The 142,668-nt window shown below is 49.1% G+C and overlaps 3 protein-coding genes across 3 annotated transcripts; 2 read left to right on the top strand and 1 right to left on the bottom strand.

Annotated features, from left to right (window-relative positions):
- Window positions 1–56,695: 56,695 nt before the first annotated feature.
- Window positions 56,696–70,640, top strand: MFGE8 (milk fat globule EGF and factor V/VIII domain containing). Its single transcript, XM_082840510.1, has 9 exons — window positions 56,696–56,814; window positions 59,530–59,658; window positions 60,045–60,176; window positions 62,368–62,549; window positions 62,970–63,125; window positions 63,813–63,957; window positions 68,459–68,643; window positions 69,758–69,913; window positions 70,035–70,640. Exons 1-9 carry the CDS (start codon window positions 56,742–56,744, stop codon window positions 70,170–70,172), a joined length of 1,296 nt encoding a protein of 431 aa, XP_082696636.1. The 5' UTR covers window positions 56,696–56,741; the 3' UTR covers window positions 70,173–70,640.
- A 3,248-nt stretch (window positions 70,641–73,888) lies between these two features.
- HAPLN3 (hyaluronan and proteoglycan link protein 3) lies at window positions 73,889–88,199 on the top strand (the record flags this gene model as incomplete). The annotated part of the gene is made up of 5 exons (XM_082839404.1): window positions 73,889–73,960; window positions 81,795–81,974; window positions 83,937–84,305; window positions 86,710–87,012; window positions 87,913–88,199. The coding sequence occupies exons 2-5, from the start codon at window positions 81,851–81,853 to the stop codon at window positions 88,197–88,199; spliced, it is 1,083 nt and encodes a 360-aa protein (XP_082695530.1). The 5' UTR covers window positions 73,889–73,960; window positions 81,795–81,850.
- Window positions 88,200–91,354: 3,155 nt separating this feature from the next.
- Window positions 91,355–126,507, bottom strand: ACAN (aggrecan; the record flags this gene model as incomplete). Its single annotated transcript, XM_082834060.1, has 16 exons — window positions 91,355–91,431; window positions 91,804–91,986; window positions 92,797–92,941; window positions 93,805–93,887; window positions 94,311–94,469; window positions 105,900–108,998; window positions 112,039–112,254; window positions 114,047–114,340; window positions 115,651–115,778; window positions 116,277–116,451; window positions 118,310–118,714; window positions 119,726–120,019; window positions 121,752–121,879; window positions 123,191–123,365; window positions 124,299–124,682; window positions 126,438–126,507. The coding sequence occupies 16 exons, from the start codon at window positions 126,505–126,507 to the stop codon at window positions 91,355–91,357; spliced, it is 6,015 nt and encodes a 2,004-aa protein (XP_082690186.1).
- Between the last annotated feature and the right edge of the window lie 16,161 nt (window positions 126,508–142,668).

The following is a 142,668-nucleotide window of genomic DNA, read 5'->3' as shown; positions in this document are numbered from 1 at the left end:
CTGCTGTCTGTCCACAGCCGTGTTGCTCACTTTCATGGCCACCCTGATGGTGTTGAAAAGAGCCCGGGGTCTCATCCCAGTGGTCAGCACAGGCAGAAAAACAGATCGTGGAAGCCCTGGATAAGAGGGAGGAAACCCATGAGCCTAGGCAAAGTAAGAAAGACGGGATGAATTTCTAGGAGGGGAGTAAGCAGGAAGTCTTCATGGAGGAGGTGGCATTCAGTGTGATTTAGATGTGATTGGAAGCAGGGGATACGGGAGTGGCCTGGCTGGGGAGCCGGGGTGGGGAGTGGGGGGAGAGGGGCAGTGCACTGCACCTTGAGTATTTGCTCCAAAAGCAACAGCTTTTCAAATTTTCAGCTAAAGTACTGACCTGGTGAAAGGATGTTGAGAGGCTAGAGTAACAGCAAAACCATGGAGTTATGGAGAAGCTGGTCAAAATCTTGGATAGTATTACTAAGTGGTTCTGAGCACGGTTGAGAGCCAGACTCCCAGGGTTCGAATCCTGGCTGTGCTACTCACCAGCTGCACGTCCTTCGGCAAATCACAAACCCCCTCTGGCCCATGGATTCCTCAGCTGCAACGTGTAGGTGATAATAATCCTCATCAAGTGGCTGTGCGAATGAATTAATACATGTAAGAGTTTAGATTAGTACCCAGCACCTAGTAACCGCTCATTAGACGTCAGCAATGTTGGTGTTGATGATGGCGATGATGAAGATGATGAATATGATGCTGGGCTCCCTTACCAACCAAACACCCAAGGGGACCTCTGGCCACAAACCCCTTCTGGCCCTCCTCCACATACCCCTAATGTTAGACTCCAGCTAAGTCTCTGATTCCAGGTAGGGGGAAATGCCTGGGCCTTTCCAGATCTAAGCTTCCTTATTCTGTGACCATCTGCTGCCCTGAACTATGCTTCCCTGCTGCTCAGGGGCAGGGCCTGGGAGAGGTGGGCCCTGCTCATGGAGGTGGAGTGTCACAACGGGTCAGTAGAGCAGGTGATGGCAGAGCTGCTTCCCCAGCTCCACTTCTCACTTGGTTCAGCTCTCTCCTTAGTGATATTCCCAGGCATCTACCCAGAAGGGCTGACAGAGGCACAGGCTTACCTAGATCTCACAGACAATGAACGGCCAAGGCTGGATTCAAACTCCGGCAGTCTGGCTTTTACCCATTGCCGAAAAGCCACTGCAGTAGATCCAGATATCAAGGAAGTTTCTAGGGCCTTAGTGGCCCTTGGCAGGCAAATGCCGACGGGCCAAGACAGAATTATCATAAGTATATAATAAATTATAATAAAGCAGAATTTAACCCAAAACTCAGAAGAAAAGCAATCCTTTCTATGCCATTGAAAATACCCCAAAACCTCATTGGCTTAAAACCACAAAACTCATATTTGCTCACGATTCTGCAACGTGGGCCAGGCTTGGCAGGAACAGCTCATCTTTGCTCCACATGGCATCGTCTGGGGCCGCTTGACTGAGGCTGGAGGATGGTGGACTCGCTTGGCTGGAAGTTGATGCCAGCTGTTGGCTGGGGCTCAGCTGGGGCTGTCAGCCCAGGGGGCCTCCTCCGCGTGGCCTCCCCACATAGCTAAATCAGACTTCTGCAGCCTGACAGCTGGGTTCTGAGAGGGAACACCTCCAAAAGGATGGGCCAGGTGTTCAAACGCTTTTGCAGTCTCTGCTGGCATCTTTTTGCTAATGCCCCATTGGCCAAAGCTTGTCACCTGTCCAAGCCCAGAGTCAGGGTAGGGGGGCTTACACACAGGCTGAATACCAGGAGGAATGGCTTATTGGAAACCACCAAAGCGGCAGTCAACTTCCACTTATTTTTCCTGAGTTTCCCCCTTTGTGCACTTGACACCCTCCTTTCCAGACTCCTCTGAAACGTTGCTCTACCCAGCGGTCTCTTTCTCACCTCAGCCTCTGCTTCCTCTTTACTGAATCGCCCCTTTTAGTCAACAAACCACTTGAATCACAGCTGTCTCCAAACAGTTTCCCTCGGTCCTGCTTCTCCCTCAAGCTACTGCTTTGTCTCCTTTCCTTCACTTTCAAAATCCTTCAAAGAGCTGTTGACGCTGGAAGCAGAAAGGGTCACCTAAAGCCAATTTGCCAAATTTACTGAATTTCCTGATTTGCCCATTTGAAAGAAAATGTCTTTAATGTTTTCAATGACTATGAATATGTACTTCTTATGAACGTATAAATAAATATATACAATAGTATACTCTTCTTGAATATAAGTAGAAAAAGAATATATTCATAAGAAGCCTAAACCACCCTAGGACACTTAGCTTTCAGCAAAGCGATGCTCTGTAAAAAATATTATTTTTAAAGAAGAGAATGGATGTGAGGAGACAACCACCAGTCGCTGACACTTTCCTTAATCATGTGATTTGGCCTTTTCCAGTAGCTTCCTCACCAATCTCCCTGCTCTTTCTTTTCCTAATCAGCCCTTCATACTGCAGCCAGAGGGATCTTTCTAAAGCTCAGAACTGAGCACTTCATTCTCCCATTTAAAAACTCCTCGCCGCATCTCAGTGTCCACAGGATAAAATCCAAACACTTAGAATAACATTCAAAACAATTTACAGACTCACAGGCCCCCAACTTGCTTTTCCAACCTCATTCCCTATTATACTTTCTTCTCTTCCACCAACTCCACAGTCAATCTCACCTTTTTAAGCTCATGGCATGTTCTTTAGCATTTGCCCTTTGATATTTTGAGCAAACTGCTCCCTTTGTCTGTAGTGCCCTTTCCTGCCTTCTCTGCTTGCTATACACCACTTATATTTTAAGAACCCAGTCAAATAGCACTCACTCTGTGAGTTCTGCTCTGAGTCTCAGTCCTAGGGAGGATTAATCACTCCCCTTTATGCTTTAGCACCATTTGGTATAAACTTGTAGTAGAGAACATGTAGAACTATAATCTATTATGTTTTTGTGTCTTTTCTATTAGTTCGTAAGCTTAATGGGCCAGGAATTCTTTTTCTCAGAGCCTTGCACATAGTAAGTGTGAAATAAGTGTAAAAAAAGCCATATCTGACAAGAAAATATTACCCTGGGCACCCGTCAGGGGGCAGATCTCCCCATTATACTCTCATTTTCTTTCAAAGACCCTTAATATTTGTCCCACAATATAGACATTTAAAATGGACTTGGAAAAATAAAACATTTGTGTATTTGCTTTTATATGCACAAGATATCTCTGGAAATATCCATAAAGAACTATCATAGTCCATCAAATATAAGGTACCATCAATTGCAAGTTGTTTGATTGTTTTGTGTACAAAAAAGAAATGAAAAAGACTGCTAAATGGAGAGGCAAAAGACCCATCACAGTCAACATGATATTCGGAAGGAGGACAAAGTTGGAGGACTGACACTACCTGACATCAAGACTTATTACAAGTTGTAGTAAGACAGTGTGGTATTGGTGAAAGAAGAGACAAATAGATCAATGGAATAGAAAAGAATAGAGAACCCAGAAAGAGACTCCCATAAGTATAGTCAACTGATCTTTGACAAAGGAGCAAAGACAATACAATGAAGGAAAGATAGTCTTTTCAACAAATGGTTCTGGTACAAATGGACACCACATGGAAAAAAAAAGAAAAAAAGAATCTAGACACAGACCTTAAACTTTTCACAAAAATTAACTCAAAGTGGATCATAAACCTACATGTAAAATGCAAATCTATAAAACTCCTAGAAAATGCCACAGGAGAAAACTAGATGATCTAGGATATGGCAATGATTTTTTAGCTATAACACCAAAGGGACAATTCATGAAAGAAATCATTGATAAGCTAGACCTCATTAAAGTTAAAAATGTATGCTCTGTGAAAGAACGGTCAAGAGGATGAGAAGAGGCACAGAGTGGGAGAACACATTTACAAAAGACATTTCTGATAAATGCCTGCTATCCAAAATATGCAAAGAACTCCTGAAACTCAACAATAAGAAAACGAATAACCTGATGTTGAAAGTGGGCAAAAGACCTGAAAAGATACCTCCCTAAAGAAGATATACATGTGGCAAATCAGCATATGAAAAGATGCTCTACATCATATGTCATCAGTGAAATGCAAATTAAACAACGAGAAACCACTACATGCCTATTTTATTTATGTATTTATTTATTTGGTTGTGCCAGGTCTTAGTTGTGGCAGGTGGGCTCCTTAGTTGTGGCAGGTGGGCTCCTTAGTTGTGGCTCACAGGCTCCTTCGTTGTGGCATGTGAACTCAGTTGCGGCATGCATGTGAGATCTAGCTCCCTGATCAGGGATCGAACCCAGGCCCCCTGCACTGGGAGTGTGGAGTCAACCACTGTGCCACCAGGGAAGTCCCCACTTGCCTATTAGAATGGCCAAAATCCAGAACACCGACAACACCAAGTGCTAGTGAGGATGTGGAGCAATAGGAACTCTCATTTATTGCTGGTGGCAATGAGAAAATGGTATAGCCACTCTGGAAGATAGTTTGGCAGTTTCTTATAAAATCAAACTCACTCTTACTCTATGATCCAGCAATGCTCCTTGGTATTTACTCAAATGAGTTGAAAATTTATATCTAACCAAAAACCTATACACAGATGTTTATAGCAGTTTTATTCATAATTGCCAAAACTTGGAAGCAACTAAGAAGTTTTTCAGTAGGCAAGTGGATAAATAAATTGTGGTACATCCAGACAATGGAATATTATTCAGTGCTAAAAATAAATGAGCTATCTAACTATCTCTTCTCCCCACTCTTCCCCCCCAGGTAACCATTAAGTTCATTCTCTAAGTCTGTGAATCTGTTTCTGTTTTGTAAGTAAGTTCATTTGTATCATTTCTTTTTAGATTCTGCTTATATGCAATAGTTAGGGAGTTTGGGATTGACATGTACACACTGCTATATTTAAAATGGATAACCAACAAGGACCTACAGTATAGCACAGGCAACTCTGCTCAATATTATGTAACAACCTAAATGGGAAAATAATTTGAAAATGAATAGATACATGTATATGTATAACTGAATCACTTTGCTGTACACCTGAAACTATCACAGCATTGTTAATCAACTATACTCCAATATAAAATAAAAAGTTAAAAATAGAAATGAGCTATCAAGTCATGAGAAGACATGGAGGAACCTTAAATTCATATTAGTAAGTGAAAGAAGCCAATCTTAAAAGACTACGTACTGTATGATTCCAACTATATGACATCCTGGAAATGGCAACACTATGAAGACAGTAAAAAAATCAGTAGTTTCCAGGGCTTAGGAGGTAGTAAGGGATGAGAAGATGGAGCACAAATGATTTATAGGACAGTGAAACTATTCTGTATGATACTCTACTGGTGGATACATGTCCCTATGTGTTTGTTAAAAACCAATGGGATGTATAACACCAAGAGTGAACCCTAATGTAAACTATGGACTTAAAGTGATAATATTGTGTCAGTGTAGGTTCATTGATTGTAACAAATGTAGGCCAGTGGAATGTTGATAGTGGGAAAGGCTGTACATGTGTCGGGACAAGAGATACAGGGGAACTCTGTACTTTATTCACAATTTTGTTGTGAATCTAAAACGGCTCCAAAAATAAAGTCTATTGGAAAAAAAGAAAAAAGGGACTTCCCTGGTAGTGCATTGGTTAAAGATCCGCTTACCAATGCAGGGAACACGGGTTCGAGCCCTGGTTCGGGGAGATCCCATGTGCCGTGGAGCCACTAAGCCCGGGAGCTACAACTACTGAGCCTGTGCTCTAGAGACCCTTCTCTGCAGCAAGAGAAGCCACTGCAATGAGCAGTCCGCCCACTGCAACAAAGAGTAGCCCCTGCTCTCTGCAACTAGAGAAAGCCCAGGTGCAACTATGACGACCCAAAGCAGCCAAAAATAAATAAATAAGTAAATAAGTAAGTAAGTAAATAAATAAATAAATAAAAGACTGCCAATGAACTATATGGCATGATGCCATAACAATAGTCCTGCATGACACATGATTGATCACACCAGCCCTTCATTGCTTTGAAACTTCTGGCAACTATTTTGCAAGATCTGGCAATTTCCTTGGCCTTAAGTTGTGTTGTCTGGCAAGGCTCTTACATGAATCTCCATATGTAATGGCTCTTCACCTACTTCGGGTATCTTCCTCTCTTGGATCTTCAAAGTGGACCAAGCATGGACAAGCAGCATCAACATCACAAAGGGACTTATTGGAAATGTAGCATCTCGGACCCATGCCAGACTTAGTGAAGCAGAATCTGAATTTTATCCAGATCCCAGGGGATTCAATGTGCACTTTGCACCTGGAGAAGCACTGCTGCAGAAAAGCACTCTGGAGAGACTTCCCTGGTGGTTGAGACTTCACCTACCAATGTGGGGTGTGCATATTCAATCCCTGGTTGGGGAGCTAGGATCCCACATTCCTTGTGGCCCGGGAAACTAGGACATAAAACAGAGGCAGTGTTGTAGCAGATTCAGTGGAGACTTTGACAATGATCCACATCAAAAAAAAAAAAAAAAGAAAGAAAGAAAGAAATGCACTCTGGGATTGCTCTGCAACAATATAGGGAATTGAGATCACTTCTCCAACAATGTATGCATTTGCTTCACTAATATCAATTTTGTACCTTACTGCTATTTCTGTGACTTTCTGCATCCAGAAAGACCTTTCATTTCAACGCCAAATCATAGTATAATCCTTCTGAAGACATTTTCATTAGCAATTAAACTCAGCATGTGTAGTAGCCACAATGCATATAAATCTTTTGAAGTGCTGACAGTACAAAAACTAAGTTTGCACATGTGCCAGCAATGGCATCCACGTGATGAGAGCCACCTGGCTGACAGTTATTGTAAAACACAACCTGATTTCAGAGGTGTTAAAATTGGGGGAAAATGTGAATTTTATTTAATTAATTAATTTATTTTATTTATTATTTTATTTTTTGTGTATTTAAATGTCAACGAGAGATTGGTTCAAGATGGCGGAGCAGAAGGACATACGCTCACTTCCTCTTGCGAGAGCACTGGAATCACAACTAACTGCTGAACAATCATCGACAGGAGGACATGGGAACTCACCAAAAAACATACTCCACATCCAAAGAAAAAGGAGAAGCCTCAAGGAGATGGTAGGAGGGGTGCAATCACAATAAAATCAAATCCCATAACTGCTGGGTGGGTGACTCACAAACTGGAGAATACTTATACCACAGAAGTCCACCCACTGCAGTGAAGGTTCTGAGCCCCATGTCAGGCTTCCCAACCTGGGGGTCTGGCAATGGGAGGAAGAATTCCTAGAGAATCAGACTTTGAAGGCTAGCGGGATTTGATTGCAGGACTTTGATGGGACTGGGGGAAACAGAGACTCCACTCTTGGAGAGCACACACAGAGTACCGTGCACATCAGCACCCAGGGGAAGGAGCAGTGACTCCGTGGGAGACTGAACTGGACCTACCTACTAGTGTTGGAGTGTCTCCTGCAGATGTGGGGGGTGGCTGTGGCTCACTGTGGGGACAAGGACACTGGCAGCAGAAGTTCTGGGAAGTACTCCTTGGTGTGAGCCCTCCTGGTATCCGCCATTAGCCCCACCAAAGAGCCGGGTAGGCTCTAATGCTGGGTCGCCTCAGGCCAAACAACCAACAGGGAGGGAACCCAGCCCCACCCATCAGCAGACAAGCAGATTAAAGCTTTACTGAGCTCTGCCCACCAGAACAACAGCCAGCTCTACCCAACACCAGTCCCTCCCATCAGGAAGCTTGCACAAGTCTCTTAGATAGCCTCATCCACCAGAGGACAGACAGCAGAAGCAAGAACCACAATTCTGCAGCCTGTGGAAGGAAAACCACATTCACAGAAAGATAGACAAAATGAAAAGGCAGAGGACTATGTATCAGATGAAGGAACAAGATAAAACCCCAGAAAAACAACTAAAAGAAGTGGAGATAGGAAACCTTCCAGAAAAAGAATTCAGGATAATGGTAGTGAAGATGATCCAGGGCCTTGGAAAAAAAATGGAAGCAAAGATTGAGAAGATGCAAGAAATGTTTAACAAAGACCTAGAAGAATTAAAGAACAAACACCTAGAAGAATTAAAGTACAAACAGAGATGAACAATACAATAACTGAAATGAAAAATACATTAGAAGGAATCAATAGCAGAATTACTGAGACAGAAGAATGGATAAGTGACCTGGAAGACAGAATGGTCAAATTCACTGCTGTGGAACAGAATAAAGAAAAAAGAATGAAAAGAAATGAAGATAGCCTAAGAGACCTGTGGGACATTAAACGCAACAACATTTGCATTATAGGGGTCCCAGAAGGAGAAGAGAGAGAGAAAGGACCTGAGAAAATATTTGAAGAGATTATAGTCGAAAACTTCCCTAGCATGAGAAAGGAAATAGCCACCTAAGTCCAGGAAGCACAGAGAGTCCCAGGCAGGATAAACCCAAGGAGAAACATGCCGAGACACATAGTAATCAAACTGACAAAAATTAAAGACAAAGAAAAATTATTGAAAGCAACAAGGGAAAAATGACAAATAACATTCAAGGGAACTCCCATAAGGTTAACAGCTGGTTTCTCAGCAGAAACCCTACAAGCCAGAAGGGAGTGGCATGACATATTTAAAGTGATGAAAGGAAAGAACCTACAACCAAGATTACTCTACCTGACAAGGATGTCATTCAGATTCGATGGAGAAATCAAAAGCTTTACAGACAAGCAAAAGCTAAGAGAATTCAGCACCACCAAACCAGCTCTACAACAAATGCTGAAGGAACTTCTCTAAGTGGGAAACACAAGAGAAGAAAAGGACCTACAAAAACAAACCCAAAACAATTAAGAAAATGGTCATAGGAGCATACGTATCGATAATTACCTTAAACGTGAATGGATTAAATGCTCCAACCAAAAGACACAGGCTTGCTGAATGGATACAAAAGCAAGACCCATATATATGATGTCTACAAGAGACTCACTTCAGACCTAGGGACACATACAGACTGAAAGTGAGGGGATGGAAAAAGATATTCCATGCAAATGGAAATCAAAAGAAAGCTGGAGTAGCAATACTCATATCAGATAAAATAGACTTTAAAATAAAGAATGTTACAAGAGACAAAGAAGGACACTACATAATGACCAAGGGATCAATCCAAGAAGAATATATAACAATTATAAATATATATGCACCCAACACTAGGAGCACCTCAATACATAAGGCAATTGCTAACAGCTATAAAAGAGGAAACTGACAGTAACACAATAATAGTGGGGGACTTTAACACCTCACTTACACGAATGGACAGATCATCCAGAAAGAAAACTAATAAGGAAACACAAGCTTTAAATGACACAATAGACTAGATAGATTTAATTGACATTTATAGGACATTCCATCCAAAAACAACAGATTACACTTTCTTCTCAAGTGCACATGAAACATTATCCAGGATAGATCACATCTTGGGTCACAAATCAAGCCTTGGTAAATTTAAGAAAATTGAAATCATATCAAGCATCTTTTCTGACCACAATGCTATGAGATTAGAAATCAATTACAGGGAATGAAACGTAAAAAACATGAACACATGGAGGCTAAACAATACATTACTAAATAACCAAGAGATCACTGAAGAAATCAAAGAGGAAACCAGAAAATACCTAGAGACAAATGACAATGAAAACACGCTGATCAAAAACCTATGGGATGCAGCAAAAGCAGTTCTAAGAGGGAAGTTTATAGCAATACAAGCCTATCTCAAGAAACAAGAAAAGGGCTTCCCTGGTGGTGCAGTGGTTGAGAGTCCGCCTGCCGATGCAGGGGACATGGGTTTGTGCCCCAGTCCGGGAAGATCCCACATGCCGTGGAGTGGCTGGGCCCGTGAGCCATGGCCGCTGAGCCTGCACGTCTGGAGCCTGTGCTCTGCAACGGGAGAGGCCACAACAGTGAGAGGCCCGCATACCGCAAAAAAAAAAAAAAAGAAAAATCTCAAATAAACAATCTAACGTTACACCTAAAGGAACTAGAGAGAGAAGAACAAAAAAACCCCCAAAGTTAGCAGAAGGAAAGAAATCATAGAGATCAGAGCAGAAATAAATGAAATAGAAACAAAGAAAGCAAGAAAAGATCAATAAAACTAAAAGGTGGTTCTTGGAGAAGATAAACAAAATTGGTAAGCCATTAGCCAGACTCATCAAGAAAAAGAGGGAGAGGACTCAAATCAATAAAATTAGAAATGAAAAAAGAGAAGTTACAACAGAACCACAGAAATGCAAAGCATCATAAGAGATTACTACAAGCAACTCTACACCAATAAAATGGACAACCTGGAAGAAATGGACAAATTCTTAGAAAGGTATAACCTTCCAAGACTGAACCAGGAAGAAATAGAAAATATGAACAGACCAATCACAAGTAATGAAATTGAAACTGTGATTTAAAATATTCCAACAAACAAAAGTCCAGGACCAGATGGCTTCACAGGTGAATTCTATCAAACATTTAGAGAAGAGCTAACACCCATAACACCCATCCTTCTCAAACTCTTCCAGAAAATTGCAGAGGAAGGAACACTTCCAAACTCATTCTATGAGGCCACCATCACCCTGATACCAAAACCAGACAAAGATACCACAAAAAAAGAAAATTACAGACCAATGTCACTGATGAATATAGATGCAAAAATCCTCAACAAAATACTAGCAAACAGAATCCAACAATACATTAAAAGGATCATACACCATGATCAACTGGGATTTGTCCCAGGGATGCAAGGATTCTTTAATATATGCAAATCAATCAATGTGATACACCATATTAACAAATTGAAGAATAAAAACCATATGATCATCTCAATAGATGCAGAAAAAGCTTTTGACAAAATTCAACATCAATTTATGATAAAAACTCTCCAGAAAGTGGGCATGGGGGAACCTACCTCAACATAATAAAGGACATATACGACAAACCCACAGCAAACATCATTCTCAATGGTGAAAAACTGAAAGCACTTCCTCTAAGATCAGGAAAAAAACAAGGATGTCCACTCTCACCACTATTATTCAACATAGTTTTGGAAGTCCTAGCCATGGCAATCAGAGAAGAAAAAGAAATAAAAGCAATACAAATTGGAAAAGAAGAAGTAAAACTGTCACTGTTTGCAGATGACATGATACTATACATAGAGAATCCTAAATATGCCACCAGAAAACTACTAGAGCTAATCAATGAATTTGGTAAAGTTGCAGGATACAAAATTAATGCTCAGAAATCTCTTGCATTCCTATACACTAACAATGAAAGATCAGAAAAAGAAATTAAGAAACAATCCCATTCACCATTGCGACAAAAAGAATAAAATACCTAGGAATAAACCTACCTAAGGAGGTAAAAGACCTGTACTCAGAAAACTATAAGACACTGATGAAAGAAATCAAAGATGACACAAACAGATGGAGAGATATACCGTGTACTTGGATTGGAAGAATCAATATTGTGAAAATGACTATACTACCCAAAGCAATCTACAGATTCAGTGCAATCCCTATCAAATTACCAATGGCACTTTTTACAGAACGAGAACAAAAGATCTTAAAATTTGTCTGGAGACACAAAAGACCTCGAATAGCCAAAGCAGTCTTGAGGGAAAAAAATGGAGCTGGAGGAATCAGACTCCCTGACTTCAGACTACACTACAAAACTACAGTAATCCAGACCATACGATACTGGCACAAAAACAGAAATATAGATCAATGGAAGAGGATAGAAAGCCCAGAGATAAACCCACGCACCTATGGTCAACTCATCTATGACAAAGGTGGCAAGGATATACAATGGAGAAAAGACAGTCTCTTCAATAAGTGGTGCTGGGAAAACTGGACAGCTACATGTGAAAGAATGAAATTAGAACTCTCCCTAACACCATACACAAAAAATAAACTCAAAATGGATTAGAGACCTAAATGTAAGACTGGACACTATAAAGCTCTTAGAGGAAAACATAGGAAGAACGTTCCATGACGTAAATCACAGCAAGATCCTTTCTGACCCATCTCCTAGAGAAATGGAAATAAAAACAAAAATAAACAAACGGGACCTAATGAAACTTAAAAGCTTTTGCACAGCAAAGGAAACCATAAACAAGAGGAAAAGACAACCCTCAGAGTGGGAGAAAATATTTGCAAAGGAATCAACGGACAAAGGATTAATCTCCAAAATATATAAACAGCTCATGTAGCTCAATATTAAAAAAACAAACAATCCAATCAAAAAATGGGCAGAAGACCTAAATAGACGTTTCTCCAAAGAAGACATACAGATGGCCAAGAAGCACATGAAAAGCTGCTCAACATCACTAATTATTAGAGAAATGCAAATCAAAACTACAATGAGGTATCACCTCACACCAGTTAGAATGGGCATCATCAGAAAATCTACAAACAGCAAATGCTGGAGAGGGTGTGGAGAAAAAGGAAGCCTCTTGCACTGTTGGTGGGAATGTAAATTGATACAGCCTCTGTGGAGAACAGGATAGAGGTTCCTTAAAAACTAAAAATAGAATTACCATATGACCCAGCAATCCCATTACTGGGCATATACCCAGAGAAAACCATAATTCAAAAAGACACAGGCACCCCAATGTTCATTGCAGCACTATTTACAATAGCCAGGTCATGGAAACAACCTAAATGCCCATCGACAGATGAATGGATAAAGAAGATGTGGTACATATATGCAATGGAATATTACTCAGCTATAAAAAGGAACGAAATTAGGTCATTTGTAGAGACATGGATGGATCTAGAGACTGTCATACAGAGTTTAGTAAGTCAGAAAGAGAAAAACAAATATCGTATATTAACGCATATATGTGGAACCTAGAAAAATGGTACAGATGAACCAGTTTTCAGGGCAGAAACAGAGACACAGATGTAGAGAACAAACATATGGACACCAAGGGGGGAAAGTGAAGGGGGGTGGGGGGATGGGGGTGGGATGGGATGAATGGGGAGATTGGGATTGACATGTATACACTGATATGTATGACTAATAAGAAACTGCTGTATAAAAACTAAATAAAATAAAATTCAAAAAAAAGAAGAAAATTAAACAATACCCTAATCTAACACACATCCCCCCAAAAAAGTCAATGAAATATGACAAAATTGGTTGCTTCTGGGAAAGGAACAGGATGGCTGGAGAATGACTGGGAGAGAGACATTGCATTGTATACCCATTTGCATTTTGAGTTTTGAGCCTTGCAAATTTATAACATGTCATATAATATATATATGTGTATATATATATATACATATACATACATACATATGTATACATATATATATTATATGTTTATATTTTAACTGGCTCCAATCTTAACAAGACCTGCTTTGTGATTCCAGGACCCAAGCCCCAAATCTCCGAGTCACCTTTGGGCTCCTCAGTGGTAGTAGACCTTGTTTTTAATGTAGCTTAAGATTGAGTTGGCGTTTTGGGAGGCTCCCTCACATACTAACAGTTCATTTCAAGGTTATAGTAAAAAAACAAACAAAAGAAAACAAAACCTCTAAAACTTCTAAGTCCCTTATCCATACCTTTTTTTTTTTTTTTTTTTGGCACGCCATACGGCTTGCGTGGTGTGGGATCTTATTTCCCCAACTAGGAATCGAACCCATGCCCCCTGCATTGGGAGTGTGGAGTCTTAACCACTGGACTGCCAGGGAAGTCCCTTTTTTTCTGTTTTGAATGTGGAGGGATAGGTGGATGAGGGAGGAAGTTTATATTTATTCTTGTAAAATAGGATGCTGTTGGTGTCAGCCCATTTTTCTAAAACTATGGCTTTCAAACTCTATTGCACATCAGCGCCACCTGGAGAGTTTATGAAAACAGAGATATCTGGGCCCCATTCCCAGAGTTGATTCAGTTCATCTTGTGTGGGGACCAAGAATTTGGATTTCTAACAAGTTCCCAGGTGATGCTGATGGTGCTAGTCCGTGGAGTACACTTCTACCATCGATCTAGCTAGCCTGTCCTTATGAGTCATGATGCCATTCTCCATGTATTAGCTGTCCCTCCCAGCCTGTTTTCTGTATCTTCATCTAAGTCATCGATAAAAGGTTGAACTGGGAGAGGCTGAGGACCCAGCTTTGCAGCAAGGCACTTCAGACTGACATGGATCCACTCACTGGCCCTCGTGGGATATGATGGATTTCTATCAGCGAGAATGCCAATAACCATATTCTTCAGCTTGTAAGTCTCCATCCTGTCCCTGGAAACAGCACAAGGAACTCTGTGAAAATCTTGCTGAAATCTAGGCAGCCCAGTGTTCATTCTTGTTCATCCTTTTGAGGGTTGTTGTCATGCCCTAATTCAAGGCTGTGTGATCTTAGGCAACTGCTTTGTCTTCTTCCATCACATTTGGGTGGGGCAGGGAAAGCTCAGGTGCACATGTTTGAGTTAGTCATTCTGGTTGGTATCACTGGTCCCTGAAAGACCCCTCTCCAGACCAATGGTACCAAACAAGACGCGTTGTTTTATTTAATTGATTAGTTCCCTTGCTAATCAGAATAGCCCAGGATTTTGTTGCAGTAGCAAACACCCCCAAGTCCCAGAAGCTTAAAACAACAAAAGTTTATTTCTCACTAAAACTAACTGTTCCATGCAGGTTGGCAGGGTGGAGGGAGGGGAGGGGGTCATGACCTTGTCTTCACTCAGGGATCCTGGCTGATGGATGTTTCTTCTCAACTTGTGCTTTCCTGAGCATTTGCAGTAGGGAAACAGAGCACTGGATGACCTCCCACAAGAAATTGAATGCTCTGGTCTAGAATTGGCACACATGACTTCCACTCACAACTCCTGGGACAGAACTAATCCCACAACCCTGCCCAACTCTGGGTGAAGGTGGGCAGAGAAGTGCAATCCTCCCACATGTTTGGGAGGAAAGGAGAATAGCCTATGGGTGAGGTTTAGAGGAATCCATGACCTTTGCTTTTATCTCCCTTCTTCACTCCCACCCTCTTCTTTCTCTCCATAAATAGGAGTCTAATGTGTTTGATGTGTATACTTTTATTTGTGTGTGTTCTTGCAAAAGATATCATGTTGTTTTACGGGCATCTGCTTTTAATTTACCTAGATGTTATTGTGCTATAGGCCTTATTCTATTTCTTTTCTTTTCACTCAACAGTCTGTTTTTAATATGCATCCATTTTGCAAAATATGCCTCTAATTTGTTACTTCTGTTGGATGCATTTACTACATTTTACATATTTACTAACCCAGTGGTGGGCACCTAGATTGCCTCTAACTCTTTGCTATTACAATGCTAACATGAACATCCTTATAGATGGAATAATAAGGGAATTTCTTTGGGAAATTTACTTAGGAGCAGAATTGCTGGTTATGGAGTGTGCGTATTACTCAACTAAGTAGTACCAGATTGGCCCCCCTGCATCGGTCTGCACTCCTACCAACAGTGAATCAGGGTTCTCCTGCCTCCAAATCCCTGCCAAGCCTAGACATTAGCCAGCTTTCTAGTTTTTGCCCTTCTGATGGGGATTCCAGTGGGGTGTATTATTGTTTTAATTTTGTATTTCTTCAATTACTAATAAGTTTGAGCATCTCTTTAAATGTTTGTTAGCCTTTTGGGTTTTAATCTTAGAATTGAGCTATTTACAATTTTTGCCCATTTTTCCTTCCGAGATCCTATAGGATTCTTTTTACTTGATTAGAAGGAATTTTTATATGTTTAAAACTACCCTTTAGGTCTTTGACGTCGCATATGTATTTTGTCAGTCTGTGAGATGAATGTTAACTTTCTTCATGATGTCTCTCATTGAATCATAATCCTTAGTTTTATAATCTGTCCATTTTTTTTTGCTTATGGCTATGCTTCCCTGTCACTGCATTCTCCTATATTATCATTTTCATGCTTTATTACTTTCCATTTCAAATTTAGATATCAAATCCACTGGATTTCCAGCTTTGTATAGTATTAGGAAGCAATGCAATTTTATTTGTCTCTATGTAGGTAGTCAGTTTTCCTAGCACAATTTTATTAAATACCCTGCTTTTTCTGCATTGATAAGTGGTGATTACTTATTATGTATTGAGTTCTTATGCATACATTGGCCTATTTTTAAAAAAATATATCTATGTTTCATTTATTTCTATCTTTTCTCCTTCTATCTTGATAATTCCCACCATAGGCTTCTCTTACTAATACATATTTTCAAAAAATCAACTTTTGGTTTTATTCATTTTCTTTATTTCTTTTGTTCTCTTACATAAAAATTTTTGACTCCTTCTTATTTCTTTAGGCCTACTCTATTGCTCCCTTTCTCCAACTTCCTGAGCTAAATGTTTACTCATTTATTTTAAATCTTTCTTGTTCCCTGGTAAATATAAGTAAAACTATATATTTACATCTCCAAATACTGTTTTTAGCAGCGTCACTTAGCGTTTGACATGTAATGTTTTCATTGTCATTTAGTTGTAAGTATTATATAATTTCCCTTATGATTTTTTAACCCAAGGTGTTAAAATAGTATGTTATTTTGTTTCCAAACATGAGATTTTTAGTCATCATTTTGTGATTGATTTTTTTAAAGAAGCTTCTCTCTGGTCCTTGCAAACAGCTCTCTGTATCTCAGAGGCAGCACAGGGCATCAAATCGTTCTCATGCTGCCATGTCTTTGATGTAGCTAGGAAAGATTTCTCCACTTTTAAAGACTTATGTTTTACTTTTTTTTTGTTTTTTGTTTTTGAAATAGGTTAGACAAAAGAGGAATTTATCAGAAGGACATAGGGGTGTGTCACATAGTCAAGTCCCGGGAAGGTCAGAGGGGAAACTGAGACTTAGAAAACCTCCAACCAAGGACTTGAAAACCACCAGAACTCTCACCACCCTTTTCTCTGCTTCTGTCTGTGTATCAATTTCATTCTCTTTCACTGCACATGCACCAGAGCAAGACCAGCTGTGTTCTCTCTGAAATTCAACAACTCCTGGGAAAGTTGCTGATTGGCTGGCCACCTGGATCAGATTCCATCCCAGATCAATCAACTTCGACCAGAAGGGTGGGGTCTATAAGAAAGAACATGGCAGCTTCCATGACTCCAGTCCAAATGGTTAGAGTGTGACAGAGGAGAAGCATCTTCTTTCTTTCTTTTTTTTTTTTCCAAAATTCAATTTATTTAAACTAAAACACACACACACAAACCAAACAAATAAAACAACAACAACCACCAAAAACAGTTCACTTATTTCTCCTACCCTCCAATTATAATTATTATTGGTCAGAAAACATAGTCTGTGTGATGATGATTCTCTGGTATTTATTAAAGCTTCCTCTGCAGCCAAGTACACAGGAAATGTCTTGTAAATATCCCATATGCGCTGGAAAAGAATGTGTGCTCTCTGATTTGGGTTGTAGAGTTCTACATAACCTAATAGCTCAAGCTTACCAATTTTATGTTTTAGGTCTTCAAGAATTCCGCCTTTTTGTTACTGTTGTTGTTTCTGTGGGTCAGAAATTTAGGCATGGCTTGATTGGGTAATTCTGGCTCATAATCTCTCATGAGGTTGCAGTCAAGATGTAAACCAGGGCTGCAGTCATCTGGAGGCTCGGCTGGGGCTTGAGGGCCTGTTTCCAAGATTGCTCACTCACGTGGCTGTTGGCAGGTGGCTGTTGGCAGGTGGCCTCAGTTCCTCACCACATGGGCCTGATCATAGGGCTCCTTGAGTGCCCTCATGAGATGGCAGCTGGCTTTTCCCACAGCAAGCAATCCAAAAGAGTGAGAGCAAGGAAGAAGCCGCAATGCTTTTTATGACCTAGTCCTGGAAGTCACACCCTGTTACTGCCTCCATAGCCTATCTATTAGAAGTGAGCCACTAAGTCCAATCCACACTCAAGGAGCAGGGACTCAATCACCCCTTCAAGAGAGGATTATCAAAGAAGTTACACACATATTTAAAAACCACCCAACCTACTAATATCCTCTCTTAACTCTTTGAAGATTCTTAAAATAAATTCATATTGACTTTGCTTCAACGGATATATTTTGTTGTTTTCTCTGTGTGTGCGTGTGTGTGTGTGTGTGTGTGTGTGTGTGTGTGTGTGTTCCTTTTTTGATGGGATGTACCTCTCAGGTACCTGGTATTTTGGCCTTGAAGTCCATGTTTCCATGGTGGTATCTAACACTGTCTTTTGGGCAAGTTCATGCCCTAGTCTGTGCCCCTGGATGAGTTTAAGGAGAGTGGCTTGGATGAAGCCAGGCATAGAGCCCCCGGCACCACTAATGCAACCACTACCGATCCCCATTCTCCCCTCTCTGTTTGTGGCAGGGCCACCAACTAAAGCTTCTGCTCAGGGATTCGCTTTTGAACACTTAGAAAGAAGCAGTGCTGTGAGGTGGGAGCTCCCCCCCAAACACTACCAGCCCTGGTGGTGGGACAGAGAAGCGGGGAGAAACGAATGTCTGGGGGAAGCTGGTCAACCACACCTGTTTCCACCAGTTTCTCACCCAAGCAGAGCTACTGGGGTGCCCTGATATTACCCCACCAACACCTGAAGCCAGAGCTAGTGCTCCAGCTCCTGTCACATAGAGGGAGTGGGGCAGCAATGACCGTCCCAATCAATGTGGGGAAGAAGCAAGAGGAAGGATGAAAAGATCTCTTGCAACCCATTCTCCCACAGATGTGTCAGGCCTCTCTACCCCCCGTTGATATCCCACTCCCCACTCTCCAAACTCCCACCACACACATACTGGTTCACCACAGCCTTTGGGCTTCCTGGGAGCTCACAAGGTTTTAGGTTTGTTTCTCAGATCCAAGCTTCTCTCTGCTTCTACGGTTTCTCCAACATTAATTTTGTGAATAGACACCCATAGCCCACGCTACATTGCCATCTTTTAAAGAATCAGAGGTAATTCCACCCCTGCACTCCTTTCCTCAGAGTCTCTATAAAATAATGGAGGTAGTTTAGATCAGGGTCACACACTCCAATGCCTGCTGGAGTAGGCAGATTACACTGATGGGTGAAGCTGGCGATGGGTGAGGCAACAGGGAATGATGGGGCCTGGGGTGAATTGGAGTGTGCCAGCACATGCTTTGTCTATTGAGGTCAGGGATACCCATTGCCCGGCAGGAATGTAGGCCAGTATCCTCATGAAGCCAGAAAGGTAGATTTGATGGGAAATTCATTTGTTTAACCACGTGAGGGTTGAATTCAGCTGGGAGTCACTAGTTTGAGTGAATCCCTGTCAAACCCCTGGTTTCTTAATCCCTAAAGATCCTTTTCAGATTTAACAAGCCAGGAGTCTTGGAGTCTAGAGTATTCCCCCCAAGTAACCTTTCAGGGGAGAACTTTCTCAAAAATGGAAACAAGGTCTGTCTGGCATAACCCAGTCTTAACACGCCCACAGTGCAGTCTTGTCCAGTTTACCAGCCTGCTGTTCTTAGAGTCTGCTTGTTTTTCTTTTGGAAAATTAGAACAACATTTTCCTATTTCCAGTTAGGTGGAGCCTCACCCATTCTTAAAAATTCCTTAAAGATTACAAACATTGCTGGGGCTTGGAATGTAACCAAAGCAGCCCTTGTTGACTTTAGAGGATTTTTAAAAATTTTCTTATTTAAAAATAAACCTCACCTCATTCTGTGCTTTATTTTCCCTCACATTCCCTTCTTATGATATTCTATCATCATCTGAAAAATGTTTGTCTTGACTTTAAACTTCAGATCAGGTTTTGACTCTTCCGTCTCACACTTCCCCTTCCCCAACCTCCATCAGATCAATATAGAATTCCACCATAGCTGTGTGATCTTGAGCAAACTGTCTATACTTTCTGTACCTTGGTATGCCCTTCTATAAAATGGGGAAGTTGAACTGGCTGGTCACCAACTCTCCTTCTAGAGCTGAGTTTTGGGGTTAGGGATCCTTTTGCTAATTGGTTAAAAACCGTGGACCCTCATTCCAGAAAAATGAACACATGGCTTATACTGGCTTACTTTGTTTTGTCTGCCAAGACTACCATTCCCCCCTTCTTTCAGAGGACATTCTTCCCTGACTTCAACTATTAGGCTGTAAATGGGCTACCAATAAAAATACTCGGCTGAGAAGAGTGAGGTGTCAAGTCCTTTTTGTTTTCTTCTGTTTTTGAATGGAACCAGAATGGAAGATTTCTTTTCCTCTTTGGTAGAAAGCCAAGGATGTGAATCCAGATCTGCCTGGGGCCATTTTCTGGCTTTGCAGAGAAAGCCCTTCTGTGTAGGCCACAGGGAGAGAGAAGCCTGGAGATTGGGAGGGGTGGGACGTGTGAGGGGAAGGGGTGAGAGAGTCCTCCAGGCATTTCAGGTCTGGATCCAGCTGTCCCTGAAGCTAGCTCATTCCTACCCTTTCTTCCTTTGGTCCAATGAGCCAATTTTTTTTGGTTTGTGTGAGTTTGTATAACTGGCATTTGCAGCATAAGTCCTGGTTAGTATAGGCACGAACTTACCCTACTTTGTATCATATTGATTCTTACATTTTAATACTGTCCCATTCCTTGTCCTCATTGTCCTCACAAGATTCTAGCTAAGCTCTTTTTTTTTGCGGTACGCGGGCCTCTCACTGTTGTGGCCTCTCCCGTTGTGGAGCACAGGCTCCGGACGCGCAGGCTCAGCGGCCATGGCTCACGGGCCCAGCCGCTCCGCGGCATGTGGGATCTTCCCGGACCGGGGCACGAACCCGTGTCCCCTGCATCGGCAGGCGGACTCTCAACCACTGCGCCACCAGGGAAGCCCCTAGCTAAGCTCTTTTAAGTCACCTTTAAAATGCCTTCTGCAACTCCTTACACATGTACTCAACTAGTTTTGACAGAATTAAACAGAATTTTAGTTATTTTCTCCTATGGATTCATGTCATCAGCCCCCTCTCTTATAAAACTATAGTTTTTGAAGGACGAGGACACTGTTTTCTACTTTATAAAAGTTCCTGAAAGGTGCTTTGCACACAGTAAGAACTCACAAAATGCTGGGGATTGAGCTGGTGGTAATGACCACATCAGAAGAGAAGCCTGCTAACCTCGTGCACTGTAACATTCTCAAACACGCTGTGTGCGCTGGCACCACTGACAGCGCGAGTCACACGGATGACAAGGTCACATGGTAACAGAGACCCTTCTGCCGGGAGTCCACCCTGGAAGCTGAGAGTACACGTGACTCCCCCCAGCACCTCCCTCTCCCCAGGGAATTTCAGTCAGTCCCGGCTAAAGAGGACAGCAGCTTCTGGAATTTCCCCCAAGAAGGTAGCCCTGCGCAGTAAGAGCCTAAATAGGAATCGCGGTGGCCACAGCCACAGTCTGTTTTTAACACAAGGACCTGAAGGGCCTGGCCTGGTTAGTGGCTCCTGTCCTGGGAAGCTCCTGATACTATAGCGAGGGAGCTGGGTGCACACACAACACACATGTACACACACCAAACACGTTGTCAGCAGACAAATAACATGCTTTATCTACTTATGTAACTGCAACTTTTCAAAAACATTTTCTCAAGCACATTTACTGTCAGGAGCACGTGTGGAGGTGCGGGTGGATGTGTGAGGGTGTGATACCCTCCGTGAAGTATTCTGACTTGCGAGTCCCACATATCCGAGAACCTCAGCCGGGGTGGTTAAGGGGAGGCGAGAAAGCACTGGGCCCTGTTAGCCACTAGAGGGCACTGGGGAGCAGGACATCGCAAATTCGGGCGAGCGCCGCATTTCCCTCCCCGCATCTAGAAGGCCAGAGGAGGGGCCTCTTTAACAGATAGAGAGCAAGGTACGTGGCCAGCGGTGAATGAGTGGGAACAGAGCTGCACCACCCAGTACTGTGCTTTGGGCATTTCATGGCTTCCGCTACCAGGAAAGGCCAGGGAAGTTCCCCCTCTGTGGTTAAGCTCCAGCAGCCCTAGGGATGTGTCTTAGCTTCATTACAATTCTAAATTGGGCTTCTTTGTCCTAGCCAGTTGTCCAGCCCCTAAGCCAAATCTGTGTGTCTTCTGTCTCACTAAGGCACTGAAGGCAGGTCCCCTAGGCAGTGAGGGGATTAGGTAAGTGTGGGGAAGGAGATAGAAACCCACAATGGCCTTGTTGTCTTGCCTGAAGGCAGCAGCAGGAGACCTGCTTCAGGAGAAGGGCAACCTCAGTTTTTCCAGGTGAGTGGGTGTCCAGGAAGTGCCCACAGAGTTGCTTCCAGGACAATGAGTCATTTATTGGGAAAATGGCAAAAGAATTTATTCGCCAAGACTATGGAGACATTTTACCAGGGAACCAGAAGTAGGTCTTTTTCCGTTGCTGCCCTGATGTTGTCACTGGCAAGGCAACCCAATGTAGAAGACATCAAAAGGATTCCTGACCCTTAAAAGGGCCTTTTGGGCAACAGACTATGGTCCACCCCAGCCCAGGATAGTTAACACACCAAGGGTGCTCCCCTGTGCTTAGAAGGGTCAAAGGAAACTTTCTCCCTTTTAAAATCCTCAACCCCACACCCCTTCTAAATCAGCAGAATGCATTGCCTTCTTATTGAATGAGCAGCTACAGAACCTCTGCTGGGTCAAGAAACACTTACGTGCTCTGCATGTAACAGACAAGGTAATTCAACTTACAAGCTTTTGCACAGTAAAGGAAACTATAAACAAAATGAAAAGACAACCTACGATTGGGAGAACATATTGGCAAGTAGTGCGACCGACAAGAGCTTAGGTTCTAAAGTGTACAAACAGCTCATACAGCTCAATATCAAAAAGAACAAACAACCCAATCAAAAAATGGGCAGAGACCTGAACAGACATTTCTTCAAAGAAGACAGACAGATGGCCAACAGGCACATGTAAAAGATGCTCAGCATCACTGATTATTAGAGAAATGCAAATCAAAACTACAGTGAGGTATCACCTCACACCAGTCAGAATGGCCATCAATAAAAAGTCTCCAAATGGGAATTCCCTGGCGGTCCAGTGGTTAGGACTCTGCGCTTTCACTGCACGGGGCGCGGGTTCAATCCCTGGCTGGGGAACTAAGATCCCACAAGCCGTGCGGCACGGCAAAAAAAAAAAAACCCAGAAAACTCTCCAAATAATAAATGCTGGAGAGGGTGTGGAGAAAAGGGAACCCTCCTACACTGTTGGTGGGAATGTAAATTGGTGCAGCCATTATGGAAAACAGTATGGAGGTTCCTTAAAAAACTAAAAATAGAGCTACCATATGACCCAGCAATCCCACTCCTGGGCATATATCCAGAAAAGAAGAAAACTCTAATTTGAAAAGATACATGCACCCCAATGTTCATAGCAGCACTATTTAAAATAGCTGAGATACGGAAGCAACCTAAATGTCCATCAAAAGATGAATGCATAAGGAAGATGTGGTGTGTGTGTGTGTATATATATATATATAAAATGGATATATAATGGAATATTACTCAGCCATAAGAAAGAATAAAATATTGCCATTTGCAGCAACATATATAGACCTATAAATTATTATACTAAGTGAAATATTTGTCAAAGACATATATGATATCACTTATTCATGGAATCTAAAAAAAATAATACAAATGAACTTATTTACAAAATAGAAACAGATTCAGACATAGAAAACAAGCTTATGATTACCAAAGGGGAAAGGTGGGGAGGGATAAATTAGGAGTTTGAGATTAATAGATACACACTACTATTTATAAAATAGATAAACAGCAAGGGCCTACTGTATAGCACAGGGAACTATATTCAATATCTTTTAATAACCTATAATGGAAAAGAATCTGAAAAAGAATATATATACATAACTGAATCACTTTGCTGTACACCTGAAACTAACACAATATTATAAATCCAGTACACTTCAATTAAAAAAATAGATAAGGTCTGTGGAATGAATGATCATTTCATTGAGAAAATTAAGGGCCCAGTTAAATCCCAAACTTCCTTCACTCTCCCTCACACCAAGACTATTTTCCAAAGTGGTTGCACCATTTTATATTCCCAGTAGCAATGTTTGAGAGTTCCAATTTCCCTACATCCTTACTAACACTTTTTATTGTCTGTCTTTTTGGTTATAGCCATCCTACTTTGTGTGAAGTTGTATCACATGGTGATTTTGATTTGTATTTCTCCAGTGGCTCATGATACTGAACATCTTCTCATGTGATTTTTGGTCGTTTGTCTATCTTCTTTGAAGAAATATCTACTCAAATCCTTTGCTCATTTTTAAACCGGGCTGTCTTTCTGTTGTTGTAAGTTCATTATATTCTGGATATTATTAGGCTCTTATCAGACAAGTGATTTGCAAGTATTTTCTCCCATTCTTAAGGTTGTCTTTTACTTTATCAATAGTGTCTTTTGAAGTACAAAAGTTTTCAGTTTTTTTGTTTTTTTTGTTTTTTTCCGGTACGCGGGCCTCTCACTGTTGTGGCCTCTCCCATTGCAGAGCACACGCGCTGGACGCTCAGGCTCAGCGGCCATGGCTCACGGGCCCAGCCGCTCCGCGGCATGTGGGATTTTCCCGGACCAGGGCACGAACCCGTGTCCCCTGCATTGGCAGGCGGACTCTCAACCACTGCGCCACCAGGGAAGCCCAGTTTTCAGTTTTGATAAAGCCTAATTTATCTTTTTTCTTTTGTTGCTTATGCTTCAAGTATCATACATAAAAACCCATTGCCTGACCCAAGTTCACAAAGATTTACTACTATGTTTTCTCCTAAGAGTTTTCTAATTTTAGCTCTTACGTTTAGATTTTGATCTATTTTGAGTTAATTTTTGTATATGGTATAAGCTAGGGGTCCAACTTGTTTTGCGTGTGGATATCAACCAATCCTAGCACCATTTGTTGAAAAGACTTTCTTTCCCCAATTGAATGGTCTTTTTTTTTTTTTTCTTGGCCATGTAGAGCGGCATGTGGGATCTTAGTTCCCCGACCAGGGATCAAACCCGAACCCCTTGCATTGGAAGAGTGGAGTGGTAACTACTGGACCACCAGGGAAGTCCCCACCAATTGAATGGTCTTGACACCCTTGTCGAAAATCAGTTTCCCATAAATATGTGGAGTTACATCTAGACTCTCAGTTCTATTCCCCTGATTTATGTCTATCCTTATTCCAGAACCACATAGTCTTAATTAATGTAACTTTGTAAAGTAAGTTTTGAAATTGGAAAGTGTGAGCCCTCTAACTTTGTTCTTTTTCAAGATTGTTTTAGCTATTCTGGATCCCTTGCATTTCCATATGACTTTTAAGATCAGCTTGTCAATTTCCGCAAAAAGGCAGCTGGAATTTTGATAGGGACTGAGTTGAACCTGTACATTAATTTGGGGAGTATTACCATCTTAACAATAGAACAACAGAAGTCTTACAGTCCATGAACAGCTATGTCTTTCCATTTATTTAAGTCTCCTTTAATTTCTTTCAATGATGTTTTGTAGTTTTTTATGTAAAAGTCTCGTGCTTTTCTTGTTAAATTTATTCCTAAGTATTTTTTTCTTTTTGATGCTATTGTAAATGGAATTTTCTTAATTTCATTTTTGATTGTTCACTTCTATTGTATGAAAATACTGTTGCTCTTTGTATATTGATCTTATATCCTGCAACCTTGCTGAGTATATTAGTTTTCATAGTTTGTGTGTGCGTGTGTGTATGTGTATTTCTTCAGATTTTCTGTGAATAGAGATAGTCATCTCTGAATACCTGTAAATAGAGATAATTTTACTTCCTCCTCTTCAATCTGGATGTATTTTATCTGTTTTTCTTGCCCGGTTGCTCTGGCTGGCACCTCCAGCACAATGCTGAATAGAAGTGGTGAGAGCAGACATCCTTGTTCCTGACTTTAGTGGGAAAGCATTCATTCTTTCACCATTACATATGATATTATCTGTGGGTTTTTTTTTTTTTTGTGTGTATGCCGTTTATTAGGTTGAGAAAGTTCACTTCTATTCCTACTTTGGTGAGTATTTTTTCATGAAAGTGTATTAGATTTTGTCCAATGCTTTTTCTGCATCGGTTGAAATTATTGTGTGTTTTTGTTTGTCCTTTATTCTATTGATATGGTGCATTATGTTGATTGATTTTCATTGTTAAACCAGTTTTTCATTCCTGGGGTAAATCCTACTTGGTCATATTGGGTAATCCTTTTTGTACGTTGCTAGATTCTATGCATTCTTTTTTTCTATTTTAGGTCATATACCTACTTTCTTCATAGATTAGTTTTTACCCAGCTTCTTAAAATATACTTACATTATAACAATAATTCATGTACACAATACAGAAATAGTAATTCTTTCAGTATAACAAATTATAACATGAAATATCAATGTCTTCTTTATGTTCCCCAACCCACAGCCCAGAGGTAATCATTTTGACATCTCTGTTTTGTGGCTCTGTCTTGGGGCCTTTGTTTTTTTTGGGTTTTTTTAGAGCAGTTTTAGGTTCACAGCAATACTGGGCAGAAGGTACAGAGATTTTCCACATACTCTCACATCCTGCACATGCATAGGCTCCCCTATTATCAACATCCCCCATCAGAGTGGTACATTTGTTACAATTGATGAACCTACACTGACATCATAATCACCCAAAGTCCACAGTTTACATTAGGGTTCACTTGTGGTTTTGGACTTTCTATGGGTTTAGACATATTTATAATGACATGTGTCCACCATTTCATATTTCTTGATTTATCAACGTTTGACTATATATAGGGTAAGTACTTTTCAAACTCACACTCTCAGCTCCCTTCCCACCTTTCCTCTCCCCAGTGTTGATTATCTATTTGTTTTCTCCTAGTGGTATGATAGATTGTGTTTTCAAAGTTGATTGCAACAATATCTCCCATCCCACATGCTCTCTGGCAATATTAATTTACCTTTCTTCCATAAAGAGATGGAGTCTATTTTTCCCTTCCTTTGAAGTTTGGCTGGCCTTGGGACCTATCTCGACCTATAAAATGCAAGCAAAGTGATGATGTGTATCTTCCAAGGCTGGACATTAAGAGATCTGTAACATCTGTCTTCACCTCTTGAAATGTTCCTTCTTGGAACACAGCCGTCATCCTGTGAGGAAGCCAAAGCAGACGTTAGAGAGGCTGACATGGAGAAGAGGGGCCCCTGGCCAGGACCCCCGGCTGAGCTTTAAGCTGGCAATGAGCGCCCACAGCTAGTCATGTGAGGGAGGCTATTTTGGAGCACCAAGCTATCCCAGCTCCTCAGCTAATGCCATGGGAAGTGGAGCCGCCCAACCTCGCTTTGCTTGAATTCATGACCCATAGAATCATGAGCAAATAAAATGATTGTTGTTTTCAGCCACTAAATGTTGCAGCCGTTTGTTATACAGCAATAGGTAACTGAAAGACATGGTTAATTTATAATTTTAAATTCTATCCTTAAACTTCTATTTATCGATTCACTTCCCACTACATAAAATTTGTTCATCCTGTTGTGGACAAAGAATGTCGCCTGCCATTTCATTAAACAAAGGATATTGTGGCCATCAAGCCAGCAGCCACTGCAGCTGCTCCCAAGGGTATAGTCTGAGGGGATTCAGGCTGGAGAAAAACAGGATACTGGCTCTAGATAGTTAAGATGCATGTCAAAAGAATGATTTCAATAAGCCCAGATTCTTGCATGTTTCCATAAATAGAAAAGCACCAAAGTCATTAACATGAGATGTCTGTTTTTATGATTAGCAGTAATCTTTTGATGTTCCACAACATGGTTGGGGTTTTTTTGTTTGTTTTTCAGAAAAACTGCTATATATCCTGGCTCTTCCCTTACCTCTTTGGAATTGTCCCTCAAAGCTATCTGAAACGCTATATCCCAGGCTAAAGTCCTCAGTAAGTTTAAGTTGTGCACTTTTTTTTCAGACACTGATCTTTCCCCCACATTTCCCAACCTCTGTGACTGTATCATTATTTCTACTTTGTCAATGTTTAAAAAAGGTACGTTCTATTTTATAATTATGATAAACTATTCTGTGCATACAAACCTACTCTGTGCAGTGTATTCTCTGCATTATTTAGCTTTGCTCTGTCAAACATGGTAGCCATGAGTCACACGTGGCTATTGAGCACTTGAAATGTGGCCAGTCTGAATTGATTTGTGCTATATGTGTAAAAACACACCAGATTTCTAAGATTTAGAGCTAAAAACAGAAAAGTAAAATATCTCATTAATAATTTTAATATTGATTAAATGTTGAAGTGGTATTTTGAGTATGTTTGATTAAATGAAATAGATTATTAAAATTAATTTTACCTGTATTAAGCAGTTTGGGCTGCTATAACAAAATACTAACGGACTGGATGAATGGCTTAAACAACAGATATTTATTTTTTCACACTTCTGGAGGCTGGCAAGTCCAAGATCAAGGTACCAGCAAGCTTCATTCTGAGCCCTCTTCTCTTGGTTTGTAGGTGGCTGCCATCTCTCTGTGTGCTCATATGACCTTTTCTTTTTTTCTTTATTTTAAATTTAAAAATTTATTTACTTTTTTTGGCTGCATCATCGACATGTGGGATCTTAGCTCCCCAACCAGGGATCGAACCCACGCCCCCTACAGTGGAAGCGCTGTAAGACACCGCTTGGTTAAGCAGTGTCTTAACCACTGGACCACCAGGGAAGTCCCACATGACCTCTTCTTTGTGTGAGTGAATAGAGAGAGAGACAGAGAGCTCTGGTATCTCCTCCCCACACCCTCCTTTTACTGAGATATAATTTACATACAACACTATAAGTTTAAGGTGTGATGATCACCTTATCATCAAATCATCAATGTCATGATTTGATACACAAATATATTGTGAAATGATTACCACAAAAAGCTTAGTTAAAACTTTGATCACGTCACATAATTACTTTTTTTTTCAATGTGCGAACACTTAAGATTGACTCTTTCAGCAACTTTCAAGTATGTGATACAGTATTGTTAACTAGTCAACATGCTGTACATTATCCCCAGAACTTATCCATCTTATAACTGGAAGTTTGTACCCTTTGACCACCATCACTCATTTCCCCCATCCCCAGCCCCTGGCAACAACCGATCTACTCTCTGTTTCTATGAGTTCAGCTTTTATTAGATTCTACATACAGAATTTGCCTTTCTCTGACTTATTTCATTTAGCATCATGCCCTCAAGGTTCATCCACGTTGTTGCAAATTGCAAGATTTCCTTCTTTTCCATGGTCTAATAATCTTCCATTGTATATATAAACCACATTTTCTTTATCCATTCATCTGTTGATGGACACTTAGGTTGTTTCCATGTCTTGGCTATTCTGAATAATGCTTCAGTGAACATGGAAGGGCAGATATCTCTCTGAGATAGTGATTTCATTTCCTTTGGATAAATATTATGCCTAGAAGTGGGATTGATGGTTTGTAAGGTAGTTTTACTTTAAACTTTTTGAGAAACCTCCATACTATTTTCAATAGTGGCTGCACTAATTTACATTCTAACCAAAAGTGCACTGGTATCTCATCCTCTTGTAAGGACACCAATCCTATCAAACTAGCGCCCCACCCTTATGACTTTATTTAACTTTAATTACTTCCTTAGAGGCCCCATCTCTAAACACAGCCACACTGAGGGTTAGGGCTTTAACATATGAGTTTCGGGGGACACAAGCATTCAGCCCATAATATCACCCATTTCTTTTTACTTTTGTAATATGGCTACTAGAATATTTAAAATTACAAATGTTGTTCACACTATATTTCTTTTCTTTTCTTTTTTTTTTTTTTTTTGCGGTATGCGGGCCTCTCACTGTTGTGGCCTCTCCCGTTGCGGAGCACAGGCTCCGGACGCGCAGGCTCAGCGTCCATGGCTCACGGGCCCAGCCGCTCCGCGGCACGTGGGATCCTCCTGGACCGGGACACGAACCCGTGTCCCCTGCATCGGCAAGCGGACTCTCAACCACTGTGCCACCAGGGAAGCCCCACACTATATTTCTATTGGCAGCACTGGACTAGATATTGGGTTTAAAAAAAAAAATTATAGTGGGCTGAATGGTCAACACACCCACCCAAATATGTCCATGTCCAAAACCTGTGAATGTGACTTTACTTGGAAAAAACTGCCTCACAGATGTAGTTAAGCTAAGGATCTTGAGAGGAGGATATCATCCTGGATTATCTGGATGAGCCCTATTTCCAATGACAGGCATCCTTATAAAAGACCCACAGATGAGAAGACACAGAGGAGAGGAGGAGACAATGTTACCCATGGATCCAGAGATTGGAGTGATGCAGACACAAGCCAACGCATGCCTGGAGCCACCAGAGGCTGAAAGACACAAGGAAAGATTATCCTCTCGGGCCTTTGCTTACACCTTGATTTCAGACTTCTGGCTACCAGAACTGTGAGAGAACAAATTTCTGTTGTTTTAAGCCACCAAGTTTGTGGTAATTTGTTACAGTAGTGCTAGGAAGCCAATACATCAATAAATATCATTTACAGTATTAGGACACAAAATTATGATTGGATCCATAAAGAAATAAATGTAATTCTTTGTACTACACTTGTGCTGCTTGAAGGAGATGTTCTAAGAATCAAGGTCAAATGGATTCTTGTTTATGACACTCCATCTATTTCTCAAAATGAGCTTGTTTCAGATCAGTGGTTGCTTTTGGTCAGAGAGGACTGACTGGGACACGAGGGAATTTTCTGGAGTGATAGAAATGTACTTTATCATGATAGTGGTGTAAATAAGTGATGTTAAATGAGATTACACATTTGTGGCAGCTGATTGAGTGGTACTGTTAAGATCTGAGTACTTTTCCAAATGTATATTATACCTCAATTTTAAATGAAACAAACAAATAAATAGCTTCTGATGGGGTTCAAGGCAGGGTGCCCCAAAATATGCCACTGTGGCATGTTGACTGAGTTAAAGTTACTTGAGAAACAGCAGGTGCAAGGACACTCTGACCTTCCTCTCTGTGCCCCTGAAAGCAGGAAATAAATCTCCCACACAAAAAGTCCCTTCCCTGCACCAGGAGGTTAAGAGACACACTTGTCGCCAGAGATAAGGAATTCAGCGCCCAGAAGGCTGTGTAAACAAACTCTACTTTGTTTCTTCACTAATTAGTACCCAAGCCTAAATTCCTTTGTCTTGTCAGTTCTTCACAAATTTATTGTCTCTTTGTCTAAAAGATATAAAAGCTGACCTGCTTTGGTCATTTCTTTGAGTCTCATATTTCTATGAACTCCCATACATACCAGATTAAAATTAGATTTTTTCCTGTTAATGTCACATGTTAATTTAGAAAGGCAGAGGGAAATTTTTTCCTCCCCAGCACTTTACATATGGATCATGACTGTCTTATACCACTTTTTGTTTTCCCTAGAGTTTTAAAAATTGCTTCCCCTTTTTTTCATTGATGGGGAGCAAAGAGCATCTCTTTCATAAACATTATCTGTTGGTTGAAATCTACTTTCTCCTTGAAAGCATTCTTCATGTAACTCCTGGACCTCTTGCTCTGAGCCACTAATTTACAGGTCTGTGGACAGCTGTCATTCTGGGATTTTTTTTCCCCCATTGTGCATTTCTTTTTCCTGAATTCCTTTTTCATTTTGCTAGAGTTTGTCCTTGAATTATTTTTTCTTTTTTCCAGAAAAGGTGCATGGGAAGTCAATAGTCTGAGTCCTTCCATATCTGAAAAAAAAATTTATTTGGGGCTTCCCTGGTGGCGCAGTGGTTGAGAGTCTGCCTGCTGATGCAGGGGACATGGGTTTGTGCCCCGGTCTGGAAGGATCCCACATGCCGCGGAGCGGCTGGGCCTGTGAGCCATGGCCGCTGGGCCTGCGCGTCCGGAGCCTGTGCTCCTCAACGGGAGAGGCCACAACAGTGAGAGGCCCGCGTATGGCCAAAAAAAAAAAAAAAAAAAAAAAATTATTTGATCTTTTGGCTGGGCATACAATTATAGAATCAAAACAACATTCCCTGAGGACTTGGAAGGCATTGTTTCAATCTTCTAGAATCCAATATTGCTGATGATATGTTTTAGGCTAGTTGGATATTTATTCTTTTGCAGGTAACCTGTTTTTCCCTCTCCAGAAACTTAGGATTTCTTTCTTTTTTTTTTTTTTCCATTATCCTTAGAGTGCTGTAATATCATCAAGGCTGTGTCTAGGAGTTTTGATGGGGTTTTGTTTTGTTCCTTTGTTTATCTTGCTTGACACATGAGTCTTTGCAAGCTGAAGATTCATGCCTTTCTTCAATTTATGGATATTTTCTTCTATTATTTCCATCCTCTCTGTCTCCTTCCTTCCTTTCTCCTTTTTCTCTGGAATTTTCATATGGACTACTTTCCTGTCCCTTACTTTTTTTTTCCCCCTGTTTTGGAATTTCTTTATTGGCTAGCCCTTCAAGTGCTGGAGTTTCCCCAGCGACCAGCCAAAGGGTCTCTTGTCACTCACCGCTTCCTCTCGGGATGATTACATCTACTCCCATAGCTTACCTCCCTCCTGTATTTTGAGGCCTGTCCAAACTATAGTGCCATAAGTCTCAGGAGTTCAGACACAAATTTCCTTCTACCTGCTCAGTCCACACAGTATTTCACAGGTAACTTAAAATCCTAACGAAAATCACTTCCTTCCCACTTGTAAAGAAAAACAACACACTCCTGTGTGTCTCCTTTACTCTCAGTTTGCCACTACAACACTTCTGACACTTCCGGTCACCATATGTGTGTTTGTGGTATTGGGGTGGGAGGTTCTCATATTAAACAATTCTGTGACACCAGCCAGATGTCCTACAATTAACTCAATTCTGACACTATCTACCTGGAGATAACATCACATCCACAGGTGAAGCACCGCCCCCCCCCCCCTTTAGACACCCATTGCCAGTCACATGTCCAGGTGGTCACCTGGGCTTCTGACCAACCAGCTGTAAATTGGAGGTTCTCGCCACCCCTTCCTCGAGTTTGATTCATTCGTTAGAGCAGCTCATAGAACTCAGGAAAACAGTTTACCTACTAGTTATTTGTTTATTACAAAGGGTAAAGGAACAGCCAGATGAAGAGACTCATAGGGCGAGGTGCAGAAGCATCCTGAACGCGGGCGTCTCTGACCCCGTGGAGTTTGGAGTGTGCCACCATCCTGGCATGTAGATGCACTCTTGTTCATCAACCCATCCTTTTGGCTTTTTAATGGAAGTTTTATTACATAGACACAATTGATTAAATCACTGGCCATGGGCAATGGAACGCACTTTGCAACTCCTCTCCCCTCTGCAGAGGTTGGGGGTGGGGCTGAAAGCTCCAATCCTCTGATCACAGGGTTCGTTCCCCTGCCAACCAGCCCATCCTAGGGGCTTTCCAAAAGTCTCCTCATTAATATAAACTCTGGTGTGATTGAAAGGGGCTTGTTATGAATAACAAAAGGCATCTTGATGGGTCTTATCACTTAGGAAATTCCAGGAGTTTTAGGAACCCTGTGCCAGAAATGGGGGAAGACCAAATATATATTCTTACCATAAATCACAATATCACACTATCCTTTCCCCAACTCTCTCCACATCCTTTGTCCCCTGTGTCAGTTAATGGCTTCACCGCCCACCCAGCCTCTCAGACACTGGCAGACACCTGCTTCTGTCCCCTAGGCCTCGGGGGAGTCTCCTACACCCACAGCACCTGTCCCTCCCTTTCCGTGCCACGGGGTCTGGCTCTGTTCCTGCCCTGGTTCTTTACTATCACCTCCTCCAGGGCTCCCTTTCTCTGTCCCACTATTTCCATTGTCCGCACTTTTGTGGAAATGAGAGAGAAGATGGGGAGGGAGGAGCGAGGAGAAGGAAGTAGGAAGGGAGGATAGATTAGAGGCTGGAGGAGTGGGTCATTCCTGAAGGGGGAAGGCTGTCGAAGGCTTGTTTTTATACTGCTGGAATGAGGATAAAATCATTCTCACGGATAGCCTTAAAGGGGAAAAGAGGTCAGCAAAGGGCGACAGGCATGCTGAGGGGTGAATGTGGAAGGGGGACATAGAGAGGTCCGGGAAAGGAGGTTCTGGAAGAAGGGAAAGAGTTCTCCAGCTCACTCTGTGCAGGGCTTTTTAGAACAAGTTGGGGGGGGGAGGGGAGCCCCTCCTTCTTCTCGAAACCCCCCCTCACATCCCTAATGTGAACCAGGGGCCTCAGTCCCAGCAGCCCCACAGATAGTGAGGATGGCTGAGATCTGGGAATCCAGGAAAACCTGGATTGGTTCTGGTTGGACAGGAACAGGGTGGCAGAGAGAGAGATTTCTTTTTTTTTTTTTGCGGTACGCGGGCCTCTCACTGTTGTGGCCTCTTCCATTGCGGAGCACAGGCTCCAGACGTGCAGGCTCAGGGGCCATGGCTCACGGGCCTAGCCGCTCCGCGGCATGTGGGATCTTTCCGGACTGGGGCACGAACCCGTGTCCCCTGCAACGGCAGGCGGACTCTCAACCACTGTGCCACCAGGGAAGCCCGGGATTTCTTTTAAGGAATGGGTTGATGGGTCTGAAATTTCTAGGACAGCTGGCAGGCTGGAAACTGGTGCCGCAGAAGTTTTTCTTACCCAGGAAACAGATTTTGCTCCTACGACATTCAACTGATTGACTGGAGCTGACTCACAGGATGGAGGATCATCTCCTTTACTAAAAGTCAACTGACTCTAGTTAATCATGTGTACAAAATATTGGGCTGGCCAAAAAGTTCGTTCGGGTTTGCCATACGTCGTTACGGAAACCCAAACGAAATTTTTGGCCAAGCCGATAGCTTCACAGCAACTCCTAGATTCATGTCTGATTAAATACTGGATACTCTACCCTAGCCAGGTAGACACATAAAATTAACCATCATTGTAGGTAAGGTGGGGAATAGAACAAGCAGATTTTGTGTTTCTATTTCAAGGCAGCAGAGAATCACATGGAGTGGAAAACAGCAGTGTCTTCACATGACTCACCATTTTGAATGATAGTCAAGCAGTTTCCTGAGGTTTAGCTCCTGTTGATTTGAACGCCGGTTAGTTGGTTTCACAGAAGCCCTGATGCTTTTCCAGCACCAGTGCTTTCCAACTGGATGTTGGATAATGATGGAATGGAGACTCAGATTATTTCCGGTGTTTGAATTTTAATAGGAGTAGGAAGGATAGGCCAATAGGCAAGCCATAACACCACCTTGGGGGAACACTGCTGGGTTAGTCAGCTTCCACTGGGTTATGATGCAGTAACAAACCACACCCACATCTCAGTGGCTTGGAACAGCCATGGCTTGTTCCTCACTCACGTTACATGTCCATGGCTACAGCTCTGTCCATGTGACTGCTCATTCCAGGACCCACGCTGAAGGAGGATCTCCTATCTGGAACCCGGTATTCCCACGATAAAAAAAAAAGAGCAAGGTTGCTGCAAGAAACACGCAATGGCCCTTCAGGGCCCTGCTCAGAGGTGGCATCGGTCACTTGCACTCCCATCTCACGGGCGGTGCTAAATCCCAAGGCCGCGTCTGACACTGTGGTGGGGAAGGTATCCTCTTCCCTTCATGGTGGGGATAACAATCCTTTCACAGGAAGGGAGGGCAGTAGATAATGGGAACCACAGCACAGTATCCCAGGCCCAGTCCTCTTGCTTCTCAGAGTTACAACTGGCCTCTTTAACAGCATAATTTAACCAACACAGCTGACAGTGAAGAAAATCGTTTTACGCCAGGGAGTCCGTGGGAGGCAGCACAGTAATAAAACCAGGTGTTACTGACCCGGGTCCTTGGACTCTTTAACCAATAGAAATTGATAAGAAGCCAGATGAGAAATTTAGGCAAGTCTTTACTGGGACTCTGGCTGCAGCACAAGGGAGAGAAAACAAGCAACAGGACCCTTGCTTGCTCCCTGGAGGGAGGGGGATGAGCTGGTCCCTTAAATGGGGTGACGGTAGAGGCGGATCAGTGGGTCTGGCTGGAGGGACAGCTTAGGGGGTCTGCCCACCCTCTTTGTGGTGCTGTGTGCAGGGATCACGCACAGGACCCAGCTTTTGCTCTCAGCACCTCACAAATGGCAGCTGGGTTTTGGCCTTTCCGTATCTCGTTCATAATTTGCCCTAACTGTGCATGTATACTGTGATTTTTAGCCCCTTATAGTTCTTTGTGTTTTGTTGCTCAAGGAGATGTTTGTCCAGGTGCAAGCACTGCAGCGAAGGGTCCCAGGTCCCAGGTCCCAGCCTAACTCACAGGCACTGGGTGAAAGGGTCAGAACTTGGGCAAGGGCTCTCTTTCCAGTTCCTGATATTCTGGCCAGGGTGTCAGAAGGAGGCCCAGCCCTCCTGGGGCTACTGGGATTTCCCTCTGGCCTGGGCTTAGGGCACTGCCCTCCCTGGGGTTATGGGTTCAGTCTGTCTGGGACCCTGGTGGTAGGATCCTTTTGGGTGTTTTTTTCCCTGATAAACAAAGTGAGGGGACAGAAAGGATGAGCTGGCCACACTGTCTGAAACCTCAGGAAGTGCTGTGGTTTGGACTGCTGTAAACATCTGGATGCAGTTGGTGGTATGGGCAGATGCAGACGGAGAGGAGAACCGCACTCTTCGGAAGCCACAGGCCCCGATTTCTCTATCGTTTCCCCCTCACCCCTGCCCCTTATTTTGGTAAAAGAATCAGATTGTTAGAATAGAATTTCAGATCAAAAGCAGAATTATATAATCATAAAAAGTAAGATTGGGAGGGACGCTGGGTATCATCTGGGTTCAGCCTATTGAAAAAAGAAAGCCCAGATACGGTACATGACCAGCCTGAGGTCTCCCAGGAAAAACTGAGCATGCTGCATCCTGTCACCCTGGGGACCCAGCATCCAGTGGGTACTGGGTCTGTGTTTGCTCAATGAGAGAATAACAAGGTGGACTCATCCATGGATCCCACTCCAGGACTTCCAGGCAACAGGGCTCCCAATGAAGGACCAGGCAGCAGTGTCTTCAAGATCTGAGAGTCCTCCTTTTGTTTACTTAGTGGTGGGGAAGGGCACCGTGATGCCTCTCCTGATTTGTGACTCCAGCTTTTCAAGATTGTGTCAACTCAGTGGAAAAGCATTTTTGGATGTCCTGTGAATAATCTATGACCCACATACCCAACAAGCAAATCAGCACACTAACTCTTGGGCCTATGGGTCTGGCATTTCTGGTGGGGAAATGGCAGAAGTGTCAATGTTGTGGTCTGGGGGAAGTGAGACTCTGAGACTTTACTTCTATTTCCTTCATCCAGACTTTCCCAAAGCTGGTGCTCTGAGATTCCACTTCAGAAGGTGAATGCGTACAGGTGGGAATGGAATGTAGGAAATGCCAAATTAAATAAAATTCAACAGGTTGTGTTAACAGTAACAAAGCCTATCTTTATTGAGCCCTTACTACCTGCCAAGCACTATTCCCAATGCTCTAAATGTACTTACCTAACAAAACGCCCATAACGTAGATACTGCTATGAAAACACTGGGGCACAGAGAGGGTCAGGAACTTGTCTAAGGTCACACAGCTAGAAGGCAGTGAGAGTTGAGATTTGAACCCTGACAGTCAGGCTCCAGAACCCACACTCAGCCTACATCACATTACCTCTAGCAATGATTATCACTATTGATTGAGCGCTTACCTTGGGATTGGGAGTGGGGGAGCATTCGGCTAGTGCCTTAGAGCTACCTTATTTCATTTACTCCGGAACAATCCCTTTAGGTGTGAGGTAATAGTTCCACTTAATGCATGAAGAAACAGGTTCAGAGAGATTGAACAACTCGCCCAGGGTCCCAGCATTAATTTGTGGTTAGACTGGGATTCCAACATCGACTTGATTCCCACATCCCTGCTTTCCCAGGTTCTTAAATGTTGATAATTGTTGAAAGTGGATGATATATCCAAAGGGTTTAATTTTACTATTCACTTCACTGTGTGTATATGAAAATTGCCTTAAAAAACCCAACACCGGGCTTCCCTGGTGGCGCAGTGGTTGAGAGTCCGCCTGCTGATGCAGAGGACACGGGTTCGTGCCCCAGTCCGGGAAGATCCCAAATGCCGCGAAGTGGCTATGCCTGTGAGCCGTGGCCACTGAGCCTGCGCGTCCGGAGCCTGCGCTCTGCAACAGGAGAGGCCACAACAGTGAGAGGCCCGCGTACCGCAAAAAAAAAAAAAACACCACCAACTATGCCCTTAGCCACTGTGTTGTCCAAGTTCCACAGGTTTTGGTGTGTTTCCTTGATGGGTCAGGAAGGGAAAGAGGGGAAGGTTAGACCTGGGTCGGCAGAATTTCTTTTCCAACCATAGAACCCCTTTTTTTATTCTTTGGAGCATTGTGTGAGACAGGGATTCTTTTTTTTTTTAAGAATTAAAAAAAAAATTTTATTATTTTTGGCTGCTTTGGATCTTCGTGGCTGTATGCAGGCTTTCTCTAGTTATGGCGAGCGGAGCTACTCTGCGTGCCGTGTGCAGGCTTCTCATTGCGGTGGCTTCTCTTGTTGCAGAGCACGGGCTCCAGTAGTTGCAGTACGTGGGCTCAGTAATTGCAGCATGCGGGCCCTAGAGCACGAGGGCTTCAGTAGTTGTGGCGCACGGGCTCCGTAGTTGTGGTGCACAGGCTTAGTTACTTCGCGGCATGTGGGATCTTCCCGGACCAGGGCTTGAACTTGTGCCCCCTGCATTGGCAGGTGGACTCTTAACCACTGTGCCACCAGGGAAGTCCCAAGACAGCGATTCTGAGCCCTTTCTTTGGGAAGCAGATCTCTCTCTCTGTGGGGACACTCAGCCCTGCCTGGGTCTGTGCCATCAGAGAGCTGCCTCCTGGGTGGCTCTGGTCCTGGGGCTGGGTATCAGCAGGAAGTCAGGAGGAGTGGGGGAGCTGGGTCCCATGGAGCTGGCTGTCAGAGGATGTGCTCCAGACACTGTCCAACCAGGCACTGAGGAAGCCTCGCTGAGCCGTGGCCTGGGATGTACAGACACACCCGGGGTACAGGAGGGGGTCCCCGAGTATTTCCAGGTCACTGCGGGAGGTGGATGTGTCATGTCAGGCTGGGAATCTATTACCACAATGTGTCTTTGCCACACACCTTTTCATTTGCAAGACACTTTCCCACACAGCAACTCACTTCATCTTCATGACACTCAGGTAAGGTGGGCCGGGTGGTGTCACTTCCTCCATTTTATGGCGCTGAGAGAGGAATGTATGTGACTCACCAAGGTCACACCATCAAGGTCACACAAGGGAGAGGGGGATGTGAGCCCAGGTGTCAGTGCCCTTGCCACTGTCTCACCCAGCATCGCTGGGTTGGAATCTTTACTTTTGGGGGATCTCTTTGGTCTAGAAAGTGTGGGTGCAGCTGGAGATCAGGTGGGCATGCTTGGAAGGGACCACACAGGCAGGAGGGGTGGACAGAGCTGGGTGTGAAATGCCTGACTTCGGGAGAGATGGGTTCTACATGCAGGCTCTGGTTTAGGATGGCAAGAGGCTGGATTCTTGAGCAAGGGAGGCTGGAAGTGGAGGAGGGGCCATAGGGAGGGAGAGAACAGGTGCAGGAAGGGATTCCAGGGACCCTTGGATCCTGACTAGTTTACCAGGCGTGTCCCTCTTGTGAGCCCAGCCTCCACTAGGGGCCCGCGGGTGGAGGGATGCTGAGCCTCCAGGCTGACTTGCTGTTGGGCCGCCCCTCTCCTGCGTCCTCCCCTCCCACATTCCATCAGCCATTGTTCCTTTTACTGTTGTTTACTTCTGCTCTCAAACCTCCTCATTATTGTCTTGTGTTATCACCAGGGGTTTTACTATGAGTGACACTGACCTTCTTTGGTTCTTCGTTCCATGACTTTCTTAAAAAAGAAAAGAAAGAAAAAGAAAAGAAAAATAAGTCATTTGGATGTTTACAAAAAAGAAAAGCAAGGTAGGGTCCTGTCATCTAGGCTTGGAAAGGCATAGCCACCAATTACACTTCTGAGTTGAAGGAGCAGAATTGTGATTCTGGTTTGATATTTTTTGTTTGTTTTGGTACAATATGCATAACATAAGATTCGCTATTTTAAGGTGTTCAGCTCGGTAGGAGTTAGTACATTCACAATGTTGTGCAACCATCACCACTGTCTAGTTCCAGAACATTTCTTCACTCCGAATGGAAACATTTTATCTCTTAAGGAGCCACTCCTCATTCCCCTGTCCCCTAGTCCCTGACAACCACTCATCTGCTCTTTTTCTCTGTGGATTTTCCTGTTCTGGATATTTCATATAAACAGACTCATACAATACGTGGCTACTCGCGACTGGCTTCTTTCACTTAGCATAGTATTTCTAAGGGTCATCTATGTTTCAGCGTGTATCAGTACTACACTTCCTTTTATCGCTGAATAATGTTCCATTGCGTGAATATACCACATTTTGTTTATACATTTATCAGGTGATAAACAGTTGGGCTGTATTCCACCTCTATGGTGAATAGTGCTGCTATGAACATCTGTGTACGTGTCTTTGTTTGAATACCTGTTTTCCATTCTTTGGGGAATATATCTAGGAGTGGGATTGCTGGATTGTATGATATTTCTCAGCTTAATTTATTGAAGAATCCTGGTTCGATTTTTGATATGTAGTTCGAATCCTAATTTTAATGTCAGTTCCCCACAGAATACATGTAGAGTGATACCAAGCCATGTGTCAGGACAGGGGTGCCAGGTCATACTGCTAGCAGAGTATGCAGTATGCATAAATTTCTGTTGTTTTAAACCACCAAGTTTGTGGCTTGTTATTTTTATTTATTTATTTGTGCAGTCACAGGCCAGTAAGAGACTATCTCCCCCATGGGCCTGCCTCTGGCTCCTGGGAGTTTGGACAACAATAATGGTAACAGCTAGCATGCATTTAGTGCTTATTATATTCTAGGCACTGTTCTGGATAAAAAATGTGAATGAAAGGACACTTACCCTTTTATTTGAACCCCTGCCCATGGCTACCTACATTGTCCATTTTAATATGACTTCAGTTGTTCAATAAAAATGGCTAGGTGTGTATGGGGTTGCGAGGTTATTTCACAAGCTTTGGCTTACTATGTCCCTGCCCCTCAATCACTGTCGGAGGATCATGTGTCTGAGGTCCTGGGACCTACAGGAGAGGTAACATAGTATAGTGATTGCTAACATCTGGGTTCAAATGTGGTCTGCACCACCTCCTAGCTGTGTGATCTGGGTCAGCTTCCTTAAACTGTCTGTGCCTGTGTTCTCCATCTAGAAAAATAAGCACATCTTCACAGGGTTGTCGTGAGGTTGATAAGCCTTAATACATGTAATATACATGTGCACGTCCTAACCCCCAGAACCTGTGAATGTGACCTTATTTGGAAAAAGGGTCTTTGCAGATGTATTTAAGGTAAGGATCTTAAGATGAGATCATCCCTGATTATCCACAGGGGCCCTAAATCCAATAACAAGTGTCCTTATAAGAGACAGGAGAGGCAGCAACACACAGGGAAAAAGCCATGTGAACATGGAGGCAGAGCTTGCAGTGATGCAGCCACAACCCAAGGAATGCCTGGAGCCATCAGAAGCCGGGAGAGGGGAGGATGCACTCTCAACCTTGAGCCTTTGGAGGGAGCGTGGCCCAACCAACACCTTGATTTTGCATTCTGGCTTCCAGAACTGTGAGAGAATAAATTTCTGTCGTTTTAAACCACCAAGTTTGTGGCTTGTTATTTATATTTATTTATTTGTGCAGTCACAGGAAACTAATACCACACTTAAAAAACAGAACTCTTGCTAAGTGCTCGGTGAGTTAGCGACTATTATATAAGGGTTAGCTATGATCTTGTTTGCTAGGTGGTGTGAACTGCAGTCCAGGATGTGCTGGGCCACAGACCCCTTCGGGCCTTACTTTGAGACTAGGGAGGGCTCTGCAGCTTTGGAAAGGATGTGGTGGCCCACGCTTCTATCCGCAGAGGACACCCCTTCCCAGGGAACCAGGGATTGACCCAGAATTTCAGTCGACCTCTGGACTCGGGTCAGGTCCCCCAGCATCACGGAACATCTGGTCACAGGGAGATGCTCCGAGGAGCTCTTCTATCAGGGCCCAGGTCTGGGGCTGCTGCTTTGAGGGCCTTTGGGACAGTGAGGACATTCAGCCCACACTGCCCAGGGACAGAGGGTGAGTTCTGACCTGGTACGCCCGAGGCCGGCTGATTCAGGGACCTCACTCTTGTCTGCTCATCTTCTTGGCAGGCCACGCCGGAAATGCGGCCTCCAGCTGTGTTCAGTTGTGGTGGCTTTGTTCTTGGGGGAGGACGAGGCTGACATTCAAGGAATTTCCAAATGGAAATTGGAAGCAGCTGCTACACACAGTCAGGGCTTTCTATTGTCAGGCTTGATTTTAAGTCATTTAATACATTACCTTGTTAATCTTTGTGACCACCCCATGCTGTGCAAGCTATTACTTTGTTGCTCTTCTTAGGCATGGATCCAGGTTTGTGAGGCTCTGAAGCTTATAAAATTGGGGGGCCCTCTTTAAAAAACTTAAATTGCAATTATATAATAATAAATACAAAATTAGGTCCAGAACCTTGACAAATGAAGGGTCGCAAAGCTTCGTTAGCTTTGCAAATGCAGAAATTAAATCTACAAGAGGCTATTTGCCCAAGGTCACACAGCCTGTAATCAGCAAAGGGGGAATATAAAGCCAGCTCTGCCTGACTCTTCACCATCACACTGCGCTTCCCTGCAAATGAGAACACACACACGTAGCATCGAGTATGTGCCAGTACTGTTCTAAGCACTTTACATATTTTAAATCATTTAATTCTCACAACAACCCTGTGATGTACAAGTTATTTTTACTCCCCACTTTTGTATCTGACATTGAGGCACAGAGAGGTTAAGTAATTTGCCCGAGGTCACACAGCAGTAGATGGGAACCCTAAGAGACTGGTTTGCTGAGACATACAGCAGGAGTTTGTGGTAAACAGAACCTAGAAGGTGACCTTGGGTCATCTTCAGTACCAAGTGCTCTTGAAAAACAAAACAAAACAACAACTGAACCTGAACCTCTTGTTTTATGGCTTCTCTAAGACCTTAACTTGTAACCCCAGCCAAAACCTTGGGTCTCAGCCTGAACTTACAGCAACTTTGTCAAGATCCAGGGTTTAAAAGAGAATAAACTGTACCTTAAAGAGATAGGGTGGTGAGTTTATCAGAACTCATCTTGTTAAACGATATGTATCATATTCTTTTTAGTTTTTAAGATTTTGTTTTTTGATGTGGACCATTTTTAAAGTCTTTATTGAATTTGTTACAATATTGCTTCTGTTTTATGTTTTATTTTTCTTTTTTGGGCATGAGGTATGTCGGATCTTAGCTCCCCAACCAGAGATCGAACCATCACCCACTGCACTGGAAGATGAAGTCTTAACCACTGGACCGCCAGGGAAGTCCTTGTGTCATACTTTTTTTTTTTTTTTTTTTTTTTTTTGCGGTACGCGGGCCTCTCACTGTTGCGGCCTCTCCCGTTGCAGAGCACAGGCTCCGGACGCGCAGGCTCAGCGGCCATGGCTCGCGGGCCCAGCCGTTCCGCGGCATGTGCGACCTTCCCGGACCGGGGCACGAACCCGTGTCCCCTGCATCGGCAGGCGGACTCTCAACCACTGCGCCACCAGGGAAGCCCCTGTGTCATACTCTTTGACCCAATCATTCTTATGGTAATCTGCTCTGAAGAAATCATCTTAAGGATGATGCTTTATGCATAAAAATGTCAACTACAGAGTAAAAACTGGAAAATAATTCAAATGTTCCACAATAGCAGAATGGTTAAACAAATCATGGATGAAGAATTGGACAACAAGCAGATGTGATGTTTACAGAGTTATGATAACATAGGAGAATACTTACATCATTAGTTTAGGCTTTAAAAATAGTTTATAAAATTATATAGGTAGTTTATTAGTTATGTATCAAGGCATAACACATTATTATAAAACATTGTGGCTTAAAACAACACAAACATTTATTATCCCACAGTTTGTGTGGGTTGGGAATCTGAGCACAGCTTAGCTGTGTCCTCTGCTTCTGAGTTTCTTAAGAAGCTACAAAGTGTCAATCAGGGCTGTGGTCTCATCCAAAGACTCAACCGTGGCAGGATCTGCTTCCAAGCTCACTCACATGGCTGTCGGCAGGATTCAGGACCTCAAGGCTGTTGGGATGAGGCTGCCCTCAGTTCCTTGCTGGGTGGCCCTCTCTATCAGGGCAAGCATATGAGAAGAGCCAGAGAGAGAGAATGCCAGCAAGATGCAATTCAGTCCTTTATAACCTAATCTGGAAAATGACATTCTGGGAATTCCCTGGCGGTGCAGTGGTTAGGACTCCATGCTTTCACTGCTGAGGTGTGGGTTCAATCCCTGGTTGGGGAGCTGAGATCCCACAAGCCGAGTGGTGCAGCCAAAGTAAAATAAATAAATAAATAAATAAATAAATAAATAAATAAAAAGAAAATGACATTCTATCCCTTTTGTCATACTATATTCATTATAAGCAAGTCACCAGATCCAGTGCACACCCAAGCGGAGGAGATTACACAGGGTGTGACCACCCAGAGGTGGGGGTCAATGAGGGCCATTTTAGAAGGCTGCCTATCACACATGGCACAATTTCTAACTTTGTCAAAATTGCATCCATAGGACAAAGATAAAAAGAACACAGGTGGCCGAATGATGATGTGGTTCCTTCTGGGTTAGAGGATTAAGATATTGTTTCCTTCCTTCTTAAAATGCTTCTGTATTTTCTAAAGTCCTGATAAGAAGCATGTAATTCTTGTGAAAAGATGTTGTTCAGTTTTATTGACTGCCCAACCAGGGAAGAGTCTGATCACTGTGAAGCCATGCTCCTGTGTGGGGTAGAGTCAATGCGAGGGCAGTGGGCACAGGATCAGGCCACCTGAACCCATTGCCTTGGTCTTGCCCAGGAGTGGGAATGGAACATCCTGACTCTGAATTTGAGTAGCTGGACCCAAAGGGAAGAGGTAAACTGACACCAATGAGTTGCGAGCAAGAATTCTGGGTGACCTCTGGCCCATCCTGGATGCTGCTAGGGGAGGACTGCAGAGGCTGGCTTTAGACCCCAGTACTCTCATCTGGAGGATGAGGGGCCAATTCCCCAAAGACAGAGCCTGCTGCCTTGGTCTCCCCAGCCGAATACACCAAACTCATTCTCAACTCATATCTTTGCTGTCACTGATCCTCCTTTGTGGAAGCCTCTCTCCTTTTTTTCTCTGCTTCAAGGCTCAATTTAAGATCTACTTCCTCATGGGGCTAGATCACCCCTGGGAATCCCAACTATACAGTATAGACTTACACCACTCATCCAACCTTTGGTCCTCTCTGTCTTGAAATGCCTCTTCTCCCCTTCTCTCTTGCGAAACAATAGTAGCTGATAGAGCTATGGGTCAGGTGCTTCCTCTGGACAGTTTACATGCCTTCTATGGATTATCTCATTTAATCCTCAAAACAAGCCAGGCAGCTGCTTTTATCAAATCCATTTTCCAGACAAGGAAGCGGAAGGTGAAAGCAGTGTAGTATCTGACTTGAGGCCACATAACTGGGAAGCGGCAGGGCCAGGACTCCAAGAACATATACTAGTCTGCGTTTAACCTCTTTGTTCCTGACCTATCTTCAGATTAAGCTAGAAGCTCTAAGAGGTGCCTTAGACCTCTTGATGTCCCCAAGGCACAGCTGAATGGCTAGAACTAACTGGGCATGCAATGTCAGTGGAGAAGTGGGGAAGGGAGTGTGGGCATTTTGAAAAGGTTCATCTCCAGCTGATGCCGAGCTTGGAGTTGGGAGGAGAAACCACAGATAGAAATGTGTTCCCTCTGCAAATGGGCCTCTGGGGTGAACCTGGTCTGTCAGGAGGCTAGATTCTGGATCCAACCTCATTGCCGTTAGGCCCCAGCCCAAAGTCCTGCCTTGTTCAGCCAGGGTCTGGGCCCCTTGCTCTTCTGAAGGCCGACCTTGAAAGCCAGGTCATCATGGAAGGGTCTGACTTTTACTTGGTGCCGGTGTCTCCAAAGATCTTAATAGTTTTTCTAGTTTCTACAAAGGTTCCCAAGGCCCCTGGGAACAGGATTCCAGTCCAAGAACTGCCATCTATCACTTTTAGCTGTGAGACCTTGGACAGGTCCCTTCTGGACCTCAGGGTCCCACCCGTGCCTGCTCTGCACCGTTCCTTGTTCAGCAGTGCGAGCCAGTGCACATGCGTGTGTGTGTGCGTGCATGTGCTTTGTAAACCCCACACTCTTAACACCACTTCCTGTCACGCACTGGGCATCCTGCTGGCATTTTATTTATGTTAACTCACTTTATCCTCACAGCAATCCAGCGAGGTACTCACTGCTTGGGTGTTGTTTTCTAATTCAAATTCTATTTTTTAATATATAGTAATTGAAACAATTCAAAACTTTAAAGTTCCAAAAAGTACACTCTGAAAAGTCTCCCTCCCTCCCCTGATCCTCAGCCACCCAATTTCCTTTCCTGGCAGCAACTTTTTGTTTATCCTTCCAGAGTCACTTCATGCACACACAAGCAAACGTGTGTAAATATCATGTCCCCTCCCCTGCCTTCTCCAGTGGTGTCACACTAGCCATGCAGTCTGCACCTCGCCTCCTTTACTTTGCAATATACCCTCCCCTCATTATTTTAAATGAGAGGACCCTGAGATTCCCGGGGTTACGGAGCCTGGATGGCTAATCAGGTCTCTTTGAATGCAAAGCCTGTGCTGATTCTGGGAGGGAGCATCCACTGGCCTGGGCCTCCTGGGTGTGCCTATTCAGGGCTTTTCCTCAATGGGCCTGGGCAGCTCTGACTGCCATACGTCCCGGTGCCAAGAGAGCTGGGAAAGAACCAACCAGTGGCCCAGCCTGGCAGAAGGTTCTAGGACCTGGAGATAAAAGGGTTTTGTTCTCCTCCCCCTGAAGACTGGCAGAAGTTGGCCTGTCCGGCCACGCTGCCTTTCTCTCTGCTCTCTATAAGAGCAAAAACGTTTTCTCTTCCTGCCAAGACCTGATGGCAGTTCGGCGGGTCCTGTGGTGGTCCCTCCAAGGGCCCGGCTCCCACGCCTTACCTCCTTTTGATGGCCTTGCCGGCGATGGGCAGCCACGGGGATCCCTGCCAAGGCCTGGGGACCTGGCCTCCCTGGGAATGTGCATCTGCTCCATGTCTGGATCTAATTGCTGTGCTGGGAAGGAACTCTCCGTGCCCATGGTCTGCGCCAAGCGGACTTCTGGGGTTAGCATGGGGGTAGGAGGCCAGAGAGAGCTGGATAGCCTGGCTGATGAGGAAATGTCGTTGGTAGTTAAGTGTGTTTCTCTGCTTTTCCCTACAAAGAGCCCCATTGGTGGCCTCTCTGTCACCTGCTGTCCCCCAGGCCCTCTGCTCCTCAACAACACTCAGTCTGAAAGGTCCCCTGGGAGGCTGCAGCGGCTTCCTTCCGGTGCACTTGCTTCCCAGGGAGCCTGCTCCCGTCCAAGCTCGCTGGCTGAGGGAGCTTGGCCGGGCTGGAGGCTGGGAGCTGCCCACCGCTGACGGTTCTGATGAGGTTTCTTCCCAGGAGAGCCAATGTCGCAAACCAGGATCTATTCTTTTTGCCCTCAGAGCCTGGGCTTCCAAGCAAAACACCCGCAGCTGTGTGCCCAAGCAAACAGCAGGTGGGAGGTCTGTCTGGGTTGTCCTCCCAACTGTGAAATGGGCACAATGAGGAGATCTGATGGCTGCGGGGGAGGCCAGATGAAGCGGGGACGGGGGCAGGCCACAGCCCGAGTCTCTATGGGGGAAGTTTGGCTGGAAGAGCAGAAATAGGGGGCCTGCTGGAGGGTGGGGAGAGGAGAGGGCTTTGTGTTGCCTGGGGCCCACACTCGCCCCCGGGGGAAGCGAGCCCTTAAACTGGCATTAGGGAGACATACCACTAGGCGTCTTCAGCAGTGAGTCTGTCCTTTGAGGGATGGCAAGGAGGGGCATCCAGTGTTTGGAGTATAGGGCCTGCCCCCTGACAACTGAGCAGCACGATGTGGTCCGAGCCCACTTCAAGGGGCTGCTGGTGGCAGCTTGAGGTCACGCAGGCGGGAGATTTCAGTAGCAGCAGTGGGGAAAATGGTCAGGGTGATTGGTGTGGGCAAGAAAGAGCCTGTCGATTCTCTGGTGCGGGGATGGGGGATGGCAGGACAGCAGGTTTGCAAGAATTCTCTCGGAAGTGCTGGGGAAGCCATCTGGGGACTGTCACTCTGAGGACACAGGAGCCAGGTGCCAGTGCTAAGGCTGAAGGGGGAGGGCTTTGAGACACTCCTCCCTCCACATTCATCAGGGAGGTCTGGCAACTAGTGGGCATCCACTTGCTACTTCAAAGAGGAAATGGGTTCTCAGAGTTCTGCTGAGATCCCTGGCGTTGAAAGGCTTTAGAGCTGCAGCCGGGAGGCCTTATGGAGACAGGCATGGAGTGTGCGGTGTGCGATTCCAGCTGTTTGTCCGGTCTCTGAGAGCCACCGTGGTCTTTGCTAGAGTGTGTCACGGGGTCCCTGTCTCCATCTGCCTTGTTAGCCTTGGATAAGCTTGCTTTCCCACTTGGCTTTGAGCCCCTTCTGGTCACCTTTATGTCCCTTTGGCACTCAGCACCAGCCTGGCAGTTACTAAATGCTCTGCGTGAGGATGGAGAATTCAGTGAATCATCTGTAACTTTCCAGGGCCACTTTGCAAGGGTGGATAAGTAATCTGGATCAACTGTGGCTAGTAATTTGAGGAGTCCCTCCCCTCCTAGTAGAAAAGAGATCTTTTAGTAAATATAATAAGGCAGCAAAGTCAAGTTTAGAGGTGATGCGAAAGGTCTGCCTAAACAGCTGACTCTCACCTTGATGAATCTGACGGGGCCTCCTGCAGGCTACTAGACCCCGCGCATCATGTAGCTGGTCCTGGTTACCCCACCACAAAAATGGCAGAGCCACAGGTTCCATCTCACTTTGGAGGACTCAGAATTCCATGGCCTTCTCGTCTGCTAATGTTGCCTTGGGGCCAGCAGGCACTCAAAACCTCTTAATTTCCTCCTGCCCCTTCTTCTCCAAGTATCTGGGGAAGCTGGGCTGAGGTGAGGGAGAGCATCTTTGCAGAGCTGGGCAGGTGAAAGCACGCAGGTTCTGCCTTCTTCCTGCATCTGCCCCCAAGTGAACATCTGCATTTTCACATCCTGGGTTGCCACCTTAGAGCTGATGATTTTCACATCTATCTGTATGGATCAAATGGCTCTCAGGAGCTTTATTGCCAACTTCCTGGATGCCTTAGGACATCTCAGCTTTACATTCCCAAACACAAAGATCACCGGAAGAACGATCTCCCCCCTACCGCCCCCTCCACCCCCGAGATAGAGGGACGAAGGAGGAGGAGGGCCACCCTCCGTTAGGGATGCAATTGCGCCTTTACAAGCGGTCACTTCAGAGCTCCAGCCGGCTCTTTGTGTGTGTAGCTGAGTGCAGCCTTTAAGGAGTCTGTTCTGGCTGGGACGCTTGCTTTCGCATCCTGGCAGCCCAAGGGGCTCGGGGCGGGGTGGTGTGAAGTTCTAACTCAGTATCTGAGGGTCCTTAGGGACATTGTTTTGTCCTCCTTAAGGGTTGGGTGGTGCTATTTCTGAGAACGAATGTTTGCCCTTTGGAAACCTGGGAGTATCTGATTCAGCAATGATGCACTGGATTAATGGGAAAATGAAGGGGCTTTTCTGCAAATCGCCTTGCTCGTGAGACCTTGAAGGGGTCTGGGCTTGGTGGGCCAAATCTTCCCCAGCCAAAGGCCACCACACTGTCAGGAGTCCCCAGGGCATTAATCAGTATTCTAGATTCTAGAAAGACAAATAGACTCTAGAATCTTAATTCTAGAAAGACAAATAGCTTAGACCTGTGGAAATGCTGGGGAAGGAGTAGATTCCGGCTCCAGGTCTGTGTCTCAGGGAGTTCCTCAGCTGAGGTTAGCAAACACTTGGAGAGTGAGGGTGGGAGGGGTGCAAGGCTAGGAACTGGCACACACACACACCCCCACAAGGGTCCCCTGAGAAGGATTTAATGTTTTAGGATCAAGAGATTGGCAGTGCTAGGTAAGGGCTTTAGGAGCTCTAGGTCTTGTTGAGAACTGGAGGGTAAAACAAGATTCATTACAAACCATTGATGACAAGGAAAAAAACTTTTCCTCTATCCTCTTATGATCTGTTTCTGAGGGCCTGTGAATTAAACTGACAAAAGACAGATTAACAAGAATTTATTTACACACAGGAGTGCTCAGTGGTGAGTAACTCAAAGGGGGGTTACAATTAGGGGTTGTGTATTAACTTAGCAGGGGAAAGGGTAGAGGGAGAAAAGGCTTCTATGGAAGGAATAGGTTTCTCTAGGAGAACTAAGGGGACATAAGAATGTTGGTGATAATATTGTCTGGAAAGGTGTGAGTGGTCTTTCTGTCTTCTTCAGAGCCCTAAAACTCCTCCAGAGAGGGGTTTATGGTAGGTTTACTCTTGGTCTCTTCCTGGGAGCAGACCCACCCCAAAGAGGGCATTTATGGCAATCCTCATTTCTCAAAATTTTCTGCTTTTAGTCATATCGGGAAGCTCCAAGAAGGCTTCTTTCTGCATCTACTGAGTTTCAGATGTCTTCAGCTTAAAATAATCTCTATACCAACTCTGAGGTTCTGAATGGGCCCTCACACCACCTGGCTTCGCAGTTGCTCAATAAATATTTTTGAATGACTGAATGAACACAGTAGGGATTAGGTAGGGAGGATGTTGATTGGTGGCAAAGCACGTGTGACACCGGGGATTGGGGCAGGAGGTGTGGTCCAAATTCCCCTCTCTGGTGAGAAGGTTGCCCCATACAGCCAAGCTGGGGTCCCTCTGGGCTCAGCAGCATACTTAGAATCTGGCAAAGACTGGGTAGGCCAACTTCTTCACTTGGCAACTTTACAAAAGTTCATCTGACATCTGCTAGGACTTGGGAGTTGAGTGCTAAGAGGTTTTGGGGCCAGAGCTACAGAGTAGTAGGTTTGGAGCAAGCAATCAGAAATTTTAAGTCTGCTACTCAGTTCATTGAGAGTTAAATAACAAAACTCAACCAAGTAAATTTTAAAGATCTAATTAGCTTTATTGAACGATTCATAAATTGGGCAGCATCCCAGGTAGCAAGTAGAAAGGAGCTCTGCTGAGCTGGAGAAAAGGAAAGATTTTTAAAGGCAGAGAGGGGGCAGAAAAAGGAAATTATTAGCAAAAAATGCATTGTTTCAGGCAAGGTTGCCCTCCTAAGGGGAACGGAATATCTCATTAGTGCTGACCAGGTAATTTCAGGTTGGTTAAAGATTACATTCCTGGGGGAGGTTGTAACTGCAGTTAGGTTAGGTATTAAGTCTTGGTTTGCTAAAATGGGGCTTTAACACAAGTGATTCCATTTTGGACCTGTTGTCTCATTTTTTTTAACAAGAGGGTTGACTTTTTCTTGGAAGAAATGGCAAAATGAGTGTCTGACAAATTCTCCTGGGGCTGCTGACTTGAAAAGGGGGCAGCAGTAGGAGAAAGAAGACAGGTCAGAGACAAGGAATCCCTACCCTTAAAGGGAGGTCCTTTCAGCTGGAGGATGAGAGAGTGTTGCTTGGGGGTGGGGGGTGGGGGTGAGGTTAGCCCGTGACAAACCCTCCTGGGCCTGTGCTTTACTAACCACCCCTTGACCCTGCCCAACCTGGGGCTCTGGCTTCAACCATCCCTGGGTTGATTTCCAAGAAAGGACTTGATATTCTTCCGGAAATGGCCTTGCTCTGGACGCAGGCAAGAGATGGGTTATCCAGATGTCCGGCTGGCTTTGAGCAAAGCCCTTTAAAAATAGATCTTTCCAAGGCATTTCTTCCACGTCCTTTCTGCTCTGCAGACCAAATCCCCAACCCCGGTGTGGGTGTATTTCTTTTCCACACAAGATGCTCACTCGTAGAACTGCTCTGGACCAGCAAGCCAACTTCCTTTCATGCCACTGACCTCCTGGGAGGGAGGAAAGGAAGCAAACTTTGAATGAAGAAAATAAATGTGCCTGATTAGCAGCTTGGTAGAGTCACCAGGCAGCTAAGATGGGAAGCTGGGGCTCAAATCCAGGTCCCAGGTCTAAATCTTCTGTAAAACACCCAACTGCCCGTCTCAGAGGAGCAGACAAACCAGGTGGGGAGGCATCACAGGGCGCCACTCAACTGTGCACAGGAGACCATTGGCTGCTCTGAGCGTCGGAGCTTCAGGAGTTCAGAGAAGGGGAAATTAGTTAGGGTGGAGGAAGTCACCAGGGAAATTAGTGAGCACAGTGGTCAACAGAAGTCCCAACAGAAGTGAGGAAAATCACATAAAGGAACCTCAGAATTTGGCCCACCCATTTGGTTTCAGAGAGAAAACACTTTTACATTTTTAAACTGAAAGCATATTTATTCTCCAGCGCTGGCCCCTGGCCCTTGGCCTTTGGCTTAAAAACAAAAGGAGGTTGTTCATTCCCTGGGCTGAGATATTTGCTCATAGATCATGATGTGTGCTTTGAGCATGTGGTCTTGGAAAGGGGGTGTGCATTTGGAGAGTGTGAGGATGGGACTGCTGTGCTATTCTGCTCCAGCCCATGTGATGCCTGCATTCACAGATGCTGGAGAGCAGAAGAAGAGGGGCTGGACCAGGCAAACTCTTCCTTCCTCTCCACCTGGATGGAGTTGGGCAGTGTTGACAAATACGTAATTGTAAACCAGCATCTCTGAGAGAACGTAGACTTCAGAGATCACCTGTCCTCACTGTGCCTCTCAAACACTGTCCCCCTGACACATGCCCTTTGCTTAAATCTCTCCAGTCACAGGGAGCCCACTGCCTACAACACCAATCTGCCTCCCAATGCATACATAGCTGCTGTCATTGGAGAGCATTTGAGCACTTTCTGGATGCTCCAGGCTCATCTTACATTCTCCCTGTCCTAGAAACAGCCATTTCTCCAAGGAACTCTCATCCCTTTTATTGGCGAATGGTATTGGAGACCAAGGTCTGAGCACTGAGGTGCTCATTGCTACTGGGGTGTCACTGTTTCTAGTCCCTCTCAGCAGACAGAGCTAGGAAATAAACATATGTATTATAACCCTTGTATACACACATATCTATAATAATTTCTGTACCTACCCGTCTGTATCTAGGTTAAGTTAAACACGAAGTCCTACTGGTATCTCTGATTAATGTAGTACCATGTGGATTATTCCAGCCTCCTCCCTTGCTTATCTATAACTTCCTTCTCCAACAGTGAGAAGTCTGACTCCTACCATCAACCATCCATTTACTTACTTGTTTAAGCCCCAGCATACATGCGCGTGTTAACCAGAATCCCCATGAAAAACAATTTTAGTGACTTTTATTGACTTTACTGACTAGGTTTCAGGGATTATGTACAGTTCCGTTTGTCTTTAGCCTTATAGTTTCCAGTCAAAACACTGTTTTCCAAAGTTACTTAGGTCAGTTCCTCTCCACTCCACTTCTCTCCTCATATAACAACAACTCGCACTGACGTTTTGTCATACATTTGCAATAAAGTTAGATTCTTTTGTCACAATCTGGTGCCCCCCAGCATCCCGGTTGATTTTTTAAAATTTGCATATGTTAAATTTCACTCTTTGTGCTATAGTGTCTATGGATTTGGCAGTTGGGTAGCATCATGTATCTACCATCCTAGTATTATACAGAATATTCCATCACCTAAAAACTCCCCCACACTTCCCTTTTGCAGTTAACCACTCCTGCTTCCCCAAACCCCTGGCAACCACTCATCCATTTTTCATCCCTATAGTTTTACTTTTCCCAGAACGTTATGTGAATGAAATCATATAACATTCAGCTTTTTTGGTCTGTCTTCTCTATCTTAGCAAAATGCGTTTAAGATTCATCCGTGTTGTCGTGTGAATCAATATCTCAGTACTTTTTATCACAGATACTATTCCATACTATATGGTTACACCACAGTTTGCCAATTCACCTATTGAAGGACATCTTGGTGGCTTCCAGTTTTTGATGACTATGAATGAAGCTGCTGTAAACATTTGTGTACAGGTTTTCATGTTGACATATGTTTTAATTCACTTGGGTAAGCATCTAGAGTGTAACTGCTCCTGGGTCATGTGGTAAGTCTATATTAAACTTTATAAGAAACCACCAAACTGTCTTCCAAAATGGCTGTACCATCTTGCATCCTCGTGGGCAGTGAATGAGAGTTCCTATTGCTCTGCATCATTGTCAGCATTTGGTATGATGAAGTTTTGTTGGATTTTAGCCATTCCAGTAGGTCTGCAGTGGTATTAAATGGTTGTTTGCATTTTTATTTTCTTAGTGAAAAATTATGTTGAGCATCTCTTCGTATGCTTATTTACCATCCATTTATCTCCTTTGTCAGTTTAGATTTTTTGCCCATTTAAAAAGCTGGATGGTGTGTTTTCTTATTTTTGAGTTTTAACAGTTCTTTATTCTGGATACATGTTCTTTACAACATATGTGATTTGCAAATGTTTTCTTAGTGTGAGGCTTGTCTTTAATTCTCTTAACAGTGTTTTCACAGAGCAAACTGTTTACTTTTGATAAAGTCCAACTTATCAATTTTTCTTTCATGGATCCTGCTTTTAGTATTGCATTTCAAGCTCATCACCCAAACAGAAGTCATGCAGACTTTCTTCTAGAAGTTTTATAGTTTTCCATTTTAGAGTTAGGTCTATGATCCATTTTGAGTTAAATTTTGTATAAGATGTGAAGTTTAACTCTGTTTTTATTATTTTTTTTGGCATATAGACATCTGATTCTTCCAGTACCATTAATTGAAAGAACCATCCTTTTTCCATTGTATTGCCATGGCACCTTTGTCAAAATTCAGTTGACCATATCGGTGTATACATTGTGGTCAATTTCTGAGCTCTCGGTTCTGTTCCTTTCTCAGAGCTTTTGCTTCCTCAGATCCTTCTAAGGCTGGCTTCTTATTCAGGGTCAGTGTGAAAATTACCTTTTTAAAGAGGCCTTTCTGGGCCACCCTGTTTAAACATGTCCCCCTTTCCTCCTCCTTATTCAAATCACATCATATTGTTGTGTTGTCTTTGCAGCACTAACTAAGACCTGAAATTATCTAGTACTGGGTAAGAAAGTATTCAGGCCAAGGAGATACCATCCCACTGAACTCTAATCACATTTTTGTATTGTTCATTTCCCGTGTAAAAACTACACAAGATTTTTGTACACTAACCTTGTATCCTGTGACCTCGCTCAACTCATTTATTGGTTTTAATAGACTTTTTTTTTTTTTGGTGTGTGGATTCTTTAGATTTTTCTATATATGAGTGTGTCATCTGTGAATACAGACAGAGATAATGTTACTTCTTCCTTTCCAACCTCGATGTCTTTTATTTCTACTTCTTGCCTAATTGTCCTGGCTAGAACGTTCATTGCAGTGTTGAATAGAAGGGGTGAGAGCAGATCTCTTTATCTTGTTGCTGATTGTAGGGGAAACATTCAGTCTTTCACCATTAAGCATGATATTAGTTGTGAGTTTTTCATAGATATTCCATATCAGGTGAGAAAGCTCCCTTTTACTCCTGGTTTGTTGATTGTTTTATCATGAAGGGGTTTTTTACCAAATGCGTTTTCTGTGGCTATTGAGTTGATCATAGGTAGTGATTTTCCTTCTGAATAGTTTTAAGAAGGGACTCCTGCCAGTAGTTATGTCTGACTCTAGTCCCAACTTAGGTATCAACATACCTGGTAGGGGAGATATCTGGCTGCTCTTTTTTTTTTTCTTTTTCCTGTGTCTAGTCTGACTAGAACACTATTATTAAAATTATTATTATTTTTTGTAAATATGTAATACCTGCACACGATAAAAAAGAATCATTTAGGAAAGAGTCAACCATGACAAGCAAGTCTCTTCCCACCCTGACACCCTGCTTACCTTCCCCGTGAGCAACTGCTATGCTCATTTCCTGGAATATTGAGGTGCTTTCCTGCTACAAGGGCCGAGGTGAATAGTTGCCCCAGAGACTTTATGGCCTGAAAATCCTCAAGTATTTTCTATGTGGCCCTTTACAGAAAAAGTATGCTGATTCCTTTTTTTTTTTTTTTAGTCTCTTACCATTTCAAAGGATGCCGCTATGATATACTATGATATCGGCATTTTATACGTGTGAGTTTTGGTAGAGTGAATTCCTGTAAGTGGAACTGCTAGGTCTTACTGTCTCAGCACTTGTCATTTTCATAGATAATACCACACAGCTCTCTTGATAACTTGAACCAGTTTACATTTTCTCCCTTGAGCCTGTTCCCGTAGCCTCGCACTAACAGTGCGCTAATAATTTGATACTTGCCAATCTGATAACTGAAACATGGTACTCGTAATTTGCATTTTTCTTATTATGAATAAGGTTTAGCATATTTTCTGAAGCCAACAGTTAAAAAATCAAAAAGCAAAGAACAAACAATTCCTTCTGAGCCCTTTCTAGCCCAGTCGACTCAGGACTCAGGGCCTGGTCACCACCAACACCACGCGGGATGCCGGGCGTGGCCGGAGCTGGAGTGGGTGGCCGCGGAGCCCTCGGTTCCCCCCCATCCCCTCCCAGCCGCGAAGTCCCGCCCCGAGTCCGCCTCTGGCGGGCCTGGGCGGAGCACGTGGCCCAGTGGGAGGTGCTGCGCTGCCTGATTTATTCCCGTCCAGGAGAAGGAGTGAGAACCGCCGGGTCTGAACAGCCCGAGCGCCGGGTTTCGGGCCCGCATCTCCACACCATGCCGTGCCCCCGTGTGCTGGCCGCGCTCTGCGGCGCGCTCCTCTGCGCCTCGGGGCTCTTCGCCTTCTCCGGTGAGTCGATCGCGCCGCCCTCTCGCCCTCGCCCCTCCTCTCCGCGCCGCTCGGAAGTTCGCCGCCGCGCCCTCCCTCTACTTCCACTGTTTACAAACTTGGTCAAAGAGCCGGCGCCAAGCGGAGGGGCGACCTCTCCGGCTGCGCCCGGGAGGGAGGCGGGGATGCTCTCGGCCTCTCCTGCTGTCTCCGCGCCGGAGGGCTTTTGGCCGGTGATAGAGGCTTGAGCGCTGGGCGGGGACTCGGGACACTGGGTGACAGCCCAGCCTCCCCCAGGGATGTGGCTTACACAGAACAAAGGAATCCGCTGTGTTGGGCCTCTCTTTTCCCATCTGTAAAATGAGGCCATTGAACTGTGTCTGACTCGCGCGCTCTTTCCACCAGGAAGTTTCTAGGACTCTTGTATTGATAAGTCTTCTCCAGCCAACTTTCCCTGGTAACTCCCTTCCCAGCCCTGGCGGCTGGTCAGTTCACTGGAATTTTATCCTCTGCTTCAAAGTAGGTGTCTGGTCAGATAAGCGAAGGGCTGGGGAGTCGGTGGAATGGAAGGGCCTCCAGCTGGGACCCAAGAGGGGGCAAGGAGCCTGGGAAGGGACTTGGAAAAGGGCTCCCTCCTGAGGTGGCGGCGCCTGACTACCCCCCTCCCCCTGCGGCCTTGGGCTGCTGCTTTATCTTCCTTGGTCCTCCTCCCCCGCCTAGGATGCATCGTGCTAGCAGCTGGGCCTCCAGCAGGGTGGTCATGGGGATGCCCTATTCGCTTCACAGTGGGCTGAGGAAAGGGTGCCCACGGGGTGGGGGGAGATGGCAAAGACTCTTCAGGCACCCCCTCCATCATTTTCTCATAGAAATAGGATTGGCTGAAGCAAGTTGGGGGTGGGTGGGTGGGTCCCAGATGAGCCCTGGCTGTGCCGTCCGGCGCCAGTCTGACCCCCAGGCTTGGAGTGGAAGCCTGAGGCCTCTCCAAGCTCCCCTGAGACATGGAGTGCTGGCTGGGTCTTAAAAGTCCCTTGCCACTCCTCTCTGGCCCCAGAGCCTGAGCCCTGGCAAAATGTCCCTGGGGAAATCTCCCAAAGAGGGTAGGACACTGAAATCCCAAAGGCGGTTTTGTGGAGGGTGACCTGGCTTTGTGGGAAGGGGGAAGTACCACAGCTGCAGTGCACAGGTGAGTCAGTCAAGGGCCTGCCAGATAGGGGAGACCTTTCCCTTTCCCTTTTGCCCACTCACCTGCTTTGCCCTGGAGCAGTACAGGGAGAGGGCACTTTGGGAGGGGGAGGGAGGGGAGTTGGACCTTGCCTGGTCGGGAGCCCAGGGCTCTGGCCATTCTCAAGCCTCTGCCGTGGCAGTGCCCACTGCCTGTCAGGTCAGGGAGGGGATTAACCTGCTATTTAAAGCCAGTGACTAATAGCTCATCGGGAGCCTCCTTAAGCTCCCGAGGCCCACGCTGAGGTGGAGCTCTGAGGCCTCCATTGCTCATTGACAGTGTTCCCTTCCCTGGAGCCCCCGCCCTGGTCTCTGGAGCTTTGGGATCTCAGGAGGGCCTCCAGCCTGGGACGGCTTGACTCTGCAGTGAGGAAAAAAGATGTCCCATGTTTTACCCCAAATGACGGGTTTGGGTGTGGGGTCTGAGGCAGCCCTTCTGGGATGCTAAGGTCAGCTAGAAGGTGCTCTGCAGGCCTGGCTGACCTAGTGGGCTGAAGTTCACTCGAGTCAAGGGATTGGGGACAGGCTAACAGTGCACATCTGTCAGCCAGGGCCCCAGCCGGAAGCTGTGATGTCCTCTCTAGCCCTCTTCCCACCTCTACTCGTTGTCCAGTTTTTCTCAAATCTGTCCTTCTTCCTCACCCCTTCGCCTGACTTCCTGTCTTACCAGGAGGCCTGTGACAGCCTCCCTGATGCTCTCCTGGTTTCCTACCTCACCCGCTCCCGTCCTGTTTCCACACAGAGCCAGAGGGATCTTTGTGTAGCTACAGGATGCCTCCCCACCCTGGGCAGCGCATCCACATCTCTGCAGATGGCCTTTGCTTGACATTCTCCATCCCCAACTGAGAAATGGCTTCCCCACTCCCACCTCATGCTTGAGAATCTCTGACTTTTTTTTCCTGGTGGACAATGGTGGGGAGACTAAAGGAAGGTTAAGAGCCCTTGTTCTGCAGGCTGAAAAGTCTAAACTTGTCATTCTTAAGAGTCCCTACCAGTCTCCCTTTTCAGCGATGTCTTACTGTTCTCCAGCATACCATGTCCTCTGTGCTTCTGCTTTTCTGAAGAAAGTTCTTTCCTCATTCCCCAGCCTGACACCCTCCCACTCTGACTTTTTTTTTTTTTTTTTTGGCCATGCCACAGGGCATGTGGGATCTTAGTTCCCTGACCAGGGATCGAACCTGTGCCTCCTGCATTGGAAGCACAGAGTCTTAACCACTGGACCGCCAGGGAAGTCCCTCCCTCTCTGACTTTTAAACTAGCTCAAATGTTCCCACCTCTGAAACTTCCTGCTCCCTGGCAGAAACCATCCTCCGCTGGCCCCTCATGCAGGCTTCCGTCAGAGCTCATGGCCCCTCTTCATTATGTGGTGACTTGTCTGCCGCTTTCCTCTGGCTTCTTGAGGCCTAGACTGCATCTGATTTCTCTGTCTCAGGGGCCCAGGACATACATGGTAGTTGGCCCCCCAGATATTTACTCAATGAACGACTTGTTCCTGACTCAGAACTGTTATTGCAGGTGACTTCTGTGACTCCAGCCAGTGCCTGCATGGTGGGACCTGCTTGTTGGACCAGGACAGAAAACCCCCCTTCCACTGCCTCTGCCCTGAAGGCTTCACGGGCCTCATATGCAATGAGACTGAGAGAGGTACCCGCCCTGGGACATACCTGCCACTTCCCACTGGCTCCCAGTTGCAGCCCAGGCTGCTGGGCTGAGCTCCTCCCGGAGTGGACACTGGTCCCCAGCACCCCTCCTGTTGCCCGCCAGCTTTTCCCTGGAAGCTCCCAGGCCACTTGGAAAGCTGGGTGCTTCCTTCACTTGGGCTGACTCACCTACCCGTGACCCTTCTTGGCTCCAGGCTGGCCCAGGCCCCATCGGGCAGATTGGGAGGGGGGGGGGACGAGATGGTTGGGGGAAGCGGGCAGTGGGCCAAGTTTGGGCGGAGGGTCCTTTTGGGCTTGGCCCATCTGCTTCTGCCTGTCCCCAGCTCCTTCCTGATCACCTGCCCATCTCACCTGCCTCCCTCTCCCCAGGTCCCTGTTTCCCAAATCCCTGCCACAATGATGCCGAATGCCAGGTGATTGACGACTTCCACCGAGGGGATGTCTTCACCCAGTACATCTGCGAGTGCCCTCATGGCTACACAGGCATCCACTGTGAGATTGGTGAGTATCTGGGGGTGCCTGTTCCAGGGGGCAGACCCTGAGCCACAGTCCTGGCAGCCCAGGCAGTGTGCTGGCCTTATTCCTGGGTCAGGGTGCATTGAGGAAGTGGACAGAGCCTCAGTTAGGCCGGGGTGGTGTGTGGGGGAGGGGCGGGGGACCCTGTTGTCCCTCCCCAGGCTTCTTCCTGCCTGGCCCTCTCTCCTGGGACTGCAGGCCAGGCCTGATGTCTCTGCAGGGGAGTGAGGGCTGGTGGTAACCCCAGAGGTCGTGGGAGTGTTATTTTATGTCACCATGAATCAGACACACAGCATTAGGGTAAAGTCTTGACATTTTTCTACCAAGAGGGGAAAACCAACAGATTCTTAATCTTTTGGGGCCCAGGAGGTTAGTTAATAAGGTTTGAGCCTCAGGGTCTGACAGTTCTGGCCCAGGTCTGATCTCTGGCTTCATCACAGAGCTCTGGGAAGAGGGAGAGGCCTGGGCAGGCTGGGTCATCCCCTCACGGTCAGGCGCTCAGAGGCCCTGCGTGTGCAGAGGGGCTGACCCGCCTGGCCTGCTTGGTCATCCACGTGGCCACAGACCGGTGCTGGGCAGGTACCCGGCAGACCTGGCCAGCATTGTCTGTGCACACCGTCTCCCTCCTGGCCTGGCTGGGGTCCCTCCCACAACCCAGGACTCTTCCTCACTTGCTGTGGGGCGGCAAGGTCATGTCTAGGTGCAGGGGTAGGGGGAGTAGGGGTGGCGGTGCCAGACGTCTGCAGTCCGGTGGCTCTGTCACTGAGCCCTGCGGGCAGGGGGCAGGTGCTCCTGCTGTAGGCAGATGTGGGGCTGGGCTCTGGGAGGAGGAGGGAGGGCAGGGCCAGCCCGGTGGGAGCTGGCTCCTGGGGAGAGCAGATGAAGTGCCTGTGTCGCCCTTCATCTTAGAGGAGACAGCCCGGAGGGCCTGGGCCCTGGGCCCTGGGCTGAGGCCGATGTGTCTGAGATACTGGGTGGAGGAATGCGTTGGGGAGGGGTCGCCAAAGCTGACAGAGCCCTGGGGGGGGGGGCAGGTGGGCCCACTAATTACGCTGCTGGGAGCCCAGGTAACCCTGGGTGTGCCTGAGTGGGGATTACTCATCTAGCCTCCTTCTGCTTCTCGGCCTGGGGTCTGTCCAGCACCCGGGGCAGAAGGCAGGAGGCGACCACAAAGCTGGAGGAACACCCCCAGAGAGACCTTTGCAGCCCCTCCTTATCTGTTACATGGTGTGTTTCCTTGGAGCCCACCAGGACCCCACAGGCCCAAAGAATGCACGTTTGGGGCTCTCTGGGTGTGGGCATGGGGGCTGTGAGGACAGAGCAGAGCAGACCTGGCTTCAGGTCTCTGCTCAGCCAGTGGCCGGCTCTGATCTCGGGTGTATGGCCTCCCTTGTGCCTCACTCTCCCTGCGAGAATGTCAGACACTGAGCTTGGTGTGAGCCTGGGATTTTGGAATGAGAGTGGATCTGTCCCGGGTTCTCTGCTTGGGAGCTGAGCCCCAAGCACACAGGCTCGGCCCCCAAGGACCACATCGCTTGGCCAGGGGCAGCTTCCCAGATGGCTGGGTCAGGACCAGTAGCTAGAAGGGGCAAAGGGTATGAGGGAAAACAGAATGGCACTCACACCCCATCCAGAAAACTCCTGCCAATGGGATTCTAGAAACCTCCAGGCAGATGTGCTTCTTGCTTTATGTGCAGTACGAGTAATGTTCACTGCTGTCTGAGGCGTCGCTTCTTCCGCAGCCATCCTCCTGGGGGAACCAGGGACCGGGCTGGGTGTGGCGGTCCTCCTGATGGGACGGGGGCATGAAGGAAGAGGAGGCCACGCTGCTATTCACTCAGCAGCCCACCCCCCCCCTCGAATAATTGCTGCTCCATATCCTGTAAGAACGAGATCACCTCCTGCAGCCTGATGGGGGACACCAGCTGCCAGTCATGGCAGTACCATGAGTGCCGGCCTGCCCTAGAACCTTCTGGCAGCCCAGGGTCCCAACCCCCAGGACTCTGCCCGGCCCCTCTCTTCCTCACTGTGCACCTTGTCTTGGTATCTCCTTGGCCTTCATTGTCCCTTCATGGTCTCTGCTCTGGGTCCCCGGCAGAGGCCACACTGTCTTGTTCTTGTGTCCTCTGGGCCCCGCATGCTCGGGTGGCCCTCTGACTGCCGCCTCCCCCCTCAGTCTGCACCTCGCCGCTGGGCATGGAGACGGGCGCTATCGCCGACTCCCAGATCTCCGCCTCGTCCATGCACTTGGGTTTCATGGGTTTGCAGCGCTGGGCCCCGCATCTGGCCCGCCTGCACCTCACGGGCATTGTCAACGCATGGACCTCCAGCAACTACGACAGAAGCCCCTGGATCCAGGTATGGAAGGGACGGCTCAGGGGTGCGTAGCGTGAGGGGAATGAAGAAGATGGGATGAGTGCACCTGCATTTGGGGGTCACCACGGGAGGATTCATAACCGGGATCTAGGTAGCATGGTAGCAGGTTCCCACGGGTGAAGTAGCTTTAAGTAGAGGGCAGCTTTGGGGGGCCTGGAGTGCGTGGGCAGGATGAGGGGGAGTGAACGCTAGGCTGTAGAGGGGCTCTTTGCACTGTACGAGGCCTCTGGAAGCTTGTTCTTGTGCGCTTCCCTGAGCACTGGGCCCAAAGCCTGGAGAGGGCCAGATGAGAAAGCCGCCCTTATTTGTCCTGCTTGGGTTGTTCTCCTTCTGGGCTGGGGGAGTGATGGCGGTGAAAAGAACCTGGGAGATGGGGGTTCCGTCCTTCCTGTCCTGGTCCAGGTGAACCTGATGCGGAAGATGCGGGTGACGGGTGTGGTGACGCAAGGTGCTAGCCGCGCAGGCAGTGCCGAGTACCTGAAGACTTTCAAGGTGGCCTACAGCACCAATGGGCGCAAGTTCCAGTTCATCCAGGGCGCAGGGGAGTCAGGAGATAAGGTGAGGTTTGTCGTGAGCCCTAAAGAAGGGCTGTGGTCAGCAACCCCTGGGGCTCCAGCACCGTTTGAGGGCCCCCAATGAGGTGAGAGTGCCCTGGGTGATTGGCCATGAGGTGGGTTTTCAGGTGTATCTTGGTTTGAAGAATTTGGGAAACCCAGATTGTGCCCGTGCTCTGTGGTTAAAAGTAATAGCCCCACTTTATAGATAAGAATAGTGAGACTCAAAAAGGTTCAGTGACTCGTTGAGGGTGGCGGTAGTGGTGGATATGGGATGCATTCAGAGCCGTCAGGGATACCACGTACAGTCATACAGGTTGTATACTGGTGTCATTACTAAGTCAGCACCATTCACGTCATGTTTGTGTACTTCTATCTGTGGGAAAATTGTTATAAAAACGTCTTTTGAGAAAGGAGTACCTTTTCCTAATTTGCACAGAGGCACCCTATAGATCATAGGTGGCCCTGTGCGAAAGACGGGGCTTTATGCCCAGGCCCCATGGTGACCAAGGAAGATCTGAAAAAGGGAATCTGTGTTGAGGGCTGTGAGGTGGCCAGAGGAAGGGCTGAGCCCCTCCTGGCTCTGCTAAGCCCACCTCTGCCTCTGGGCCCAAAGAGGAGGGGGAGACCACCCCAGGAAGTGGGACTGCCCACACTGACCCACTCCTCCAGTCTGCCTCTTCTCTCCTAGATATTTATGGGTAATGTGGACAACAGCGGCCTGAAGGTCAACCTGTTTGAAACCCCTCTGGAGGTGCAGTATGTGAGACTGGTGCCCGTGATCTGCCACCGGGGCTGCACCCTTCGCTTTGAGCTCCTTGGCTGTGAGTTGAATGGTGAGTGCTGGAGGCTCTGTAATCCTCGGAGATGGCTTTCCCTGCCCCCTCTTTTCTCAGCCAAGCTGAGCTGAGTAGGGTGGCAGCAAGGCCCGGGAACCTGGGCTGTCACAGGAGATGGCCACAAGAGGGATCATCTGGCCATCAGCAGTCCTGCCCAGGTGTTTGCTCTTTGCTGGTTGGTAGAGGAAAAAAGACACCACTTCAATTTTCAAAATATTTTCACTTAACTCTGATTGGTTCCTTGAGCTTCTAGAACATGTAGCATTCGTTCTGTTTTGCAGATGTCAGTTCCACGAGGGCAAGGAGTTTGTTTTGTTCACTGCTGCGTTCCCAGTGCCTAGAACAGAGCCTGGCTCATAGGCACTCAGTAAATATTGATGGATGAGTGAGTGAATGAATGAATGAGGAAAATGAGGCCCAGATAAATTGTTTATCAGGGGCACACAGCTGGTAGGTATTAAAAGTTGGTCTGAATTCCTGGGCTTCTGACACCTACCCATCCACTGTTTCTTCCCCCAAACCTGTAGCCTGCATTCAAGAGAAACATGGGGACTTCTAGGGTCATAGGGCTGGAGATGGTGCTTTTTTTTTAAAGATTTTTCTTTGATGAGGACAATTTTTAAAGTTTTTATTGATTTTGTTACTTTATTGCTTCTGTTTTATGTTTTGGTTTTTTGGCTGAGAGGCATATGGGATCTTAGCTCCCTGACCAGGTTCGAACCTGCACCCCCTGCATTGGAAGGTGAAGTCTTAACCACTGGACCTCCAGGGAAGTCCCCTGGGGATGGTGATTCTTTTTTTTTTTTTTTTTTGGGGTACGCGGGCCTCTCACTGTTGCGGCCTCTCCCGTTGCGGGGCACAGGTTCTGGACGCGCAGGCTCAGCGGCCATGGCTCACGGGCCCAGCCGCTCCGCGGCATGTGGGATCCTCCCGGACCGGGGCACAAACCCGTGTCCCCTGCATTGGCAGGCGGACTCTGAACCACTGCGCCACCAGGGAAGCCCGGGGATGGTGATTCTTGTTGCTCTTTCCGGAGAGATTCTCAGATGGAGGGATGGGGGACCAGAAGGGGATAGGTTTCTGCTGAGTCATAAAAAATCTCACCACTGGAGAGGTCAGGGTGCAGAGGTTGGGCTGAGGGCCTTGTCTCTGCCCAGCTCAGCCCAGCCTTGCCTTCTCTGAGGCCTGGATAGTTCCCTCTTTTTACAGCCACAGTGCCACCTGCTGGCCACCGGCAGAACTGTAGGGCTCACTAGGCAGAGCTGCAGAGCAGAGGTGCTCTCTGTCTTTCTCATCTTAACCCAAGACCCACCCTCTGCTCCCCCTTCCACCCCCTGTGGCACCTCTTTCTGTTATCCCGTTTCAGTTACTGCCCAATACCACTCAGAGCTCAGTTCAGTGACTGTCTGGGTTTAGTCTTTTTTTTTAAGTATGTACTTGAGCCAGCATATTCTTGCTCCCAGGGTCACTGCTTTTTGAGCCTAACTGTTCTTTTTTTTTTAAATATTTATTTATTTTGGCTGCACCAGGTCTTAGTTGCAGCATGCGTGGATCCTTAGTTGCAGCATGCATGTGGGATCTAGTTCCCCGACCAGGGATCGAACTCAGGCCCCCTGCATGGGGAGCATGGAGTCTTAACTACTGGACCACCAGGGAAGTCCCCCAAGCATAACTGTTTTAAGTGGGGAGTTAAAGACTTTGCCTTTTGCTAAAAGGAAATTCAGGCGATTGGTAAAGGACATAGACAGGTCTGGGGCCCCCCACCCTGGGCTCCTCTCCCTGGAGTCCCTCACTACTCACTGTCATAGTCTGAATCCTTTGGCTAATTTCCAGCCTAGGCCTGTCACAGCCGGTTACCTCCAAGGCCAAGAGAGGGTGAGTCTGGCAAGCCAAGGAAGTGAAGTTTTTCTGTCTGCTTCCCTCAAGGACTGGACCATCTCCTTTCCCTTGTAGGCATTCCGGTCACCTGGAGAGAGTGTTGGTGTGTGCCCATGCGTGGGGCTGAGGTCTGGGCATTTCTGGGCATGCCCTGCACCAGGATTCCTCTTCACCAGCGGGCAAGGTGTCCTTGGTGAATTGATTAGTTATTTAACTCAGTAGATAGACATTTATTAAGATATTTATTAAGCTCCTTCTGAGTGCCTGGCTCTAGGGAGCAATATTGGTGAGATCCCTGACCTCATGGAAATTGCATTCTAATGAGGGAGGCTGATGTGAAACAAGGATCAAATAAAAGAAAGGTCAGATAGCAGCAAGAACTATGAAGGAAACATTAGAGGGAGATGTGATGAGGGTGACTTGGGGTGAAGAGAGGGAAAGGCATGGGGACTGCTGTGTTGGATGGCGTTTGAGTAGAGGCTTGAATGATGGAGATCAAGCCGCGTGAAGAACTTGGAAAGGGCATCCCAGGCAAGGAATTGACACATGCGAAGGCCCTGGGGCATGTGAAGGATAGAAGGGAGGCCAATGGAGCTGGAGCCTAGAGAATGAGGGGTAGCTTGGTGGGTGATGAGGCTGGAGAGGTAGGCAGAGACGGACCAGGCAGGGGCCACGTAGACCATTTTAAGGATTCAGGTCTTTATCCTGAGAACAAGGGGCAGCCATTGTGGAGGGAGTGCTAATAGGACACGGTTAGAGTTGGGTCTAGAAGAGCTCCCTTAGGCTGTATAGGGAGAATGGGGGCAGAGGGCCCCTGTGAGTGAGGGGAGAGACATGTGGGAAGATAAGGTGGCTTGGATCAGGGTGGTGGAGTCAATGGATTGGGCAGATTAGAGCCTTCTACTAAAGTGAGCTCCATGGACCAGCAGGATGAGCATCACCTGGGAGCTTGTAGAAATGCAAACTCCCAGCCCCACCCTTGACTTTCTGAGACAGAATCCTCATATTAACAAGGTCCCCAGGTGATCTGTGAGAAGCACTGCTCTGGTACCTCATTTTATGGATGGGGAGTCTGAGGACCAGAGAGGGGAGGGACTTCCCAGGGTCGCATAGCGAGTGGTGGAGCTGACAGTCCTGCTCTCGGCTTGGCACCCTGCCCAGGGCATTTTATATGGAAGGCTGTCTGACATGCCTTAAGCGATGGGGGCATGAACTGCTGGAAGCAGATGATCTGTAGAATGGTCCACCGTGGGCAGATGATGCCTTGGTGTCCTCTGCAGAGTGTTCCAGCCTTGGGCTGGTCTCATGGCCCTCCAGGTCTGGAGCCGTGGGATGAGCCACCTCCCAGCCCAGCAGCCTCTCTTTGTGGGAGCAGGGTAGAGGTTACCTGGTGCACCACCGTCACGAGGAGATGGTACGATTGGTCGGCATCAGCACACTCTGGAGGCAAATGTCTTTACTGGCAGGGGAGTGAGCGTGTGGGGAGACAGTGAGGTAAGGCACTGGGTTCTACAGTCAGCTCCCAGATGGAGCCATGACTTTCCAAGCCCACTCTCCCACTCCTGACTTTGCAAACGGACAGGCGGTTGTACAGTGGTGATTCTGCCACGTGTGAGACACGCCCATCGTTCTTTTGGGAGTTTTATCTCCTGCCCGTTCCCAACTGTTCTGGCCACCTGCAGGTGCAGAACAGCCAGCACATTCCTGAGTGTTTGGAGCAGGCCTGAGTGAAACCAAGGCCAGCTTCTCAGGTAGCCCTCCCAGGCCTCTCTGACAGCATGCCAGGTAGTGAGTGTGTGAAGGCCCTCTGGGAGGGGCTGTGGGGCAGGGATACAGGGTTGGTTCTGAGCCCCAGGAATTCTGACTTTTCTGCTTCCACCTGCTAGAGAGCAGGAATATTGTCCTGCTCATCGCCGGGTCACCACCAGGCAGGCCTTCACGGCTCTGGGTTGGTGCAGGAATGGTGCAGATAGTGTCACAGTGGGACATGGTGATTAGGAGTGTGTGTGTGTGTGTGAGACTTGGGCACAATGCTTAATGTCTCTCAGCCTCAGTTTTCTCATCTGTGGAATGGGGTTACTAGTATCCTCTTCGTTCCGGTTTTTGTGTGGTAGATTAAATGACTGACTCACTGAGTCAGTGAGATGATTGTTATTAGCACTCTTGACGGTTATCCCAGGACTCAGCGGTGTGAATAGCAGCTGTACTGTAGGAGTGACAGAGAGGAAGTGCTGTGAGTCCAGAGGAGGGAGAAGTCCCACCCAAGTGAGGTGGTCAGGGCAGGCTTCTTGGAGGAGGTGTCCCATGAGTCAGGCCTTGAAGGAGGGTGGAGGTGGTGGATCAGGGCCTGCCGTGGTGCAGAGGGAGAAGAGCGGTGGGTGATCTGTGCAGAGCAAGTGAGGGGCGCTGGGTGGGAGCTGAGCTGAGGAGTGGGTGGGGCTGTCAGTAAGCAAATAGAATGGTTGGCCCTAAAAGTGGAAGGATCTTCCGTCTGTTGTCTAAGAGGATGCCAGAGGTCGGTCAGGAGCCACAGAGTTCTTTCCCCTTCACCACCTCACGCTCACACCCCTGGGAGGCTGTGGACCCCAGATCTGGGTGACAGCACCCCCCTTGTTGGCAGGATGCGCCGAACCCCTAGGCCTGAAGGACAACACCATCCCCAGCAAGCAGATCACAGCCTCCAGCTTCTACAAAACCTGGGGCCTCAGTGCCTTTAGCTGGTATCCCTCCTATGCGCGGCTGGATAATCAGGGCAAGTTCAACGCCTGGACCGCCCAGACCAACAGTGCCTCTGAGTGGCTTCAGGTGGGTCAGGCTCCCCCTGGGGTGCAGGGCTGGGGTAGGCTGGCGTTGGGTGGGTTTGGGTGGGGCTGTTGGATCTATGACCCTGGCCCAACCCAGGCTTCTGCTCCCCAAGAGGGAGTTTCTGCACGGCCTTGTTTGTGTTCGGCTTTGCTCCTTCTTCCTCTCACATCCCCACCTTTCTCCTGATTCTGTAACTCCAGAGGGGGGGATGGTGGGGGAGCTCAGCGCTGCTTCCACCAAGGCCCCCAGCCCCAGGTGGTGAGTGTGTGTGTGTGTGTGTGTGTGTGTGTGTGTTTGTGTGTGTGTGTGTAGGGGTAGGGCCACCTCCATTGGCTGCCACAGGGTGATAAGGCTGAGCCCACGTACAGCAGGGCAGGATGGAGGAGGGACACCTCAGGATTTCTCTGCCTGCACTCAGAGGATGCTCTCTAACTCGCTGTCTGAGAACACACCATGTGACAGCCCTTGGATTTCACTGAAATTGGGAAGCACAGGAGAGTCATGGAAAACCAGAGCATCCACTCATTTTATAGATGAGGAAACTGGGTCCCAGCAGGGTGAGGATTTGCCTGGGGCTCACCCGCTTGTTGGCAGTGAGTTGGGTTTGCAGCCTGGGTCTTCGCACTGCCTGCCCAGGGGCAGCCGGCAGGCTCCCTGGGATGGGCAGGGAACTGGGGGGCAGGAGGGGCATCTCTAGGCCCCAACAAGCACATTAGCCTGTGGGGCTGGGTTCTGTGAGGAGCTGCCTGCCTTTGGAGTCCTCAGGACCAATGTCAGGCTGTGGACAGCCCTGCAGGGGCCTCAGGAGCAGTTCATGTCCCTGTAGGCTATGGCCTCCCCTGTCCCTGTTCCTATCCTATGAGGGGTTGGCAGTGAGTTGGCTGGAGCCCAGGCTCTGAAATCTGAGCTTCATTGCATCAAAGTGCTTAACAGGGTCTGACAAAGTAAGTGGAATTATTTATGCCCATTTTATAGATGGAAAACTGAGGCTCTGCCAAGTGAAGTCGTTTTTCCAAGACTAGATTGTATGCCCCAGTGTGTCTGCCTTTTCCCACCTTACTGGAGATGGTCCAAGCAAAGAAGATGGGGTGGATTTTTTTTTTTTTTCCTGTAGATTGACCTGGGCTCTCAGAAGCGAGTGACTGGCATCATCACCCAGGGGGCACGAGACTTTGGCCACATCCAATATGTGGCAGCCTACAAGGTGGCCTATGGTGACGATGGTGTGAACTGGACTGAGTACAGGGACCAGGGGGCCGTGGAAAGCAAGGTGAGTGTGTGTCCAGCTGTCCTTCCCTCCCCACTCCAGGGATGCCCTGCGAGTGGGATCCGGGGCCCTAAGGGGAGGAAGGCTGGCTCTGGGGCCCTCCTGACCCCCTCTGTGTCTCTAGATCTTCCCTGGCAACATGGACAATAATTCCCACAAGAAGAACATGTTTGAGGCGCCTTTCCTGGCTCGCTTTGTGCGCATCCTGCCTGTGGCCTGGCACAACCGCATCACCCTTCGCGTGGAGCTGCTGGGCTGTTAGTGGTAGGCCCAGCTGCAGTGACCGCAAGGGCCGTGGGGGCACCTGCCCCTTTCCTGGTTCTCCTGGCCTTCTGGGGACCTGCTGCCTTTTCCACCCGTCCTCCTGATTGTAGCTGACCTGGGGGCGGGGGTTTCAGTCGTCTCTCCCTCCCTCCCTCCTTCCCTCTCCCACGTGCCCGTGGTGCCTACCCCTCATGCCATCCCATTTTCTTAGGCACGGTGGGAGTTGAGTAGGTCTGGGATGGACAGGGAAGGGCGAAGTAGGGCGCGTGGGTCCTCCGTAGCGCCTCTTCCACACCCCCCATTCCCAAGGCCCTGGAGGAATAGGCCCTGAGGCCCCAAGCTGGAGAGTGCTGGTCTCCTGCCCCTCAGCCCTGGGGCATGATGCTGCCACTCTGCTGCTTCCACCTAGCCCCCTGGACACTTCCCCCTCATCTCCCTGGAGACCCCTCTTGACCCTCCTCCTGAAGCCTAGAGGGAGACAGAAGCGGGTGGGGTGGGTCTGTGGAGAGATGGGGGAGGAGGTGGCTGGGCCTGGGCGGCCCTCTGTGCTGGTTCTTCACCCCCGAGTACACAGGCAGCTTTCAAAATATATTTATATCACCCCCTGAACTCTCGCTGTGGTTCATCGTTGCTCCGTCAAAATGGGCTTTGACTTGGGCTGGTGTCCCCACCTTGAGTCCTCCCCGAGTCCCAGCATTCTTGTGTCACCTGCCCGACTACAGAGAGGGAGGAGACTACTGGGGGGGGGGTCCCACTGGAGGGGCCAGGACTCTTCCCCTCAATTCTCCTCCTCCAGACCCATGCAGCCCCAGGGCCATCGCTGCTGCCAGGTGAGTGCCTGGGGCGGGGCCTATGCAGAGGCTGTCTTCACAAATGCCTTTGCTCCCTTCCCACGCCAGGAAGACAGGCAGAGGCTGCTGGTTTTCCCCTGCGGCAGTTGCCATTTTCTCTGCAACTGGAGCGGTGGGCTGGAGAAACTATTAGAAACTCGGTGAACCTGGGCTGCTTTCAGAGCTGCAGGAGCCCCAGGACGGGGTACAGAGTGGGATGGGAGGGGCCAGGGCTCTGCCAAGTAGGTGGGGCGTTCCTGGCCCGGCACACTGGTTCCTGAGAGGCCACTGGCAACTCCACTCCAGGGCTGGGAGGAGAGCTCCAGGGGTACCCCTCTCCCCCCACCCCCTCACACCATGCAGGGGCCATCAGGAGGTGGCCAGTGGGAGGCAGTGCAGGCCAGTGATCTGGAAGTGGGGCTTGCAGATAAAAGAGGGACTGACTAGCTGGGAAAGGGCATATGAAACCACCCTAGTATTCAGTGCCTTGGGACACAAGATGGATTTTCCAGAACAGACTTTGGGAGCCATGCCTTTGTACACATAGGCACCTCTAGGCAGCAGATCTGGCCATGTGGGAGGGTGTGGCTTTGTTGGAAGTTCATCAGAGATGTTAGTCTGGAAGTGGCTCCCCCCCCAAGAGCTCCTGTTGCCAGGGCTTCTTGGCTGGGCAGGGATGGAATAAAAGGCCCAGGCTGTGGTCTCTGAATGAACTGAGTTTGTGGGGCTCCCCACCCCTGGGGGTCTATTGGCTCACTCCTTCCTGTCTCAGAGCTCTCCTCTGTGGAGTTGCATGGGTTGGGTTTGAAGTCAGTCTTTCTGGGTGGTTGCTGGCTTTAGGACTCCCTCCTGGGAGCATTTCCTACCACCCAACCTGTTCAGGCCTCTCCTGGGAACTCTTGGATGCCTCCTCAATAAGTAACTGCAGTCGAGCCTTGTTAGAATGCAGGAGTCCCACTTGCAGAAGGGGAAACCAAGCATCACTCCCATCTGTCAATTTGTCCCTCTTTGTGGCGTTGAATATTTTCTGTGGGCCAGTCTCATTGGCTGGTTGGCTGGGTGGGCTGGTGTCACAAGCCCCCCACCTGGACCAGGAGATCCAAGGTGACTATGGAATTGCCTAAGCCACCTCTCAGTCCCTTCTTCCTGCTCATCTTTGCAGCCTTGGATGTGTTGGCCACAGCCTTCTGAAAGTCCCCTTCCTGGGACCCTGGACCTGGGCCCCCTCCCTCCTGACCCCTTCTGTCTTTGGCTTCTCTCCCTGAGCAGCCCCCTCCACTTCCACAGTGTTCACTATCACCTCCACAAATTTACTTTTTTATTCCTGACTGCAGTCCCGAGAGCCAGCTCTGAGATTCCACCTGCTGGCCAGCCCTGCCACTGGCTGGGACATTAAACTTGCTTAGCTGTTACAAAACTGACCTCTGCTGTCCATCCCGCTCCCTACACGTGTGGCTGTCAGCACTGGCATCTGTTGACCCGCCTCTCCCAGGAGTCTAGATTGCTTTCCGTTCCTGGTTTAAATATAGTGGAGTGATTGGGAGTGCAAGGCCTCAAGTTGGAGAACCTGGGTTCAAATCTTGGCTCTGAGTGACCTTGGGCAATTTACTTAAATCTCTCTGGGTCTCAGTTCCCTATCCGTAAGGTGGAAATAATAGAACCGACTCCATGGCCTTGAGACTGATGGAGAGAATGTACATAAGCACTGATGTAAAGCCTGGCCCATCAGAGGCCTCAAAAACTTTGGTCATTGTTGTTAGAAAAGCTTGCAACTTTCCTAATTGGAACTCGTGTCCTATTTATTTCCCCCTCCAATCCATCCTGCATCCAGTGCACAGACTGGTCTCTCTTCCTTATGGAGGAACTTTCATTGGCTCCCTTTTGCTCATCAAGCTGGCAGTCACTTTGTGCAATTTAGCCTTGTCCACCACAGCTCTTTGTGCTCTGATTTGCTCCTGGCTGTGGGTATGTAATGTGTGCATGTGTGTGCGCGCACACACACACACACACACACACACGCTGTCAAGGTGTATTTAGGAAGAGGCTCTGGGTTCAGTGACCACTTGGCCAAGGCTGAAGGACCTCCTTAGGCTTTGCTGCTGAAGAAACGAAGGGGCTGTCCAGGCCAGGCCTCCTGTTTGTCTGGAGGGGAAAGAAAACACCCTGTCCAAACAGAGGCATCCTGGGAGGTGGCTGCTTGATGGCTGTGCTGACAGATGTCAGGATTCTAAGGTAGGGTCACCCCTGTTGGAGGACCAGTCAGAAAGGCTTCTGACCGCCCCTGTGGGCTGCTGGGATCACCATCCCCCATCCTGTGCTCCCCCTCCTCCCAGGGCTCATTCAAGCCCCACCTACTAGGGGCAGCATCCCCGTGCCTGACACTGAGTTAAGAGGCGGACTGCTGATTTCCTGACGGTCAAACTCAGAGGCAGGAGGGATGTCAGCGCCCCCTTGCCTTCTATAGGGGGAAAGGCGGGTATACAGAACGCTCACCCCTCCCTCTCCTGAAGGTGGGGGGCAGCCATAGTCCACCTGCAGTGTGGAGAGGGGCTCCACCTGCTTAGTCCCAATGCTTTTGGTAAACCGGAGCGTGCTAACGAGACCCTCCCTCTACAAACGCTCCGCTTCCATCCTCCCCCACTTCCTTCCCCCAGATGTGACAGCCTCAACTCCTGGATACTCCCTTCACATCGCGGCCAGCAGCTCTGCGGGTTGGGTGGTTTCCAGCCGAGTCTGGAGACAGCCCAAGTCTGTAGCACCTCCTCCCTTTGGGCCCAGCCCGAGGGAGGGAAAGGGGCGTGTGTTCCTTTAAGGGGCTGGCCCGCCGGGAGCGCGGGGATTTGTCCGCTGCCGCTTCCTTTCTGGCCATTCAAGATCCCCAAATCCGCCTGCTTCCTCGGACCCTGTCAGCCCGCAGCCTGGAGCGCTCGAGCCGTCGAGGAGCCGCCTGGGGACGGTACGTGGCTCAGAGGTGGCCAGGCTCCTGGGGCCCCCTGTGGGCCGGTTCCTCTTTTCCCGCTTTGGGTCTGCTGCAGGCCCCACGCCTCCCGGGGCAGGGTTGGAGAACCGGCCGGAGGAGTGAGCTGGGCACCGTGGGGCCAGAGCGGAGCTGGGTTGTGATCGCCAGCGCCGGTGGGGGGGCTCCCCCGGCGCCAGTGGGTTGAGAGCAGCGCGGGGCGCGGGCTGACTTGCCTGGGACCCTTGTGCATAGACCCTTGTTCGCGAGGAGGCAAATGCCGAGGGAAACCAGTGGCCTCCGAGACCACTACCCGGGTCCCCCCTTTCCCACCGGGAGCCACCAGGTCCCTTCTCGTCTCGTTCCGTCGCGGTCCTGCAGCCTCCAGCACAGCGCAACGCCTGCCAGGCTCTGCCCCGGGGCATCTGTCCGATGCTTCCGGGGGCCGCGGGAAACCTGGCACGGGCTGGGGACAACTCGTGAGGCAGCGGGCAGGCGGACCTGCGCCTCTCGGCCTCTTACGGCCTACTCTGGCCATCCCAGGGCAAACGCAATGGATGCCCGTCGGTTTCAGGCCTGTGTTCACTGGGGTTTCTGTCTTAGGGACAGCAGAGGGGCAGGGAGGGCTGAGGGTAGAGCCCTGGGTGGGAGATGGGATCGCTCAGGGAGGAATTTAGGGTTTTTGAGCAGACAGGAAAGAAACAGCTCCGGGCACTTGGACCCAGCTCTGTCACCAGCTCGCTGGGTGGCCTCCAGCAGCCTGTGACCCGGTCTTGGCGTCCAGTGCCGACCTCCGGAGTGCCTTTGCCCTCTGCAACGAGGGGAGGTGATTGAGAGGGGCCCTGATCCCTTTCCCGCGGCCTTGCATGGGCCAGTGGGCTGGGAATGCTGGTAGGAAACACCTCCAGCTTCCACTTTCCGGGAACCGCAGGTTTCAAAGGCCCTTGTAAGCCTTGCCCAAACAGGGGGCACCGAAGTCAAATTCCTCTCGGGGAGCCGGGGCTGCTGCAGACCTGGAGGGCAATGCTGCCCCCTGCTGGTGTCTGGGAGACCTGTACTCCACAGCTGTGTAGTCGGGGTGGTCCGGTGGAGCTCCATCTTCCTTCCAAGTCAGGGTTCAGCTTACTCGGGTGTGTGGAGGGGTCCCAAGGCAAGTGGTGCTAGGAAAAGCAAGGAGATGGGCCGTCAGGAGACCTGAATTTTCTCTAACCTGTTTTCCGAAGATAAAGCCTTGGGTCTTCACCTCCCTTGGCCTCAGTTTCCCAACAGTGGCTGCTTCTCTTCTAGACGATGAGAGAGAACAATCTACTGAAATCTTGTGAGACTCACTTTGTAAACTGTTAACAGTAGTAATCGTAGCTAATATTTTTTGAGTTCTTGCCCCCTCCAGGCAGTTTTCAAAGTACTCAGTAGCCATTCTCTTCCTTAATCTTCACAAAAAGGTTTTCTGGTTGGTATTATTGTTGACTACCACTTTACAGATGAGGAAACTGAGGCTCCGTGACTTGCCCGGCGACAGACTGTTAGTAAGTGGGTGGAACCAGAACTGATTCCAGGTGGCCAATCTGATTCTAGAGCCTGAAGCCTGTCACTGTGTCTTCCGCCAATATGTATTAGCTACTATTTGTTGAGCGCCTGCTGTGTGTCAGGGGCTGAACAAAATTCATCTTTATAATTCTCACCACAGACCCATAGGGAGGTGCTACTATTATTATTTTTTACAGGGGAGGAAGTGGAGGCCCAGAGAGGTTGAGTAACTTGCCCAAGGTCACACAGCAGGATGCAGGTGTGTCCAGCCCTAATGCTGGGCCCAGAACTGTGTGCCCAAGTCTGGGTGACCCAAATCAGCTGGAGCCACTCACTGCCAAGGTGACTGGGCTGGACTTGAACATGGGCCTTCCAGCTGGTGACATCTCTGTGGTGGTCCTGCAGGGCTGATGGCGGGGTAGCCAGCCTCAGGGAGCAGAGGCCGTCCATCGCTCCCCTTGGTGGTTGTGGTTGGGGATTGGCCCAGGGCAGGGCAGCAACTAGGCAGCAGTTGCCACCCGGGATTCACACCCAGGACTCTGTTCTGTGTTTTAGCCTTGACATTCAGGGTGGTCCTTGTCCTCAGGCCCTGAGCCTGTTAGTATTCTGTTAGTATTCTGTTAGTATTCTCTGGAGACAAGTCAGATGAGTCAAATGACTTGCCCAGGGTCAGTACTCCTAAGGAGGGTCGTAGCTCCTGGACACAGGCTGATCTTTTCTTCAGACTCATTTTGTTTTTCCTGGCATCCCCACACCTATTCTAAGTTTGCTTGACTGCTGGGTTGACATCCCAGAGGAATGTTAACCAGATCACACCTCTCCATTTGCAGCTGTGTTAATAGGCCAGGGAGTGAACCAAGGTGGGTGCTCAGACCGGAGGAGTAATGGAGAGGACTAGGGCTGTTTGTAGCTGGAAAGAGCGAGCCAGGATGAGGACATGCACTTGACTGAGGTAGGAAGATAGCCAGAATGATCCTTTTAGAATGTAAATCAGATTCATGACACTCCTCTGTGGAAAACTCTTCCGTAACTTCCCTTCAGGGCTACAGCCCGGGGCCTGTGACTGCTACTTGGACCTCATTTCCTGCCACCCTCCCTTTCTCTATCTCTGGGCTCCAACCTTACTGGCCTTCAAGCTGCTCCTGCCATAGGCTTTTGCCCTTGCTGTTCCCTCTTCCTGCAAAACTTTTCCCTGGGATTTTCAAAGCTCATGCCTTCACTGCCCATCCGCCAGGGAGGCCTTCCTGACCCATCCTGTTGATAGGACCCCCCCACCCCCTGCTTCATCCTCTTCTGTCACGAGCCACATGTTCATTCACATCACATTATCCCACATGGTGTTTATTGTCCGTCTCCCTGACTAGAGTGTAAACCCCACAAGGACCCCTGGTGTGTAATCCCAGTGCCTAGAACCATGCCTGGCACATGGTAAATGCATGATAAATATCTGTTGAGTGAATGCAGTCAAGTCCCAGCTCCTTCATCTATTACCTGAGTAACCTTAGCCAAGCAACCTAGCATTTCTGAACCTCAGTTTCCTGGTCTGTACAATGGGGATAATTCTGACATTGTGAGGCCTATAAGCAATGGTGTTCATGAAAGTGTGTTGACGAGTAGAAGGCAGCCCTTCAGTATGACAGATTGTTATGGAGATTGGCTAAAAAGAGTTCAACAGAGTCCTGCCTCTACCACCTCCAGGCTGTGTCACCTTTAGACAGTTGCTTCATGCCTCGGTGTCTCTGTTCACTTAATTCACTTGTGGATTAATTGGGGAGAATGAAATTCTCCTTGCTGATCAGGGTGGCGGTGGGGAGCTCTTGGGAGGATCAAGGGAGCTGTTGGATGTGGAAGCCCTTTAAAAGCCAGGGAGAAAGTGTGGTGCCCAGGCTCAAGGTTGTGAGTGTGTGCCGGGGTCTCTGAGGCTGGGAAAGGGTGCCTCGGAGACTTACACTCTGCAGTTCTGGAGGGCAGAACTCTGGTTCTGGAGACACCAGAAGGTGCAACGGTCTGTTCTGCCTCAGCTCATATTTCTGAACTGTGAATTACCTCATCCATGGTTGGTAAGAACCCTGGGGGAACAATGTAGGTAAAACATGGAATCGCATTGGTCTGGTGGTGATTTTTTTTCCAGCTCACTAATGTATTGGAGTGACTGAAACAAGAGTTCTCACAATTAAAGAGAAAACCTTAGCAATGTATGAATTCCTTAAGATAAATGCTGCCAGTCCTGCAGAAAGTGCTTTTCTTTAATACAGATGTCCCTCGCTATCCAAATGCTTGCTATTCACTGTCCAACACAGAAACCAAATAGATTTGAATAACACAGCATCCCTCCCTATCTGGATCCCCCGAATTCTCAATATCCAAACTCTGGCCATCCCAACTCAAGGATGCAATAGATTTGGTGAGGGAGGAATGCCTGTACAGCTGGTTTAGCTGCTTAACAGAACTTAGCGTAAAGTTTTCTGATAAAAGTTGGAACCAGCTGAAGAAGTTGCAAAGCCATTTCCTCTGTGTTAAAACAAAACAAAACAGAACATTGAAGAAGGTGACTTCACCCTGTGGCAGATTTTTAATTTTGGTAAATCCATTGGAATTTACCAAAATTGGAATCCAATGTCCCCAAGGACCTACATGTTGAAGAAAGAAGCACTTGCCCCAGTGGTGGGTGAAGTCTGCAAAGGACTGATTGATGGGACGTGGGTGCCAGTGTCAGTGGAGTGTTAACGATGCTGGTGTTTTTTTGGTTTTTTTTTAGAATTGCTCTTGTTTTTGTTAGTGCTCTGGTTATAAAGTTGCATATGTTTCGAGTAGTTTGCCCCAAACTTATTTTTCCCCTAACCTTGTTACTTTTTAATACGTGATTTTACAAAAATACACATTTTTTTTCCAGGCAGACAAAGATCACTTTGTGGCAGAAATGCCTGCATTTGCTCATCCTGGGGAAGCCGTTTCTCACTGGGGAGCATCTGTACTAGATGAGGTGCTGGAAAGAGGCTGGAAACGTTGCAGGCGGAGGCTGGGGAGCCCCTCTGCTCCAGGAGGCTCTGGGTGCCCAGGGACAGGGCGGACCCTGGGACATCCAGCCTCTTCAACCTCATTCCACTTTTCTTTGCATTCTAAACATGGAAACCCAAGGAAGGGAAAGGAAACTAACTCCTACGAGGACCTGCTGTGTGCCAGGCAGTGGACTATGTGCTTTATACATGTCACTTTCCCTAGTTTGATATTGTGGTTCCAGGCTTTGGAGCCGGAGTGCGTTCAAATCCTGGCTTTCCTGCTTCCTAGCTGGATGACCTTGGGCAGATTATTTAATCTTTCTGTGCCTTGATTTTCCCATCTGTAAAATGGGGATACCAATAGGTCCCTCTCTAGAGGTTGTGGTGAGAATTAAGTGAGATAGTAAGTGCTCATTAAAGTCAGCTGTTAATATTTTTATGCTGATCGTAGCAACCCTGTGGAGTTATTTTTTAGGCCAAGTGTGGCTAAGCTACGTTCATGAAGAGACTCAAATGTGGTGGCTTAGATACAATAGGACTTTCTTTTTCTCTCATGACACAGTGTAGGTGGGGGAGATCCAGGGCTGGTGGGGTGGCTTTGTCATTAAGCCTGTGGTTTCCATCTCTGAATCTAAGGTAGCTACTCTGGCTGCCAACAGGTTGGGGGAAAGAATACCAAGGAAAGGCATCCCAGATCGTTTTCAGTGTAAGACCTGCATGTGGCATGTATTATTTTTGCTCACAAGCATATTAACTGTGAGCATATTAACTGCACAGCATACATCTAACAGAAAAGTGCATTATCAGGGGTCCAAACTTCTGTATTGGGTTGTTTGTGCTTAGGCTGCCCAGATCCAAGTCACCAAGAGGCTTTGTGGGTGTCACCTGGGGATTCCTCTTGGACAAGAAGCAAGGCTCACGGTGTCCTCCTGTTGTGCAAGGCACAGAGGGCAAGTCTGGGCCTTGGGCTCTCTGCAAAGAGGCCTAAGGGAACAGTGGATTCTACCCCTCAACTTCCTTCACATCCATTCCTTCCTCTCCAGCAAGAGCTCCTAACTGTTCTGGAAACAAGAATGTTTCCCCCACAATCCCACCACCCTTACAGGCCAATGCATTTCTTTTCTTTTTCCTCCCTCCCTTCCTCTCCCTTTCTCTCCTTTTGCTGCTTCCTCCCCTTCTGGTTCCTGTTCACAGGCATTCTTAGGGCCACACACTTACAATCAGAGCAGAGTGGCAAGTCTATGTTCTGCCTTGTCTATTCTAAATGATACCCTAAGCACTTTCCACGTTGCTGCATGATAATCACAGTCATGCTTCCAAATGCCTGCTGTCAACTCTGGTCTTGCTGCCCTACTTTCCACTCAGCCCCCAGAGGGATGTTTCTAAGATGTAGGTCTGATCCTGTGGCTCCCCTGCTTAAAGCCATTACTGGCACCCTAGGGCTTTGGGGACAAAGGACAGGCTGCTGGGTCTGACACACAAGGGCATCTAGACTCTGGTCCTGCCGTGCCCTCTCCCCTCCTTTCCCCTATATCAGCCAGGGCCTTGGCAGGAAGCAGAATTCACCCTAGATGTTTCCAATAAGAGATTCTAATGATGCGATGACATTTAGAGAGGAGAGTAAAGGCAACAAGCTAGGGAGTTGGGGCGCAGAGACAAGCAATGGCAGTCGGTGCCCCCCTGGCCTCGAGGAGAAAGGGGAGGAAAGAGTGTTACAAAGCCATGAGAGTGGTATTGGGGAGAGGAGCCGCCCGGCGGAGTTGTGATCCTGACGGGACACGGGTACTGCAGAGACACAACCTCTCTCCCCTCCTGCCCATCTCCTGTGTGTGCCTCCTGTTGGCTGAATCCAGCTGGAAGCCAGAGGGCCTGGGGGCCTGGGAGGAGTGATCAGTGCAGGGCAGAAAAGAGCAGAGATGGACCAGGGTGTTGGGGGGGGGCACAAATGGACACCTGGCAGCACACCCCAGCCCTCCACGTGCTCTCTGGCCTCTGAACCTTTGCACTTGCTGCACCCCCTCCTGGGCAAACCCTGCTGTCCTTTTCCACCTGGCTACCTCCTGTGTCTTCAAGTCTAGTTTTCTGTACCTTGTCTTTGTACTCACCACACGATATCTCCTGCCTATGGCTCTGCCCCTTCCCTGGACGGGGCTCCTGCAAGGTGTGACCCAGCCTTTTAATTGTTGAGAGTACTCAGTAAATGGCAATGAGCAGGGCAGGGATGGGGGGAGGTGAGTGAGTCACTAGCTTCATGTGCAAATTTAAGGGAGGGGAGTGTGTGTGCAAAAAAACTCAATAATCAAGAAATAATATTTTGGGACTTCCCTGGTGGTGCAGTGGTTAAGAATCCGCCTGCCAATGCAGGGGACACGAGTTCGAGCCCTGGTCCGGGAAGATCCCACGTGCTGCGGAGCAACTCAGTCTGTGCACCACAACTACTGAGCCTGAGCTCTAGAGCCCACGAGTCACAACTACTGAAGTCCACCCGCCTAGAGCCTGTGCTCCGCAACAAGAGAAGCCACTGCAATGAGAAACCTGCACATCGCAACGAAGAGTAGCCCCCACTCGCCACAACTAGAGAAAACCTGTGCGCAGCAACAAAGGCCCAACGCAGCCAAAAGTAAAATTTAAAAAGATATAATATTTTGATGCAATACAAAAAAATAGAATCAACAAACTACAGCCCATGGGCCAGCTGCCTATTTCATTTGCATGTCCACTGAACCTGGAATAGCCCCCCAGAAGTACTCTAGCATGGTATTAAATTGTTTTTTTTTTTACCTTGACCCAGGATAAGAAATAATTTCACACTGTGACCCCCCCCCCCCACCACAACCTCATCCCCACAGATATTTCTGGACTGAAACAAAAGCTCTGCAGTGCAGGACTCATCTTCACTAACCATGAATGCAACCTGATGTTTTCTAGTCTAATCTAGTCTCTTGGTTGTCATTAAAAAATGCTGCTCACAACTTTTCCAATTCAATCCCGGTGTTTGAAAAATGATGATACTGTCATATCATCCTGCTTAATTTTCTCCATGGTCTTTTTGCTGCCTCCTAACTCCTGTTTAGGACTTGTTGGCTTGCTTGTTGCCCATCTTGCCTGCAGGGTGCAGTCCCCTGAGAGCAGGGACCTTGTCTAGCTCATCACCACTGTCTCCTTGGCCTCGAGAAGGGTGCCTGGCACACAGAAGATGCTCTACAATTTCCTGTCGATCGAGTGAATGAGTGGGTGCTGGAACCCAGGGGTCCCCGGCCTCCTGCCTCAGGGCTTCTCTCACTGGCTTGTTTTTCTCCTCTTCCCAGTTTGCCCCAGCCCCCAGCCTTCCCCGACGCCTGGGCGCTGCCACGTGCGGGACGCCATGGGCCTGCTGCCGCTGGGCCTGCTGCTCTCGCTGTGCTGCGTCTCGGGCCTGCCCTTCTACAACGGCTTCTACTACTCCAATAGTCCCCACGGCTGGAACCCGGGCAAGGGCCACGGCGAAGGTGGGTGGCCTCCTGGGTCGACTTCTGGCTTGGCCAGGTGACGAAGACCTGTCCTGGCCTCTGCTGTGTTGTGCAGGTTCCAGGCTGGGACAGGGGCGAGGGTATGAAGCCAGCAGCCCCTCTCCCAGCTGTGCAGTGGTCCAGCCTCGTTTCTAAGATGAGCAGAAGAGGTGTGGTTCTGTTACTCCGTGTTTGCTGGCCCCTCAGATGTGGAGCCAAGTGCACTGTAGGACAGTCATTTTTGCTTTTTATACTTTCCCCAAAATCCTGCCGAATTTTCCAAGATTCTGCTTAAACATGACCTCCCCAGGTCTCCCCATTGGAAAGGGGGTTTGGGGTTAGGGAGATGTGAGTCTGAATCTCAATTTTGCCACTTCCTGGCTACGTGGCTTTGGGCAGGTGACTCTTTATCAGTGGTTTTACACACCTACTATGTGTCAGGCATGCTTCTAGGTGCCTTACATATGTTACCTGGTATGATCCTCACAGAAACCCTGACATAGGCGAGGCCTTGTTAGGTGTAGCTGTTTTTCAGCCTGAGCTCCTTTGCAGGGAGCCTCCCTGTCTGTCTCCTGATTACCCCCGAGGCTACCCCCTGCCCCCACCCTGTGTACCTCCAAGGTCTCAAGTCCAGACCCAAGGTCCTGAGACCATGAGGCCCCTATAGAGGGGCTCAAGTTAGAGATGGGCCAGCCTTAGCCCATAAACCTGGTTCTTGTGGTGCATGGGAGGCTCTGTGTTTGTTTGTCCCCCTGAGTCCTGACTATAATCTCTAGAAGTCCTGGCCTCATCTCACTTGTGTTTCCGGGTGTTTGGGAAGAGTCGTGGTGGACAGTGGACAGAGAGTGAAGGGCAGGCTGTGGTCTCCTGTGGCCAGTGTGTTCGGGAAGGAGACTCAGGGGGATTAGAGTCCCAGCCATCCACCCATCTGGGGGTGCTCTTGCTGCCTGCTACACCAGTTTGCTTCTTTTTTTAAAAAGAAATATTTTCTATTTTATCTTTTTTTAGTTTTGGTTGCGTCAGGTCTTAGTTGTGGCACGTGAGATCTTCCTTGCAGTGCACGGGCTTCTCTCTAGTTGTGGTGTACAGGTTTTTTCTCTCTAGTTGTGGCGCGCGGGCTCCAGAGCACGTGGGCTCTGTAGCTGTGGTGTGCGGGCTTAGTTGCCCCGCGGCATGTGGGATCTTAGTTGCCCGACCAGGGATCGAACCGGTGTCCCCGGCATTGGAAGGAGGATTCTTTACCACTGGACCACCAGGGAAGTCCCCAGTTTGCTTCTTTTTTTTTTTTTTACATCTTTATTGGAGTATAATTGCTTTACAATGGTGTGTTAGTTTCTGCTTTATAACCAGTTTGCTTCTTATACCTAACAAACCTAGTGGCTTAAGACAACAGCCATGTATTTTGCTCATGATTCCATTTTGGTCAGCATTTTGGGCTGGGCTCCATCTCTTCAGTCTTGGCTGTGCTCACTTAATTGATCGTGCCTGCGGTTGGCAGGCAGATCAGCCGGGGGCTGGTTGGTCTAGGATGGCCTCGGCTGGGATGGCTTGTCTCTGCTCTCTGCGTGTTCTCACCCAGCAGATGAGCCCAGTCTTGTTCTGATGGTGGTTGGCAAGGTTCCGGGAGAAAGAGTAGCCTCAGCAGGGCCTCCTGGAGCCTCGGCTCAGAGCAAGCACCACAGAACAGTCACTTCCACCATATTCATTTGGTCAAAGCAAGTGGCAGGGCCAGCAAGGATTCAAGGTCGCAGGGGGGCGGGGCATAGAGTCACCTCCTGATGGAAGGAGATGTAAAGTTGCGTTGCAGAGCGTGTGGATGCAGGGAGGGGTGCAGCACTGCAGCCATTCTTGCAATCTAGAACTCCTGGGCCTAGCGGGAGCTGAGAGTGAGGGTGGGTTGGCTTTTGCAGGGGTACAGATGTGCTGCAGCGGATCCCCATCTGCACCCGCCTTTCCCTCCAGGCATCTTCAATGGAGTGAAGCTGGTGGTAGAGACACCTGAGGAGATCCTGTTCTCCTACCGTGGGGCCAACGTGACCCTGCCCTGCCGCTACCACTACGAGCCGGCCGTGGTCTCTCCTCGGCCCGTACGCATCAAATGGTGGAAACTGTCGGAGAATGGGGCCCCGGAGCAGGACGTGCTGGTGGCTATTGGGCTGAGGCACCGCGCCTTTGGAGACTACCGAGGCCGGGTACATCTGTGGCAGGAGAGGGAGCGTGAAGTGTCACTGGAGATCAGGGACCTGAGGCTGGAGGACTATGGGCGCTACCGCTGCGAGGTCATTGATGGACTGGAGGATGAAAGTGGCCTGGTGGAGCTGGAGCTGCGGGGTGAGACTCCAATGGGGGCTGGGTCCTGGGAACTACAGGGAGAGGGCTCTGAGAAAGCATCCAAACCTCTGTGCTTTCGGCAGATAAACATTTAATCCTCAGAACAACCTCAGGAGGAAGCTGCTCTTATTCTCACCCCCATTGTACAGCTGAAAAAACTGAGGCACAGAGAGGTCAAGTCACTTACCTAAGGTCACACAGCTCATAAATGGCCGAGTAGGGGTTTGACCTCAGGCAGTCAGGCTCCAGAATCCACTACTCTCTACTCCGTCTTGCTCACATCCTGTTCAGAGAGAGGGGGACAAGAGCGGGGCACCCAGCTGATGGAGACAGAGCTGAGATTCAAGCAGGGTTGGCAGGCAACACAAGCAAATGAGGCAGCCCAGGGTGAGTGATAGGGAGTGGTGGGGACTGGGGCACACTCCTGAGCCCTCATCCATCAAAAGGAGCTGCTCTATTCAAGCCCAGCCGATGATGCTACATCAGAAGCAGGCCTAGTGCAGCCAGATTTTCTGATTTGAAAAGAGAAGCTTATATTTTTATGTGAAATCTAACTAAAAAAAAATCAAACCAGTGCTGTGCAAGCCAGCCAAACTCTACACACTAGATCTTATGTATGGGTCCCTGTTGTGATCTCTACATGACTCCTACCTTCTCTGTCCCTAGGATGGGGCTCTGTGTCCTCATATATCTCCTACCTGTTAGGGAGGCAGCTGGGGGGTATGTAGAGAAGGGTGACCTGACTCCATGTCCATCCCATCCCAGCTGTGGTACCCTGGGTCAGTGCTTCACTCCCAGAGCTGCAGGCCCCTCACATGCAAAATGAAGAACAAGGGCAGTTCCTCCTTTACCTCCTTCGAGGAGATGAGGATAAATGTGAGTCAAGGGCCTATCAATCAGCAGCCGCATCCCCAGTCCACATGGCTTAGATGGTGGCCCAGAGGTGGCCTATGACGTTGGGGATGGGAGGGAGCCTGTGAGAGCCATTTGTCTGGGGACCACAGAAGCAGCCTAGAGAAACAGGGAGCCCTCACCGTGTTCCTGCTGCTGGAAAGGCTGGGAATTTGGGACGGAACCAGGCATGAAATAAGCCCCCTGCAAACACACATGGAGGTTGTGCGCTGATTGTCAAGGCCCTGGGGCCTCTCTGCCTCCTCAACCTGGCTCTGCCCAGGGGCCTGGCTTCCTGTCCCAGGTGATATTGAGGGTGTGGGGCCCAGATGTTCCCAGGCCCCTGGCCACAGGAAGGAGATTCTAAGGACTCCAGGCCCTGCTTCTAAACAACGTCAGTTCGAGGCACTAGGGACACCGCCTCTCCTTAAGGTTTCATCTGACTTGGTAGAGACTGGATCTAGGGTGTTTAAATTTTTTTTTATTATGGTAAAGTTTCAAACATGAATGGTGACTTTTGAGGGAGCCTATGGTACCTATAAGCCTCTGGCACCAGAAAGGGAAGCCGCCTGCCCAGGACCTCCCTGACCTTGAGCCTCCCCTTTATTAAGACCTTTACCATCCCTCCTCTTCCCCTGAATTCCGTCTGTCCCACATGGAAACTTGTATTCTCCTAAGAAGCTTCCACATTAATGTTAGTGTTAATGTAGATGATGAGGTCTCAGCTACCGACAGGGAGAGCCAGAGCCCAACAGTGCACCCTCTCCTGTAGATGGCAGTACCTCCTCACTGGTGTCTTGGCTCAGGCTGCTGTAATAAAATACCGCAGTGTGGGCAACATAAACAACAACAGCAATTCATTTCTCGCAGTTCTGGAGGCTGGAAGTCCCAGATCAGAGTGCCTGCATGGTCAAGTGAGGGCCCTCTGCTAGATTGCAGACTTCTCGCTGTGTCCTCACACGGTGGAAGGGACTGGGGGTGGGGGGTGGTCTCTGGAGTCTCTTTTAAAAGGGCACTAACCCCATTCATGAGGACTCCACCCTCCTGACCTAATCACCTCCCAAAGACCCCACCTCCTAATACCATCACATTGGGCGTTAGGATTTAAACATCTGACTTTGGGGGAACACATTGAGACCATAGCACTGGGGTTCTTGCAACAGCCCTGTGAATTAGGCCTTAGTCTTATTCTGTAGTTGGGGATATTAGTTAGCTGATTAATTCATTACCTTAACAAGCTGATAGTTTTCTGAGTACTGCTGTGTGCCAGTCTAGCTCTGGGAGGGAGGTGTAAAGCAGATATAGGCTCTGCCTCAGATTTGGATATTGGACAAGAGATGACAGGTTTACAGAGTTTTTCTGAGGGATTTTGTGTGTGTGTGTGTGTGTGTGTGTGTGTGTGTGTGTGTGTGTGTGTGTGTGTGTTGAGGGGAGCATCTGTCCCAGTAGATTTGGGTCTCCAATCAGCTGGGCCCGGCCCACCCATTCAAGCTGCTTTTTCCTCCCTCCCCAGGTGTGGTCTTCCCTTACCAGCACCCCCAAGGGCGCTACCAGTTCAACTTCCACGAGGCCCAGTGGGCCTGCGAGGAACAGGACGCGGTGGTGGCCTCCTTTGAGCAGCTGTTCCGGGCCTGGGAGGAAGGCCTGGACTGGTGCAACGCAGGCTGGCTGCAGGACGCCTCTGTGCAGTACCCCATCACACAGGCCCGACACCCCTGCGGCGGCGTGGGCCTGGCACCTGGTGTGCGCAGCTACGGCCCACGCCACCGCCGCCTGCACCGCTATGATGTGTTCTGCTTTGCTGCTGCCCTCAGGGGTGAGTGGAATGGCTGAGCACAGGCCTGCGGGTGGAAGGGCAGTGTCTGGGGAGCTTTCAGACCTCTCTGCCCACTCTGCTGGCACCTTCACCTGGAGGTCTGGAGCACCCGCACATGTTGAAGCCATGTCCAGCTGTTTTTTTTTTTTTTTTTTTTTAAGTTTCCTGGTGTTCATTAGGGATGCTCTTTATTTTATTTATTTATTTTGGCCGTGCCTTGCAGCATGCAGGATCTTAGCTCCCCAACCAGGGATTGAACCCATGCCCCCTGCATTGGGAGTGTGGAGTCTTAACCACTGGACCACCAGGGAAGTCCCCCAGCTGAGTTTTGAGTGCTTTGCTGCTGTTGCTTCACACCAATCATTGGTTTAGTCATTCATCAAACATTTCCTGAGTGCCCACTGTGTGCTGGGGCCAAGGCTAGGCACTGGTCATCATAGACAAATAAAACACAGCCCGTCCTCACAAAGGAGTTCCTTTCATGGGAAGAGAAATGAATAAAAACAAATTGGTTCCGTGCCATATCCCAAGCACTTAGAAAATTGCCTGGCACATAGTAGGTGCTCAGTAAATGTCTGAGTGAATGAGAGACTCTGATTGGTCCAGCAGAGGTGGGGCACCAACCCAGGGTGCAATTAGGGAAGGCTGGGGTGGTGTACCGATATGACTGGAGGAACCCCAGCCCCATGGCAGGTAGGATGGCACTCTCAGAGAGGGAAGTTATCCCCCAACAGTATCCACTGCTGATGCCCATAGCCTGGCATCTCCCTAGGCTCAGAGAGCTGTCAGGTCTTTGAGGGCTGGTTGGTGGGGTCTGGATGGGCTGGCATTGCTCCAGGCCCTGTTGTCTTCTCTGGCTGCCCACTCCACTGCGCAGCTCTCACGCCCCACATCCCACAGGGCAGGTGTACTACCTGGAGCACCCTGAGAAGCTGACACTGGCAGAGGCAAAGGAGGCCTGCCAGGAAGACGGTGCCCAGATCGCCAAGGTGGGCCAGCTCTTTGCCGCCTGGAAGTTCCACGGTCTGGACCGTTGCGACGCTGGTTGGCTGGCAGATGGCAGTGCCCGCTACCCTGTGGCTCACCCACGTCGCAACTGTGGGTCCCTGGAGCCTGGGGTCCGAAGCTTCGGTTTCCCAGACCCACACAGCCGCAAGTATGGCGTCTATTGCTACCGGCCACGCTAGCGCCGGGCTCCAGCTCTGTACTCACGCCTACCCCATCCCCTCATGGGCTGTATTTATTGAGTAGTTCATTTTCCCTTGCAGGTTGGGGCAATTTTCATTTTGTTTTTATACTTTTCAACTTAAAATTTTTTTTAATACTATTGTTTTTTGTAAATCCCACAGATCCTAGATCTTCCCTTTACTCAGGTAGACACTCCAAGGCTCTCCCCCTCCACGAATCCTCCTGCCCCTCTCCCCCAGGACACTTGAGGTTCATGGGCTCATGAGGGTGCTCTCTGCCATTGCTGAGTCCAGCCCCTTTTCCCTGCCCCTGGGAGGCTGGTGCCCAGAGCTGGCAGTGGCATGAGATGCCAGGGCGTGGTGGCTGCAATCCTCCCTCCGCCTCAGCCTGAGGGAGGAGAGGGCATCCAGGGCGGCTGTGGAGCTGGGCTTTGGGCCTTGCAACCTCCTGCCCCCTCGTACTTCTTTGGCAAGCAGCTGGCCCACATCAGCATGGCGGAGGAGCTAGGGCTGGAAGTGGGTCCCTGGGCTTCTGTGTGACATCCCAGGGAAGAGAGAGACTTTCCTCCCCATTTTTTCCTTTTCTTAGTTCCAAATAGTCCATATTTTGTTCTCATTTTTCCCTATTTGGGGAGCAGCCCTCAGGTGTGTGTACTTTTTTTGGACAATAAATGGTGCTGTGACCTCTTCCTCCACCCGGAGTCCCTGCTCTGGGTCTCACTCTTTATCTCATTCAGTCTTAGGGCCCAGCTCCCTGCCCGGTGGGAATGGGGGACCATTCTGTCCCAGACTTCAAAGGTCGACTGGGTCTGTCCACTGGAGTGGGTGGGAAACACCATGGGCTGCACCTTTGGGCTGCCATGGTCTGGCCTTGCCTGCCCTGGGGACACCCTGCCTCGGGGGCTGGCCTAGCAGCTGGAGGTGCTGGCTCGCTCTCCCACCATCCCACTCCCGGCTGTGAGTCTGTGCGGACACAGCACAAGAGTGGGAGGTAACTCTCGGGAGACCAGAGGAAGCTGTGCCCTGCAGAGGATCTTGGAGACCAGCCCTCTCTGTGCCTCACCTTCTGTCCCCACCGCCCCCCATGTCAGCCTCAGGAAACCAGACCATTTGCCTCTGCACAGGCACACCTCTGTCACCCACAATCAGTAACTCACTCTATCCTTCACGTAGCCCAGTGCTTCTCAAAGTGTGGCCAGCACCACCAGCTTCACCTGGGAACGTGTTCGAAATGCAAATTTCTGGACCCCACCCCTGACCTGCTGAGTCAGAAACTCTGGAGTGGGACCCAGCACAAGCCCTCTCGTTGCTGATGCAGGCTCAAGGTTGAAAACTACTGACACAGTCGTGTTCCCAATGAATCAGTTAATTAATCAATAAATTGCATGATTATTGCGTTCCTCCTATGTGACCATTGCTGCATCCTCTGCTTTTGTCCACTGATCCCTTCCAGATCTGTAGGTAACCTGGGTACACAAAAATATTCACCAACAAATAACCACACACATACACACCCAAAGAGACACTAGCAGACTCACACTGGCACACACTAACCAACGCCCAGACACCTTCATAAACACAGAATCAGTGCCCGCTGAGCAAGTGTGATGAGAGGGTGGCGCCGACCTGGCCTTCTAAGGAGGAGGCTGGCGGAGGGTCACTGCCTGGAGTGCACACTCCAGCTCGACTCAAGGTCTGTTGAGGGAAATCCATAAACAGTCGAAATCGTTTTCGTTGGTATCCTACAGCCTACTTAAGGGCAGGATGCCCAGACCTTTGTGCTAGCGGCTAGCTAACCATTTGACCTCAAAAATGTATAAGCAAGATTCACTGTTCCTAGGCTGTCTGCAATTTTTTTCTTCCCTCTTATAAATCCTGATTTTGCTTCTGTTCTTGGACTCTCTCTACCAATCGACTCTTCCTATGTGAGCAAACAGTGTAAATCAAAGGACCAAACTCCAGATAGTGGCCAGATGTCTCACTTGAGTTGTTCTTTGACAGCATGCCAACTGGCAAATCCATACACAGCACCCGTTGGCTGTCTCTCTCACACACACACACACACACACACACACACACACACACACACACACAATCCATCATCCGCACAGGTACACTTGCGAAAATAAAGCACCACAAGTGTGACTGTCCCAGGCTTTCTGATCAGGCAGGATTTGCAAGAATTCGGGGTCATTTGATCAATGTGTCCCCACTGCCCCCATACCTAAGAGCCCCTTCAGTTGACCCTGGACCATGGTCACCTTCTCTTTAAATTAAGAAAAGAAGGGAAAAGGAAAGAAACAGATCTCTTCCAATGTCTTTATTATCATTATAATTATCATAATCTTTAGTTTTCAAAAATATAAATAGGTGCACGGAACCCTGGTGCCTGCACGGTCCCGGGGGGTGGGGAGGGAGGGGGGAGGGTTGGGCGGCACTCCCACTGGGAAGGCAATGCCCCCCGCCCAGCCCTGCCAGAGATCGAGATCGACACCGGCTGGGGTGGCAGACCTGGGTGAGATGACTCTGGAAAAGGGTCCCTCGGAAGGAACCCGACCCCCACGCCTCGGAAGAGCCCTCGATGGCTCTCTCCTGCCCGCTCACCTGCGGCCGGAAGCCACCCCCTCTCCCCCAGGCTTCTCCCCCGCACAGATGGTGCAGCCCTCCGACTCCGTCTCATCCCATACATTCAGCTGCGGTTCCGCACTCTTCATGCCCTCAGGCCTCTGCCCCTTCCTCCCTCCTCCCTAGCTCTCCCTGGAGGTGAAAGAACCAACGATTGCACTGCTCTTGGATAAAGTCAGGAAACAAAAAATTACCTTCTTTATTTAACTTAACTCCTCCCCTTCTCCCCCTGTCCCTGCGCTGGTCCCTGGAAAGGCACAACGGGAGATTGAAGAAACGTCTCTAAACTCAGTCCACGGGTTACAATACGTTTGCTTTGCTTTGGCATTTGGGAGGAAAATTAGATGCAGTTTTGGCGATTTGGGGTGGGGTGGGGGGGTGCATACACAATGTGGGATTTATTTTTTTTCCTTCTTTAATGGAATTCCTTATATGACAGAAAGCGACAAGGAGAGGACACCATCCCTGTGGGATGTCAGCCTGGCAAGGCTCCTGGGCTCAGCATCCTGGGCACATCCTGGAAGCTCCTCTCAGTGGGCCGTGCTGGGGCGGCTCCTCCGCAGGGGCCGTGAGCTCCGCTTCTGTAGTCTGCGCTTGTAGGTAGAGGCTGGGGTGAAAGGGAGATGGAAACATCTGGGTGAACCCTGGGAAGAAAGTGGGCCAGCCCAGCCTCTCCCCGTCCTGACCCTTCTCCGCTGGCTCCCCTCCCTGCAGAAACCATGGGCTCTGGAAGGCAGCCTGAGGCTTTACCCACTTCCTGTTTTTGACTTTTCTTGGAACCACCTTGGGCTTCGGGGCTTCGGGGCTGGTGTTGAAAAGGAAAGTGGGCCACCTGCTTTCATCTTCACCTTCTCAGTGCAAGTGAGCCCTCCCTGGGGGCAGCGGACATCTGTGATTGAGCCCACAGACAGTGCAGACAGCGGGGAGCAGGGAGGAGGACGTGTTGACGGTATCTAATGCTGTGTGGGGCGATGCTCACGGTCTGTGCAGGTGATCCGAGGGTCCTCCCAGTGCCCGCTGGGCTGGCACCGGATGGTGGGCACATGGCGCTGCACAAAGCCCTCGGTGCACTGGTACCGCACCAGGGAATTGATCTCGTACCGGTCCTTCTTCTGCCCGAAGATCCTGGCGTGCTCCACCACGGGGGGCTCTCCGCAGGCCACTGAAGGGCAAACACCCTTCAGAAAGGGCTCTGAGAGGGTCTCCCGTGATGCCCCATGCTGGTCATGAGCCAGTATGGCCCCCTCTGGCTGTGAGGAGATGGGCTCAGAGCCCAAGGAAGGGGCACGGAGCCTGAACACCCAGCAGTGAGCCCTGACTGCTGGGGAAGGGGTGCTTTCATGCCGCACCAAGAATCTGGAAAACACTGGTTCTAACATTTGGGTTCCTTGATGATTTAGAGCAGCAGTAAGGGAATAAAAGGGAGAAAGGTGGGGAAAGAGGGTGAGAGCCGGGCAGACTGTCTGTGACTTCTCTATGAAAACAGTGATGCAGGGGAAAGTGGGAACTAAAGGAGGCCTCAGGGGCAAGGGAGGGGAACGCGGCCAGGAGCGGGAACAGGTGGGGAGTGTCCTACCCGCACCTAGGTGTCCACAGACTTAAAGCTGATGATCAAGGCTGACAACTCAGACTCTGCGACTGACGGGCTTGGGAACCCCAGAGAGGGAGGCTCCCAACCTATGTGTGATTGTGGGTGACTTTCTGTGCTGATATCCAAGGCACCATATGTGTGGAGGGGGTCTGTCCTCCTGTGACCTTCACCCTCTTCCTGTCCCTAGTGGGCTGGCCCTTTCCATCAGCTCTGGGATGCTGGCATTGGGAGTGGCCCCCCAGGTCAGCTCCAATCTGCTAGTTGGGCGGGCGAGGTGACCTCAACAGCCAGGAGTCCGGGTGACTCGCCCCAGGTCACACAGCAGGAGCCTGGAGTCTTGATTCTCTCCACGCTGCTTATCCCTCCCAGGCTGCTGCTTACCTGTGCCCTTTTTACACGTGAAGGGCAGCTGGTAATTGCAGGGAACGTCATTCCACTCGCCCTTCTCATGCCAGATCATCACCACGCAGTCCTCCCCAGTGGCAAAGAAGTTGTCTGGCTGGTTGGGGCGCCAGTTCTCAAATTGCTGTGGGTGGGAGTGGGGAAGGGATGAGGAGGGGGCAGCCGCAGTACAGCTTGGCCGGACCCCTGCTCTCCCTCTGCATCAAGCCCCTTCCTGGCGGGGGCGCAAAGACTGCTGGGAGTCTGGTCAGGGCTGTCCCAGGTGCCACGGAACCCACGGGCCCTCCAAAGAACTGCTCACACCACCTGGCTGTGGTCCTTGCCAGGAACTCAGAGCCCCCAGGACTCACAGTCCCTGTTAATGAGCTGACAACACTCTCCTCTTCCATATGGGCCAACGGGGCTGGTCACCCAGGCTGCCTGCTTGGGCAGGACTGGGAGGTAGAGATATGGCTCGCAAGTCCAGACTCTGCCATCCCAGGCTTCTCCCTCTAGCCTGACTCAGGGACAAACAAGTCCCCTTTCCTCTAATGTAACTGCTCCCCTCCCCCATGACCCTGTTCATATTTGCCTCTTCCAGGGAGCCTTCCCTGAGGTCCTTTGCTGACCTCCATCATTTACTATGTGTACTGTTCAGCTGGCAACTATGTTGCTTTCTATCTGTCTGTCTGTCTCCTTGAGTGGACTCGAGTCCTCTGTGGGCAAGGAACCACTCTAAAGCTTCCACGTTCCCTCTCGGTGGTTTGCCTTCATTCATTCATTGCCTTCCTCATCCCTCACCCTTCCTTTCATGCCATTATTCAGTTGTGCAGCCCTGGCCTGGTCTCTAAAGGGACAAGAACGAGACACAATCTCTGATCTCAGGACTCCCAGTCCAGCAGCTGCTCAGTGAATGTCTGCATGTGATTTGAATGTGTCTCTCTCTGGGGGTCTTTATTCATCTCCTCTGGGCCGCCAACTATCCCGGGTGCCCCCAGCAGAACTCACCAAGGAGTGTCCATCTGACCAGCGGAAGTCTCCTTCGATGGTCTTGTCATTCAGGCCGATCCACTGATAGTCCTGAGCATTGTCTGGAGAGAGGACATGGGTATGGGGCGCCCTGAAGGTGTCTGAGAAACTTGAGCTCGTAGAGACAGAGGGGATGGAGGGGTGGCAGGAGCTGGGTGGGCTCCTAGGAGCGTGACACCTGCCTCCAGGGTCCTGACAAGGGTCTTAGCACCTGCATGTTTGGAGTGTATTTGGACCATCTCCCTGAGCTGACATGGACTGGTGACAGACTCGGGGTTAATCCAGGGCTGACTCTGACAGACAGTGGGCTGTCCTGGCTGCAGCTAGAGCCGTTGGCCCCTCAGGCGGCGGAAATGCCCTTCCCTCCCTCCCTGCCCCCGACCCCTGCTGCCTCACTGGGCCCAAGTCCGCTGACTGCTGTCAAGCGAGATCCTTCGCCCACGTGACCGTTCTCCGTTTGGGCCCCTGAGGCCCGGCGCACTCACTGTTGACAAATTCCTGCTCCTCAGGGGTGACGATGCTGCTCAGGTGTGACTGCTGCTTCCGGCACTGGCCCTCGGCGTCCACCCAGGTCGCCCGGTCGGGGAAGTGGCGGTAACAGTGGCCCTGGAACTTGGTCCAGCCCTTCTCACACAGCTTCTGGTCTGCAACACAGGTCAGGGGCTTGAGGAGAGGGCCTGGAGGCCGACTGGGGATGGCGTCTGCTGCCAGTCTCAGGGCAGGGATTCCTGCGTTCACCCTGCCTTCCGTGTCGCTCCCCAAAGGAAGGGAGAGGCCCGACTGGATCGGGGCTCAAGTTGGAAGCCAAGAGGCCTGGCCCTGCCCCCTCCTCCCCCAGGAGCCTCTGGGAAATGCCAGGGACCCTTTCTTTTCCTGATATTGCCTCCCACCCCCAAAGCTTTTCTCCTGTTGAAGTCTGCTCTGCAGGGCTGGCAGAGCTCAGCAGCCAGGTAAAAAGAGATGGGAAGGTAGGAGGTGTTGAGGCTTAGGGAGAAACATGGCTCAGAGGCTGTGAGGGGCTCCAGGGAGAGAGGGAGCTGTGGGGAAGTGTGTGAAGGGGGCAGCAGCAGGCAGTGCTGGGGGCATGAAATGGAAACTTGGGTGGGGACAGAGGAGCAGAAATGTCTGCTTTGGGTCCAAAGAAGACACAGAGCTCTAAGTCTATCCTATCAGAGCACAGGATACTGCCTCAGGGTCCACGACCCAGGGACCCTGGCTTTTCATTCTATTTCTTGGTGGCAGATGGGAAGAGGGGAAGGGCTTCTCTCCTCCCAAGCCTACATTGGTAATGGATTCTGAGTCCAGCAGAAGGCACTGATGTGGAGCTCTTGGAGCAGAGCCTAGAGGGACAGACAGAGGCAGGTGGTGCTGGAACTGGCCCCTTCAGGCTTGGGAAAGCCATTAGGAGTGTGTCTTCCCAACTCGGCCTTTATTTTTTAATTTAATTTTATTAATTTATTTATTTAACTATTTTTGGCCGCTCTGTGCAGCATGCGGGATCTTAGTTCCCTGACCAGGGACAGAACTCGCGACCCCTGCAGTGGAAGCATGGAGTCTTAACCACTGGACCGTCAGGGAAGTCCCCAACTCGGCCTCTAGTGACATTACATTGGTAGCTTTAACTGGCCCTCGTGAGAGTGTTATACCCCAGAAATTGGCAGATGCTACAAATCAGGGATCCTCCTTCCTCTCTGAGAGTCAGTTGTTAAACACCTGCCAGCACAGTACGGGACAGAGGGAATTCCAAGACCCTCTTTTCTTTCTTCCCCTGGTGCCTCACAGGTGAAGGGCTGTCCCTAGGGCCCTGGGGCTGAGTGTAGGGCCATGAACCCCCCAGGCTGTATGGCAGCCTCCCTGGTCTGGCTGTTCCGGGAAGAAAGGACCAGTACCTGAAGGGAAGGATGCTTAAGCTGAAGGGGTGGATGCTTGGCAGGGTTGGAAGACGGACGCTTGGGAAGAGCAGAGAGAGAGAAGAGTTTGAGGCCAGCAGCCTTTGAAGAAAGAGGCAGAGCAGCAGGAAGGCTTAGGAGGATGCTGCCAATGCCTTCCCCAAGGGTTTGGAAAGAAAGGCAGAGAGACTTCAGAGGTAGCTGAGCACCTGAGGAGGCCAGAGACATGTCATCCCAGGGCTGACTGTGGGGTCCATTTTGGGGCCACCTGAGTGCCCAAGGGCTGAGTTGGGTGGGCAAAGCTGGAGGCAGCAGCTGTGCTGGGAGGGGCCAGGGCCATGCAGGATGGAGGCTCTGGGGAAACAGCAACACAATTCCAGGAAGGCTGCAAGAAGGAGCAGGGCCAGAACCGAGGCTTGAAGCACCCTTGGGGTGGTGAGCGCTCAGGATTGGAGTAGGAGAAGAGATGCAGCCCTGCTCGGTTGGGCGCCCAGGCCCAGGGACCGGTTCGGGGGCTCTGGCACCCTCTCTCTGCTCCATCAGAGTGCAGAGCCCTCTGCGGGCCTGGCCTCCACTCCAGCAGGGCACTTCCTCTCCCAGTCTGACACCCAAGAGCTGTTGTCTGCGTGGACATTCCATGCCCTTCTCCCTGTGGCAAATATTCTGGCACCCTGGGGAGGAAATCCTTGTAACTCTCCACTCCCACCCCAGACAAGACCCCATGCACCAGTTTCTTGGAGTCTTGGGGTGAAGGTGGAGAATGGGAGGCTGCAGGGAAGGAGGGTCCAGGCCAAGTCTTTTCTTCCAGAAGTTCCTCCACCAGTCTGTAACCTTGGCAGTGCCTCCAAGGAACATGCAATCCAAAACTACCTTCCCACTCTGATTAGGAGTTTCAGTTGCTGTCTGGAAGTTTCTGGGATGTCTAAATTGAGAGTTCATTGAAAATGGTTTTGAGCCCCTAAACACTTCCAGTTCTGCATGGACCATTGCTACTAGCAACTGCAAGCTCCACCTCCCCATTTCTGAGACGGGGTGGCCCTGAGATGGGGAGACTAGGAAACACTGAAGGTGAGAGGGCTGTGGGCTCAGTCTGGCCTCAGGAAGTTCCTGGCCCACAGCTCCCCTTGGCAGGGCCTGGCCCAGGTGCAGAAACTGAGGGGTTGGCAAGGCCCAAGAGAGGAAGCTCAGAGCCCTTGCAGCGAGGCTCTGTTCTCTCTGGCCAGCCTTTTGCCTTGCACAAGGGAGGGAGCAAGGAAGCGTGGACCGGAGTGGCACTGACGTGGCAGCTGTCACGGTGGCAATGAGGACAAGGTGACATGCAGCTGTCCTTGTGCATGCATGACTTGAGCATGCTGGTGACACGGGAGCTCTCAGACAGACCATAGCTCTTGCCAGAGAAGAAGAGGAAGGCAGCTTGACCAGTGTGGCACGGCGGCTCCCAAGGCCATGGAGGGGCCACAGAGGTCCTGTGGGCAATACGGCAGGCAGACACATGCCCATGGCCATGCTGGGAAGATCCGGGGCTCTCATCCGGAGCAAGAACCAATGACTCCCACCCATAGTGTCCTTCAAGACAAATGCATGGAATTGGCCCTGTCTTCTTAGTCTGATGCATGCACCAACTTTGCTGGTGGCATCTGGAAGCCCTGGAGCAGGTTAGTGTTTGAAAGGTCCCCCAGAGCCCCACCTTCCAAAGTGCAGGCTGGCCCGGCCTGCACGTCTCTTCTGCAGTCAGATCAGCCAGTGCCCCAGAGGAGGGTTTCCGCAGGGAACAGCAAGAGAAGGAGTGAGAGTGAGTGGGGCCGACTTCTCACTTGTGGCCCCTGAAGTGGCTGTCTGGATGGATCTTGGGGGCCCCACAGGGCCTAGAACCTGTGGTTAGCAGGGAAGGATGAGGGAGGAAGAGGGGGTGCAGCAGTTAGTAACATTAGCTGAAGCCGAGACGGTCGTACCGATCTCACACAGGTCCCCTTGGTAGCTGGGAAGGCATAAGCATGTGAAAGAGTCGATGGCGTCCACGCAGGTGGCTCCATTCAGACAAGGGCTTGAGAGGCACTCGTCAATGTCTGCAAGAAACCAAGGGCCACCATTAGGACTCCTGCCGGCAACTCCAGCTTCACAATTGCATTGCAGCTTCTTTATGGGTGGCCAGCCCTGCTGCTCTCCAGAGCCCTGGATTTTCTAAGAACTGTTGCTGCTGCTGCTGCTGCCGCCATCTTGGAGTGCTGAGCCAAAGATCCAACAAGGGTTTTCTTGGATGTGTGTGGCTCTGGATGGGCAAGCTTGGAGCATTGGAGCCAGGTTTCCCAGTGGGTGAAGGGATCTGCTGCTTCTGAGGGCAAATGCCTACTGTGAGAGTGAGCTTGGAGTTCCTCCAGGACGGCTTCTCTTGTGAATATTTCAAGAGGCCTTGAGGTCTGAATTGGCTCTCAAACGTGGCGCTGCGCAAGGACACTGGAATTCCAGTTCTTGAAGCTTGGTTAGAGCTCTTTCTTTTCCTAGCTTCTTCTGTAGTTATGAACCAAGGAAAGAGGACAAGGCCGTGCAGTACTAGAACAAACAAGCTAGAAGTGGTTCACGGAGTATAGGATCGTGAGAAAATGGCAGTGTGGGATATCCGCATGAGATTGTTAGATTTTTTTTTTTTTTGGTTGCAGACACCTTCTTTGTCTTCAGTAAATTAGATTCTAGAGTATCTTATAAAGATGAAGCCAACATTGTTATCTTGGGGGGAGGGACAGAGACCCAGCCTAATATTTCCCCATGTAATCTCTTTCCAGTTTAAGGCCTCAGAACATGGACATCTCCAATGAGTCATGATTTCTAGAAGGGCTGCATCCTGGCCAGTGGGAGACCAGTGTTTGAAGCCAGTGAGGCACTTAGTAAGTGGCCACCCACCATCACCAGCCTGGGATACTGTCAGGTCCCCATCAGCCTCTGTTCCCCAGAAGACTCTTCTTTCCGTCTGTTCTTCTGGTCCAGGATGTTCTTTGTGATCCAACTTCTTTGTGGGACTTACATTGGTAAGTCATTGGCCTTTGCCTCAAATTTTCATCCATTAGCCAAGGTGAGAACTGAAACTCCTAATCTGGTCTTTCTGCACTTTCAGAGAAGCCAGAGACCTAGAGGATCCTTCTACTCTCTTTGTATTCGTTCTCCAAAAACACCAGCTGGGTTACTTCCTCTGGGAACATTATAAAAGGTATTGTGAAGCTCCTCTTCCCAGGGGATTAATAAAATTCTGGAATGAAAGGGTTCCACTGGCTTATGGGGGCAGCATGATATGTACAGCTATGTTCATACAACCTTCAGGACCTGGCGTGTCTGTGGGTGGTCTCCATGTAGGCAGCTCCCTAAATACGTTCCAGGACTTAGTTCTTACCTCTCATAAGAACTGACTAGATCTTAACGTCAATCCTCTGATAAGAAGATAAAAGCACTTTCTTCTGGATCCTTTTCACTAGTGCATAGCCGATGTTATCTAGACCAGAGCTGGGTTTGTGCAATGGGAGGCCTGAAAATCTCAAGTCCTCAGGTATGTCTCTCTTCCCACGAAGTTCTTGACTTTATTTCACGGAGTGTACACCATGGGCTAGAAACCAACAGTTCCAAGTTTGAAACTGTTCCAAGCAAAACCAAAATGCATGGAGGAATGGACTGAAATCCCAGCATGCACTTGGATTCCCAGCATGCACCAGGATTCCCAGCAGCAGCAGTAGCAGCAATAGGTCAGGCTGGTGGGCGGAAGCTGGGGGAGGTTCTCCTGCTTCAGAAAAGCTACTGTTGTCTTTCATCCATTAGCGTCATTATGGAAGATGGGAAGCACTGGGCAAGGGGGTATTAAGCAAATGTAGGTGCTAAAGCAGTTGTACAGAGCAGGGGACAGGAGTGGCCCGTGGGGAGAAGAGCCAGACATCAACCCTGGGGCCTCTGGCCAACCCATGCGGGAGAGGGCGGGAGGGCAGAGGCCCCAAGGGAGGTCAGGCCAGGTAGCTTCCAGTGGTCCCAGAAGCTTATTTCACATCACTCGCCCCCACAAGGCGGCCTGAGGACTAGGAGAGTTTTCCTTTGGTGTTTGGCCAGGGCACAGGATCTGAGAAGGCTGCAGGGACTGAAACTCAAGGAACCAGGTTCCTGGGCTCAGAAGCTGTTTTATGCAGGGCCCTGGATTCACAGATGAGGAGGAAAGGAAGGGCCATAATCCTGAAGACCAGAGAGCCTGTGAGTAGCTCTGGAGCAGCTTAGAGAGGCCTTCAACAGTAGGGAGGGGGCTGAGCATCCTGCGTGGGGCCTTCTCAGGCTTGTGGTGCATCCTCTCCCCTTCCACTGGCTGGAAGGGCCACTCTGGCCCTGATTTGCCCACCTCTTTCTGTGAAGGCAATTGGAACATTGCTTGTCTTTTGGAACCATGAGAAGAGTTGGGCTGGGCCCTGCTGTACTTTGGGTACCCCAGACAAGGTGACAGCAGATGGAGGACAGGAAGGGCTTTGGGCAATGGGCAGACTGTATGAAAGAAGAGAGGAAAGAGAAGGAGCCAATATCTCCCCAAAATCTTCTCTGAGCCAGACACTATGTCTCACACACACTTATCCTCCCAGCGGCCCTATGGCATGGACGTCGCTGGGCCATTTTACAGATAAGAAGACAAATGAAGTGACCTGCCCATGCTGGTAAGTGAGGGAGACAGACTGGAGAAGATGGAGGAGAGAATTAGACCATGAGGATGAAAGCTGGGCCTCTGTTCCACATGGAGAGAGAGAGAGAGAGACACTGGACTCCTGGATCTCAGCATCTCATTACCATTTCTGCTGCCCCAGCCAAGGGCTCACCGGTCATCACTAAGCAGGGACTTTGAGTCCTCTTCTCTCTACTCTAACCGAACGGGATGGTTTGTTCCTGAACAAGGCCCTCTAGTGATATCTCTAACTTAAGGGAGAAAATAACTGAGAACCCTGGTAAAGGTGAGGGTTCTGAGTTGGAGACCACAGGTCTCCACCCTGAAGGGGTCTTGTCCAGCTGTTGCCTGGGTCAGAGCCCAGGATTTCCAAGTTAGAGCTTATTTTGTTCATAGAAAAGGTTGAATGAAGTGACAGCAGGCGCTTTTACTCAAGTGATACCCAACCAAAGGGGTTGCCACTCGTAAATAGCATGGTATGAATGGTAGCCCTCAAGTTGTTCTGTGTACAACCTGTGCAGCTGTATGTACTGACCCTGGACATGACTTTCCTGGACAAGGATAGGGGGAAAATCTCCTCAAAAAGCACAGAGACAATTTCTTAGCTCAACAGATGCTCTGCACCCTGCAAAGACCTAGGATTAATCAGGATGAACAGAATTGAATACATACACTCACTTTCTGGTGTATCACAATCGACAGAAGGATTACAAGAGCATATTTATCAGTTCCAATTTGCTTTAAAAACAAACATGATTAGATTAAAAGTATGTTATAGTTATTTATACTATCAAGTTGTTTATATTTTTAAAGTTTGATCTTGAATGTAACTTTAATATCCTGCTAAATTCAATTAGTTGCCTGCTAAAATCTGCCCATGGACTTCTTGGTTAAGTCAAGAAGGTGTAATTTGTATTTTCACTTGTAACCCTGTATTTTCACTTGCTTGGAAAGCACTTCCTCCCACCTCCCAGGGATAAGGTGTCACTGGAATTCAAACATCACCCCACTAGGGGGAGAGACAGGGTCAGGTCATAGGTCAGAACCCCAAGTCCACAAAGTAAAAGATGTCAGTTAAACAGAAAAGAGGCTGATTAAATTTTAATTTCACGCCCTTCTAACCAAGGAGTTTAGAGAAATCCAGGCAATGCCAGTGATTCCTGGGAAATTGGATGTGAGATCTGATTTCTCAAATTTAGCTGCCCATTAGAATCACTGTGGTAGTTAATCTTTAGATTAAAAAGAATTACCACCAGCACCAGAGTCCCCGTCCCCGCCCCGCCCCCCGCCCCCAACCAAGTGAATCAGAATAGCTCAGGGCGGGGCCCAGCTATTCTGATTCTAAGGAGTAGCCAGGATTGAAGCCTCAGAATCAGAAATCTAATCCCCACAGGAAATACTGTATTAGCAATGGAGGTGGGGAGGATGCTTCTGCTTTTTAAGTGGATCCGAATAGGATAGTCCTGCTTTTCTTTTTTGGCCACGTTGCTAGGCATGCGGAATCTTAGTTCCCTGACCAGGGACCAAACCCGCACCCCCTGCAGTGGGAAGCGCAGAGTCTTAACCACTGGACCGCCAGGGAAGCCCCCAGTCCTGCTTTTAATTGCTAAAGAATCTAAGTATTCATTAAACATATTTATTTTGATGTAAAGAGTAGAGATTAATAATTTATCAAGAACTTATTTGTGGAACACTGACTAAACAAGATGACACTGATCTATACGGTCTTTTAACAACCTGTGGTTCTCAGTTCTAGAGCCAGATGACAGGTGGGTGATCTGTGGATACTGGACACTTTCTGCAGTCCTTTTGGAAGCACCAGATCTTGAGCCTGAATTGAACAGGAGCGACTTGGGACCCCACGGGTAGAGTCATGGACAATGAGACCCCAGATTTTGCATGTGGATGACTCTTACCACTTGCCCTTTAGAGATGACAAAGCTTTTTGTAATCAGTGGCTTGAGAGATGGGGAAGGGGAACTGGTCAGATGTACACAGATGGTCTTAATCCTCATAGCAGTGTTTCTCAGCTCTGACTGCACACTGGAGTCACTTGGGAGTTTAAAAAACCCCAGTGCTGGGCTTCCCTGGTGGTGCAGCGGTTGAGAGTCCGCCTGCCGATGTAGGGGACGCGGGTTCGTGCCCCAGTCTGGGAAGATCCCACATGCCGCGGAGCGGCTGGGCCTGTGAGCCATGGCTGCTGAGCCTGCGCGTCCGGAGCCTGTGCTCCGCAACGGGAGAGGCAATAACAGTGAGAGGCCCGCATACCGCAAATAAAAACCCAAAAACAAAAAACAAAAAAAACCCCCAGTGCCAAGGCCACAGGACCATTCCAATCAGAATCTGCGGGGATGAGACCCAGTGCCAAGGCCACAGAAACACTCCAATCAGAATCTGCAGGGGTGGGACCCAGGCATCAGAATTTTTTTGAAGCTGAGAACCGCTGCCTTTGACCCTATTTACAAATGAGGTAGTGAGGGCTAGTCTGTGAGTGTCTAGTTGGACCAACTCCAATTCTACAGCTATTCTTCATTCTGGTTCCCCTGAAATCTGGCTTCTAGCTCTTTAAGACCGACAACCGGTTGTTATGTTCAAGAGAAGGCTTCTTATTTAACCGAGTGTGTTAAACAGCGAACACCTCAATTCTTGATTGGACTTGCTCAGTGAAGTTAAGCAAATCACTTAACCTCTCTGTGCTGCAGTTTCAAATGGGGATGATTACCAAGCTCTCAGAGCTGCCTAGGAAGAAATTGTGGGAAAGAAAGCCCTTTGGAAATATACACCATTAGAGAAAAGCTGTCCTTATAGCAGATTAGTTAAGGGCCATTGTCACCTACTTCTAATTTCAGAGGTGTCAGGACATGAGTCTTGCTGTGTGACTTCTGATACCAGCGTCACATTTTTGCTTCAAGCATCAAATTGGGGAAGCAGTTGTTAAGAATGGAGAGAGGTGTCAAAAGATACCAAAAGAGGGCAAAGGGGTTCTGGTCCTGGCGGCTGTCCCCACCCCGGAAGTCCTGTTGGGCTCTGAGTCTGTTCCTCCCTGACCCAGGATGAGCTGGCTGACAGAGCTGAGCTCCACAGCACTTCACCCAAGATGGGCCCCCTGCTGCTCTCCATCTGCACACCCAGACCCAGGGGGGGACGTGTCTGCACACCTGGCACGATGCCCTCCAGGGGCACTGCTCACGGGACAGACAGAGCCACTCCCACTGCCGACTGAAGACTTTGTGTGCTGGAAAGCGCACAAGGTCTCCCCAAGTTTTCATCAGGGGCGGGCTCTCCCAGGACAGAGGCAGTGCTCTGCCTTCCCCTTGGGGGTGGATGACAGAGGGGTATGTCTATAGCCCCTGGGGTCACTATGGCTCAGTGGAAACACTGTCCCCTCGGTAGAAAGGCCAGGACCTTCCTAGGAGAGCCTACCTTCTCTGGCCATGGAGGCCCATAGTGTTCTCAGTCACGGCCCCCCACACGTGGGCACAGGCTGACTCCAAATCAGGAGAGAGTGAATAGGTATTCACCTTAGTGCCTGTTTATATAAACATATATATTTCCTGTCTAAGTGCCAAGGATACAGCATCTTTATGAGTATATAATGTATTATGAGGTGTTATTTTGCATATATATTAATGTCTATAAACACAGAATGCTTCTTTGTGTATGATGTAAAGGTATTTTACATGTGTCCTAGGTATGAAGCCCTTTTAGGGAAGGCCTTGGGTCTCTGATGCCTGACTTCAGACAGGGCGGGGCTAAGGGCCTGGGAGCAGCGCAGAGAGCTAACCCAAGAATCTGAGCTTGGAGGGGACCGGCAGTTTCTTTTCTCAAGGGTGGTGATGTTATGAGCTGAGATGTCCTCATGGCCACAGGCCTCAGGGTGCTCCGGGAGTGACAGGTAGATTCTAATCATCTTGTTTTCAGGGCCACCTTCAATCAGAGGATCCCCCAGACTCCTCACTCATCCCACAAGCTGCTTGGGCAAACAGGGGTCCCAGGGTGGTGGGTGCCCAGGGGTGGGGCACTGCTGGGTCACAGCTGACCTGCAGCCATGAACCCTGGAGCTGGGAGTGACAAGCTCTGTCTGTGTCATCTCCTTCAGGGCCAGAAGGGGACCCAAACCCCGCCCAGACGCAAGCATGGAGGGGACCATAGGGTCTTTCCTGGAGGGCTCCACTCTGCATGATGCAAGACAGCCTCCATGGAGATTCCCTCCCAGGAGCTGTGGGGCATGACGGGGTCTCCTCAACACACACCCTAGCTCAACATTTCTTTGAAGTCTCAAGTTTTACCTTCAAAATTCCAGCACGTTTTGCATTCTACTCATAAAACAATCATTGGCTTGACAAAAAAAAACGAACTATTTCTCAGTTTAATTACTTGACTTTTTTCTCCTAAACCGCCATGTAGACCGGACACTCTAGAAAGACGTGCCGTGTTTACCCTGTGCCTGCTACCCAGCACGTCACTGTGTACTCTCCTTCCCGGTGTGAGAAGCCTGAGCCCCAACTGACCTTGGCTGCCTCCTCCCAACCCCTCTGCCTGCACCCCCATGGCCGATGAGGCTCTTACCTATGTCTCAGTGCTTGCCAGTGTGGCCAGGGGGTCACAGGCATATGATGTGTCCCTCTGTCTCCTGGCAGGTCCCTGCACCGCAGGGCTCCTTGGCACAGGTGGTGGGGTCTGCAACCCCCGGGGAGAGGCTAAGCATCAAGAATGTAGATGCCTGGGGTACAGCGCAGCCTCTACGACCTCGAGGGTGGGGCCTGAGGCCCCAGAAGCCCACAAGGCTGGTTCTGGGTCAACACGCTTCTGAGGACCCTGTCCCTCCTGAGTCCCAGCATCTGGGAGTGGTTGGGGGCTCTCTGACTGGGGAAGGTCTCTCAGTACACAGGCGGAGGCAAGGGATCCCAACGCAAAAAGCAAAGGAAAATCATCAGCCTCTGGTGCCCAGTGCCAGGTTTGTGTCAAGGTGAGGCCATCACTATAGTGCAGAGGATTCACCTGCACAGGGTGAGGGTGGGGAGTCAGCGTCTAAAGGCAGGACACAGCCAAAATGACACTTCATAGTTCCTTGAACTGTGCAGGTTTTCACCCTGCACAAAGCAAATACTGGGGCATAAATATCATCAGCAGATTCATTCTCTCATCTCACACTCACTCCATGGGAAACGGGCATAAGCAGAATTTCCAGCACTATCTAAATAGTGCTTCCCGTGCCAAGTACAGACAGTTGAATTCACATATAAATGTTTGTGTCATGTAACTCCACTGTAACAATAATAATCACGAATCTACAAGTGTGCACTGTGTGCAAAGTATGACGCTTGTTCTCTACATATTTATATCTTGCTTAATCTTTCTTGGTACTATTCCTGTTCTACAGATGACGCTCAGAGAGGTTAAGAAACTTGCTTGAGGCTGCACAGCTCATCTGTGCTCAGAACTTGAATCTACACGGCTACAGTCTGAACTACCGAAACCCATTTAAAGAAAAATAATCCCAACAATACCTGCCATGGTTGCCTCTGATTCATCTGTCCCTCCTGGAGAGTTTGGGATGGAAGCATCAGTTGGGGAGGTGGGTGTTTCGGCTGTTTGGGTCTCTTCTCCTGAGTGCTCGGGGCTTGAGGACTCCATTTCTAGATGTGCCTCTGCAGGGCTCTGGGTCTGCTGAGTCCACTTGGATTCCAGGATGGTGGTGCTGATGACAACATCCAACCCCGAGGTGTGACCAGACAGGTCTCTGCTGATTTCAGTCCTGTCTCCAGAAGCCATGGGAGTGGCCGAAGGCGAGCCTGATGCCTCTGTGCCCACATCATAGGTGGTGGTTGACTCTCCGCTCACTTCCGGGGCAGCCGAGCCCTCCCTGGGGCCTTCCTGAAAGGCTGAGGTGCTACCTGTCACTCCCAGGTCTGAGGCTCCCTCCAGATCAGCTTCATGGAAGGTGGAGGTGGTTCCACTCAGATCAGGGGACCTGGAAGTGCCTCCGCTGGCCTCGGGGACAGCAGATGCTCCCACCTCAGCCTCAGGATAGGCAGACGTCTCGCTGCTAGATTCTGGGACTGATGATGCTTCTACCCCAGACCCAGGGAACCTTGGTGCATCCCCAGATGCAGAGGTTTCTCCACTGGACTCAAAACGCTGGGGGGTGTATGTTACAGGGGGTCTTTGGCCCAGTTCCTGGGAAACAGTAGGCTCAGTAACACCCTCCATGAACTCAGAAATGATTAAAGTAACTTCTGGAAGTCCTGAGGCCTCCCCACTGGTGCTCGTGGGTGCAGAGGATTCTCCGCTTACATCAGTGGTGCCAGAAAAGTCCCCACTAAAATATGGAGTACTTGATGGCTCTCCACTGGGCTCTACCAGTCCAGACTGAAGTCCACTTAGGTCCAAAAGTCCTGAATGGTCTCCAGACATGTCTGGTGCTCCAGACGGGGCACCACTAAGTTCCAAAATGCCCGAAGGCCCTTCTCCTGCTTCTTGGGCTGTGGGAACCTGGGTTACAGATTCCACCAAAGTTCTGTCTACAGGAGAGACAGTGGAGAAACCAGATGGAAGTCCACGGCCGTCATATGCTCCAGAGGGCTGGCTGCTCCCACTCTCAGCTCCAGAGGACTCTCCACTGACCTCAGCTACTCTGCTTGGCAGGCCACTGAATTCTGGAGGCTGGGGTGTAAACCCACTGGAGTCAATTACTCCAGAAGAGCGTCCACTGACATCCACTATCCCAGATGTGCCTGAGAGATCTGCCTCTCCTGAAGGGAGGCCACTGAGTTCCACGGACCCTAAACCTTCTTCTTCTTTAAATGTAGTTGGGGTCACTTCAACCAAACTGGTGTCCACGAATGTAATGCCAGAAGATTCACCACTGCCACTCACGGCACTGGAAACCAGGTCAGGGATTCCGGATGTTGTCCCACTGAACCCTGGTAACCCTGATGGCTGCCCACTGAGATCAGGGATCCCGGACGTTTCTCCACTCATGTCGGTTATGCCAAATGGTGGACCAATGCCAGAAAGAACTCCAGAAGCTTCTCCACTGATTTCTGGTTGTCCGGAGGACAGTCCACTAAGCTCAGTCACACCAGATGTTTCCCCAGAAAACCCTGATGGCTGCCCACTGACCTCAAAAAGTCCAGATGTTCTCCCACTAATGTCAGGAAACCCTGATGGCTGTCCACTGACACCAAAGAGTCCAGATGTTTCCCCACTGATGTCAGGAGTCCCAGATGCCTGGCCACTGAGTTCAGCTCCTGAAGAGAGTCTGCTTGCTCCTCCACTAATGTCCAACTCACTGAAGGGCAGCCCAGATGTTTCTCCAGCACCACTGATGCCAATGGTTCCCCTTCCTTCTAGTTCACCTGCAGTGGTGGCTGTGACCACTTCCACCAATGTAGTATCCACTAGGGAGACAGTTGGGAACCCAGATGGAAGTCCACTGAAGTCAGGAAGGCCAGAAGATGGGCCACTTCCAAGGTCCACCCCAGAATACTCACCACTAAATCCAGAGGGAAGGCCACCTGCTTCTGGAGCTTGCCCACTTCCTAGAGTTCCAGCAGGTATTCTGCCAAGGTCCAAGACTCCAGAAGCTGACCCAATCAAGTCTTCTTTTCCAGAAGTCAACCCACTAAGATCCTCAGCTCCAGAAGCAGAGATCTCCAGACTTTCCCTTCCAGAAGGAAGTCCACTAAGGTCCCCTACTCCAGAAGCAGAGGTCTCTAGATGATCCTCACCTACAGAAGGAAGTCCACTGAGGTCCTCTACTCCAGAGACAGAGGTCTCTAGACCCTCTCCTCCAGAAGGAAGTCCACTAAGGTCCTCTACTCCAGAGGCAGAGGCTTCTGGACCTTCTCCAGAAGGAAGTCTGCTGAGATCCTCTATTCCAGAGGCAGAGGTTTCTGGACCTTCTCCAGAAGGAAGTCCACTGAGGTCCTCTACTCCAGAGACAGAGGTCTCTAGGTCCTCTCTTCCAGAAGGAAGTCCACTAAGGTCCCCTACTCCAGAAGCAGAGGTCTCTAGATGATCCTCACCTACAGAAGGAAGTCCACTGAGGTCCCCTACTCCAGAGACAGAGCCCTCTGGGACCTCACCTCCAGAGGGCAACCTGTCAACTTCAGGACTGGTGGTCCACGTAATTCTATCTTCATCTCCTGAAGCCAGTCCACTTTCCACAGGCAGGCCTGAGCCCACTGTAGAGGTGAGCCCACTGAAGTCAAGGTCTTCAGAGGGCAGTCCACTTGCAATTTCCCCTGAAGGCTGCCCACTGGAGTCTAGGTGTCCTGAAATTTCGCCACTGCCTGTGAAGTCACCACTGACTTCAGGCACCCCAGATACCTCCCCAGAGCCTGGCAGCTCAGTCCTGCTGGGCACTGGGGCTGAAAGTGTGGATGGCTCCTCTGAGGGGAACAGCTCCTCTGAGGGGAACGGTTTCTCTGAGGGGAACGGTTTCTCTGAGGGTAATGGCTCCTCGGAGGGGAATGGTTCTTCTGAGGGCAATGGCTTTTCTGAGGGCAATGGCTCCTCCGAGGCTGAGGGCACTTCCGTTGCAGAAGGGCCTTCTGTGCTCTCCTCTGTTGCTGTGCTAGTGGGAAGCCATGTAGGAGGGACCCCTGGAGGAAAGGAAGAAGAAAGATGAGGTGTGGATTTAGTAACTCTGCCCCATTTTAAGCTCATGCAGAGAAGCTGAACTCCATTCCTTCCACAGTAAAACTTTTCTCTCAAGAGCTCAGAGATGTGTCCAGACATTTTCTAATGGAACCTCGCACAGCCTCTTGGGAAGGATGGGGACCAGAAACTCCCCGCCACCCTCAGGCTACGCTTTGTGAGACCCTAGGGGGCGCCATTCACACTAGTTACAGAATGTGGGGGACTGGCTGCCACTGAAGACAGTCAAGGTCACCTTTCAAGTACTTCCACATTATTACCTCATTTATCTAAAACCATGATTTTTAAAGTGTGGTCTCCAGACCATCAGCACCAACCTTCACCTGGGAACTTGGCAGAAAAGCAAATTCTCAGATCCTACCCCAGCCCCATTGACTTAGGAATTCTGGGGCGGGACACGGCACTATGTGTTTTTTTTTTTTTTTTTTTTTTTTTGCGGTACGCGGGCCTCTTACTGCTGTGGCCTCTCCCGTTATGGAGCACAGGCTCTAGACGCGCGGGCTCAGCGGCCATGGCTCACAGGCCCAGCCGCTCCGCGGCATGTGGGATCTTCCAGGACCGGGGCGCGAACCCGTGTCCCCTGCAGTGGCAGGCAGACGCTCAACCACTGCACCACCAGGGAAGCCCACACTATGTGTTTTAATAAGCTCTCCCTACCATGCTGATACTCCTTGAAAGTGGGAATTGCTCATCCGGACCCATCCCTCTGAGGCTGAGAGGGCCAGGTGATGTTTGCAAAAATACGTGAACTTTTTCAATTCTGAGAGCCCTATTACAGAGGACTTGGAAAATATAGAGAAAAAAGAAAAGAACAGAAAAGAAAACCCCACCATCCTAAATAATCATGGTTACATTATTTTCTTTCTGTCTTGTTTCCTTTGGCATTTAAAAATAACTAGCTGGGATTATACCTTGCATGTATTTTTGGGCTAATTTCCCAGGCAGAGAACATGAGCACAGACGGTACTGGGTCCCAGTGGGCAGGTTTACAGCCTACTCTCACTTAAAGGAGAATCCTGGAGGGGGGGTGGGGAGTTCGATATAGCAGTGGTGACATGTAAGACGATTTTAAATGGATAAATACACACACACACACTCATACATGTATTGGGTTGGCCAAAAGTTTGTTTGGGTTTTTCAGTAAGAGGCTATGGAAAAACCTGAATGAACTTTTTGGCCAATCCTATATATATATATATATATATATATATATATATATATATATATATATACCACATATCAGAAAATAGACACTTACAGATATGATATAACGTTTCTCTTTGAAATACATCTACATTTCTTTTCAAAAGGAGGTCAATTTAAAGAAAAAGATACAGAGTTAATAGCAGTAGAGATGGTTCCCCGGTAAGGCTCAAATCAGCGAGGTGGTGGGGAACTGAAGAAATATTGGAAAACATTTCTATGGGGCCACTGGAGTCCCCTCCCATGGATAACTCCCGTTAGTGGCTGCCCGAGTCCTGTGCCAAGCCGCACACTCATGCCAAAGAGGCCTTGGTTATTCTTGTCCTTGTGAAGGTCAAGGAAAGGGCCTCAAGCAGGTATGGCTGCTGGGTGAGGTCTTGGGGTTAGAATCCCACCTGCTCCACCGATGCACCTTTACCTTCTGGTTTTGCATTTCCAGCACCCAGAGGAGCACTTGGTGCTTGGGAACTGTGCACTGAATGACTGGATAAATTAGTGGGAAGCTTTGATATATTCCTTTCTTCAAATGCATGTACCCCTGGGCGAGCTGACTCTAAAAGGTGCACACAGGTTACTGTGCATTGCTCTAATTCAGCCTTACCCAAAGTGGGCCATGTTAAAAATGCTCCGTGAAGGGGCTTCCCTGGTGGCACAGTGATTAAGAATCTACCTGCCAATGTAGGGGACACGGGTTCGAGCCCTGGTCCGGGCAGATCCCACACGCTGCATAGCAACTAAGCCCATGCACCACAACTACTGAGCCTGCACTCTAGAGCCCACGAGCCACAACTACTGAAGCCCGTGCACCTAGAGCCCGTGCTCTGCAACAAGAGAAGCCACTGCAATGAGAAGCCCTGAGAAGACCACACACTACAACAAAGAGCAGCCCCCATTCGCCACAACTAGAGAAAGGCCACGTGCAGCAACGAAGACCCAACGCAGCCTAAATAAATAAATAAATAAATAAATTAATTAATTAATTAAAAAAAATGAAAACGCTCCATGATAAAAAAAGACCCTCTGGTCAGATTCATTTGGCACACACTGAATACATTGCCCCCCTCTGCCTTACAGTGCATATTAGCATATCCAAGGCTCTGAGAAGGTCTGCAGTGGGGAAAATCTGTATCTTCCTGTAAGCCAGGATTTCCCAAACCTTATGGCTAGAAAACACTTTTTCCAATAGGGTTTGGGGGTCTTCCGATTTCATCCCATCAAATCCCATCTGATTTAATCATAACAGATGTTGCTCAGCAAGTTCTGACTGGAGACGCCTGGCCCAGAAGAGGGACATGGAAGGAGAAGTGGGGCAAGGAGACAGGTCACAGTCAGACTGCCCACAGCCACCCCCTCCCAGGCCCTTTCCCCTCTACTGGAGCTCCCCCTGCAAGAGAGTTTTTAAGAGGTTAGAGAGTAGGGGTGTAAATGCAGGAGCACAGAGTGAGAGCCCTCTGATTGACACAGTGCATTTGGGGGTGTGTAGCTGGAAGACAGTGCGGAGAGAGAGAGAGACAGAGAGAGAGAAAGAGAGAGACAGAGAGAGAGGGAAACAGGTGTGTTTTATGAACAAAGCTGCCCTTTCTCTCCCTTGGGGTTTGTCCTAGAGGCCCTCTGAGGTGGCCGAAGTTGCCCACAGAGGCACACTTAGCTAGTGTAAGGGCTGGGGAAACAGAGCACAAGTCCCAGGGGGAGACCACCCTGCCCTCCCCCCACCGGGGCACACCCTAGGCTGCCAGGCGTGTGACGCATCGGGACGTGGCCCGGAGCCCCAGCCACACAGACCTGGCAGTGGGGAAGTGCCCGCTGGCGTGTAGGCGGGCTCCCATTCCGTCTGGTTTTCTGGCTCAGTGGTGAAGTCTGGGATTGCAGTCGTCTCCTCCCCAACAGGGACAGCAGCCACGCTGGGCCCCACTTCAGTAGTGATCCAGGCTTCCACCTCAGGGCGCTCTGTGGGTGTCCTACCCTCCTCTTCTCCTGGAGAGGGCGCCGCTGGGATGCCTAAAGGGCACGTGGGTGGTGAGGGTTCCTTCTTACCAGTGACCCAATCCAGACTGGCCCTTCTTGAGGGCAACTAGGGGATCCTGAGGTGGGCCAGGCCAGTGCACAAACCTTACTGGTCCTTGGCCTCCCACCACCCCACCCAGTCCAGTAGGATGGCTCTTGTCCTCAATTAATAAGAGCCGTTTGCATCAGCTATATCGATATGCACACACCATCGGCACTTTATTTCAGAGAGGTCAGGGGCACCTCTTCTACAGAATCTATTATACCTGCCAGGCGTTGTTTAAAGGTGTTATGCATATAAAATCATTTTATCCCACAATGGCCATGTGAAACAGGTACTATTATCTCATTTACAGATAGGGAAACTAAGGCACAGAGGTAAGTGACTTGTCCAGTGTCAGTGGCTTCTAAGTGATAGATCTAGTCTTTGGACCCAAGTATCCGGTGCCAGACTCTCTGCTCTCAAGTACTGCAATGATGCTGCTTTTCTTGGGGACAGAAATTATATTCCAAGTGTGTCTGGATCAAAATCAGGAGAGTGCTATTTAAAATGCATGAAGCCGTCCTGGCACTGATGGCTGAAGGCAGGATTCATTGACTGGGGGTAATTGTTCTGGTTTAGTGGGCTCGATTGGGAAGGAAGCCAAACTTCTTGGCAGTTATATAAGAGGCTGAGTTTACAGAGGGCTGGGCATGGATGGTGGAGATGCATGGGAGGAATTTACTGGGAGGCTAACTGGCTTGGCTTCTAATTCCCAGAGCAGGGAGAAGGGTACTGGGGCAAGAGCCTCATCAAATCCTCTGGGAGGGGACTGGCTTTCTTAGGCTGGCAGAGTGGGACTGAACTTTCTTTGAATTAGGTTTTAATAGGGGACCTGAAAGTCTGGGAAACTTTGGGGTTCTCAGGGTTTTTTTAAAATTAACTTTATTTTGAAATAATTACAGATTCATGGGCAGTTACAACTATACTGAGTTTTGATGTATAATATATTAAATATGGCACAAGCCATTACCACAATCTACATTCTAGGCAGTGCATCTAGACCCATGGACCTTGTGAGAACTCATCCAATCAGAACCCAGCAAGGCCTTGGCCATGCCCTGGCCATGCCCACTGAGTTGTTTGATGACATCACTCTCAGAACTCTGGTAACATGGCATCGAGTACCCAGCATGGGTCAATTTAAAATGTGAATTTTTGGTGCTTGGTGAAGAATAATAATTTGACTAAACTCATCACAGAAATATTTAGAAGGTGAAAATTTGACAAAGGTGTACAAATTAAAACAGTATATGAATATATATGTGTGTGTGTTATTTACTTATAATAATAAAGGTAACATTTATTGAGCACTTACTATGTCCTAGGCACTATGCCAAGCATACTGTGTGCACTACCCTTGTTAATCCTTCCAGCAACCCTTTGAGGTAGAAACTATTGTATCACTATTTTATAGATGAAGCAGAGGAACAGAGAGGTTAAGTGACTTGCACAAGGTCACATAGCTACTAAGCAGCAGAGCCATGATTAAAATTCGGGTCTGCCTGATCTAAGAGCCCAAGTTCTTACTCATTTCTCTCTGTGTGTCTCTGGGAGCATTTTAGAAGGATGTGCTTGCCTTGGGGTCAAAGTCTAGGGTCATGCTAGCTCCAGAGCTGCCCCTGCCCAGAAAAACTGCCTTTTTCCTCTTTGCTGTGATGGATGGACAGAGGTCAGGGGGGGATGAGCCGGGGGAGTCACCACCCCAGACAGAAGGGGTGCCGGAGGAGAGGTGAAGGCACATACCTCGGAAGCAGAAGGCGTGGTGCCGGGACAGCGGGTCCAGGAGGCCTGTCTGGTTGGGGTAGAGATAGACGGTTCTCACACCTGGCTTGTCCCCACCGCAGGCAGGCCTTGGGGTGACGATGGGGTAGCGGAGGCTGCCGTCAGATAGCCAGCCAGCGTAGCACTTGTCCAGGCCCTGGCTCCAGGCAGCATAGAGCTGGCCCGTGGTGGCCAGTGTGGCGTTTTGGGTTTCACAGAACTCCTGTGCTTCCTGGAAGGTGAACTGCTCCGGGCGTGTGGCGAAGAACACCTCCCCTGGGGGCAGAGGCAGATGGCAGGTGTGACCCTCCACCCTCACGGCCAGAGCAGCCTCTGCTCACCCAGGGTCAGGGCAGCTGAAGTAAGATGAGTTGGTTTCTCACCATGGGAAGAACCTTCCCGCCTTTCTGGATTCTCCAGTCACACTTAGACACCCCCTCCTCTGGCTAAGAGAAGAACTCCCTTGGGCACCCCGTGCTCCCCCTAACCACAGCACTTAGTCACTGAGCACTGAATGCTGTGGACCTGCCAACCCACCCGCCCCACTGTCATCCCCACCCTGTGAGCTCATCGAGGGCAGGAGGTGGGGCCTGTAGCCGCTGTTGGGGTTTGGGGTCCCAATACCCAGAACAATACCCGGGTCTCTGTCTGATTTGGGGGAAGGAAGTTCACATTTACTGAAAACCTGCTTATACCAGGCACTTTTCATACACGTCTTATTTAATACTCAAAAAAGTCTCTGACATAAGCATAAATCAACCACATTTTATAGATGAGGGAACTGAGGCCTAGGAGGTTAAGTAACTTGTCCAGTTCCCAAAACAAGTGAGTGGCAATGTTGAGATCTTTCCTGAATACGAGCATTTCCAAAATTGGGTTCACTGGAATGGTAATTTGGTGATTTTAATTGAAATGAAAATAAAAGAAATAAGACCAAACAAAAGGTCTGTGTTTTTTGTTTTTTTGTGGTACACGGGCCTCTCACTGTTGTGGCCCCTGCCGTCGTGGAGCACAGGCTCCGGACGTGCAGGCTCAGCGGCCATGGCTCACAGGCCCAGCCGTTGCGCAGCATGTGGGATCCTCCTGGACCGGGGCACGAACCCGTGTCCCCTGCATCGGCAAGTGGACTCTCAACCACTGTGCCACCAGGGAAGCCCCAAGGGTCTGTGTTTAACTAAGCTTGGGCGATGCTTGGTTAAGCAGAGTTAAAGAGATATTTTTTACTGCAAGACTTGTCAGAGCCTTTGATTTGTTCATAGGCATTGGAATTCTCCATGAGGCAGAAGGTGTATGTAATACTTTTTGGTATAAGTAAATTAATTCATTTATCCTTAGAACTTATTGCTTTTTCAAGAAACCAACGCTCCCCCGCAATGCTGGGGAATCCACATGAACCATCTGGGAGGGAGAGGAGGGGCCTGACCTGAGAGACCGGCTGGGAAGCCCTTCTTTCTTAAACAGGATCCTTCCCCTGCTCCCCGCCCAGGTGGAAATGGGATTAGGTGGATGGTAATTCCCTCTTCTCTGTGTCACCCCATCAGCCCCCTGCCTGTCTAGAGACCAAAATGTGAGAACGTGGTCTGTACCATCGAGTCTGTCCACGTAGCAGTAGACATCGTAGGTTTCTGATGGTGGTCGCACGCCATAGGTCCGGACCCCCGGGCTGCTGTCCTTGTCACCCACACATGGGGTCCGTGGGCTCACAATGGGGTATCTGCAGAGGAGGATGGGAAGGGCGGATGAAGGCCTGTTCCGGGGCCTGGGGATGCAGGGCCTCAGAGTGTGGATGGCAGGTCACTTGGGGACTTGGGCAGGGTGTGTCTTCTGCTGTCCAGTGGGATTCAAACCAGGAAGGAACTTCTCAGTCAGCACATTCCCTGTGTGGCTGGGGGAAGGGTCTGGGGGCCGCTGGGAGATTCCTGGCTTCAGAAGAAAGCCCACGGCATGGAAGGGCCAAGCTGGGGAAGACTGTGGGGCTTGACAAGGAGCTCTCTGTATGTCTCTTGAGGTGAAATGGCCAAGGAGTTAATGTCACCTGAGGCCCATGCCCACTGTCTCAGAATATGCCTTGATTCTGAGGGAGAAATTAAGGGATTAGCCAGAAACCACTAATTAATGGGCATGCAGTGTGGTGGGTGCCCACTCTGGCTCCCCAAGCCTGACCTCTCATGGTTGGGTTTGGGTTAAGAGGGGAACCCAGCTAGTCTGTCACCTGACGGTCTGGTCCTGCAGCCAGCCAGCGTCACACTGCTCGTAGCCTGCTTCATAGGCGGCCTGGAGCTGTTCGGGCGAGGCGATGACGGCCCCGGTGCGCAGGCAGGCCTGCTGGGCCTCCTCAAAGGTCAGCGAGTAGCGGGAGGAGCCCGGGCGGTAGTGGAACACAACTCCTGGGTGGGGAGGAGAGGGAGAGAAGGAGAAACAGGTCAGGCTCAAGGCATGGACCAGGTGCCACAATGCCAGTGACCATGGTGCCTTGTTCTCAAGGCTCTGCAGGTATGGAGGGAGCCCTGGCTCCTTGAGGAATGACCTCCCTTCACCCCCTCCTTCCTTTCCTACTCCCGATCTGATTCCTAGTCAAGCTAGTCCTCTCTGCTTGTTCAAACCACTCCTGAAAGCCACCTCCTTGAGAGAGCCTTCTAGGACTCTTCTGCCGTAAGTCTTCCCAGCCCTCCTTTCTGGACTCCCTACTCCTGGGCTGCTCATTTTTCCTATTACTCTTGAAAACAAATGCATTTTCTTTTATTGTGGAAAGAATAAACAATCATTACAGAGCATTTGGAAAATATAGAGAAGGATAAGGAAGAAATCAAACAACCACTGCATTTCTTCCACTTGGCCCAGGGTCCAGGGTTCAGGGGATGGGTGGTCCTCCTGAAAGTGGCCGCAAGAGTTTGTGTGGGTGCACCGGGTGTATTTCTGGTGAGTGAGCTCATAGCTTTTGCCAGATTCCCAAAGGGTCTGGGCTCCACACAGCTTATCCTGGAGCCCCTACTTACTCTGCCTCCCCCATTGCATTCAGCTGGACACACATTTGCTTTTGATACTCCCCTGGGTGACTGGTCAGTTTATGTCACAGCTGTGGATCCCCAATCTGAGTCTGCCCCTGTTCTTGTCCTGTTCTGGGTTAGCTGTTCATGTGTCCATTGGCACCTTCCCATGTGGTGGCCACGTGGAGACAGTGAGGGTCTCTCCAGCCCTGGGCCAACCCTGGGACTCAGCTATGGTTGGTGTTACTCCAAAACTTCTAAACAATTCTTCCTTCTCAACATACTGTATTAATCTGGGCAATTCAGGCTGAAATCTCACTTGGTGGTATCGTGGGTGTGATGGTGGACGGCAGTGTCCATTTGCCCCTCCTCCAGGAGGGGACACCACCAAGGTCCTTAAGGAGGCCACCCCACTACGTCCTTCCTGATCACAGACTTGAGTCTGGGGACCAGCTGGGCTTTATGTGATGTGACATTCCAATAATCCAGACACTTATTAAGCACCTGAAACACCATCATCCCAGAACTGGGGTGGCAAACGTTTTCTGGAAAGGGCCAGACAGAACACATTTTAGGCTTCGTGGGCTAAATGGTTTCTGCACAACTATTTAATCCTACCATGATAGCCCTAAATGGCCACAGACAACATGTTACCAAATGGGTGTGGTTTTTTTTCCAATCAAACTTTATTTGTAGACATTAAAGTTTGAATTTTATATAATTTTCATTATATGTCACAAAATATTCTTCTTCTTTTGACTTTCCCCCTCAAGTATTTAAAAAGTTTCTTAACTCTTAGTTCATGGGCCATATAAAAACAGAGGATGGGCTGGATTTGGTCCACGGGCCAGTTTGCTGACCCCTGTCCTGGAGGGTCAGTGCTGTGAGAGGCCCAGGGGTCACCCAGTGCAGCCGACCTCAAGCGGTTCTATTCTATGGAAGTGCCTGATGGGGCTAGGAGGGCCCCTGGGAAAAAGAGCCCCCATTCTCCATCACACTTCACCTCTGCCTGTTGATATATACCACCTATGACTTCATTGGAAGGAAATGCTTTGTGGCAAAAGAGCCATAGACACACAAAAGAGCGTGGGTATCACTGGTCTGGCCCATCCCCCTTGTTTCACAAATGAGGAGAGTCAAGTCTGAGAGGAGGGAGGCTTGTCCCACGTCCCAGGTTAAGCTAAAGGTATAGAAGACCCCCAGGCCAAGCTCTTTCCACCTACCCTCGATGCAGCCCCCCTGAGGGGCGGGCACTTACCCCCTGGCAGTCGTGGCTGCCCAGGGACCTCGGTTGCACCTGGGGCTGCGGTCACCTGCACAACGAGGTCCTCGCTGGTGAAGGCCGTCGGAGCGCCCAGGCCAGGTGTGGACTCCTCGGGAAAGGCCCAGGGCCGGGTAGCCTCTCCAGTCCTGTTCTCGGCCTCGGAGAAGGCGGTGGCCCCTACTTCGGGGGCAAAAGTGAAGGGCTCCTCCGGCTCCAGGGCGGTAGGGGTGATGTCAAAGACGGGTTTCACTGTGAGGATCACGCTGCCTCGGGCTTCACCCTCGGTGATGTTTCGTGGCAAAGGCAGCTCCACATCAGGCCAGGTCACCGTCTGGATGGTGATGTCCTCCTCACCACCCACCCCGAAGAAATCTTCTGGGATGTCCACAAAGTCTTCACCTGGGGCCGGGGGTTAAAGACAGGCATTAGTGCTCAGCCTGGGGCTAGCTTGGGAGAGGTGAGCAACGGATTGCCTCCTCCTCTGCTAAGGAAGGAAAGCACCTACTGTGTGCCTGGTACCTGGCTAGGCCCATTGCAGTGGTCCTCAACGATTTGAGTATTTATTATAGGGGTGCCCACGATTTCCAGACTGTAAGAGAATGCAGTCACCAGAGCACAAGACTGACCAATCAGCTCACTGCTTGTAAAGCCATCTTGTTCCAACATCCCTTCCTGATTAATGCCAGCCAGTTGTCTCCTTACCTATCTTGTGAGTATCTGTTGACCATCTGATGTTATACCTAGCCAACCAGACAATGTAAATCCGCTACAAAGAGAAATGGAAAAATCTTCCCAAGGATGCAGGGGCTCATGAAGTTGATGAAGGTGCCATGAGAGAACTGCCTGCCTCAGTCATGAACAAACGGGGGTCTGGCAGAAACAAGCCATTTAGTAATTAACAAAGAGAGCAACCATGAGGAGGCTAGAACTTCAAACAGGGAGGTAGGAATATTGAAAGGTTAAGAGAAGTTTTGGGGGAAATTCTAATTATTTTTGCACAAGTAACCCTCTTCATGTAAGATCAGGCTGTGGAAGTTAAACATGAAATGAGCTATGTTGTTGTGCTAGCACCAGTTTTGTCATAAAATTTACTCAACTCCAAATTATTCATTGTTTTTTTTCCCCTCCAATAATTAGCACTTAATTGTAAGTATAACCTAGACTGTGTAAAATATAAGATAAAAACATTTTTTAAAGTTTTAGTTTTAAGGCTGGGTACACTGCAGCCTTCAGTGCTTCTACCTTAGCTCCCCTAGGAACCCGTGAAAATAGAGGGTGCTAAGACAAGGGGTTCAGGTACCCAGTGGTCCTTTGGAGGGGGTAGAAACCAGCCCCCCACTCTAAGATCTCATCCTCTGGGCCCGAATTTCGGTGGCACGATCCCCTTTCCAGCCTCCAGCCCAAGCCCACCTGTGTAGCAGATGGCGTCGTAGCGGGATGAGGGGTCGGGGTATCCCGTCTGGTTGGCGTGCAGGTAGACAGTCCTCACGCCCAAGAGGTTGCCCCCGCAGTTGGGCCGGGCCTTGGAGATGGGGTAGCGCACGCTGCGGTCGGCCAGCCAGCCGGCGCTGCACATGTCCATGCCACTCTGCCAGGCCAGGTAGAGCTGGCCCGTGGTGGCCAGCCGGGCGCCCAGCCGCCGGCACTCATTGGCTGCCTCCTGGAAGGTGAACTTCTCCGGGGATGTTGCATAAAAGACCTCGCCTGCGAAAGACACATCCGGCAGGGTGAGGCGCTCCCTCCCACGCCTGCCCCATGTCCCCAGGGAGATCCATGTGGTTCCTTGGGTTTGGCCTCTAACTTCTCAAAGCCCTGCTCCCACATGTCTGTATTTCAGATCCTGCCCTCCACTTCCTATGGGCTTTTGGGTGGGGTGATGTCAGTTTCCTAAAACAGGGACCAATAAAGAAGCTGCCAGAAAGACAAAGAAGTGAGGAAAGGGCAGAGCAAATGTGAGGCCCGGGAGGAAACTCCTGCCGGAAAGCATCTTCGCCCACACTTTTCTATGGAACTTCCTACCACCGGGGCATCTCTCCTATGAGTCAAGCATTGCCCACTGGAACAATCCTTTTTTTAAACTGATTTTTTAAAAAATATTTATTTATTCAGCTGCGTCAGGTCTTAGTTGCGGCACATGGGATCTTTGTTGAGGCATGTGGGATCTAGTTCCCTGACCGGGGATCGAACCCACAGCTCCTGCATTGGAGTGCAGAGTCTTAACCACTGGGCCACCAGGGAAGTTGCTGGAGCACTCCTTTTTACAATTCCACATTCTGATGGGAAAAGCAGGCATCAGACTTTGACCCTAATAGCAGTGTTTCCCAAATTGGGGTCTCTAGGCCCCGAAGTGTCCATAAGGTCAATGGTGGGGGCCTGTGGGCTCTTTTTACTGTTTTTGAAAACCTAACAAGGTTGTGCTGCAGGGAGGGATAGGGTGGTGGGCATCGCTCCCGGGGGTTGTTCTGTCTGTCCCTGCTCAGTGGCAGCTCTGGTTGGCCCTAATCAGTGTCTTTAATTAGCCCAAAGTGGGAACACAAACATTCGTTACTTAATCTACCAGCTTGGGCCCTGGGGTGAGAATGAGGAAAGGGGTCACGGTGGTGAGGAAGCTGGGGACGTTCCCTGCCTCACAGTGGGCCAGGTTGTCAGCCCTTCTCCTGCTTGGGTGCAGCCGTGATCTCGGGGTAGGGGTGGAGGTGCAGAGTTTGCAATGTCAAAATGTGTGAATGAGTGCTGATGGGGGAAGGGGTGTCATCCACTTGCCTGGGTAACTTGCTCAGCTCTGACTGTGACAAAACTTAACTCCCCTTACAAACCAGAGGAAGACTATAGGTTCCTTCTCGCTGCCCCTGGTGCTCTCCAGAATTAGCCCATTGGGGTGGCCTGGATAGGGCTGGGGGCTGGCAGCACAAAAGCTGAGAGAGGGTGGCTGGGAGGCCAGCTCTCCTGGGAATGACATTTCTGATAGGCTCTCCCTGGAGTGGCCTGGGTGGGAGGGGGTCCTTTGTGAGGGTGACAAGGCTGAGCTGGGCTTTAATTGTGCAGTGGAGCTTGGGACAGCGATGGGCTGGTCAAGCAGCAGGGGTCCTGGCTGGGAGGAACAGTCACAGGTGAGAGACCAGCTATAAATATTCTTGGGCCCAGTGATGGCCCAGTTTGCAGGTAACTCGGGCCATTGAGGCCCTCTCTCAACGTGGAGAGTGAGGGGGCCAGACCCTTCCTTCCTTAACTCTTCCCTCCCCGACCCATGCTGGGCATGATGAGGCTGGGGGCCAGGGAGGGGGGCGGGGCAGGGGCGGGGAGGAACGGGGTGTTGAGGGTGTGATGTCCTGGGTCAATGCCCTGCCCAGGAGGAGGCCCCTGTGATCCTGAGGGTCAGCAGGATGAAGGGATTGGGGAGTCGGCTCTTGGGAGGTCGGGGGGGGGGTGGCCTCACCCTCCATCTCCTCTGCGAAGCAGTACACGTCATAGGTTTCATTGGTGTCACGGATGCCGTAGGTTCTTACACCGGGAAATTCATCCTTGTCCCCATAGCAGGCTTCCCTTGGAGTGTGGATAGGGTACCTACCAGGAACCCAAAGTAGGGATGTGACAGTCAGGGGATGGAGGGGGCCAGTGGCCCGTGCCCTTGTATCCTCCTCCCTTGTGGGAGGAAACGGTGACTTACTGATGTGTTTGCTGAGATCTGCCTAGATCTGTGGGCTACTTGTTTCTACAGCTTTTTCCCCAGCTTTATTAAGATATGTTTTCACCGTTACTGGTGATTAAAGGCGGACCCCTTTACTGAATATTTATTGGTACCAAACATGTTCTATCAGGAGCTTGCAAATCTTTTCTGTAAAAGGGCACATAGTAAATATTTTAGGTCTTACAGGCCATAGGGTCTTCATTGTGACCTTGCCATTGTAGTGTGAATGAAGCAACCACAGACAAAATAACAGGAGTGGCTGTGTTCCCATAAAACTTTGTTTACAGAAACAAGGGGTGGGTTGGATTTGACCCATGAGCTGTAGTTTGCTGACCCTTGCTCTGTAACATTTGAGTCTCACATCAACCAAATGAGGTGCTATTACAACTCTATTTTAAACTGGAAGAAACTGGGGCCCAGAGATGTTAAGCAATTTGTTCCAGGTCACACAGCTTCCAGGTGTCAGAGTTGGGATTTGAGCCCAGCTCTTTCTGAGGCTGAGGTGTGGGCTCTTGCACTATGCTAGGCTGTTGTCTTATCTTGCTTTTAAAAAAAATGGCTAATGGGTTTTGTGTCCTAAGATCTTTTGCCTACCCCAAGATTACAAAGGTATTTCCCTTTGTTTTCTTCTTGTGGCTTTGTGGCTCTGGCTTTTGCATTTAGAGCTCTGATCCATCCCCAAAGAATTGTCTCATCTTGCTTTTACAGGCTTGATCACACAACTGCAGTCCCTTGAAGGCAGGGCTCTGACTGTCCTGCTGCGCAACCTATTCCTCAGCAGCTGTGCTCAGGGAAAAATGCATCAAGAGGCTTAATTTATATATGCCTTGCCTTATTAAAGACAAACTGAATGTAAAGTGGTTTACAAAAATGTATAAACAACAAAGTTTTAAAAAGATATAAGTGAAGAAATCATGGCAAAGGGAAAAATAAGTAGGAAAAATAATCATGTGTAATTTGCATGGAGAAAATGCTCATGTAGCGCAAAGTTGCTGGTGGCCACTCACTCCACCGCAGGACAGAAGACCAAGGATTTGGGACAGGTCATCGGGGCCTGACCTAGAACTGGTCAAGGCATCCCTTCAGCCCCAGCTGAGGTTGGGCTCTGTGTCTGGCCGGCACCAGCTCAGTACTGTTCAACGTTCCGCCCATCACCCACCCTACTCCTATGGTAGCCTGGGGCTCACCTGACAGTCTGGTCTGCCAGCCAGCCGGCGTCGCACTGGTGGAAGCCGTCCTCATAGGCGGCCTGCAGCTGCTCGGGCGTGGCGATGATGGCGCTGTTCTGCAGGCAGGCTCGCTGCGCCCTGTCGAAGTCCAGGGTGTAGCGTGTGGAGATGGCTCTGTAATGGAACACGATGCCTGCAAGACACGAGACGGCAAGAGAGCAGGTCAGGCACAGCCTCCCGTCACCCAGGCCCTTGCAGAATTAGGGCAGGAGTCAAGGGGATGTAGAGACATCTGGTCGGGCCCCTAGCTGATGGGTGGCTCCTGTCTCCACATTTGCATGTGGTCCTTCTGCCTTTCCTGGAACACCTCCGGTAATGGGGAGCTCACTACCTCACAAGGCATCTTTTTGGAAACCTGTGATAATTCTGATAATCAGAAAGTTCTTTGACTTGAACTAAAATCTGCCTCCTTATAATTTTTCTTGTCATTCCAGGTCCCTATATTTGCTTTGCAGAAAGAGACACTTAGAGCTCCATGCACCCTCAGCCCAGGGTCATCCTAGTGGGAATCCTGTTTAAGGCACAGGCAGGAGTGGACCGTCTTTGGCAGAGTCACGCAGCGGAAAAAATCTGGTGCTGACTGAAGTCCTAGAGCCAACCAAGGACAACCATATTCCTTGGTCCATCGAAAGCAAGGGAACCAGGGTGTCCTCATCCCTTTCTTTGGCTTCTGGAACTGGAGATGGGGGAGGGAAAAGACACCTGGGTAGAGAGTCAGGAGACTGCTCTGGCTCACTTCCAGGGAAACTTCATTCAGGCAAGTCACTTAACCTCAGTTTGCTTGTCTGTAAAATGGGGATGATCACAAGGCAACCGAATCACAGGATTGATGGGAAGAATAGACTGTCATTTTCATGCGACTGTGGCCCTGAAGAATTTAATTCATTTAAATTCCAGAGAGAGTGATGTTACCAGCTCTGTGTTAGAAGTTAAGTAACTTGACTGAGGTGCAAACCGTCAGGGGGAGGAGCTGGGATTTGAAAGCCAGACAGCCTGGCCCGAGAGAGGATGCCATTCTGGTTCTTCCTGCAGGTGAAGCAGGGCCCCTGTGGGAGGAGGCTCTCACCTTTCACCACGACCTCCACGGTGGCCTTGCTGTCCTCGATGCCGTGCATCACCTCGCAGCGATAGATCCCAGAGTCATTGGAGCGCAGGTTCTGGATTTCCAGGGTGGCGTCGCTGGGGATGGCCGGGTAGTTGGGCAGCGTGACCCTGTCTCGGTAGGCACTGTTAACCCGCACCTGCCCTTCAGTCGCCACCAGCAGCACCAGCTCCTTCTCCTTGGAAATGCAGCTCCACTTGATTCTTGGGGCGAGGGGGGCGGTGGAGGGGGCGGTGGTCACGGGGTGCATGGGGTCGATGAAGTAGCAGGGGATGGTGAGGGAGCTCCCCAGGAGGGCCCGCAGCGGGGACGGTTCAGGGATGCTGACACTCAGCGAGTTGTCAGGGTCTGTGCGGGAGACACGGGGGTGGGAGACAGACCTGTTAGTGCCCAGAGAGGACCACCCAGCCTCCCTGTCAGTGCTTCTGGAAATGACAAAGTCCCACGAGTGTGCTGGTGTCTATCCTGCGCCATACGGAATTCCCTTTCCAGAGCAGCTTTCTCAAGACCTCTGGTCTCTGTGCCTCAAGCAGGAACTATGGAGCCAGAAAGGGCTGCAGAGGAGGGCAGGGGAAGCTTCAGAGGGGAGACCACTTCTCTGTTTCTGAAACTGGGGTACCCAAAGTGATGCCAAGCCATAGGATAAACAGAACCCATCTTCCTGGAGTGACAGCTTGACTCAAAAATTGGCAAAAAATTATCTGGAGATAGAAAAAATTATTATAGGGAGGAAAAAATATCCATACAACTTTTTAAGCTAAGATATAAAAATATCAAATACTTAAGGAGTATAGCGAGGCCTGCTATAAGGAGGTCTGCTTCAGGCTCCATCCTGACCTTGCAGAAGGATGAATCATTCTCTTCTGCTGTTGGGGGATCGGGAGCCTAGCTGGAGAAGCATCAGAGAGGATCAGACATTTAAGTCTGCAAAGGGTCAGACTGGGGTGGGGTGGGATATGATTAGACTCCACAGAAACACATGGAGAGCATTGATAGGGAAGATGCAGCGTGTCTGCCAAATCCTGTTAGAAGTCAAAGATCTTCCTGGAATTGGCAGGAAGGTGCCTTTGAAAAAATAGCACCTTTCATGGAGATTCATACACTTATTGAATCTTTTTTTTCCAGGAGAACCTAGAGGTTGAAAATAAAAATGTTTCAGGTATTTGTGGGTGGCAGATACATAACAAGGCAGGGAAAGGGGAGCCAGGAATGTTTGGGGTGAACTCTAACCTTTTGATGTCTTGGCCGGTCACCACCAGGCCCTTCACAGAAACCTCCCTCTGATACTCAACCCTAGCACGTGACACAGTGTGGTTTTAGTGGTGGTGGTTGTCTGGGGACAGCTGGAAGTGACAGCAGCGCCTGGTTCTACAGTTTTGAAAGCTCTCAACCAACCCTCGTGAACTGGGTGGGCTGTGTGGGCAAACCACCCCAGGTTATAGCCAGGGGTCCCAGAGCAAGAGTACAGATGGAGACCCATGGACCATATGTCTAAATATTTAAAAGCTATAAATCAAGCCAACAGATTGTTAAGTAAAACATGTTCTATCTTCTTATTTGACAGTGATTCTTTTCAAAATGAAAAGCCGGATTCAAATTTAGAATTCTTGGATTCCTTAGAGTTTTGCATTGAGATGTGTTGGCTAAGCTGGAGGAGGGGAAATCAGGGCCCCTTCTCTTCCCACCACAGCTCTGCACTTTGAGGGGTCTGTGTGTACCCCAGTCCTCACATCCCAGCCCTGTCTACACTCAAACAGCCACCTCTTCACCTCTCAGACTGGAGGCGTGGTTCCTCCATGGGAGGATGGACCCAGAGGAACGAACCATGCAGCCCTGGAAGTGACTTGGGTCCAGCTGGACAGGGAATTCTGGGCGTTCTGGGTACCCAGAGGGAGCACAGATCTGAGCGGACACATCTCACTGGCCCTACAGATTCCTCATTCTTTAGGGAGCTTTGGGGCTGGAGGAGGATAAGAGGGGCCTCTAGGGTGATGGCCCAGAGTAAGCACCAGGGCTGGCAGGACTAGGTTCGGTTCCCCCATCCCCAGGGTCCAGTCCTCAGTGCCTGCTGGGGAGATGAGACATGAGTGGGAATGTCCTCACCTGAAACTTCTACTGAGATGGCTGCTGCGATGACTCTCAGAGTCAGAAACACGAAGAGTAAAGTGGTCATAGTTCACCTGGAAGAGAGGAGTTATTCGGAGGTTCAGATACAGTGAGGTTGAGGGTCATGTGTCGCATGACAAGTGTGATAAAGTCCTGGCCTGTGGATCTGAAATTGCATCGGGATAAGGAGGCTATACTGTATAAGCACAGGGAACTCTGCTCAGTACTCTGTAATGACCTATATGGGAAAAGAATCTAAAAAAAGAGTGGATATATGTATACGTATAACTGATTCACTTTGCTGTACAGCAGAAACTAACGCAACATTGTAAATCAACTATACTCCAATAAAAATGAAAAAAAAAAAAAAAGGTAAGGAAGCTGCCTGTGACTCGAGAGATATCTTCTCCAAGAATCCCCTCCTCACAAAACCTTCACGGATTTCTCAGTTTAATTACCGGTGTGAGGCTGGAAACCTCCTCCTACCTTTTCTAGGGAACCTCTCATCTTCTGACCAACAAAGGCTCATCCTAAAGGATCCCTGCAATGGTTGATTTTATGTCAACTTGACTGGGCTCCAATATTTGGTCAAATGTTATTCTGGGTGGGTTTATGAGAGTGTTTTGGGATGAGATTAACATTTTTTTAAAAAGATTTTTCGTTTTTTTTGATGTGGACCATTTTTTAGTCTTTACTGAATTTGTTACAATATTGCTTCTGCTTTTTATGTTTTGGTTTTTTGGCTGTGAGGCATGTGGGATCTTAGCTCCCCAACTGGGGATCGAACCCACACCCCTGCATTGGAAGGCGAAGTCTTAACCACTGGACTGCGAGGGAAGTCTCAAGGATGAGATTAACTTTTAAATTGGCAGATTGAGTAGAGCAGATTGCCCAGCAAATGGGGGTGAGCCTCACCCAATCAGTTGAAGGCCTGAGTCAAACAAAATGGCTGAACCTCCCCCGAATAAGAGATAATTTCTCCTGCCTGATGACCTTCAAACTGCCTTCAGACTCGAACTGAAACATTGGTTCTTCCTGGGTCTCAAGGCTTCAGACTCAGGCTGGAACAACACCCTAGCTCTCCTGGGTCTCTAACTTGCCAAAAACCTCAGTAATCACGTGAGCCAATTCCTTAGAATAAATCTCTTTCTATATGTATACACACATCCAAATGGTTCTATCTCTCTGGAGAACCCTGACTAACACAATTCCCCAAGCCCAGAAAAGTGACATGAGTTACCCAACCTCCCTGACGAAATCTGGACCTGCCACCAATTTCAAATTCAGGAATCTTGTGCGTTTTAGGATGGAGGATGCTCCAAGATTTGGGGCACAATTCAGGGGCCTGGTTCAAGTCAGGGGAAGGATGCTCACCCAGAGAGCTCTGTGGGATGGACAGGTTAATAATTTAGGAGAGAAATGAGAGCCCAGGATCCCTGGAGCCCTGTTGCTGGCCCAAACAATGATTTCATGTGAATTAGAGAAACAAACTTTCCTTATTGCCATCTGCTGGAAAACGGTCACGCTAAGTATACTAATCTTTGAAGGGCAACCCCTGCATTACTGGGATCCTGACTCCAAGTGGGCGAGTGCAGTTAGACCCCAAGAAAACCCATCTGAAGTTCCAAGAGATCAACCAGAGCGGTGGTTCTCAGCTTTGGCTGCACGTTGAGATCACCTGGGCTTCAGCCTGGTTCTCGGGCGTTTTAAAATCTCCCCAGAAGGTTCTAACGTGCAGCCAGGATGTGGGCAGTCACACTGCTGACACCTGTGACTCGCAACCCATGACACGTGCCCGAGGATGTTTACTGAGCTGTTCTGTTGGATGGACCTGCATTGGCACCTTCCATACCCTCCTCTCAGTCTGTGAGCGTTTAGTCTTGGTTTAATGAGTGTTTGTATGCTCCGCCGGAAGGAGGGAGGAAGCCTGGAACTAAAGACAAGAAGGGAGCTTTCAGAGGCTGAGAGTAATGCCCAACTGAGGCTGCGGCCAGTGTCCCTGACCTTGACTCTGTCAGCGTCTGATGGCCCAGCAGGCGTCGCTATTGGCTCAGTCACCATCAGCTGGGGCCGGATGGATGTGAGGATGAGGGCCTCCCGTGGTCCCCATCTCTGGAATCTGTGCGGGAGGGGCGGGCAGGGCCCAGGACTCTAGGGACCCTCTTGGGTGACCCCAGTCTGTCATTTGAGTGATCTTTCCACTGCTATCCTTCATTCATTCCACATACATTGGGCACCTGAGGGATGAAGGGCCATCTGTACGGGTGCTGCTGGGGCCCCAGAGATGGAGCCATGAGGCACAAAATGAGTGGGAAGTCTGGGAAATCCCAAAGGCTTAAGAAGCAGCTCCTTGCTTCTCCTCAGGGATGTTTCTCCTTAGAGGCTGTCTTCAAAAAGAAAAATCTCTGGGGCTCCAGGTTCTGGCTCTCTCAGGTCCACTGTGATCCGTCATGGCCAAGAAATATTCCCCCGGAGGCTAAAACGGTCAGGTGTCTCCTCCACTGTGAGGAGGGGGCTAGGCTTGCGGGCCCCCCTCTTCCCAGAGCCTCAGGGAAACCGTGTCCAGACACAAGGCCGCCTGTTCTTCTTCCCTCAGGAACACCCTTCACGGAGAAGTTCTGTGTATGTTTTCGGAGTTGTGCTTCTTTTCTCACTCTCTGAACAAGCCTGACATTGTCCGGGAGGCAATGGTTCTCTGTGGGGCTTGGGCCCGCTCTGTTTTTCTCCCTGGCCTCGGCCAGGAATGAAAAGGGCAGGGAGTGGGCATGGGGGAGGCGGGGTGTGGGCAGAGAAACTAATTTTATTTCTTCTTCTTTTTTTTTAAGACAAACTTTGGGATAGAAATATCGCAATAAATATGCTCTTGTGTTTGCGTGTGTTTTCTCAGCTGTAAAGAAAATAGGGAGAAATTCCATTCTGTCTGGGTTCCAAGTGTCTCCAGGACTCACTGAGCCTTTATGTGATGAGATGGACTTTGCCAGTGCGTCAACAGGGAGGCCTTTCTCCATGGGAGGCAGAGTTAGTTGTGGCGAGGGGATTGGGTAGCTGGGACTGAGGAAGGGGTAAGGGGGCATCTGAAATGGAGGGAAAGAGGAGCCTGGAGAGTGGGAAGTGGATGCTGGGTGAAGGCAGGGGTGTGTGAGTGGAGCTTCTGTGGGAGCCATGTGTGTGAGGTTGGGTTCATCATCAAGGAATCGGCTTTTTTAGGAGAGAATTATTAGGAGGCTTGATGGGAGAAAGTAAGCTTGCTAGTGCTTTGAACCTGAGCTGAGGCTTCGTGTGTGCATGTGTGTGTGTGTGTGTGTGTGTGTGTGTGTGTGTGTGTGAGAGAGAGAGAGAGAGAGAGAGAGAGACCCATAGCTGAACACAGGAAAACCCACCTCCTCTTCAGCTAGACTCTGTCCCATGGTTGCCAACCCCGCTGGGCCTTTGACCTTTATTCCATCAGATTATGGGATTGAATGGGCAGCTTGCCTGCTTGCCCTGAATTCCTATTCCAGCAACGTGCAGTGGAGACCCCCAGACCTGGGTCCCAGTCCTGGCTCGGCCACCTCCTGCTCTAATAACACAGGACCCACCTCCACCGCTGTTTCAGAGACCGAGTAGGATAAGGTGCCAGGCAGGCCCTGCTTCTGGAGGGCGGGGGCTTTGTCTCTGGCTTGGTACCCAGCCCAGGGTCTGGCACTCAGCAGGCATCCACCAGCGCCACTCTCTTCCCACCTCCCTGGCATCAGGCCTGGGTGAGCCCCTCAGAACGTGGGGACTGGAGAGCGTTTAGCGGTTACAGGGTGGCTTCTTGCCCTGGGATGAGGGTTGGACTAGATGACTTTCTATAAAGAATAAAACTGCGTTTGCTTCAAAAACAACATCACCACCCTACCAAACTTTGGAAAATAAGAAACTAGAGAAAATAAATCACCATAATCCTCGATCCTAATCCAACCATTATTCGTGTTTTGATAGTTTTCCTTCTGGTCTTTTTCCTTAGGCATCTACTTGCTTTTCATGGAGTTGTAATCTTTTTGCATCCTATTTGCTTCTTCCACATAGCACGATGGACCAAATGACTGCTTTTGGTTCCTTCAGAACTGATGGCTTTGGGGTTTTACAATCATGACCTCACTGCCGGAAATCCTTTCTATGTGGCCGGGACAGGTGGTCTTCAGCCCCTAATCGAACAGGAAGTGCTCACTCCTTCACGGGGTGACCCACCCATGGCTGGACAGCTCCAATTGTGCTCAATATATTTCAAGACGGAGTCAAGGTGACCCACCCCTATTACAATTTCCACCCATGAGTTCTCCCCTCAGGGACCACACTAAACAAGCCCACTCCTCCTTTATGGGATTCATGCCAGATCTTCAGGGGTCTAATCTGCTCTCCCATCTGCTGTTCTCCTATGGAGACATTCCTAGTCCCTTCAAATGTTCCTCATGTGGCTTCTCCTCCCTCCCTGGAGCCACAGAAGGTCAAAGCTGGGATAGACTTTAGTGAACATCAAGTCCAACTCTTCCATTTTACAGGTGAAGAAACCGAGGCCAAAGGAGGTAAGTGATTTGCTCAAGGCCACACAGTAAGTTGGAGATGGAGCCAGGACCAGCGTTCTGGTCCCGAGTTCTCAGGACTGGCTGTCTTAATGCCAGGTTTGTGAGCTCCACAAGGCGGCGACTGTGTCTGCTTGTTCCTCACTGTCTCCCTGGCCCCCAGCAGAGTATCCAGCAGAGAGAGAGGGCAATTAGGAAATATCTACCAAATGACTGAATGAACAAATGGAGGCCCAAGAACCTTAGAAGTCACCTCCTTCAACCCCAGGCCTCTGAGGGAGGAGGCTTGGGCTGGAGGCCCACATTTGTTGAGCACCCATGAGGGACACAGCCCTTTGAGGTAGACTATTTTGCAGTCAATAAATCTCAGCTAGAGACATATATTGCTTGCTTGTGATGCGCACAGCAGTAATGATTAATGCTAGTGCATCAGTACAGTGTGTGACAGTGTGTGACTTTGGGAAGGTCATAGTCCAGGTGCAGCCCAGGAGTGTGACCCCCCCAGGGTCTTCCCTTCCCAGGGCTCCAGGGAGAGCCAGTGCTTGAAATTGGTCACGATGGGAGTATTTACACCATGGAAATCAGGAAACACTACAAACAAGGCCTTTTCTTTTTCTTCTTTCCTTTTCTGAGAGTGGGCTTACCAGCACACTCCTGGAAGTTACTAACACTAAATAAAGAAGGCAGCCGGCAGAAGGGTAATGAGCACTTCTCCTTTTCTAATGAAGCCTTATTCGTCCTTCGTTTTGCTGTCCTGCATGAGTTCTGAAGCTGACCCTGAAACCAAGGCCAGTTTGCCAGCCTGAGGGCCGGGTGGGGTCACAGTCATCTCCATGTCATATTCCCAGGCCCAGCCTGACAGCCACATTAGTGTGGACTCAGCAAATGTTTGCTGGTTAAGTGAATGTATTCACTCCCCCTTCCCTGACCCTGCAGGGCCCCTGTGTCCTCCGTGAAGCCTCATCAGGCCCTGCCCCTCAGTTCTGCTCTCCCAACTGTGACTGCTTGTACAGCCACTTTGGCACTTATTTTTCTCTATTGTTTTACATATGTTAGCTTGGCCTCATCATGCAGACTGTGACCTCCTTAAAGTTAAAATCAAGCCTTAACTGAAAAAAAAAAAGTCCTCCTGTGTTAATTCACACAGTGCGGGTCGGGTGGGGAGTGGGTTGGGGGTCGGGAACAACAAAAAATGGTATTTGACACCTACTTGTTAAACGAATGGGTGGATGCTGGAATTTAGTAGACTAGTTGACCAGTAAGATTTGTCAGTACCCAAGAAGCTCTGTGTCTGTGACTTAAGTCCTGAGGAGAGATTCAAGAGGAGCAAGGTCAGCCATTCCCCTAGCCACCAGCCTCCAGCACATCATTTATTTGCAGGCTAACTTCCCAGTGGTGCCTCTTCTCTTACCACTCATGGATCCATGCATACAAGTTGTGGCGTATGCACTTGAGATTGGAGTTTTAAACCCAGCATAGGGGAAGTGGTAGGGCTCCCACACCAAGGACACATCTGGCCAGAGTGACCCCGGCTGCAGCTGCTAATTTTCCACATATTCTAAATAGACATGGTTGGGGGTGGTGTGCAAAAGGGGAGCCAGGAAACTGATTCCAGGAGAACTTATACAAGCCCTCAGTTTTCCTAACTGCAAACTGGAATCAGAATGCAAGCTTCACCCCAGGAACACTGTGAAGGTAATTTTCATGGATGCTAATACTGTTTTTGTATTTCCTTCTCTTTCTCTTCTCTCCCTTTTCCGTATTCTCTCTCCATCTATATCTTTTTCCATATAGTTGATTTCCTTATTCCTATTGTGTTACTTGCTTGGTCTTCACCAAAGCATAGTAAATTCTGCAAATGTTTTCCTGCTTTCTGGGCAATTAAGTGGGTCCTCTGAAAAAGGCTGCTGGCAGTGGGTGGGGGGCTGTAGATCGACCTTTCAAGCCCATAGTTTTGTCTAGGATTGGCCTCAAGCAGCACTGTGCTTAGACAGAAGGGCACAATGAGGTGAGGAGGAAGGTTTTCCTCTGAGTTGCTTATAGCCTAGCGGATGGAGACAAACCTATACCCAGAGATAGCAGACATCAGTAAGTGGGCGCTGGATCCTAACCTTGACCCTGCCTAGAATGACTGTATGACCCCGAGCGTCAGTTTTTCCATCACTGACATTGGGCAGAGTGGGAAAATTGGCCCTGGAGTTCTCTGAGATTCTAAATGCCAGCTCCACACAGTTCAGAAGAGAGACTCATTTGATATGGGGTCAGAGTGAGTCACATCTCACAGTCACATCACAGCCTCCCCCATGGTTAAGAACCAGATCATCTGTTACTTGCCCCTGCACCAAGAACAGCATTATCTGGGAAAGTTCAAGCCCACTTGGAAAGATGTCCCTTGTGCCCTCAATGTGCTGGGGAAGAAGTGAGGGGCAGCAGGATGCAAAGAGGGGAGCTGTGAGGTTGTGGGGGTCCTGCCTAAGTCTCAGAGGAATTAGGGGAGGTTCTAAGGAGAGGAGCAAGGCTCAAGTGGTGGAATTGGGAGAAAAAATAAAGAAATCAAGAAATGACACAGGTCCATACCTGGTATCTCTGCAAATGTGGCCATGGGCTTATCTCCCAGCAGTGCCCTTGGCTTGGGTCTGGCCCTGCACTTTCCCATCCTTCCTTTTGCTCACACAGTTTGTTCTTTCCAGAAGACTCTACATCTGTAGAACAGCTCTACATCTGACCTAATCATAGCCTTCTCTGAACGCAGTGCAAATACTACCTCCTGGGAACTTCCAGGTACCCTGGCCTGAAACCATCTCCTTTCCGCCCATGTTCTTATCATTCCTTGTTGTTACCGTCAATTAATTAACGAATACATCCCAGCTTGTGACTTCTTTCCCACCGCTGGTTTAAACTACCAGGCCAAGCACTTATGGGGGTGTGTGGGTGGCTGGGTGGCTAGGTGGAATGGCTTGGGTGGAGGGCAGGGCTGTGTAGTGAGAAGATGGCTGTGGAGTCACAGAGATGCTGTTAACTCGCAGTCCTGATACTTATATGGGAACATAAAATCTTGGCCCAATTATTTAACCTCTTGAAGGATCGGTTTCCTTACTTCTAAAGTGCTGATCAAATAGGATCTATCGCATAGGGCTTTCGTGGGGATTAAATGAGAGACACTGTGTGGCTCTCAGTAAATTTTGTCTCCTTTCCTAAGTCTTGTCCAACTGAATCCTCCCTCACTGAGGAGGGAGAAGAGAACAGCTGCATCATGTACACCCATCACGGCATTCAGTCTAGCATAGACGCCCTGAGCACCTGCCGTGGTCGCCGAGGACAGGGCTCTGCAGGTAGTAGCTCCACAACCAACACGTGCTGACTTGATAAGAAGTTACACCCAAATACAGTTTGTGCCTCGATCTAATTTAAATGATGCCCCATGAGGATGGTCTTTTGATCTGCAATGATAACAAACCATGGGACCCCCTCCCCCACCAACTTGGTTAACCTAGGCTCATTCCTGCATTCGCACCAAGCCTGGGCACAGGATGTGGGTTCAAGTAAAATTCTGGACTGTAAGTAAGATCCTAATGCTGCTGGGGTCGTATCCAGTGACACAAGACCTGTCACTCTCAGAGCTTCTCCGTGTTCACTGACTGAGGGCAGCCCTCCCGGTTCCACCCTCCAGCAACAGTGAGTATCTTACAGTCAGAATCAGCTTATACAGTGGTTTCAGGGACCATCTGAAGACTACCTTTATGAAGGGCTTACTATGTGCCAGGAACTATACTCTGATCATGATGGTACATAACGCCATGCTTAAAAAAACCTTTCAAAGATTGGTTTTGTTATCCTCACTTTACAGATTGTGAGATGACTGCTCAGAGAGGTTAAGCAACTTGCCAAAAGTCACACAGATAGTAAGTGGCTGAACTTGGCTTGGAACCCATGTCTTATGGCTATAAATTCCATGTTTCTTCTCAACGTTCCCAGCCCCTCTACATTCATTAGTTTTACTCATTCATTCCACTCTTCAGTCAACAAACATATTTAAATTAAGGGGAAGATAGGGGATGTTCTCATTGAATTTCAGATCCAGAGGGTTTTAGGGATTGGTAGAGCGTAAAATGAGTCCCTAATTAGTTCATCAGAGGGAAATCCACATTTACTCCAGCTCTGCCCAGGACTACAGAGCACCTGGAATATGGGCAGGGCTGGGGGGATCTTGACAAAGATTAACACAGGGTCCAATCTGGAGAAGATGAATTCCCAAGTGAGAGTCCTGACCCACTCTTGGACCTTCCATCAGCAGGGAGGTCCCCAGCCAGAGCTCCGAGTCCTGTCTTTCCCTCTGTGCCTAGAAGTCCAATGGAGGAATGGCCCCTGCAGCCCAACATGGCAGCTCTTCGCCAAAGTCCTTCAGGCAAATTGCCTGAGGGGGTCCAAAAAAAGATGGCCACTGCACAAATCCAATTCTGCTCTGCTGGGCTGCAGGCAGCCCTTGTTAACTTCTTTCCAGGGGTCTTCAGGGCTGGTTTTTAAAAGAGCTCCAATCAAGTCATTCTTGATTGAATGCGCCATGTCTCAGCCAGTGTCTGCAAAGGCATGAACATCACTTGCTCATGAATAATTGGCCTCCTATCAGTCAACTCACCAGAAAAGTCAGTAGAGCCCTCCCTTGGGCTGGGTGTTCTGGACCTTTCTAATGTCCAACCCTGCCACGTGAGGACCCTTGCCTCCACCAGCTAGAAGAACTGGCCAACTCCTTGCAGGGAGAGGCGACTCAAGGGAAGGAAGCCCTTTCTGAATTTCAGCTTCAGACATCAGCCCAATGAGCTATTTCTGCCAACGTCAATCTGTGGCCAAACTCCCTGTCCTTACCAGGGGCCAGGAGGATGCTGGTCCCACAACAAAAACAGCACTGGCCTTGGTTTGCTGAAGGTCTATGTAGGTTTGAAGGTAAAGGCCCTCCCTGCGGAGGTGGGTGATGTGCACAATGGGAAATTGGAAGGAGTAGACCCTGGTTCAGGGCACAGAGCACATAAAAGACTTTAGAAAACATCAATTTCTCCTCTCTCTGGCCTTTCTGTCGTGATTCCCTTCACCCACCAATAAAGGTCCTTGCTAGTAATAACTGACCTGGATCTATTGTGACAAGATATATTCTGTTCTTCATCTTCTCTCTGGGGTCTACTTTAAACCCCATGCAATTTCCTCAAATGGCCTCTTCTCAGTTTCCAGGGAGACAATATGGTTTGGGAGAAGGTGGGTACCTTAAAAATACAACCTGAATTCATACTGTTGAATCATCACTTGCTATCTGAGTGAGCTTGGGGAAGTCTCTTGGCAGCTCTGGCCAGAATATCCATGAATGAGGCCTCTGGAAATGGCTAATTTCCAGTTAGGAGGAGAGGCAGGGAATGATGATTCCCATGACAAATTGCTCTAAACTTCTAATTTCCTTTAAATTATCAAACAGAAGTCTTTATGTCCCCTGAGTAGTCTGGTCCTGTCGGGTGGTGTGGCAGGAGGAGATAGAGGAAGGGAGCTTGTATCACACTGGAACCTTGAATGAGTCAGGGATGCTGAGCTCAGGTCAGGAGGGACAGCTAAAGCAAAAGGGATCTTGGCCTGGGCTTCTCTGGTGGCGCAGTGGTTGAGAGTCTGCCTGCCGACGCAGGGGACACGGGTTCGTGCCCCGGTCTGGGAAGATCCCACATGCCGCGGAGCGGCTGGACCCGTGAGCCATGGCCACTGAGCCTGTGCGTCCAGAGCCTGTGCTCCGCAATGGGATAGGCCACAATGGTGAGAGGCCCGCGTACCGCAAAAAAAAAAAAAAAAAAAAAAAAAGGGATCTTGGACTATATTTCATGGCAGAACAGGACGAATGTCCTTAGAATGAAGTCCAGCCTGTCCCCATGGCCTGTAAATATCCTACATGATATGCCCTCGCTCCTGCACACACCTCATCCTACCTCTATTCCCAGCCACATTCTAGCCGTTTCTTCTTTTTTCTTTTTTTTTGCCGTACGCGGGCCTCTCACTGTTGTGGCCTCTCCCGTTGCGGAGAACAGACTCCGGACGCGCAGGCTCAGCGGCCATGGCTCACGGGCCCAGCGCATGTGGGATCTTCTCGGATCGGGGCACGAACCCGTGTCCCCTGCATCGTAAGGCGGACTCTCAACCACTGCGCCACCAGGGAAGCCCCTAGCTGTTTCTTGAACATAAAAACTTGTTTCCCTCTAAGGGCTTTTGTACCTGCACTTCCTTCTTCCTGGTACACTTTTCTGGATCTTTCCCTAGTTGGCCACTCTTCATCATTTCAGCCTCAGTTCAAAGGTCCCTTCCCTGACCACCTTGTTCCCTCACCCCTACCCAGTGCCTCCCTATCATGTCACCCTATTACTGTTTATTTATATCATTATCATTATTAGAAATTATTGCCATTTTCTGTTTGTTTGTTTATTGTTTGTTTCCCCTCCTAGAATATACACTCCATGAGGGCAGGGACTTTTGTCTGCTTCACTTACTACTCTACACACTTCAGGTGCCTGGAACAGTGCCTGTCACATAGCAGGTGTTCAACAAATATTTGCTGAATAAATGAATGAATGGTGCTTCATGAATGGGCAATGTTCTTTCTGGATTAAGTTCTGGAATGGAAGGAGTGTTAAGCTTAAGACTGATCATAACTGTTGCAAGTGATTTCAAAGCATTCTTGCCTCTGCAGTCCTGGAATATGTTGGAAGCTCTAGGAGGAAGGGTAACTCCAAATGTGGTGAACAGGGGTAGCCTAGAGCATGCCATGGCCCCTGGAAAGGTTCATCCACCCTCCTCTCCTGTTAAGAGAGGACCAGGAGTGGTCAGGATGGGCCCAGGGACCACCAAGCAGGGAGTGGTGGGTGACCCAGGAGATAGCATCCAGGGACAAAACAGAACTCAGAGTCATGCTGGCAGCCTGATGAAGGCTGCTTTTCTAAGGTGCCGGGAGTGAGCCAAGTCCAGAGCTGGGAAGGAAGGCCAGCCATGATGGAACTTCCTAGGGTGGGATGGAAGCAGCCAAACCTGGCCCCGAAGCCTATGACTGAACCAGGGTGGGCACCAGAGGGAAGAATTCAGCTCAACACCACCAATCTTTCCCCGTTATTCCCACCTCTCCCCACTCCCAGTTGTAATTTCCTTGTAAAACCAGTTTAAAGTGGAGAGTGGTACACGGCAAGATTAATGGATCCTGATTCACTCACCTGGGGACACTGAGCTTTGCCCTGCTCTCTTTGTGGAAAAAAACCTGGTACTTGGGACATGCCCCTTCCTGTTCTCAGCCTTCCGTTCCAGCCCGGGCACTTTGGAGGTTTTCTCTGCATTAATTTCAGACGTTGTGTAAATATCAGGCCTGGGAGTTTGGAAGAGTATCCTTCAGCCCAAACTTTCCATCAGGCACAAGCACCTTTCTTGGGGCAGGAATCTTGGGCCAAGAACTGAGTTCCCTCAACTTGGCGCTGACCACCAACCTGGCAGGACAGAATGCTCCTTCCTGCAGGAGTTTGGGAAGGGGCTAGGGGACCAAGCATGACTCCTTGGTGGCCTCTCTGGGTAGAAACTGAGCCCAGGTTTCAAAAATGATCTTCAGTAATGGTTTCTAGAAGCCGAGGGTCCTTGCCAGAACGGGCCACCAGGCATTTGGGGTTACAGCCAAATTCCTGAACAAAGCCGAGGGCCAGGTGCCTGAGATGCAGCTGAAAGGAAACAAGGGGCAACTAGCCCAACCTCTTAAACTCTAGGGGCGGATGCACGTTCTTGGAGTTTAGTCCTGGGGTCTAGTCATTTGGAATCAAACCTCATTCTTTTGACTCTAGTTTGCATGCCCTGATTCCAGGACTGGGAAGACTTCATAGAGAACATCCACTTAGCTCCTTTTGGGTCATGCTTCTTTTTGAGAGCCAATGGGAGCTGCAGACCTGGCTCCCAGAAGGTAATCTCTAAGCCCTTATTTAGCTGGGGGCCTTAGGCCATGCTGGATAGTCTATACTAACAGTGTGATTTACGGTGGGGGTCTTGGGTCATGTGATATCAACTTGACCTCTGGAGGGGCTGGAGACTAAGGTCAGCCATGTGGGTGGTCAGCCACGTCTATATGACCAACCTCCAGTGAAAACCCTGGACAGCCAGGCTCAAGTGATCTTTCCTGGCTGGCAACACTCTATGCATGCCGTAACCCATTGTTGCTGGGAGAAGTAAGCATTGTCCACAAAATGCCCTGGGCGAGCACATCTGGATGCTCATGCCCAGTCTCTCTGGGACCCTGTCCTGTGTGCCTCTTCCCTTTGCTGATTTTGATCTGTATTCGTCTGCTGTAATAAACCGTAACTTGTGAGCACAGCAGCTTTGCTGAGTTCTTTGAGTCCTTCTAGTGAATTACTGGACCAAGAGGAGGTCTTGGAGACCTCCTGAAACTGCACCTTTCTGCTACATCAGGTTAGTTTGTCCTGCCCAGGGTGGTTCAGCGTGGGTTGAGTGGACAAGACAGTGGACAAGCCCTCTTCTTCCCACAGCCGTCCGTCAGTGACACTGCTTTCCCTTCTTGGTGCATGTGCTCTGAAGAGCCGAGCATTCTTTTTTTGGCCCTCATGTGGAAGGAATAATTGCCTTTCATCTGGAAAAGTTCCAAGGACTTCTTGGCCCTCCTCCCTCTCTCGTTTCCTCTGTCAAACACCCACCATGTGGAAAACTCTGCAGCAGGTGATGAGGGGGATTTAAGGAAGGACCAGTGTGAATCCACCCCTGGGGCTCACTGTGGGAGATTGGAGATAAGATATGGGAATAAATCCTACAATACAAGAGGGGAGCCTCTCTCAATGAGAGGACTCCAGAAGCTGCGATACAGAAATCACTCCTGTTGGGAGGACGTGAGAGAGCTTTGAAGAAGAGGTGGCTTTTGAGCTGAGCCTTGAAAGATGAGGACACTCTGGGCATGTGGAGGTAGGGAGAGGGCATTCTAGGAGGAAGGGACCACATGAACAAAGGCATGGCGAAAGGAGTGGATCCAACTGGTGAAGGATCAAATAAAGTTAGAAACAAAGTTGGGCCAGATTCTGAGGAGCCTCCATGATTGGGCTAATGACTTTGGCTTTATTCTGTAGGTGATGGGGGGCTCTCGGGGGTTTGGGGAATGACCTGATCTAAGGTGTGTGTCAGGAGGAAATCATAGCCCTCATTATCTCTGCTGGCTGATCCTTGCTCTGTGAAGTTCCCATGGTGATCAGGTTCACCTCCTCCGTTACAGCAGGAGCACATGCTCCTAGAGCATTTGTCTGCCTCTGCAGGGAGATTTCACCCACTGGGCTTGCCCATCCTTGGGCCTCCCTCACCCACGAGCACCTACCATAACTACTTCCTCTAAAAATGGCTGTCTGTTGAAGGTTGAGCCCAGGCCGGGCACGGCGCGCAGCAGCAGCGTGAACAAACAAATCATGTCATTCAAGGCTCACAGTCATCCTGGGAGGGGCACTGTTACTAGTCCTATTTTTAGAAAGGAGGATACCGAGGCTCAGCGTGGGTAAATGACTTACCGTAAATCCCACAGCCAAGGAGTGGCCGAGCCAGAATTCAAACCCAGATTAGTCTGACTCCAAAACCAGTGCTCCTAGCCAATTCTCTGCTTCCCATGCCTGTGCCAGGGATGGGGGCAGGTGCTGAGGACGCAGCCTGTCACGAGTCTGTTCTTGTCACCCAAAGACCTTTGACAATCTGTGGCCTCAGCTTAAAGGCACGATTCAAAGGACGGAGATTAGTTGTGTGCCTCCTACACGGGGAGGCTTCGCATTTTGACTCAAAGCACCAAGGCGCCTCGGTGCTGTAGAATAAGACCTCACGAGAGGCAGAGAGTTTGCTCTCTGAGCCCCTCACAGACCTCTCTGACTCTTGACTTGTTCGAGAATAGTCGGCGAAGAGGTGCAAACATCGACATGAGATGATGTTGCCCCCACCCCGTTCCCGTTTCCTCCCTTTCCAGCTGTCCCTGGCGTGTCCCCAGTTCTCTGCCAGCTGTTCCTGGCTGTGTAACTGTGCCCTGCAAGGCTGTCAGGATTATGGTGCCCAACAGCCTCCCGACAGGATGCCAGAGCAGCGAGCTTCATGAAAGCACCTTCTAGGGATTCATGCCATCTGCTGCCTCCCAGTCGGGGTTTCTTCAACAACATTGTCCTCACAAGAAAGTTACCTTTCCCTTTTTAACAAATTGATCTCCTTTTTAAAAAAGCTGTGATAAAATACACATAACATTTACCATCTTATCTATTTTCAAGTTCATATATTTTATAGTTCAGTGGCATTAAGTGCATTCACATTGTTTCTTTTTTTTTTTTTTTTTTGCGGACCTCTCACTGTTGTGGCCTCTCCCGTTGCAGAGCACAGGCTCCGGAAGCGCAGGCTCAGCGGCCATGGCTCACGGGCCCAGCCGCTCCGTGGCATGTGGGATCTTCCCAGACCGGGGCACGAACCCATGTCCCCTGCATCGGCAGGCGGACTCCCAACCACTGCGCCGCCAGGGAAGCCCTGTTTCTTAACCATCACCACTATCCATCTTTAGAACACCTTTCATCCTGCAAAACTGAAATTCTGTACCCATTAGACAATAACTCCCATTTCCCCTCCTCCCCTCTCGCCCAGCCCCTGGCAACCACCATTCTACTTTCTGTCTCTATGAACTGGACTACTGTCTTTCCTTTTGAGGAGGCAAATATATATCCGTAACTGGAAACATCTAGAGATCTTTGCATGCTATTTCTATTGGACAGGTTCCATGTTTTTCTGGACTGTTTTTTATATCCAAGGAGGCCTTCACATACTCAGGGCTCTCCCGGGTACCACCTGGTCTCCAGCATCCTGGGACGCCTTCACATACCCCAGAGAGGAGCTGCATCTTCATGGGGTTGGGCTCTAAAGCCACACACAAGATGGAAACCAGGTACGATCAAAACTCACCTTGAAAATCTCTTAGGAAGGTGTCATGGCGGAGCCCCCCCCTTCTCTCCTAAAGAGTTGAACACAATCATCTTTCTCCCATTACTGGGTGGGGCTGTTGTTTGTTTATCTGAGCAGCAGATGAATTGCTTGTTAGGAGGGCCATGTTGTATGAGAAATACATGTCATGAAACACTAGATACACGTGTAGTGCCTCAAAATGCTCTCACTCAGAGAAATGAGGGAATGGAGGCCAACCCTGGGAGCAGCAAATTTGAGCTCCTTGTCTCTAGCTCACTGGGAACACAGACCCATCAGCGGAATGCCTGCAGAGTTTCTTACTAAAGCGTGCTCTCTCCCAGTGACCACCACTGCACTGTAGCTGAGCCTCCAACCCAGGATAGCCTGATGCTAATTTCCCTTGATGGAAAAATTCACTCACAGCTGCACAATCAGCTGTACGAGGGCAAGGAACTAGGGCTCTCTGCATCACATGATGAGCACACATCACTTTCTCCGACCTAGCTTGTGGGCTTTCCGGAAAGTCAGGGAAAACTTTTAATTTCTCCTTTTGTATTCCCTACTGTGTCCAGTAGAGAGCCTGGCATGTAGAATAGTCCAATTATGGAAAACTGTTTACTGACTTGGAAACATGTTCACACTATATCATAAAGCTCAAAAATCAAGTTGCAAAATAATATGTAGAATGCAATTCCATTCTGTACTTATGTATACCTATT

Source organism: Leucopleurus acutus (assembly GCF_964270905.1).
Source record: "Leucopleurus acutus genome assembly, chromosome: 1".
Taxonomy (NCBI): Eukaryota; Metazoa; Chordata; class Mammalia; order Artiodactyla; family Delphinidae; genus Leucopleurus; species Leucopleurus acutus.
This window is presented reverse-complemented; position numbering and strand designations above follow the sequence as displayed.

Bases quoted from the DNA above. Each gene is read 5' to 3' on its own strand.
- MFGE8 (XM_082840510.1), top strand. From the start codon at position 56,742: ATGCCGTGCCCCCGTGTGCTGGCCGCGCTCTGCGGCGCGCTCCTCTGC. The intron at 56,815-59,529 runs GTGAGTCGATCG...CTGTTATTGCAG, and splicing joins GGGGCTCTTCGCCTTCTCCG to GTGACTTCTGTGACTCCAGC. The intron at 63,126-63,812 runs GTGAGGTTTGTC...CTTCTCTCCTAG, and splicing joins CAGGGGAGTCAGGAGATAAG to ATATTTATGGGTAATGTGGA.